Raw genomic sequence first — 144,179 nt, 5'->3', positions numbered from 1 at the left:
AGGCGCTTCCTGTGTGGGGGGGGTTGGAGGGAATCCACAACTGTCAAAGTGCGCTCTTTCGAAACGAGGCAAAGTCCTGTCTCAGGGAAATTCGTGAGAGGTAAGTAAACTCTAAAAATAGATAAATATTAAAATTATTAACATATCCCACCAGATGGGACATGTTAATAATAAACACATAAAATTTATTAAATTTTTTTAAAAACGGATGTGAAACTTCATCCCACCAGTGGACGAAGTTTCATGAATAATCTGCAGCCCGCTGGGACTCCTGGCCTGCCCGCCAGCCTTAAGGTTGGCCGGGCAGGGTGTTTAATAGGTTAATTAGCTTTAATTGGCCACTGATAGGTCGGCGAGCGGACAGTGAAATCAGCTGTCCGCCCGCCTTCATGAATATTTAAAGGGACCAGGAAGACGTCAGGGGTTCCTCCCGACGCCATCCCGCGCCATTTTCCCCTCAGCGAGCAGGCCCTGCCCCAAATCACCAAGGGGAAAATCCTGGCCAATGTTTTGAGTCCAGTATGACTCTCCTTCGGAGCTGGTACGGAACTCTTTTTACAACCATTCACAGATAGGAACTGGGCCAGAACATGTTTCACCTCCAATTCTGCCTCCTCATCGAAAATCCAACCCCCAGGCATTACAGATCTTCTCTCTCTTTTAATTTCTTTCACATCAAGAAACAGAAAATTCCTCAGGTGCTTTGAGTAAGAAAATCGACCTGAAGAAATCACTCTGTTACAGTCTTAAAGGGACACCATCTTAAAGGTGGAGTTTAATAATTCTCCACTTAAGGACACAAATCATGCTGTGTATTACTGTTTAGTAAAAACGACCCATACTTTCCTCAACAGAACCCAGGCACTTTAAATATCCAAAGGCAAAACGTCATCAATAAAATTAACTATTTTAAGCAAAATCAAATATTGTAGGTGATCAGCAGTATGGCCAGCAATTTATTCTTGTAGTGCATTTGTGTATAATTTGGTGGTAACATATTTGAATTATAAACAAAATACATATACCTGAACATATAACTTTATACGCAAGTTTTGTACATGCATATGTGTTTTATATATATATATGTATGAGCATAGTTTCTTGTAAAAACCTAACACAGGCTCTGCCATTAAAGAAGGATTTAATAGCTACCATCTCCTTCAGCAGCACAAATACAGAGGATATACTGTAAGTTAAATTACTGCAATGATAACTGGTGCCTTTCAAGATGCGATTATTTTGTTCTAATGGGAAAAAATGAAATGATTTCAAAGTTATATTCTTAAAAGGTTACTGGAAAAAAGCTTCAATTTTTTGACTGTCGCGACTTTGAAGGAGCGTTATTATCTTGTTCAAGCACTCCCTGAATGCATGAATATATCATTTCATTCCGTAAAAGTGCAAATAGAACTTGCCATCTGCATCTGCTCATCTCCGTTGTCTAATTCTCCACTGATCAATAGTTTTGATAATATTGTCCTTAGACCGCCTGTTCAGTTGAAATTTATCGTATGTTATAGACAGCATAAAATGGTTTTAAATGGCATTCCAACATCATCACCTACTTTTCCATGTCTCTTCAATGTAGTGATGGTCTATTTGCAGTAATGAACTGGGAATTTGAGCTTTAATAAATTATATATTCAGCGCAAGAAACAATTTACTATTTTAAACAATCAATGCCATATTGTATAACCATGAACCTGAGCTGAATTTTAACACTCTCCAAAACAAAAGAAATCTTTTTGCTGACACACAAAGGCCTTTTCATTGTTATTACTCTTTAAGGTTTTTTTTTAACTCTTAGCCACATTGCACACTGTGGGCAGGATTTTCCAGGATGGGACTCTCCAAATTTTCCTGACCTGCCCAGAATGAGGCCCGCCGCTGCCAGGACCATAAAATCCCACCCAGTAACTCACAGCCAAAATACTCTGTGCTGACAATCATTTTCTTATATACCAGCACGTTACAAGAACAAATTGCTGGCTATACTGCTGATCACCTACAATATTTGACGCTACTCAATGGAGAAATGTATCAAACTCTCAACAAAGATGTTTTCTACTGAGAAAGAAGGACTCTATCAGGAGAATGCACCATTCATGGCTACCTAAGTAAGTTAAAGATAGAATCAAATTAAAATAAAAGGCATATAACTTTTACTGAGGCAAGTCATTAGGAAGGCAAAATCAATGTTAGCCTTTATTGCAAGGAGGGTGGAGTATAAAAACAGGGAAGCTTTGCTACAGCTGTACAGGGCATTGGTAAGACCACACATGGAGTACTGCATACAATTTTGGTCTCCTTATTTAAGGAGGATTGTACTTTCAATTGAGGCAGTTCAGAGAAGGTTCACCAGACTGACTCCTGGGATGAAGGGATTGTCTTATGAGGAAAGGTTGAGCTAGTTGGGCCTATACTCATTGCAATTTAGAAGAATGAGAGGTGATCTTTTTGAAGCATATAAGATTTGGAGGGGTTTGACAGGGTAAATTTCTAGAGAATGTTTCCATTTGTAGGGGAATCTAGAACTGGGGGTCTACTGGAACTGGGAGATGTGGAGGAATTTCCTCTCTGAGAGTCATTCAGCTTTGGAATTCTCTATTCACATCTGAGATAGACAGAGCTTTGATCTACAAGGGAGTCAAGCATTATAGGGGCAGGCAGGACAGTGGACTTAAGGCCACAATCAGATCGGCCATCTTATTGAATGGCAGAGCAGGCTCAAGGGGCCAAATGGCCTACTCCTGCTCCTATATCTTATGTTCTTTTGGCTCAGTGGTAACACACATACCTCTAACTCAGAAGGTTGTGGGTTAAAGCTCCAGCCTAGAGATTTGTGGCAGAATTTAGCCCTAGTCGGGCGGGCTCGGTGGGGGCTGGGGGCAGTCAGGAAGCCGCCCGCCGTCCGCGATCAAGGCTAGAAAACAATTTCACGCTGGTGGGCCAATTAAGGCCTGCCCAGCATGAAACGCAAGCGGCAGTGCTCAGTGCTGCCCGTGTGGGTGGGTGTGGAGGGCGAGCGGGACGAGCGCATGCCTGAGAATCTCCCTGAGGCACAGAGCCGCTCAGCAGATGAAGAGTTTTCAAAAAAGGAATAAAGAATTATAAATCATGTCCCCTCATGTGACGGTTGGCGGGCAGGCGAAAAGGCCAAGTGGCCTTTGCACATTTTAGGAAACCTCACCTCTCTTACAAACCACAGCCATTACAACCTGGAGGACAAGGGCTTCCAATATAGTGGGAAGAGCACATGCGCATCCTTCCCTGAAGTATTAATGGCATCTTGACCTGCAAAACATCCACTTTATTGACTGCGTAACACTCACATGCGGATGATTGCTTTGCACCCAACTTTCATGCTTGAAATGCACCTGATGAACTCCAACTGATCATTGAGTCTGATCACTGAGCCTCCCATAAAGTCAAACATGGATGGACAATGAATGATGCAAGGATCATCTCAATCCTCAACCTTTGACGTACTACTGCATTATTTGAAGGGCTGGAGAGGGAAGATGTCTTTCAATGCCAGAGACATATGGTCACACCTTTGCTCCTGATAATGTCAATGCAAGATAGACCTCAGCATGCAGTCTTCAGTGTCACTGGTAAGAAGGGCCTTCAAACTGTAAACATTCCCATTGAGGTTTTTAGTGCATAAAAACAGACTGAGAAATATTTGATTACATTGATATAAATTTACAAAGTGCTTCGTAGTGATATATACAAAGTGTTAGTGTTATCACAGTGAACCCATTGGTGATCGAGGCGAGACAGTGTGCTGTATTCATGAACACTCCTATGAAGTGTTCACATTGAGGATACCCTCTCATCGTATTGTGTGGCACTAATACCGGTGCTAAATGGGGTAGATTTCGAACAGATCTAGCGACTCAAAAGTGGGCATCCATGAGGTGCTGTAAGCCATCAGCAGCAGCAGAACTGTACTCAAACACAATCTGTAACCTCATGACCCAGCATATCCCCCCCACTACCATTACCATCAAGCCAGGGGATCAACCCTGGTTCAATGAAGAGTGCAAGAGGGCATGCCAGGAGCAACACAAGGCATATATAAAAATGAGGTGTCAACCTGGTGTAGCTCCAACTCAGGACTAATTGCGTGCCAAACAGCATAAGCAGCAAGTGATAGACAGAGCTAAGCAATTCCAAAAACAACGGATCAGATCTAAGCTCTGCAGTTCTGACACATCCAATTGGGAATGGTAGTGGACAATTAAGCAACTCACTGGAGGAGGAGGTTCCACATATATCCCCATCCTCAATGATGGGGGATCCCAGAGCATCACTGCAAAAGATAAGTCTGAATCATTTGGAACAATCTTCAGCCAGAAGTGTTGTGTGAATGATCCATCTTGGCCTCCGCCAGAGGTCCCCAATATCAGAGATAGTAGTCTTCATCCAATTGGATTCACTCCATGTGATATAAAGAAACAGCTGAAGGCACTGGATACTGCAAATGCTATGGGCCCTGACAATATTCTGGCAATAGTACTGAAGACTTGTGCTCCAGAACTTGCCGTACCCCTAGCCAAGCTGTTCCAGTACAGCTACAACACTGTTATATACCCAGCAATGTGGAAAATTGCCCAGGTATGTCCTGTACATAAAAAACAGGACAAATCCAGAACCGGCCAATTACCACCCCAACAGTCTTCTCTCAATCATCAATAAAGTGATGGAAGGGGTCATCAACAGTGCTATCAAGCAGCACTTGCTTAGCAATGGCCTGCTCACTGATGTGCAGGGCCACTCAGTTCCTGACCTTATTACAGCCTTGGTGCAAACATGGGCAAAAGAGCTGAACTCAAGAGGTGAGGTGAGAGTGACTGCCCTTGACATTAGGGCAGCATTTGCCCAAGTGTGGCATCAAGGAGTTCTAGTATGTCAACAGGAATCAGGGGGAAAACTCTCCACTGGTTGGAGTCATACCTAGCATAAAGGAAGACTGTGGTGGTTGGAGGTCAATCATCTCAGATCCAGGGCATCACTGCAGTAATTCCTCAGGGTAGTGTCCTTGGCCCAACCATCTTCAGCTGCTTCATTAGTGACCTCCTTTCCATCATAAGGTCAGAAGTGGGGATATTTGCTGGCGATTGCATAATTTTCAGCACCATTCGCGACTCACAGAACCATGGGGCAGAATTTTGCCATCGGCGAGAAATGGGCGGGGCCCGCTTGCCGACGTGTAAAATGACACGGGATGATGACAGGCGGAACCCCCGACATCATCCCAGTCCGTTTAAATTTTCAAGTAGGCGTGGCACAGCCAAATCAGCTGTGCCCAATTGAGGCCATTGACAGGATCATTAAAACAATTAAAGGACCTGCCCATCCAACCTTAAGGTTGGCGGGCAGACCAGGAGCCCCAGCGGGCAATAGGAAAAACATGAAACCTCATCCACCGGTGGGATGAGGTTTCATGTAGGGATTTAAAAAGTTTAATAAAGTTTTAGTGTAATTTATGAACATGTCCCATCTCATGTGACATTTTCACATGAGGGGCACATGTTAAGGATTTTCTTTTTTCTATTTTTAACATTTTTAAAAGTGTCAGTGATCTCCCTGAGGCAGCACTTAGCCTTAGGGAGATGTGCGCTCTTTCGTGCGTATGCGTGAAAGAGCGCACTCTCGCTTTTGGGGAATCACCCCCACCCGCACAGGAAATGCATAGCGCTTCCTGGTGGATGTCACGCTGGGTGGGCCTTAATTGGCCTGCCTACGTAAAATGGTGGTGGGGCCCACTTCTCCGGTGGGGATTAGCTCCCCGCCCGCCGCAGATTGGGTCGGGCCCACCCACCCGGCAGGCAGAAAATTCTGCCCATAGAAACTTATAGAAACTAGGAGCAGGAGTAGGCCATTCGGCCTATCGAGCCTGATCCGCCATTCACTATGATCATGGCTGATCATCCAACTTAATAGCCTGCTCCCGCTTTCTCATACGGACTTGAAACGTTAACTGTGTTCCTCTCTGCAGATGCTATCGGACCTGTTGAGTTTTTCCAGCTATTTTTGTTTTTGTTTCAGATTTCCAGCATCCACAGTATTTTGCTTTTATCCTTTGATCCCTTTTTCCCCAAGAGCTATATCTAACTCCTTCTTGAAAACATACAATGTTTTGGCCTCAACTACTTTCTGTTGTAGCGAATTCCACAGGCTCACCGCTCTCTGGCTGAAGAAATTTCTCCTTATCTCAGTCATAAATGGTCTACCCCATATCCTCATACTGTGACCTCTGGTTCTGGACTCCCCCACCAGGGAACACCCTTACTGCATCTACCCTGTCTAGTCCTGTTAGAATTTTATAGGTTTCTATGAGATCCCCCATCATTCTTCTGAACCCCTGTGAATATAATCCTAACCGACTCAATCTCTCCTCATATGTCTGTCCCGCCATCCCAGAGATCAGTCTCCTCAGATACTGAAGCAGTCCATGTCCTAATGCTGCAAGACCTGGACAATATCCAGGCTTGGGTTGACAAGTGAGAAGTAACATTGTCACCACACAGGTGCTAGACAATGACCTTCTCCAACAAGAGAGAATCTGACCTTCACCCCTTGACATTCAAAGGCATAACTTTCGCTGAATCCCCGACTATCAACATCCTGGGGGTTACCATTGACCAGAAACTGAAATGGACTATCCATATAAATACTGTGGCTACAAGAGTAGGTCAGAGACTAGGAATCCTGTGGCGACTAACTCACCTCCTGACTCCTCAAAGCCTGTCCACCATCTACAAGCACAAGTCAGGAGCATGATGGAACATTCTCCACTTACCTGGATGAGTGCAGCTCCAGCAACATTCAAGAACCTTGACACCATCCAGGGCAAAGCAGCCTGCTTGATTGGCACCCCAACCACAAACATCTACTCCCACCACAACCAACACACAATGGCAGTTGTTTATCATCTAAAAGATGCACTGCAGGAACTCACCAAGCCTCAGACAGCACCTCCCAAACCCATGATTATAGATTCAGAGACGTCTACTGCACAGAAGGAGGCCATTCGGCCCATCGTGTCCACGCTAGTCAACAAAGATCTGACTACACTAATCCCATCTTCTAGCGCTTGGCCCACAGCCCTGGAGGCTATGGCAATGCATGTGAATATCTAAATACTTCTTAAAGGTTACGAAAGTTTCTGACTCAACCATCCTTTCAGGCAGTGAGTTCCAGACTCCCACCATCCTCTGGGTGAAAAAATATTTCCTCAACTCCCGTCTTAGCATTCTACCTCTTACCTTAAATCTATTGATGCCTATATACCTGGTTATTGACCCTCTACTAATGGAAAAAGTGCTTTCCTATCTATCCAATCTCTGTCCCTCTATCAGGTCCCCTCTCAACCTTCGTTGCTCCAAGGAAAACAACCCCAGCCTATCCAATCTTTCCTAATAGCTCAGACCCTTCAGCCCAGGCAGCATCCTGGTAAATCTCTTCTGCACCCTCTCCAGTGCAATCACATCCTTCCTATAATGTGGCGACCAAAACTGCACACAGTACTCCAGCTGTGGCCTAACCAACATTTTATATAATTCCAGCATAACATCCATGCTCTTGTATTGTACGCCACAGCTAATAAAGGCAAGTATCCCATATGCCATCTAACCAGCTTATTTACCTGACCTGCTACCTTCAGGGATCATTGGATACGCACACCAAGGTCCCACTGATCTTCCGTAATTGTCAAGATCCTACCATTCATAGTGTAATCCCTTGCCTTGTTGGCACTCCCCAAATGCATTACCTCACACTTTTCCAGGTTGACTTCCATTTGCTACTGCTCTGCCCACCTGAACCAGTCTAGTGATATCCTCCTGCAGTTTACGGCTATCCTCCTCACTATTTACCACCCTACCAATTTTCGTGTCATCCTCGAACTTCTTGATCATACCCCCTACATTTAAGTCCAAATCATTTATAAATACACCACAAACAGCCAGGGCTCCAGCACCTTACGGAACCCCACTGGAAACAGACTTCCAGTCACAGAAACATCCCTCTACCATCACCCCCTGCTTCCTGCCTCTCAGCCAATTTTAGATCCAATGTGCCACTTTGCCTTGGTTTCCATGGGCTCTTACTTTCTTAACCAGTCTGCCATGAGGGACCTTATCAAAAGCCTTGCTAAAGTCCATGTAGGCCACATCAAATGCATTACCCTCACCAACACGCCTGGTTACCTCCTCAAAAAATTCAATCAAATTTGTCAAACACGACCTTCCCTTAACAAATCCATGTGACTATCCCTGATTAATCTGTGTCCCTCCAAGTGCAGATATATTCTATCCCTCAGAATTCTTTCTAGTAACGTCCCCTCCACCGAGTTTAGACTGACTGGCCTGTAATTTCCTGATCTATCCCTGCCTCCCTTTTTTAATAATGGGGCAACGTTAGCAGTCCTCCAGTCCTCTGGCACCTCACCTGTGGCCAGAGAGGATTTGAAAATTACTGCCAAGAGTGCTGATATCTCCTACCTTGCCTCCCTCAACAGTGGGATACATCTCATCCGGTCCTGCGGGTTTATCCACTTTTATGACCAATAAACCTGCTCGTACCTCCTTTCTCTCTATGTTAATTTCCTCTAATATTTCACAGTCCTCCACCCTGATGTCTATACCTGTGCATCCTTTTCTATTGTGAAGACTGATGCAAAGTATTCATTGAGGACTGTACCCATGTCTTCTGGGTCCACGCAGACAACTTCTATGGTTCCTAACTGGCCCTCTTTCCCTAGTTATTCTCTTGCTCTTTATATATTTAAAAAAACCCTTTGGGTTTTCCTTTATTCTACCCACCAATGCTTTCTCATGCGCTCCCTTAGTTTTCCTAATTTCCTTTTTAAGTTCCCCCCTGCACTTTTTATACTCCTCTGATGGATCTGCCGTATTTACCATATGCTTCTCTTTTCGTCTTAATCCGAACCTTTATGTCCCTTGACATCCAGGGTTCTCTGGACTTGGTCCCCCCGCTTTGTCTTTGTGGGAACATTTTTGCCCTGCACTGTCACTATTTCCTCCTTGCATGCCTTCCACTGCTCTGACACAGTTTTGTCTGCAAGTAGCTGCTCCCAGCTCACTTGGGCCAAATCGCATCACATCTTAATAAAATTAGCCTTTCCCCCAATTTAGAACTTTTATTCCCGGCCCAACCTTATCCTTTTCCATAACTATCCTAAATCTAACTGAATTACGGTCACTACAGATATGCTTTCCAGCTGCCTGGGCTCATTTCCAAATATTAGGTCCAGAACTGCCCCCTCCCTTGTTGGGCATTCTATGTGCTGGCTAAAAAAGTTCTCCTGGATGCAACTTAAGAATTTTGCTACCTCCCTATCTTGCACACTAAAACTGTCCCAGTTAATATTTGGGTAGTTAAAATCCCCTACTATTGATGCCTTATTATGCCTACACTTCTCTGAAATTTGATTACATATTTGATCCTCTATCTCTCCCTGACTGTTTGGGGGCCTATGGTACACACCTAACAGCGTGTTTTGCCCCTTTTATGTTTTTTACTTCCACCCATATGGCTTCACTTGATGATCCTTCCAAGATATCATCCCTCCTCACTGCTATAATTGATTCCTTGAACAATATTGCAACACCCCCTCCTCTTCTATCCCCCTATCTCATCTGAAAACCCTATAACCAGGAATGTTGAGCTGCCAATCCTGCCCTTCTTTTAACCGAGTCTCAGTCATAGCTATCATATTATACTCCCATGTGCTTATCTGTGCCCTCAGCTCATCTGTCTTATTCCTCAGAATCCTTGCAATAAAATATGTTCCATTTAGCCTTGTTAAACTCACTTCTTTCTTATCTAGCCTATGTTTCCTCTGCCTTCCAGACTCATTAACTAGTGTTTTACCTTCTAATTCCATCTCAGCTTCTCCTTACTGAAATACTTTTTAGGATCCCATCCCCCTGCCAATTTAGTTTAAATCCACCCCAACAACATTAGAAACCTCCCCGCGAGGATGTTGGTCCTGTTCCTGTTCAGAAGTAACCCATCCAACTTGTACAGGTCCCACCTCCCCCAGAAATGGTCCCAATGCCCCAGGAATCTAAGGCCTTCCCTCCTGCACTATCACTCCAGCCACATATTCATCTGCTCTATCCTTCTGTTCCTATATTCACTACTGCGTGGCACCGGGAGTAATCTGAAGATTACTACCTTTGAAATTCGGCTTTTCAATTTCATACCTAACTCTCTGAAGTCTGCTTGCGGGACCTCATTTCTCTTTCTTCCTATGTCATTGGTTCCAAAATAGGCCACGACCTCTGCCTGCTCACCCTGCCCCTTCAGAATGCCCTGCAGCCCTGCCACCCGGGAGGCAACATACCATCCTGGGGTCACGTCTATGGCCGCAGAAGCACCTGTCTACTCCCCTCATGGACGAATCCCTTACCACTATTGCCCTTCCACACTTCTTCCGCCCGCCCTGAACACCACCCACAGTGCCATGGCCTTGACTCTGTTTGGCCTCCACAGAGGAACTGTCACTCTCACCATTTTCCAAGGCCGATAAATGGTTTGCAAGCGAGATGCACTGGGGGGATTCCCTCACTACCTGCCTGGCCCCCTTCTTCTGTCTGGTGGTCACCCATTCCCTCTCTGCTTGCACTTACTTAAGCTGCGGGGTGACCATGTCCTGAAACATGCTATGCATGAACCTCTCAGCCTTGTGAATGCACCGTAGTGCCCCCAGCCGCTGCTCAAGCTCTAAAACCCAGAGCTCGCTTTGCTCCAGTCAGAGGCATCCCCTGCACACATGGTCATCCAGACCGCCAGGAGTGTCTAGGATTTCCCACCTAGCGCAGGATGTGCGAATCATGGGACTGAGCTCCCCAGACATATTTTAACTAAATAGAATATGGACCCTTGCTTTTATTTTACCCTTACTCCTGCTTGAGTTTGGACTAGGTGCTAGATCCTCTAGATAGATTAGATCCAGGCTGACTGCCTGTCCCAGGGTTCTCCTCTCACACTTTCCTCTAGGTGCTGCTGACTGCCTGGCCCAGGGTCCTCCTCTCGCACTCTCCTAGATCACCAACATCTAGAAGGACAAGGGCAGCAGATAAATGGGAACACCACCACCTGGAATAAAAGCAAAATAACAGTTCTGTTGAAGGATCATGAGGATCACAGCCATATTTCCTTAATCAGTGACTGTCTCCGTCCCCGACTTACCCCATGTGGATTTCAACTGAAATTCCATCCCTCATGTTTCAAACCCACCCAGGATTACAGGTATCTCCGGGACATACAACGTTTCTCGGACTGCTGTTCCCGTCACATTCTGAGATCCACACTCAGTGCCATGTTCCGCCATATGAACACACTCGACCTCTCCCTCCAGCAGCACCGCCGTACCCTTTTTCAAAGCTGCGCGTACCCCCAGTTTCATTTTATTCTTTGCCTCATCCGACGCCTCAACAAAAAACTTTTTCTCTTTCTCTCAAGTGCTAAGGAATGCAAGCTCCAACAATTCATCCACACCAACACCGATCCAGGACCCTCCACCCCTGCCTGTCCCTCTGTCCCCATCCAGTCTTCCAATCCCACCACCACCTGGAAGCTGTCCTCCAAGCCACTCGCTATCCTGGCTTGGAAATATATCACCATTCCTTCACTGTCGCTGGGTCAAAATCCTGGAACTCCCTCCCTAACAGCACTGTGGGTGTACCTATACCACATGAACTGCAGTGGTTCAAGAAGGCAGCTCACCACCAAATTCTCAAGGGCAATTAGGGGTGGGAAATAAATGCTGGCCTAGCCAGTGAAGCCCACATCCCGTGAATGAATTTTTAAAGAAGTGCCCCAGAAGAGGTGGAGGCAGGCTGATCACTTCTCATTCTATATGACATTCAAGACCGTGATGGCCGGCTTCATTGGGGAGCTACTTCAGACTGCGACCTCTGCATTTCTGCAGGGGCAGCCATTGCCATTGGTGCCTTGTGGAGCCGGCGTGAGTTCTGGCAGAGGGGCTGGGGAGGTGGAAGATGATGAAGATGCTGAGGTGCCCTCAGCTCCTTCACCCTCCTCACTAGCCTCACAGCCCTAGGCTGGCCTTCAGGTGAAGTCAAGGGCCTGGCTGATGGGGCACAGCAGTTGTCCAATCCAGCTACCGCTGGTTAAGGGTACTCAGCTCCTCATGTATTCCATGGACGTCAGCGTTCATAATCTGAGCAGACTGACCCAGGCTACTGAGTGAGCCTTGCACCTTTGCAGGCAGTTTCACTGCACTTGCATCCACCCCGAGGGCTGCTGCATGTGTTTCTCCGTGAGATTGACCAATTTCTCATTGTTGGAGCTCATGCACTCAAGCCCCCATGGCAAAGAGGGGCTCAGCATGGGGATGGGCTCCTCCACTCAGTGTGCGAGCTCGGGGAACTCCACCAGCATCTGCTTATCTGAAAAGGTGACCCCTGAGTCTTCATGTCCCTGCCCAGTGGAGCATCATTGTGACTTTCTAATCTCCTCCAAGTGCACAGGCATCCCTAACTCAGACATCTCCTCCTGCACTCCGGTATGGTGCCCTTCACCCTGTGTCACTGACTACACGTGCGATACATCCCTTCGATATGCTGGTATCTGTGTTGGCAGAGTGTGGATTAATTAGATGTGATGCTGCTTCCTTGCACATTCCTTCCTCCTTCCGGTGACTGAGGGATGAGGGTATGCAACTGGCAACTACAAATCCTACACTGTATCCATCATCTTCTATGGTTACCTGGCACTGGGACGTGCGAGACACACAAAGGAGTTATTTAGGTATTGCCCTTCACATTGTGAAAGCACGCTTTGACTTACGCCATTGCCTTTTACCATGCTCACAGTGCCCTTATGCAACTGCATCCTTGCACTCCCTCATGCCAAAGTTCTCTTGCGCTCAGTAAATTAACAGCATCACCTCCACCATTAATACCATGTTCCAAAGTGCCTTTACCACCACCTTTGTCACCTGCTATGGGCAATTCACCATCACCGACAGCCAGCCGGACAAGCACCTTGGCTACCTCCATGGCTGTGTCCACAATGTTCCTAATCTACATAGCTTCACAACTGCACACCCAGTCCAGGCCATCTCTCTGGCTTTCTGGAGCCTGCAAATGCAGCATAAAGTAATGGTAGCCCGATATATAGTGACATCAAGGAGCAATCTCTTGAATATGTCAGTGCATCACAGGATTCATTCACATCTCTACTGTGTGCACCTAGAGGAGCAGCTTGGACATACAAGCCCCCATGCTATAGCAAGTCTATGTGCTAGGCCTCCTTCCTTAGGTGTAGCAGTCAAATGTGAACCATCACTTGAACCTCTGTGTATTGGTGCCGAACAACTCACCTTGCCAGAACACAGCAGATTGTGTAACCTCTTCCGACACTGTATCTATCACCTTCTATGGTCACCTGTTGCACTCACAGCAGCTGCAATATTTTAGCATGCCCTCTTTGTGGTTTTGGGTGGGTTATGTAGCCTAACTGGGTACAGTATCTCTTTCCATCTCTGAATTTCTCCCACCAGTATCTGGAGATCACTGGTCACTGAAACAGGGCGCAGAACGTTCCATTCCTTCTCCACTCTCTCCTCAGTGAGACATTCTGGCATCAAAAATTTAAAACAACAAGGTTTGTAAGGCATTCAGCTTCAAAAGGTCTCATACACATTTGTGTGCTAACATGCACTAACCATGTTCTCTATCTCATCAATGGGCACTGTTGGTGGGGCAGTGGGGGGTGGGAGTTGGGTGGAATAGGGCTGTACAAATGCAAGGTAGTCTGGGTTTTATTGCTGTCACTCCCAGATTACATGCCGTGTTCCCAACCTCTAACTACCCTCATGGCTTACTCTCTCTGTGTCACACTATTGTGCTATGGCAGTGTGCAACTGTGAGGGTCCTGGCCAAGGGTCAGTTGAATGGCCACACCCTGAAAGATGGGTGTCAAGAGGGCAGGTGGATGGGCAAATATAATGGATCAGACACCCACTGAGGCATAACAGTAACCTCTGTTATTACAGAATATCGTTAGCAGCTAATTGTGCCAAGATGCTGCCATCTCTATGGCTATATCTTGTGACTCTCCTGTATGCTTTAAGTGGTTGACTGCACTTCCTTAATACAATTTGAATTGGCAGCATCAATGACTATATTTTTCCTATGAGAAGCCCATGATGGACCACCTGTTCCATTTTCAGTAACCAGTTGGGCAATTATTGCAGTTTGCACTCACTTGACTGCTCAATGACGTCTCCTCCAAGCCACAGCAGCAACATCATCGACTTCCTGCTTCACAATTCTCCTTTCCAGCCAACTTTTTATTGACGACTGAGTCCCCCAACCCACACTGGGCCTGCCTCCAGCTCTACACCACCTCCAGGGTCGGTGGCTCTGGCTCACATTAGACCCCCACACACCCCCTGGAACCAAAATCCAAACATCTGGGACAGTTTTTGAGGAGTTGGGTTTGTGGAGCAGAGACTTTCCCTGACAACGTGCTCCCAACACGAGAGCAAAAATTCAGGTCAGTAAGTTCAACCTTGTACAAGGCACAAGAGAAAACATGAAGCACCCAAATGTGTCTTCGAGGAAGTGTTAAACCTAAACATTAGAACATTTTAACATTCTATCCATTTGCTTACAAAATAGATTTAAAAGCAACTAGGTCATGACAGCGTACGTTTAAAGTCAAAAATACAATTTTAAACAGCACCCTTGAGGAAATAAAAATGTATTTTTAAAGGTAAAATCTAATAAAGTTCTTCTAATATTAGTTTATTTCTCATTAATTTTACATCAAGACTCAACGGGAGGTAATAAATGTTGGAAGAAATTATTTGTGTTCCCATCCTGCCTGTTATTATAATATCACATATGCATGGTTATGTGGAAAACTGAATGAATGTGCCTCCTAATACAGTGAAGTGTCAGTATACATTTTTCATCATTAAATTTTTAAAGACAGCACTATCAAAACTCCCTCACCCTGCGAGTACTCCTGAAAGAAAGCAAAATGAAATTGTAGTGGTCAGGTTGCTTGACTCCTGAAATGTTCATTGTTTGGAGTGCCAAACAATGCACAAAGAGGAAAGCTTCTCTTCAGTCGGTGGATAAGATTGTGTGCGGAAATTGCTCCAGCAAAGGGGAAAACATCATTTGCCTTACTTGGATGCTTGGGTGGAGAGAAAACAAAATTTGTGGGCATGTTCAGACAGCCTCCATTTTCACCTCATGTCTTGGGCAAGGGTGACTGGTTGACAATATTACCAAAACAAGACTGTATATATCATTCAAAATGTCATTGCCCCGAACAGTCTACATATCATGACATGCATTATTGTTTCATTTATGGGATTATAGTTGGGTTTTAAATACACTGGGACCCTGCCATAATGTGGTCCACTGGGTCCATAGCTATATGACACGTTATAGGTGAGACCGTGTAGTTGGCGCCAAGCACTCATACTTAATCCTGCCTGTAGAGGGTCAGTATTGGAAGTAGATCCCTACAGGTTCCAGTCCTTGTGCTCTAAAATAAAGCAGATGCTGTGTAAATGAACAAATTAATGAAAAGGCTGCTTTTAATTTTCCTTTTTAAAGTGTTTGTAGTGTGGGTAGGCTTGTGGGCGTATTTTGAGGTTCAAAACAAACTGAGCTATACCGAGTATATACTGAGTTCTGCACTCTAGCAGACTGTGTTAGAGCAAGACCCCAGTGTAAAAATGCATTGATAGATTTTAAAGCATAAAATTAGTTTAAGTTGCTATCTGCAAATGTATTGCATTAAATCTCCCTCATCCCTACTTTCTGACTCCCTCTCTCTTTTGCCCATACACAATTGAAAGGAATCCAGGGTCAGCATTCCCTGTTCCCTTCACCATCAGACAGATCACCTACTGCCCAAACCCAGTGTGCCTTTTGCCTCAGCTCACCCAATCATTTCCAACCTGAGAAAGGAATGACCACATTGAGTCATGAGCCATGCAAATGTACAAGAGCTTCAATAGGTGGATTGAAAAGTAGCATTATAATGTACCATATTGTGCGTACTCCATTGAATGGAACATATATACGTTTACAAGTCATGAATGTTTGATTGTTCTTAAACCGGCCAAATGAGAATATTTCATCACAAAACAATTACAGCCTGTAAACCAGTAAATCTGAAGGAAGGGAACCGGCAACTTACTGTTTGTTACAAAAGCTGATGTGATCTTCACTATAATGGTCAAGGGCTCTATCAAGTTCACCAGTCAGGACACACAAAACTAGAAACAACTTTATTGTCTTAACAACTTATCAAGCCAGAAGCAGATGAATTTTGTCATTATACAAGTACAAAAAGAAACCAGTAGAACTTTTAGATCTTTGAAAACTGCTGCAACCCTCCTGTGACATTCTGATGATGGACTATATGTATGGTTTATTGCTTCTAATATGTTCATGATTGAAACTTAAGGGTGTCATATTTGACTTTGAGATGAGCTTCAGAACATATATCTGCACCATCACTAAGGCAGCCTATTTCGACCTCAGTAACATCACCCATCTTCACCCCTGTCTCAGCTCATCTGCTGCTGAAACCCTCATCCATGCCTTTGTTATCCCCAGGCTTGACTATTCCAACCAATTTCTGACCAGTCTTACACGTTCTACCCTCTGTAAACTTGAGGTCATACAAAACTTTGCTGCCAGCGTCCTAACCCACACCAAGTTCCATTTACCATGCCCTTGCTTTCTAATCTACATTGGCTTTTGGTCATCAACAACCACTAAGAAGGGGAGGAAACTACAACTCCCATCATAAGGCATTGCCAGGCCGCAGTGCCGCCCAATCAAATTCTAACCTTAAACTGAATTAAAAAGCCAGGAGGACTCTAATTGACTGAGATTTTGGGGCGGCTGCAATGGGATTGGTGGAGTTTGAATTTCATTGAGGGATTGGGTGCGAGCAGCGAGTGTTAGTCTGAGTACAACGGGCATGAGTGGGGATCACTTCATTTCATTAAAAATTCAGAGATGGTGACAGCAAAAAAAAAAATTCTCCTCAGTTTTAGCAGATTTTAATATCACTGTTTGAAACCATGATATCTGATCTTGCATCGAACCCCTTAAGAGTGAGTAAAGCTTTTATTTCCTCTGAACTTTAACTATTATTTATACTCACTGCAAATTCGTCACATTTGCCTAATTAAAGTTGGTTTGCTTTCCACTCTTGTGTTCCCTTCGAACCCACTTGCGCCACATTGCCAGCTTTCAATTTCATCACTTCCATTGACATCTCCTGGAACATGTCCAGCAACCCTAATCTTAAAACCTACCTCTTTGGTCATGCTTTTGATCATCTGTCCTAGTATCGCTTTATGCTTTATTCTGTTAAAGGTGCTAAAAAAAAGTTGTTATTGGTGGTGGGGAACGTTGATGAAGCCTCATAAGCATAATGGCTTTTGCGACAGGACAAACAATGAGGCTACCAGCGCTCATTGTTATTATAGAGTAAATTGGACAGCAACCTTTGGCATCTGCATATGCACAGTAAAACATGGAAATCAGGAAGTTCTTAACTGATTTGCCCTGCTCCCTCACAAGCTTACCATGCTAATAGATTGGACATTAAAATAAATGAATGAAGGGAAGTTGTGGCACTTACCCACAAGTTCACCAATAAAGACACCAGAGAAGGTTAGGGCTCGTGCATTCATATGTAAGTGAATTTTTAATGACATGATTAGTCTTGATTACTATCAATCCACCTCTCTGGCCCTGAAAACTTAATTTTACAAATATGGAGTCTCATTCTTCAGAATTTAATTATTGTTGGAGATTTTTTAAAATGTATTTCACTTTTTCTTTGCCTTTTTTATCTTTGTCTCTTAATCATATCTTTCTTTCCCTCATTTTACTTTTATTTCTGTACATGATTTTGCTTTGAATTAAACATTCTAATTCATACTTCCTAGCTCAGGCTTTGCATTTCTCAGTGAGGGTTCTTCAATCTAATTGGTTTAAGATACATGTTATTGCTCACGCATGTCACAGGTGCCCTGTAGAGGAACTGTTTTGAAAGGATCTCAAGTAACCATAAGTTGTCACTCAAAAGCCCATGAAAAGTCTGTGGGCAGCCTTAAGCATGATGAATGACAAATGCTGTTCCTTTGCAGCTGAGTGCAAAGTTTGGGCCAACATTGCTCTCCTTGACGGACATATGTCTAAGGTATTTCTAAACTATTAGAAGTGCACTTCTCTGTGTATTTTTATATGTATTGATATCAATAGTGTCTTTCTGAATGGGAAAAAAACACTCTATTGATAAGAAGCCATATACCATATGGTGACGATCAAGGATGAGGTTTGTTTTAACAGTTATCAAGTTGATAAATTAGTAGAGACTGTTCAGATAACAGGCACAAACATTAAGGGCAGAATTCTCCCTCCGGTGGCAGGAAACAGAGTTTGGGACTGCATCCAGTTCCAATTCCATCCTGGAGGTGAAATATTCACCCATTGATATTCCACGGGGCCACCTCCTTAATTGCCTTTGTTGTCAAATTAACAATGGTAGGCAGACATTGAAAGTGGAGGGCCAATCACGGGCCTTCCAGCTTGACAGGAGCACCACGCTGTGATAGAGGGTAAGTAAGGGAGAGGGTGCTTCAAAATGGAAAAATCTCCAATTTCTATAAATCTTAAATTAAAAAATGGATCTTACAGCCAGGCCACTGCCATGAGGGTGTGGGGACGGGGTTGTTTGGGAATTGGAACCCCCTTGCTGTTCAACCTATGATTGCTCCTGCACATAGGAAGGCAGCGAGGACCTCTAGAGCTGCCTGCAGCACTTAGCCCCAGCCTACTACTGAGAGGTATCTAAATTGGCCCTCAACACTTGTGGGAACCTAGATGTCTACTGGAAGATCCCAGTCAGCTTTCTTTAATTGGCCTCAAAAGGCTCCTAATGAGCCGCATTGGCTACCCTGGCATGCAGGTGCTTAGCCCAGCTGCCCCCCAATTCTGCTTTGCAAAAATAGCCCATAAGTGGTTTGGAACCAAGGAACCAGCACACCCGCCAATGGGGCTATTCTTAGCGGCTGCTGCCTCCATTCCAAGACCCGTGGGGGCTCAAAATCCTGCCCTAAAGATTACCCAGCTAGCTCACTTATAAATCAAGAGACTGGCAACAATAAGTAACTTTAGACATTTGATTAAGGGTTTTCAGTGTTTTGAAAGTTGTCAGTGTCAGCCATAGTTCAGCTGTAGCACTTCCAACTGTGAGTCAAAAGGTTGTAGGTTCAACCCCTACTCCAGAGACTTCAGACTAAAAATCCAGTACAGTCCGGTGGATGTGTTGTACCGTTGGAGGTGCTACCTTCAGATGAGACATTAAAACAAGGCCCTGTCTGAACCTCACAGATAGAAGTCAAACATGCTGGGAACAGACTATGTCCTGTGTCTTAATTAGAGGAAATTATTTATGCTTTCAATAAATGTCATCTGCCAGCATTTTAGCACATAGCTCAACTTGTCAACGTTTTACAAAACCTGTTTTTGTTACATGGGATTGGAGGCTGTCGATATAAGTTAATCAAATTGGACAGCGGGACCTAAGGCTGTTAGAGACAATAGGCATTAATTTCTCTCAACTTTACTCACACACAGAAGAACTAAAAACTTTTTTTCATTTAAGCTGACGGTTTCTGAGAGGTGCTTGTGTTCAATTTAGTAAATGCTTCCAAAATGAGATAGGACTAATAAGCTGCCAAATGCTGCTAAAGAAGCAAATACTCCTCAAATTAATGTTCTGAAGCAAGTTTGACATGTTTTACATCAAAGTTTATTTGCTTTCAGACCAGTTGCTGAATCATTTTTCCTGTGATAAGGAGGTTGTTTCTGCTGTGAATATATTGGTTGTCTTTATTTGAGCATTCTTGCAACCACAATTTGCAGAATTACCAAGGTTTGGAAAAAGAGAGAAGTGAATTAGAACGGCGATCTACTTAATTTACAAAGAAAGCACAGATGAGCAATCTGGGGCCTGAGTTCCAGTGGCCAGTTATGTTCTGTAATTTTGAAAGCACTTCTCAGGTTTGTTTACACACTCATGGTAGAGATCGCTTTGTTACCAAGGAGAAAGCTGGCAATGTTTTTATGAGAGCAGTCAATATTCATGGGAAATGTGATTTAATGCATTAAAATTCAATAAGAGTATAATAGGTTGCTAACCCCACACTGGGGACTGTCAGACAAGTACATTAGAGGACAAAATTCAAGACCCTGTTTGTGCAAACCGTATCTTTTATACAGTTTTACATGATTGCAGGATAGAGTGTGCTTTTTATTTCCAGCATGATAATTAGTTTGGCAGAGAGCAATATAGGTCAGAAATTACTGTTAGTAATAATAGCAGATGCATGTGTGTAACACATTCAATAGACTTGCCTCTTATGGCTATTTTAAAGGAAGGGATTAACCTATTTATTTTAAGTGCAGTAACCATGCTGTTACATAGAGGACACAAAGATGCCATATAAATGCTTTATGCATTTGCCTGCCATCAGCAACAATAACGTTTAGCTTCAAATGTCTGAAATGCACAGTAGCATTGAAAAGTTAAAAATAAGAGATGAATGTTTGTGTAGGATCCTTTATGAGAACACAGCTCCACAGTTTTCAACGATTCACCTTTATCCCTTGTGAAGCTACTTAAAAGTCCTTGATCTGAAAGAATTAAAATCAAGATACCATCAACTCATGTAATCTCCGACATGCCTCTGGGCTCAGTCACAAGGATAGTTATGATAGTGTACTGTTTGTATCTTGGATTAGATTTACTGGACCCCATCAAGTTATATTGAAGTGCTTAAAGTGACTACATTTCCATATTTAAAATATTTAACATACTCTTTCAAGAGGAAATATTTCACTTTGAGAGGCAGAGTGCCAAAATATCAACATTGTCTGTAGATGTCCTCATACTTCTAGAAAGGAATCTAATGAATTCCCTTCAGAATGTCCTAAAACCACAATTGCTATAAAGTGCACTTTGCTGCTTAACCCTAACAATAAAAGTGAAGGAATGCTGGGTGTCTGTCCAGCTTAAGTTATAACACTGCCATGTCTCAATGCGCTTTCAGTCTAAGTTCTTGTCTTCATCTGTCATAAGGCTACTGTTTAGGGCTGCATTTGGTCAGGCTTTTTTAGGCCTCTGACAGCTATTTGAAGTAATTTTTCCCATTTTTCTAATTTGGTACCTGTGCACATTTGGTTCAAAGCTCAAAGTTACTGTACGTTATTGGAATGTTCAACGACAGGTGTATAGCACCCTAACTTAAACCCACCCTTTTCTGCATCTTACCTATTTTGAATAAGACACTTCCCAGCTACAAATTCTGCTCCCACCAATTGTTCCAGAATGACTAAGACATAGCAGGTGGAACTTAATGGTCGCAACAGTGGGCAGGATCTTCCCCCCATCAGGGAGGTTGTGCGGGAGTGGCTGCAAGTGGGTGGGTTCCCAATTGGCGCCCCCAGTCGGGGACGGGCTGCCATTTTACGCGGGGGGGCCAATTAAGGCCCGCTCAGCGTGAAGTGCGCCCGGAAGTGCTGTGCACTCCCTATGCGGGCAGTGGGGGTTCCCTGAGTCAGGAGTGCGCTCTTTTGCACATGTGCACGGGAGAGCGCACAGATCTCCCTGAGGCAAAGTGCTGCCTCAGGGACATCGGCTCAGGTGTCAAACACTGAATAAAGATGATTTAAAAAATTATTGACATGTCCCACTGTCACATGAGTTGGGACATGTCAATTTTTTTTATTTAGGCATTTCATACAAATTTTAATACCCTCATGAAACCTCAACCTGCCTGTGGATGAGGTCTCATGTTTTTTCTGAAGGCCGCCTGGGCTCTTCGCCTGCCCGCCAACCTTAAGGTTGGATGGGCAGGTCCATTAGTCAGTTCAATTAATTTTTTAATGGCCTTAATAGGCCTTTGACAGTTTGGACAGAGCTGACAATTTAAATGACGCGGGATGATGTTGGGACACACCGCTAACATCAGCCCATGTCATTTTACGCGTCGACGAGTGGGCCCCGTCCCCGCTCGCCAGCTGGAAGATGCAGTCCTCTGGGTCTTTCATCAGCTGGAGAGCTGCTGGCAACCTCACTGCAGCCATTTCTAGGAGCACTGACAGGATTATCCCATTCAGACAATCTGTTGGCTGCAGTCCGTATTTTTGGGTCCTGCAGTGGGAATTCCCCAAATCCAAGAGCTGCCAGGCAATCGGAAGCCAGCAGCTTGCAGTTCCACCAGGGGCAGTGACTACTGCTGATACTGCAGTAGACCCAAGGAGGACGATCATAAATGGAGCTCCGGAACACAAGTAAATGGGGCAATTTGACCGGGGTCAGTCAGGGAGGCCCCAGAGAGAGGGGGGAGGAGATTAAGTGTAAAAGGAAGGTGTTTTATTACAGTGGTTCCCTTCTTTTTCCACCAACAGATCCCTCCATTGGACACAAGACACCCAAGATGGAGGGAATCCCCCCTCCAGACCGCAGACACGTCCACCAGCATTTACCTGGCAGCTTAACCATGTGGTATGGTCGCCTTCCAACGCTGGTGGAATAAGTGGCCACTTAAGGGCCTCAACTGGGTTCTGGGTGAGAAAGCTGTTTTTGACCCTTTCTGTGCTGGACTTCATTGGGTTGAGCTGGGGAGGTTACGGCCTCTCCACCCTGAGCCTTTCCATCCCTTCGTATAGCCCCTCTCTCACCCACCGGCCTCCTGGACCACCCAGCATGTCTACTCATGGATATGCAACTTGGACCCAAGCCATCAAGGTTGCTGTGAGTAAACCTGTTCACAGAGTAGTGTATTAGGATGGATAACAATCCATTAAAACGTATGGCATCCTTGAGAAGGAGATAGTGAATCTTCTTGAACTGCTGTAGTTTGTTTGATGAAAGTACTCCAGCAATGCTGTTCAACAGGGGGTTCCAAGCCTTGACAATATGTTATGGCACAGTGGATGGTAAATGCTGAAGTGTTCAAATCCCAGAGGGAAACTTGAAACAACTCCCACAACTATTTTACAATTTGTATTTATTTTGAGATGAGGGCTTTGAATTCAGTAGTAATGAGACTACCAAGTCTTATAGGTTTCTCACAAAACTAAATTAAACTTTTATTAATAAAAAAATTATTTTAAGCACATACATAGGTTTACAAATTATTAATATGATAACTCCTGGCTCCCCTGGTTAATCTAACTCCCAGTTACACCTCTGTTAAGGCAACAGTAAAACACATAGATTTTAAAAGACCCAGGCAAATTAACAGCATACCCTGAAAAGTCAAATTCAAAATGAGTTTTCTTCACTTCAGTTCTTGTAGACAGTAACTTCAGCTTAGAGGCTGGAGGCTTTTCATACTTATTAGAACTTAGCACATAAGAACATAAAAATTAGGAGCAGGAATAGGCCATTCGGTCCCTCAAGCCTGCCCCGCCATTCAATAAGATCATGGCTGATCTGCCCCAGGCCTCAACTCCTCTTTCGTGCCAGCTCCTCATAACCCTCAACTACCCGATATTTCAAACATCCATCTACTTCCTCTTTAAGTGCTTTCAGTGATATAGCCTCCACAACTCTCTGGGATAGACAATTCCAGACATTCAATACCCTCTGAGAGAAGAAATTCCTTCACATCTCAGTTTTAAATGAGTGTCCCCTTATTCTGTAATTATGTACCCTAGTTTGGGATTCCCCCACTAATGGAAACATCTTCTCAACCTGTCAAGCCCCTCAAAGTCTTGTGCATTTCAATAAGATCACCCCTCATTCTTCTAAACTCTAATGAATAAAGGCCTAACCTGTTTAGCTGTTCTTGATAAATCAGCCCCTTCATCCCAAGAATCAGCCTAGTGAATCTCTTTTGAACTGCCTCCAATGCCAGTATATCCTTTCTTAAATACGGGGACCAAAACTGTACACAGTAATCCAGGTGCGGCCTCACCAACACCCTGTACAGGTGTAACAAGACTTCCCTATCTTAGAATGCCTTCTTTCCTATGCACAACCTCATCTCCTTTATACAAGTTTCTCCCTTTTTAACGTAAATCCCATTGTCCCAATATGTCTTTTCAACTCTACTCTAATCTTTCATAGTACCAATTTTATCAGTAAGTTTTGGCTTCTTCAGGCGAAGTGTAACATTTCACCACCTGTTTTGAAATTCAAATTACTCTAGTTTATCTAAAAATGCAAATGTTCCCTTTACACCTCACACTCTAAAACTTCAGACATGTTTACCTCATTAGCGTTTCAAACTTCCTCTCATTTCAAACTCTTCCTGATACATCAAAGCCTTCAGACCAGCTGTCTTTAGTTAAATCAAGACACACACACACACACACACACACACACACACACACACACACACACACACACACACACTAAACAATTCCTAGCTTACAATAAATTCCAATAACATTATGAAAATTATTTTATTTTACCGACACAATGAAGGAGTGGCAATTTGGGTCCAAGTCAGGATGGTACATAACTTGGAGGTCATTGTGATCCATGCACCTGCTGCTCTTGTCCTTCAGATGGTGGAGGTATTGGGTTTGGGACTTACTGTAATGCATCCTTGAGATAGTACACAGTGCAGTCATAATATGCTGCTGGTGGATGGGATGCATGTTTAGGCTAGTAGGTGATCAAGTGGATTGCTTTGTCCTGGATGCTGTTGAGTTACATCTTGTTACATCTGCAGGGGAGGTGATGGTGTAGTTGTATTGTCGCTGGACTAATAATCCAGAGTTCAAGGGTAATATCCTAGGGGCCCTGGGTTCGAATCCCACCACAGCAGATGGTGGAATTTGAATTCAATAAAAAATCTGGAGTTAAAAGTCAAATGATGACCATGAAACCATTTGTCAATTGTGGTTGACTCTTAAATACCCTCAGAAATGGCCTAGCAAGCTACTCAGTTGTAACAAACCACTACAAAGTCACCAAAAAGAAATGAAACTAGGCGGACATCCAGCATCAACCTAGGCACCAGAAATGACAATGACAATCACAGCCCTGTCGACCCTGCAAAGCCCTCCTTATGAACATCTGGGGGCTAATGCCAAAATTGGGAGAGCTATCTCACAGACTAGTCAAGCAACAGCCTGACATAGTCATCCTCACAGAATCATACCTTGCAGATAATGTCCCAGACTCCACCATCACCATCTCTTCATATGTTCTGTCCCACCAGCAGAGATGGTGGCACAGTGGTACACAGTTGGGAGGGAGTTGTCCTGGGAGTCCTCAACATCAGCTCCAGACCCCATGAAGTCTCATGGCATCAGTCAAACATGGGCAAGGATACCTCCTGCTGATTACCATATATTGCCCTCCCTTGGCTGGATCAGTGCTCCTCCATCTTGAACTCCACTTGGAGGAAGCACTGAGGGTGGCAAGGGCACTGAATGTACTCCGGGTGGTATCACTGCTGGCCGAGTCCTAAATGACATAGCTGTTAGACAGGGTCTGTGGCAGGTGGTGAGGGAACCAACAGGAGAGAAAAACATATTTGACCTCATCCTCGATAACCAGCCTGCTGCAAATGCATCTGTCCATGCATCGGTAGGAGTGACCACCACACAGTCATTGTGGAGGCAAAGTCCCACCTTCACATTGAGGATACCCTCCATCATGTTGTGCGGCACTACCACTATGCTAAATCGGATAGATTTCGAACAAATCTAGCAACTCAAGACTGGGCACCAATGAGATGCTGTGGGCCATCAGCAGCAGCAAAATTGTACTCAAACACAATCTTTAACCTCTTGGCCAGGCATATCTACCATTACCATCAAGCCAGGGGATCAACCCTGGTTCAATGAAGAGTACAGGAGCAGCACCAGGCATACCTAAAAATGAGGTGTCAGCCTGGTGAAGCTATAACACAAGACTACTTGCGTGCCAAACAGCATAAGCAGCAAGTGATATACAGAGCTAAGCAATCAGACTTAAGCTCTGCAGTCCTGCCACATCCAGTCATGAATGGTGGTGGACAATTAAATAACTCACTGGAGGAGGAAGCTTCACAAATATCCCCATCCTCAATGATGTGGGAGCCCAGCACAGCAGTACAAAAGATAAGGCTGAAGCATTTGCAACAATCTTCAGCCAGAAGTGCCAAGTGGATGATCCATCCCAGCCTCCTCTGGAGGTCCCCAGCATTACAAATGCCAGTCTTCAGTCAATTCGATTCACTCCATGTGATATCAAGAAATGACTGAAGGGACTGGATACTGCGAAGACTAAGGGGTCTGACAATATTCCAGCAGTAGTACTGAACACTTGCGCTTTAGAACTTGCCACGCCTCTAGCCAAGCTGTTCCAGTATAACATCTACCTGCCTATGTGGAAAATTGCCCAGATATGTCCTGTACACAAAAAGCAGAACAAATCCAACACGTCCACTTATCACCCCATCAGTCCAATCTTGATCATCAATAAAGTAATGGAAATGGTCATCAAGTCATCAACAGTGCTATCAAGCAGCAGTTGCTTAGCAATAACCTGCTCACTGAAGCCCAGTTTGGGTTCTGCCAGGGCCACTCAGCTCCTGACCTCATTACAGCCTAGGTTCAAACATGGATAAAAGAACTGAATTCCCAAGGTGAGGTGAGAGTGACTGCCCTTGACATCAAGGCAGAATCTGATTGAGTATGGCATCAATGAGCCCTAGCAAAACTGGAGCCAGTGGGAATTGGGGGGGAAACTCTCTGCTGGTCAGAGTCATACCTAGCACAAAGGAAGGTGGTTGTGGTTGTTGGAGGTCAGTCATCTCAGCACCAGGGTATCACTGCAGGAGTTCCTCAGGGTAGTGTCCTCGTCCCAACCCTCTTCAGCTGCTTCATCAATGACCTTTCTTCCATCATAAGGCCAGAAGTGGGGATGCTGGCTGATGATTGCACAATGTTCAGCATTATTCACGACTCCTCAGACACTGAAGCAGTCCATGTCCAAATGCAGCAAGATCTGAACAATATCAAGGCTTCGGCTGGCAAGTGGCAAGTAACATTTGCACCACACAAGTGTCAGGCAATGACCATCTCCAACAAGAGAGAATCCAACCATCGCACCTTAATGTTCAATAGCATTACCAGCACTGAATCCCCCACTATCAACGTCTCTGGGTTGGGGGTGGGGGTGGGGGGCTACCATTGACTAGAACCTGAACTGGACTAGCCATATAAATGCTGTGGCTACAAGAACAGGTCAGAGGCTAGGAATTGTGCAACGAGTAACTTGCCTCCTGACGTCCACCATCTACAATGCACAAGTAAGGAATGTGATGGAATGCTCTCCACTTGCCTGGATGAGTGTAGCTCCCACAACATTCAAGAAGCTTGACACCATCCAGGACAAAGCAGCCCACTTGATTGGCACCACATCAACAAACATTCACTCCCTCTACCACTGAGCCCAGTAGCAGCAGTGTGTACCACCTACAAGATGCACTGCAGGAATTCACCAAGGCTCCTTCAACAGCACCTTCCAAACCCACAACCACTACCTCTAGAAGGACAAGGGTAGCAGATAGATAGGAATACCACCAACTGGAGGTTCCCCCCCCAAGTAATTCACCATCCTAACTAGGAAATATATCACCGTTCCTTCACTATCGCAGGGTCAAAATCCTGGAATTCCCTTCCTAACAGCACTGTGAGTGTACCTACACCACATGGACTGCAGCGGTTCAAGAAGGCAGCTCACCACCACCTTCACAAGAGTGACTAGGGATGGGCAATAAATGCTGGCCTAGCCAGCGACGCCCACATCCCATGAATGAATTTTTTAAAAACTCATCCAGGCAAGCACAGGGTATTAGGTGGTGAAGAGGCTTGAGAGAGTCAGTAGGTGAGTCACTTGTACAAAATACCCAGCATGTGGCCTGTTCTAGTAGCCATGGCATTTATGTGGCTCATCCAGCTGTGTTACTTATCTGAAGTGCATAAACATAAAAATTAGTTGGACTGGATCATTTTTTGCAAGTGAACCCAACATTAACTCTCTGTTGATCTCTATGACCAGGCTAGTATTTAACAACAATCCATGTTAGACAACAGTTACCTACATATCATCAGTGGCTGTACTTGAAAAAAAATAATTCATTATATGTGAAGACCTTTGTGAGGTCCCAAGTGTATAAGGTGCAAACTGAAAGCTCTTTCAATCACTTTCATTATAACATCAGCACATCAAACAACGTACCACAGGTAATTTTGCAGAGTATAATTAATATGAAAAGTGTTTCATAATAATATTTTTTCAAATATGGAGACTGCTGCTTCACCTAGGAAACTCAAGCTGCATGTGAGAGCAATATTTTATGAGAAGTTTCAAAGCTCCATGTGTTTTGTGGGGGAAGCAGGATCACCATGACTGACAAATGCTGGTGAGTCGCAATGATGTGTCACCATTTGACTTTCAGTTTTAACTTTCCAGTGTATTTCTCACACATTTAGCTAGTATGTATGAGTCACACTAATCGCGGTTTTAAGTGGGTATGAATGCTTTCAGCTGACCATTTTGACAGTGGCTGATAATGTTACAATATGTCTGGAATGTACACAAATTAAGCACTGTACCTGGGGAATGTTTAGCTTGATTTCAATTTTTTAGAATTTGAACCTGGAGAACAGAGGGCTTCCAAAAACCTTTGGAGATTAGTAAACTCCTCGCTTTGGTTGTTGCTGCTAATGAAAAATGTATCAAGTGTTTGCACTGAAGAAGCACAATTTTTCCTTGTAAGCTTATCAAACCTCTTCATGCAACACCTCAGGAATGTTTTATCTTCAATCCAAATCAGCCAGGGTGATACAGTCTTTTGCAGTCCATGTAACCACTACAAAGACCACATCAAGTACATTAGACACCAAGCCTCCACGCAAGTTCTGTCGAAGGGTCATGAGGACTCGAAACGTCAACTCTTTTCTTCTCCGCCGATGCTGCCAGACCTGCTGAGTTTTTCCAGGTAATTCTGTTTTTGTTTTGGATTTCCAGCATCCGCAGTTTTTTTGTTTTTAAGCCTGTGTCAGGTGGATAAACTCAATATCCGGCTGTGCATTTTACATACCACGTTTATGATGCATAAACAGCTCATCTAGTAACAACGGTGTGAACAATGTGTTCAGCATACAAATTTCTGAGCTACCTGACTTGGAACTTGAGTACAGCAGCATTGATGAACAAGATTTTAAAACACTGTGCTCTTCAGTACAGAATCTTGGCTCTTCCATTCCTCATCCTCACTGGGCCTATGTTTACACATATGGGGCAGAATTTTTAGGTCAGTGTGTGGACGCGTGCCCGACCTGCTTGACTGTAAAGTAGTGCTTGATAATGTCGGGCAAACGTCCTGATGTCATCCCGTGGTCACGCGATATTTCGGTCGGTAAGTGCGTGCAAAAGTTGGAAGCGCGCCCGCTGACAATTAAGAGGGAAATTAAGCCCACTAAAGTTCCAATTGTCCCCAAGTTTTCGTGGTCTGTCCAACCTTATGGTCGGCGGATGGATGAATCTGCCAGGTGGACTTTGCATTTTTGATGGAACCTCATCCAAGGGCGGGATGAGGTTTCCGTTCTTACATTAAAAAATACAAATACATGGACAGAATTTTCATCATGTATATGTTCAGTTGACTGATTCTGATATGTGGGCATTTTTTTCCGGATTTTAAAATCTTCATTTATTGTTTTTAAATTCCTCAGCTCCGTGAGGCAGCTCTCTGCCTTCAGGGAGATTTCATTCCGCGCTCCCCTGCACCCATGTTTATGTCAGCTCCTGCCCTCCTCCCACCCCAGCAGCGCTGAGTGTTTCAGCGTGCGTTTCACAGTGGCTGGCCGTTAATTGGCCAGCCAGTGTGAAATCGCAGTCAGGGGCCGATCGTGGGCCACGGTCCGTTCCCCAGCCACTCCCAGCCCACCGATCGTATCTGCATGCCAACCTAAAGATCCTGCCCATAATTTGAGGGAGGGAAGGTAGGTGCACTCACCGTGCTTTTAGATTCACTACAATGATAGATGGTGGTGTATTCAAGACCAACAGAAAGGGTTTACAGTTTATGTCATAAATCAACAACAATATGCATTTATTTAGTGCCTTTATTGTAATAAGCATCCAAAGGATCTTTGCAAGAGTGTTATCAAACAAAATTTGGCACTGAGCTGAGTAACGGGGTATTAGGCAGATCACCAAAAGTTTTGTCAAAGAGACAAAAATTTTAGGGACATCTTAAGGAGGAAAGTGAGGTAGAGAGGTTTAGGGGGGGAATTCCAAAGCTTAGGATTAAGGCAGCTCAAAAGGCACTTGCACGAATAGTCGACCAATTAAAATCAGGGACACCAGAAGCTAGAATTGGAGAGGAACAAATATCTCATAATGTTGCGGATCAGTACTTATGGGTGATAGGTGAATACAACTTGGTTTGTGTTTTCAGATGATGTCACTGAGGGGAAACATGTAGATGAGAAATAGGAGGAGGTCCAGGCTAGATCCTTATTGGGATAGCATAGGTAATGGCACAGGAACAGGAGGAAAAGCCATTGCAGGTAATTCTCTGCCTACAACCGGATCGGTAACAATGGAACCAGTGGATTTACAAGGGAGTTAAGCGTTATGGGGTGAAGGTAGGCAGGAAAGTGGAGTTAAGGCCAGATCAGCCATGAGCTTATTGAACAATGGAGCAGGCTTGAGGGGCAGAATGGCCTACTCCTGCTCCTATTCCTTGTGCTTGTGTACTTGTAACCAGCTGGACAATAGAGTATGCAATGTTTTCAGAGTCCTGAAATATGCTGAGTTTTCCACTTCCACAACAAAATTTCTACCTAGTGTGGGAGACACATGGGATGGGGGGAATTGTCAGGAGTGTGGGCAGTCCCTTGGGGGTTGGTGTGGGATTGTGCAATAGTTACCCAGAAGCCAGAATTGGTTTTAATTCTTCTAACGTTTTTCTGGGTAACTATTGATGTAACCCAATCAGGACCATCCGAAGTTTGTGATTTAAATCACAATATTCAGATGGTTCCTAGTGCAGGGCAATTGTCCATTGGAAGTTTGCACTTCGCAGGCAATTGCTGTGCAAACCTTTCCTGGGAACCTCCAGGAGGGGTTCCCCAGTGCATCTTTGGGGCACCCCCAAAATGGAGATTGGAAATTATGGCCCAATAGCACAAAGAATAATTTTGAATGTTCTTAGCCTCTCAGCAAATGCACCAAATTAATTTCTCTAGCAGAAAGAAAAATTTTGCTGTCACTCATTTACCAGGCAAGGGATAACCAGTAAGTTGCTACGATACAGCATCTCTCACCTTCTACAGGATAACAGATGATCAGGTTAAATGCACATTTATACAGCATGTCCAGGAAAAATTCACACTTCATAAACGATCGGACACTTGGGCAGGCAGCATTAAATCAGAAAACCAGCAATTTGTTTAGCTTTAAATAGAATGTAAGTACTGTTTACCTGAAGACTGAGAACATGAGCCTGAAGGCCCTTTAACTACCCTACACTAGGGATGAGGAAGGTCAGACAGCGTAGGCCCAAGAGGGAGGGGGGAGGGGCCACACACAGTATGGATGAACATTGGTTTGTAAGCAGCCAGTGACATAGATTGGCCAGGTAGAGGGTGGGTAACTAGTGAGGACTAGTGAAAGGGTGCAACCAGAAGTCTGTGTTGAGATGGCTCATGAGGATGGAGAGTCCCCGGGTAGAGGAAGCACCAGCAGGTAAATAAATTTAAAATGAATCACTTTAAACAATGCACAGCTGGCAGCAGGAGGAAATAAAACCTAGGTAATCAAATGTCAAATATCTTTAAAACTTACCTAAAGGAAATGGGGCTCACTGAAGTTGACATTGATCAAAAAACTTAACCTGCTGTGTCAACTATGGAAGCAAACCACGAGACACGAGCTTGGTGGATAACCACCTAGTTTTTGGAAGCCTGAGGGGGGTACATTTAGCAATTTATACACACTTTGTAGTTTTAAAGCAATTAGGTGTTACACCTGGAAGCATTAACCAGGTGACAGAATCATCACACCAGAAATAATTTGTGAAAAACAAGTTGTGAGCATTGGACTCACGATTTAATAATATGCAGACAATTCTCCCATGGTATTGTGCACTGTTGATGAGAGCATATAGTCTTCTGCAAGCATCTAGTATGGTATTTGTTACTAGAGGTGAAGCAATGTGGTTTGTGGGAATACAGTAGGTTATTTGGTCTGAAAGTTTTTGGAAGGGAATTATTTAATTGGGTTGGGGAAAATCATGATCATTTGTAAGAATTTTTTTTAAAGTGAAGAACAGGCATTTGTGGTGGGGGGAAGGCACAAGCTGGTAAGGAACAAGTAGATGGCCTCCTCTTGGGGCTTTTGACAGGTTTTTGAGTGAGTTGAACAGGTGGAGGGTGAGATAAGCTGGAGTTTGTTGAGAGTGGAGGATAGAAGATGAAAGGCCAACAGGAAGACTGTTTAGAATACTTAGGCTAGATTTCTCACCCTCTGATAATGAGTCACCCAATGCAAAGCTTCTAATTTCTGTTGCAAAACAAACATGCAAATATTGACCAGGTAAATCAGGTATCTCCAGACACACCGAGCTGGAGTTAAACCATGAACTGCGAGGAAACCACACATTCAATTCAGACCGTTCTGGCATAAATGATCTCTACGGGTAGCTGGGATAAGACAAAAGTCACATTTCACAAAAACTTCAACATAGGATTTTCCCTTCTGTTAACCAAATACCATTTCATATTTGATTCAGATATGTATTAATAGCATTTATGCTTTGTAATCATTGATATAGATGGACAAAATTCATATAGGGCAAATGAGATACTGATACTGAAATTCTAAACTTTTCGCAACTCTCCTTTAAAACTATATTTTCCATATAAAGATATACACATACACACACATTAGTGCTGGCCCCATTAAAAGTCTCACAAAGTCACTGGGTTAGGGGAGGGGTACTTAGCTTAAAAGAGTTGTTACTAAGTTTATCCTGCCTCATTAGTTGGCTAAAATTAGAATGTCTAGGCCAGAACAAGTGTATACCACATTAACAAGTGTGACCATATCAACATATTCTTTTCAATGTTTATGGAGCTTCGGCATATTATTCAACTACGCATCTAGTTTCCTTCCTTACATCCAAATCTTTCATCTCTGAATCACTCCATTCTTTAATTCTGCTCCATTGCTGTCAAAACCATACTTAATCCATAACATTATTGCTTTGAAATTCAACGTCTCCAACAGTTGCCTCCAGTGTGCCAGGTTCTCTCCTATACAAACTCCCAGCTACAGAGCACCAAACACTTGTGTTACTCTGCACAAAGTTCCACACTCCGTCAATCCCACATTTGCTAAACTTCATTAGCTATCATCCTTGCCTTCAAATCAATTCATGGTCTCTTCCTATTAACGAGGTCCAGGTGAACATCCTCACGCAAACCCTATGCTCTGCCAACACCAACTTCCTCCTCATTTCCTCCTCCCCTCTTTACATGCCTATGCTGCTATCCTTGAAGGCTTTCCATAAGCAGTTTGCCTCCTAAAAAAAATCCTTTGCATTGAGCCACTCCCCAACTCCCTGGCCAGGACTGTTCTTTATTCTTCCTCAAAAGTGAAAAGCGCAATAGAATTGTAAACTGCTGCTCATGGGCACTCGGGGGACCAATCTTCCTGAGTTATTGGAGAAAGCTGCACAGGTCAGTAGACATGAGCCTTCAATGTTAACCAGCAATGACTGTGACTACTGGTAGTGCAACACTGCTGTACTGCTTATAACTGAAAGCACAAAGAATGGCCGAGGAAAGGTGCTGCAAGCCAGCTGCTATCACTGTAAGACATTGTTCAAACTTCAAGGACAGTGTTATAAAATGGTGTCCCTGATGAAGCAGAATAAATAATTAATCATCTTCCATAACAAGTACATAAAATATACTTTAGTGAGCAGAAGAGTGTACACATAAATCCCATTTTAAAATATAAACTCTGGTATACATACAAAGGATTATCCTCTTAAATAGCTTTACTGTTTCATTAATTACCTAAGCAGTTTGTAACTTGAAAATGAATAGTTTGCTTACAATGTGCAATTATTTTGAAGAATTTTAATTTTGGGTCTTTTCTATCCTTGATCCAGATTATTTCAGTTCTCATAGTTTACTAATGGGGGAGTCCCAATTTTAATACCCCTGACTTCAAGCGCTCAGCAAAAACTGGTATGATGAAAAAGAAAACCCGTCAGCTAACTGACTTTTGTCCTTAGGCTTGTTCATTTAAGCATCACATGTTCAGAGAGAAGCAAAATTCTATGGATGCTGGAAATCTGAAACAAAAACAGAAAATGCTGGAAAAACTCAGCAGGTCTAACTGCATCTGTGGAGAGAAAAACAGAGTTAACGTTTTGAGCCTGTATGACCCTGAAGAAGAGTCACATGGACTCGAAACAATTACATGTTCAGACTTCATGTTAAATTTAAAACTAAATTTAACAGAGGGTGAAAAACAAATATGTCATACAATAATTCTGCATTCACCGTAGACATCCATTTACCAGATTTCTTTTAAGACATTCTTGGATGAAATTTTTCATAGACCTTAATGATGCAAAATTGTGTATGAATGATACTTGAATTTTCAAACCATACAGATAAACCAAACAATAGTAATCAGAGATGAATTTCAATGAGTTTCAATGCTATGGGAAACCCTTAAAGTTGCTGCCTTGCCTTTGAAGTCACAACGTGTGAACAGAAAGCTGTTTACCTTGTGAGGAAAAGTATGGTCAGAGAATTACTGTTTCCCTAAAATATTTCTCTTTAATGTTTCAGTCAAAGTTTGTGAATTCAACTATTAGGCTATTGCCCTGCTTGACTTAGACAGTTCTAGGCATCTTTGATTCAGTTTCTGAACAAGGCGTTAGATAAACAAGAGAAATCCACCCACAATAAAAATCTTCCATTTCCACGATCTTATTTATGCAAATAGTTTCTTAAACTGGTCATCTTGCCACAGAATCACTGGGGGTTAAATTTGTTAGCCCCCAAAAATGGACACTGGATTGTGGTGCGCAATTAAACCATGTGCATTCAGTAGAAGGAAGCCAGCATGCCAACTTGGTGTTGCCTGCTCAATATAATGATCTCTGTGTGCAGCGAGTGGTCCCCACACTGCTGCAGCAGGGGGCTCAATACCGTAAGTGCCCAGCACTATTTAAAGTTGGCTTGCACATCTTAAAGGGGAAATACACTGAGCTGGAATAGGTGCTGACATCATTCTGGGAATTGTGCTGTGCAATAAGCAACAATGACTGGCCAGGGAGGGTGCAGATAGATAGGTATTTGAAATCTGCTCTGAAGATCTTGTTGGAAGAGGTGCAAGGGAGAGAAATGACCTGTATCCTTAGGAGGACAGGAGGCCCTTCATGCGCTTGCTGAGAAGGTATAGCCTTCTAGGTATAGGAAAGGATAGCCGAAGAGGTCAATACCAGGAGTATAGCCCCAGGAATGGTCAAGGTCACTGAATACATCTTCAAATGCCATAACCCACCAGCTGCACCACTAGCCTCAGACACAGCTGAATGCACCATACACCCATCATTCATCTATCAGTCATGTATTAATGCTGACATTCATAAGCTCTATTGCATTCTGACACACAGCGCTGCTGCAAGCCTCAAATCTACATCTCATAGTTTGCACATATTGGCCACTATTCAACCATGACAGACACAGCACTCAATCAGGTGCACATCGCTTACTGACACACATCCATCTTTCTTTAGGAGAGGCAGCAGGAACTGGGAGGAGATATGCATTTGCATATGCTGACTCCCATGGAGTAGACGATGCAAGCCATTATGGGAGAGCCATGGCCAGTGACAGGACTGAAGCCATTAAAGATGACGGTATCCTCATATCTAATCCTCATGCTCACTTCCCACTTTCCTTCATCCCTCAATCTCTTCTGATTTACAACTGAAGATGATGTAAGCCTTCATCTCCACCTCCATTCTCCTCATCACAAGCCTACTCTTGACCTTTTTCCAATTCAGATACTCAAGCACTGCAGCCTGACCAGACAGTTCTGAAAGAGCAAGAAGACAATGAAGTTGAAGAAACACCATTTATTTTATTTTTGCATTGTGGACAAATAACCACTGTGATGGTCAGTAACAGGAGGATGGTAAGGATCATGGGACTGTTCGCGAATGGGGGCTTGGCGTTGATGTTAATAGTATTGGGTTAGTTCTTCATGTACAGTCTGGGCAGGAAGAGGCTACAGAGGTTGCAGCCTTCCTTCTTCTTCAGCTTCCCCCTATTCCTTCTTTTCCTCACGCCCCTGTTCCTCAGCTTCTTGCCTAATATATGATGGCAAGATCTGTTCCCTCATGATATTAAAGTTGTGCAACATGTAGCAGACCACCACGAATCTTGACGTTTACTGAACTGAGTATTCCAGGGCTCCCCCAGAGTGATCCAGGCAGCAGAACTGTTTCTTCAGCACACCAATTGTCTGCTCTATCAGATGTCCTGTGGCAGCATGACTCTCATTATAGATCTGCTTTGCAGATGTGTGTGTGTGTGTTGCAGAATGGAATCATAAGCCATGTTGCCAGTAACTACCCTTTGGTTTGCTGTGGTGGCTGTAATACAGCTGACTCAAAGGCCAGGATATTGAGGTCGGCAAGCGGGGGGGCGGGGCCTACTTGCTGACGCATAAAATGGCACGGGCTGACATCGGGTGGAACTCCCGACATCACCCCGCGTCATTTCAATTTTCAGGTCGGCGGGGGTGCAGCCGAATCAGCTGTGCTCCCGCCGACCTGTCAACGGCCTATTGAGGCCATTTAAAAACTAATTGAAGTAATTAATGGACCTGCCTGTCCAACCTTAAGGTTGGAGAGCAGGCCAGGAGCCCAGGCGGGTTTCAAAAAAAGCAAGAAACCTCATCCAGGGGCAGGATAAGGTTTCATGAGGATTTTTAAAAATTTAATAAAACTTTGAATAAAAGTGATGGACATGTCCCAACTCATGTGACAGTATCATATGAGGGGACATGCCAGGGAAATTTAATTTTTGTCCATTGACCATTTTTGAATTTGGCGCCGATCTCCCTGAGGCAGCACTTAGCCTCAGGGAGATGAGTGCACTCTCCCATGCACATGCACGAAAGAGCGCACTCTCAGCTTAGGGAATCTTCCCCCCCCCCCCCCACCCCCCCCAACCCCGCCTGCACAGGGAGCGCATAGTGCTTTTGTGCGGACGTCACACTGGGTGGGCCTTAATTGGCCCACCCATGTAAAATGGCAGCGCACCTCCGATTGGAAGCATCAATCAGAGGCAGGCCTGCACACACCCGCTCCTACACTTCCCCCCCGACAGGAGGAAAATTCTTCCCAAAGGATTGCCACAGAATGAATGCATTGTGACTGTTGCCATGATATTGAGGATTAACTTGCTTGATTTGTTCTCTGAATTCACAGGCCAGTTTCACAGTGAGAGAATGGAATCTCTTTTGGTTCAGGCACATGGCAGAACAGAGTTGACATGAGGAACATGCAAAACAATGTATGCATTTACCCAGTGGTACCCTGCACCATGGGGAAGACTGCAATCCTTGCAAACTCTGGTGCTTGCTCTGCCTGCTTCTCTGGCATAAGGAAATTAAATGAAGTAGCCTCTCTTTTCATTGAGAGTCTCAGTGACCTCCCTTATGCAGCACGGCACTACAAACGGAAAGCCTTTGCTTATATCTCCATCAGCAGTTTGGAGGGCACCAGACACACACAATTTCAAAGCCACAGTTGCCTCGACAGCCACTGGCAATACATCTTTAACAAGCTCTGAGGCTGGAGTTGTGGCTACAGCAGGCAGCAAATTTCAGTGGCAACCTCCTTAGTAAAGCGCTGATATTTCAAGCGTTAGTCATTGATAAATTTCAGTTACAAGATACCTAAGCACTGTCTGTGCATATGACCTTTTGCCCCTCCTCCTCTCCCCACTTATAGCAGCTTGTTCTTCTCTGTGAGACCTCTCAGCTCATTCACCCAGTTATGCTCAATGCCAAGACAAATGTCTATTTGCTACTCATTTCTGGGAGCAACTGGTGTGTGCATAAGCCCTTTAAGTCAGTTCAATTATTACTTGAACACCTGCCACACCAATCCTTGTAGACGATTGCAAACTTAACTAACTATAAAAGCACCCAAAACTCAGAATTGCTGCAACAGCCAGGAAAAATCAATCAGCAATTCACCAAAAGTAGTTGATGATCTCTTTAAATAGTGTTAGTGGGACGTCCTTCATGCTGCTTGATGTCATATTCAGTTCTTTGAGTTTAAGAGAGAGCAATGGTAGTGCTGGCTTCAATTTGATGTCACAAACTCCCTGTTCTGCTTTCCGATGGCCAATGTTAGGCACCAACACTGAAGCCTTTACTAATACAACAACTAGCGCATTTCTTGTTGAAGGTGTGCACACATGTCATGGATGCCATTTTTGGAACCGTAAAGGGCTTTGTAGCCCCTAAAGATGAGGGCTCGTAGATCCAATTTTGCCGCCACTGAATTGTGCTCAGGGATATTGCTGTCTGAAACCAATTTTTAAACCACATTGATCCTGTCTTCATTGGCTGTAAAGTTCTTTGGGGTGTCCTGAGGCAGTGAAAAATGCTATACAAATGCAAATTATTTTCTTCTATCTAAAGTCACAGGAAAACATAATTGAGGAATCTCCCTATTTTTAGCAAAGACCATAACCAACCCATTCTTTTCTTTACTAAACAGGAGCCAGGACATTTTAACAAAATTGTAAATGCAACCATTCTATGAGTTAAATCAATTTCCTGTACCATTTTGTTATGCACTCCAAAACATGATCCACTTTTACTTTGGCATAATAATCTTTTTTATCCTAATCTTGGAAATTAAATGAGTCAGTTTGTTTGCAACAATACCACATACTTTTATGCCCTTCCCAGTCCAATATGGAAATGGCATAATGCATCATTCTAAACATCACTTGAACTTGGACTAATGCAACCTGAAGGCTGATCTCCCTGATACAGTCAGGCTTTTAAAGATATGGATACCATGCGAAAACTGTGACCACCAAATACAGACAGCACTTTGTTATTCACCTATTTATTATCCCAACCCAAAATCTTATGTCGCTTTTGAAGTAACGAAAGAACTTTAATTTATATAGTGCTTTAAATTTAATGTCTTCAGGATGTCCCAGTCTACTCCAGAGCTAACAAATATGGAGCCATTTTCACAGCAATTTGCTCTATTACTGTACTCAACTTTTCAAGTAACTTGGCACTGCTCTATGACATTGAAACTTCAATTCTCTGGGAACCAGGTCACAGAAGTAGCACTGAGCCAAAATGGCACCCAGTACTCATGGCTGTCACCCAAAAAAGGTTGTGTAATGGTTCTTCCATTTGTGTCCAAAACAGTTAACATTGCCTGAAGAACAAAATAAATAATAAACACAAGATTTAATTTTCTTTCTACACATTTCTCATGTGCATATGCAGGTTAAAGATAATGTACAACAATAAAACTATTTTTTGGAAGTGGAGATACAGGGGAGGGAGAGAGGCATGGGGAGAGAGGCAAGAAAGAGAGAGAATTAAGAGATAGAGATGGAAAGAGAAAGAGAGAAAGAAATTTGACATTAAGCAAATATAAACTTAGCTCATGGAGGCCGAGAGATGGTTCAGCAGTAATTATGACTTAGTACGCTGTTAAAAACCTGGTTACATCTCATTTATCTATTATTAATTTTTTTGTGTTTTTGCCAGTGAGATTAGAGCTTAAAAAGTGGAAATTTGTGTCAATTCAAGTATTTTCTAAAGATTTCCATCTGTGGTGACTTTAACAGTGCACCTTGTGGAGCAGAAAGGAATCACAAAAAAAAAAGACTTGCATTTATATAGCACCGTTAACATAATGAAACGTCATAAGGAACTGCACAAGAGTGTTATAGAGCAACATTTGGCACTAAGCCACATAAGGAGATACTAAAGCAGATAACCAAAAGCTTTATCAAAGAGGTAGGTTTTAAGAAGCATCTTAGAAGAGGGAAGAGAAGTACTGAGGCAGAGAGGTTTAGGAAGGGAATTCCAGAACCTGGAGCCTGGCAGCAGACTACATTGCCACAACTGATAGAACAATTAATATTGGGGGTGCTCAAGAGGCCAGAGTTAGAACCATGCTGACGCCTTGGAGTGTTGATGAAGATTACAGAGATAGGGAGGAGTGAGGCCATGAGAGGATTTGAAAACAGCACTGACACTGGAGCAAATTCTGGACTTTGCACTTAACTGCACGTGTGCAAATGCCACAAGTTGTCATCAATTTACAGCAGTAATGACAGTGAATGCTGACATTTTCACCATCATTACAACTGCAAAATCTGGGCCTATATGTTCAGCATCCAGGTGGAACTGAAAAATTACTAAAGAGCTCATGGAGACCTACTTGTCACACCCTTCTTGTTATCTGCTCTCTCCTAGTACAGTAACCCACTCACTGACTGGGAAGGACAGCTCAATATTACTGCAAGGACAAGGGCTCTCTTTAGCACTCCTACACCCAACTATTTCCCCCAGAGCCCAAAACAAAACAAGCTTAACCCCTGAACTTTCACTGCTTCCAACACACACACAGCTATGCCAAAAAAACAAGTAAAAGGAGCAAGGAGTGGTGAGTTGTTAAAATACACATGCATGACGGTGCCATTTTAATAATTAACTGGGGCCTGAAAAACTCTGTATTTAGCTGTCAGGCAAAGGCAAAGATCTTTGGAACCCACTGAAGAAGAGAAAATCAGTGAGCCAGTGAAATTAGGGTGTACCTTACTATAGCCAGATCAAGAGTAGCATCAAGTGCAGGCTGTCACCTACCAGGGAATTCTACATACTTGAAGGAAAGTAAGTAATGAATCATAGTCCACAAAGGGTATAAACAGGAAAGGCTTTTGAAGCCAACAAACTTATCTCTTTTTAAAATGTCAGTCCTTCTGTTCCTTCTCTTTCTGGGAAACTGTCCCATTGCCCCTTGATTCAATCCTATGTTACTAGCCTTCCCCCGGTAACTTAGTCGACATCTCAATTGCCTTTTGATTGAAAAGATTCTGTAAAACTTCCCTTCATATTGCTTTTGCTTGAATCAATCGTATTAATACACTTGCCTAGATTCCTTTCAGGTAATAGTTTAAAATTGTCAGTTTGTTACAGTGAAGTCTCCTGTTTCCCAACTAAATCAACCTCAAATTTCTTCCAATTAGGCAGTTTACAGCCTTCCGGACTGAACATTGAGTTCAACAACTTCAGACTATGAACTCTCTCCTCCATCTTTACCCCTTTTTAAATCCAATTTTAAAATATTTTTTATTTATGGTATTTTTATTTATTCGTTCACAGGGCCACCTGCCACTCGTTTCTATGTTGTGCTTTCAGAGAGCACTGACCCTCGTTCTGCTATAAACATATTCTGCTTTCTTACCTTTATGCCACTATCAGCATCTTCTTTAGTCTTTACCACTGCCATTGACACTCCCTTTTGTCTTGTGTCCATGATATCTTTGTCAATCTCTCCTTAGCTCCCACCTATCCCTGACCTCCTATTCAGCTCCACTCGCTCCACCTCCTCTTAAACAGTATAAAATCCATCACATTTCTACTTCTCTTTAGTTCTGAAGAAGAGTCGAAATGTTAACTCTGTTTCTCTCTCCACAGGTGCTGCCAGACCTGCGAGTTTTCCCAGCATTTTCTGTTTTATTTCAGCTTTCTAACATCTGCAGCATTTTGCTTTCATCTTCATTACTTATATCTTGCCTTTGCACACTTAAAGGCAAGAACATCCCAGGATGAAAGAAATGCACGAATGAAAAATAATAACAGTGGAAAAAAACATAAAAACAATTGCTCAGTACAGGTCAACAGATCATGAAGTAGCATAACAGTGTAACGTAAACCTGAATGGAGAAGAAAATTAGTAGCCATAGATATATTTTTCAGTCCTTGTCTATTAAGTACAGCTTCTCAAAGCAAACAGTACAGACAATACAAGACTGCAGTTCACTGATTTAACATTGAGTCTTTAAATGTCAGAGCTACGGCAACAGTTTTGGTCAGAAAAAAATCAACAATGCAGATCTTGAGGAAGATTCCAAGTTTGACAATGGTTAACCCTTCTGCACCACAGATCCTGAGTTACAGAATGATCTGTCAAATATTTTTTCTCAAAACTTCGGTTGGTAAATAATCACCAGCATCTTAGGGAAAAAAGAATGTTTGGTTGGAAACAAAATAATCAGACCTCTGAAGTTGCTGCGTTTAGCTCTGAGATATTTTATCAATTTATTGATTGGTAACTTATTAAAGTTAAATGCTGGACAACTTTAATTTCCCTAGCATTCCTCATAGGTAGATAAAAAGGAAACTAGAAAGGGGCTACAGTGAAGGGCCAAATGTATAAAGGAGGATTATCAATACAGGAAGAAAAGGAACTGAATAATACAGTAGAGTATCAAGCTTAATTTAGAAGGTACAGAAGAGATTTTAAAAAGGAAATAAAAGAGGCAAAGAGAGAATGAGAATAGACTCAGAAAACATTGGAAATACTCAGCTGATCAAGCAGCATCTGTGAAGAGTGAAACAAAGCACTTCACAACGCTCTGTACTCAACACAGAGTTAAAACATTTCAGATATAACCTCTGCTCCCATTTTTTCAGATAGCAGCTATTGGTAACGATGTTGCTAATCACATTTACATCTCCTTTGAAGCCATCTTTAATTTCTTTACCTGTCCCATTATGACCTATTTTTGCCTTGCTTTGTAAGGAAAGGATTAACAGACTGGCTACAAGTTCAGAGAAGTATTTGTCATGCAAGAGCTGGATGGATGTGATACTTGTTAATGCAGTGATGCTGCTGAATTGAATAGGACAATTTTAATTGAATGGAACAGTTAATCGCAGCAAATGGTTGAAATCAATGATGGCTGATTGAAATCAGACAGATAATCACAGCGGGGACAAGTAGAAGTCCTTATATGGCTAAGCCATTGGAAGACAATTTGGGAATACACAAACCAACCAACAGCCAATCATGTACCCAACCAATCAATCTGCATCCAGAAGAGGATTGTGCATGAGCTCTTTCATGAACTTGATGACAGAAGATATGTATGGACAGGAAGAGTCCCAGTGAACCAAGTGGGAAGATCTTGGGCAAAGCTTCTTTTTATTCATTCACAGGATATGGGCTTCGCTGGCTGGGCCAGCATTTATTGCCCATCCCTAGACGCCCTTGAGAAGGTGGTGGTGAGCTGCCTTCTTGAACCGCTGCAGTCCATGTGGTGTAGGTACATGCACAGGGCTGTTAGGAAGGGGGTTCCAGGATTTTGACCCTGTGACAGTGAAAGAACGGCGATATATTTCCAAGTCAGGATGGTGAGTGACCTGGAGGGGAACTTCCAGGTGGTGGTGTTCCCATCTATCTGCTGCCCTTGACCTTATAGATGGTCGTGGTCATGGGTTTGGAAGATGCTGTCTAAAGAGCCTTGGTGAATTCCTGCAGTGCATATTGTTAGATGGTACACACTGCTACTACTGTGTGTTGGTGGTGGAGGGAGTGATATTTGTGGATGTGGTGCCAATCAAGTAGGCTGCTTTGTCCTGGATGGTGTCAAGCTTCTTGAGTGTTGTGGGAGCTGCACTCATCCAGGCAAGTGGAGAGTATTCCATCACACTCCTGACTTGTGCCTTGTAGAGGGTGGACAGGCTTTGGGGGATCAGGAGGTGACTTACTTGTCGCAGGATTCCTAGCCTCTAAACTGCTCTTGTAGCCACAAGTATTTATATGGCTAGTCCGGTTCAGTTTTTGGTCAATGGTAATCCCCAGGAAGTTGACAGTGGGGGATTCAGTGCTGGTAATATCATTGAATGTCAAGGGGCAATGGTTAGATTCTCTCTTGTTGGAGATGGTCATTGCTTGGCACTTGCATGGCGCAAACGTTACTTACCACATAAGCCTAAGCGACCTATAGTCATCTGAAATTGACCTCAGTGATCACCTGAGGGCTAACTGTATGATTTAATTTTACTGTTTTGTATAAAATTCTCAATAAAGGTGTAGAATTTAGTGTGAGATTGTGTCAATTGTAATTCTAGGTTTCCGAACCTAAGAGATAAAATCACCTATATTTCTGTAATTTAATCTCTCTTGTCTTCCTTCCTATCATAGACATTCCCTTTTGTTCTTTCCTTCTTCCACCCAACCCACCCCGTTCCTTGCTAATGAACTTGTCTAAAACCTGTTATTATCCTATATTTTCCAATTTTGATGAAAGAGCATTGACCTGAAACTTTAACTTTGGCTGGGATTTTTACAGGGATCCGCCCACCCACAGGAAGGTCGGGGACAAGCCTTCCTCTGCTGGCCCCGGAGCCACGTCCATATTTTATGTTGTTTAGGCATTTAATTGCCCCTAAGGCTTGGCCTTCATCCCTTTAAAGCACAATGTCCTGCCTCCAAAAGCTGCCAGCCAATTAGAGGGCCAGTAGCTTGTCAGTCCCAGGAGTGGCCACTGTAAGTGGTGGCCACTGCTGGGACTGCAGCAGTCCCAGGAGCAACAGCCATTGAGGAAGTCCAGAGTGCAGGTAGGTGGGTTCGGGGATCACCAGGGCCAATAAGACAGGCCCTGGCAAGGTGGTGGGGTTAAGTGGGGGGGAATCAATTGCGAGGACAGGAGGTTGTTTTCCAGTGTGGGTGTCCCTTGATGCTGGGGGGCGGGCAATACATCATAGATTACTGATGGAAGTTAGGGTGAAAATTACAGAGGAATTTCAAACCTCCTTAGTATGGTGTCAGAGGAATGGAGGATTGCAAATGTTACACCCCTGTTTAAAAAAGGGAGAGAGGTTCAGTCAGCAATTACAGACTATTCAGCCTAATTTTGATGCTAAGGATATTTTTTGAGAAAACACTCTAGAACTAAACTAACTGATTTTGGAAAAGCATGGGTTAATAAATTAAAGGCAACATTTTTTTTACTTAATTGAGCTCTTTTGAAGTTATGGAGAGAGGTGATCTTTATATGTGGACTTTCAAAAGGTATTTGACAAAGTACCACACAATAGACCCCTTAGTAAAATTAAAGTCTGTGGGATCAAAGGGACACTGGCAATCTAGATATAAAGTTGGCTATGGGATAGAAAGCAGAGAGTTTGGTGTATATGAGAACATAAGAATAGGAGCAAGAGTCAGTCAAATGGCCTCTCATGTCTGCTCTGCCATTGAATAAGAGAATGGTTGATCTACTTGGTTCTCAGAAAGGGTCGTTTTTCAGACTCGAGTGCTGTTTTCCAGGGATTGATATTAGGACTCTTTGACATATTTTAATGATCTGGACTTGGGTTTGGAGGGCATTATTTCAAATTTGCAGATGATACAAAATTCAGAAAAGGAATAAACAATGAAGAGATAGTAATGGACATGAGATTCATGAAATTGGCAGATTAAGTTTAATGCAGATACATTTTGGTAGGAAAAATGAGGAGAGGCAATATGAACCAAATGAAACAATTTTAGAGGGTGTGCAGGAACAGAAAAACCTGGGATGTATATACACAAATCTTTGAAGATGGCTGGACAAGCTGCACGTGGAATCCTGAGCTTTATAAGTAGAGGCACCGAGTACAAAAGTGAGGAAGTTATGTTACCCTTTTATAAAATAGTGTTTTAGGCCTCAGCTGGAGTATTGTGTTCAATTCTGAGCACCACACTTTAGAAAGGATGTTTTGGCCTTGGAGAGAGTGCAGAAGAGCTTTACTAGAATGGTACTAGAGATGAGGGGCTTAAGTTATCTGGATAAACTGGGGTTGTTCTCCTTAGAGCAGGGAAGGTTAAGAGGTGATGGAGGTGTTCAAGATCCTGATTGTTTCTGCTGGAATAAATAAGAAGAGACTGTTTCCATTGACAGAAGGATTAATAACCAGAAATCAAAGTTTTAAGGTGATTGGCAAAAGAATAACATGAGTAATATGAAGAAATTTTGTTTACACAGTGAGTTGTGGTCAGGAATGTAATACCTGAAAGGGTGGTGGAAACAGATTCATTGGTATCATTCAAAATAAAATTGGATAAATACTTGAAAGGCAAAGGGCTATGGGGAAGGAGCAGGGGTGTGGGATTAATTAGATAGCTTTGGCTGGCACAGATGTGATGGGCCAGATGGCCTCATTCTGTATTATGTCATTCTCTGACCAGAATGTTACAGCCCGTGGGTGGGCGCGCACCCGACCCAAACGAACATGAAATAGCTCGAGATGACATTGGGCGAGCGTCCCGACATCATCACACACTCACGCGATATCTCCCTTAGCGGGCATGCGCGGCAGTCAGAAGTGCTTCCGCCGACAATTAAGTGGGCAATTAGGTCCATTAAGGATGCAATCAACAGTGATTTCACTTATTGTTGGTGGACGGGCCATTCTCCCAGGCGGCATTCGTGTTTTTGCTCAAACCTCGAGCCAGGGCGGGATGAAATCTGCGTAGGGAAATAAAATAAGGAGAGATATCTGGGGACTGGTTTTTTTTAATGAGGTTTGTTTTCAGGTGCTTGATTGTGCTTCATGGACATATTTTGCAGCATTTTTGTTGTTTTCTTTATTCTGTGGAGGTCAGCAGCTCCCTTGGGCAGCTGTCTGCCTTCAGGGGGCTCTCTTGAAGCGCTCGCCTGCACCCTTGGTTACGTTGGTGCCCACCTTCTTCCCGCCCCCACCTTGGCAATGCTGAGCATTTCAGCATGGGTTTCATGCCTGGCTGGCCGCTAATTGGCCAGCCAACTTGAAATCGTAATCAGGGGCCAATTACGGCCACTTGCCCATTTCCGGTCTGCTCCCAGGCCCTCCGATCGTGCTTGACTGACAATGGAAAAATTCAGGCCTATGATTCTAAGCACAGTTGCAGAGGACAGGAACACTGTAGCTGAACAACCAGCCAGAGTTGGAGCAGAGTAACAAGAAATGTTGGTAGTAGTGGAGTGGGCAAAATGTTGGAGATCCTATGGTGACAAATGGCAAAGGCTTGAGGGGGGGAAAGAAGAGAGGGATTAGAATGTGAAGACATGAATATTGAAGTGAACTTGCTGAAAGACTGGGGACTGGTAGTGCTTAGAGGATAGTGTAATTGGAATATGAGATTATGCATGTGAGGCATTTTGAATGAAGTGTAAACTTATGAAGGATTGAGGTGGGAAACCCAGTTAGAAAAATATTAGAAAAGTCAAGCCATGGAATGGCAATAACAGTTTACATTTATAATGTACCTTTAACCTCATAAAAATAACCCAAGATAATGAGATTGGATTTTGTTTGGTAGCATGTGTCATTGAGAAGTACAGTCCAAGGTGGGCAATATTGCGAAGGTGCAAGAAAGTAATCTTGATAGGACCTGCTGTGGGAGGAAAAACTGAGCTCAGGGCCAAGCAATATGCCACAGACCATCGTCATCAGTCCCTCAAAGCAAAGATATTGTCTGCCAGCCTTCATGTTTTGTGGGTCCTCTGGTGACTCAGCAGGCCAATCCTGGGGCCACAGGTCTTTGGGCAGAAAGGACAAGAGTTCCTGTGAGGAAGAGAGGGTTTTAATGCCATAATTTGCTCTCCTTTCACTTTTGTTGCTTTTCTGTAACTGTATTGCGGTTTGTTGGATTAGGCACCACCACATAGCACAGTTAACAGCAAGATGCTCCCAAGCAACATTGTCAATGTTCCCCCTTTTCAATGAGGCCTTCAGTGTCCTTAAAACGTTTTCTTTGTCCTACTTGAGATCAGGTGCTACCCTTCAGTTATGACGAGGATCTGCTCCAGAAGCACATTATTTGGCATGCACATGCAGTGTCCAGACCAGCAGAGCTGATATCGCATGATCATGATTGTGATGCTGGAGGAATTGTCTTTAGTAAGGATGCTGGAGCTTGTTTGCCTGCCTGCCCATTTGACTTAAAAGTATCCTGTGGAGACACTGCTGGTGGAAATTCTATAGTGACCAGAGGTGTCTTTGGTAGTTGACCCAAGTCTCACTGTCATATCAAAGGCTGGTGACTACAACAGGCTTGTAGACTAAAGGTAAAGCCTTTGACCTCTTATGGAGAGCTCTGTTGTCAAGGACCTGATTGTACAATTTCTGGAAGGCTGCACTGGCACAGCCAATTCTGTGCTTGATCTGCACTTTGACGGTGATCTTATGAGAAAGGTAGCTACCGAGATATGGAAAGTATTCAGCAACTTCTGAGGTAAATAGTGAAGAGATTTGCGCAATCACACAGCCTTGCTTTACACCATACTGGACATGAAAAGGCTGAGTCTCCAATCCATAGCAAAGAATGACTGCTGTCATACTGTCATGCAGGATAGGGTAGTAACAAATTTTGCTGGGCATCCAAGTCTCTGAAGAACTTTTCAAAGGGTTTCACAGTTAATAGAGTTAAAAGTCTTTGACAGATAAATAAATACTGTGTCAACCTCTGTGTTATTCCAGGCACTTTTCTTGGATTTGTCAAGTGACAAAGATCATATCTCTGGTTCCCCTGGATGGCAGAAATCCCATTAGGTCTCTGGAAGCATGACTTCACTGACAGGTAGGCGGCAGTTCAGGAGGATTTGTGTGAGAATCTTCCCCATGGTGGACAGAAGAGATATGCCTCCATAGTTCCCACAAATTGATTTATCACCATTCTTGATAAGTGAGACAATGGTGGCATTGTGGAAGTTAGGAGGGAATACCTCCTCTTCCCAGATTTTTATAAGAAGTTTTGAGAATTTGAGCAAGAGTTCATGACCACCAACTTTATAGATCATTGCAGTAATGTTGCCTGGACCACATGTCTTATTATTCATCTGTTGGCTAGACTTTTGTATCTCAGCAAGTGCTGGAAGCATACCAAATATGACCGTTAAAGCAGCTGAGGGATTGCTTTGATGGTCTTGTCTGACACTGTTGACTCCTGATTGAGAAGGTTCCAGTAATACTTCTTCCAATGTTCTCAGATAGCTGCATGGACCAAAGCTATGATGACAGCTAACAAGATTAATAAAGTCAAGCCATAAAGCATATAAATTCTGATGGAGTCATAAAAACAGTAGGCTATTCAGCTCCTCCAGCCTGTTCTGCCATTCGGTTGGATAATGATTGACCTATAACTAGACCCTATTTGCCTGCCTTTAATACATAGCCCTGCATACCCTTATCCAACAAAAATCTATAACTTGATTAAGAATTTTAACTGTCCCACCATCCACAGCCTTTTGAGCGGAAAGAATTCCATATCTTCACTATGTTTTTGGGTGGAAAAAGTGCTAAGTTCACTCCCAAATTGTCTAGCTCCAATTTTATCATGGCCCCTATTCTGGATTCGAATAGGCCACCTTCGGTTTTAATGAGCAGAAGTAACATACCACTCAATTAAACAAATCACTGCATAAATATAAATCAATGAATGCAACCATTAACATGGTCACAAGAAATTATGAATCATTCTATTGTACTTGCCAGTGCAGGATCCACACTATTTATGTAATAGTGTGCACGTGTGGATCATGTAATTATATCCACTAACTTTCCTATGGAGAACTTAGTGCATGTGTTCAGATGCATCACCAGTGTGATTTATTTGCATCCTGTAATGCTGAAGTGTTTTTTGTTGACTTTTGAGAGTCATCAGTTCTATCACACCAAGATAAACAGTGCAGAAAGCTGCCACATATCTAATAAAAGGCAAATTTCACACAGTTATACCAATGCAAGATCTTTTGATGTGTGCTCTTATACAACTCCAACAGCATTACACTGGATGTTCCAGCATGCCACGTCACTAAAACTGAAATATACTGAAAGCATTAGGGCCAGAATGATGGTTAAGTTCTCACTGCATATTGTAACCCTGCATTGTTTGTGGTTGAAGTTATTAAAGCAGATCCTCATCTAAGCACTTATACTGACCTTTTTCAACCAACTGATAGTCTGAGTCAATAGATTTGCTACCTTCATCCCTTAGTAGTCGTATGTTTTGCAGTCAATTTTCTAAAACTGTTTAGGTTTGCTGTATTTGGAAATAATTGAGTGCCAAATATTTTACATACAAGGAGGAGCAAATTTAATGCCCTTTATGGATCTTTCATTGTTGGTATAATCACCGGAATCAATTTTAGTGTAATATTTTATCTGAGGTCACCTTATTGGCAACGGCTATTGGATGGCATATTTCACAAAAAGTGAAACAAAGAACAGGGTTGGAAAAACTAGCTAGACTGGTCGCCATTGCAGATTATACCCACCTTCTCAAGTGCAACTAGGGTTGGGCAATACATGGGTGCCGAGGTGATAGCCACATCCTAAGAATTAGTTTATATATTTAAAAAAAATTCAATCAATTCCACATTCATTTGTTGTGATATAGTCCCTTGTGTAACTATGTGCAAGGTCAATAAGGTCAACTGAACTTTTTCTTATAATCAGTTAGGTTCCACTCTCCAGGTCCATCTCATGCATTCTCTTCATGATTGGCATTGATTATGGAATTTGAGATATACAAGTTCAGGTTTTGATCTTTTAAGACTTAAAAATGTTCAAATCCTACGCCCCCCCCCCCCCAAACAACTGATTGCTTTAAGAATTTACAGTTGTGTAACCATGCTCTCATGTCTTTGCCTCTTATTTCAATGCATGTGTGCGCCAGGCCAGAATTATGTTTTCTTTTAAAAAGCTGTTTTTTAAAGTGTCTCTTTGGCCTGCTTTTGGAGATTAACTACTTCTGGAATTTAGATGAGAGCAGTATTGGGTTGGGCTGCTGACACAATGCATGGCTACTTGCCAAAATACTTACCCCACTAAGCTAACTAGACAGCGGAGGGCTCATTCCTTTGGTTTTGAACCTATTTGTCTGTTCATGATTCTCATGTTTTGCCATCTCCAAGGTTAGTATCCTGGTTTGAACGTTGAAACATGGGGAGTGAGCAAAAAAAACCCTCCATCAGGTCTCAATAAATTAACGTTCCTTATAACTTGTACTGAAGTTTAGAGTATTTTGCTACCCTTCCATATCAAATAAAAATATTCACATAATTAATAATTTAGTGCTTTCAAACATCAAGCAATGTGAAGGCTGTATATAAGCAAATTATCTATTCCTTCAAGATTTAAAAAATGTACTAAACAGCTTCAGCCTGCCAAATGCTGATAAATCACTTATTTGAGATCTACAACAGAGGTGACTAGATTTATTCAGAAGCAATCCAAAGCATGCTCAGTTGCAACAGATTGTTTTTTGGGTGGGTAGGTAATACCAGTCCCAGAATCTGATCACATCTGAGACACTAATACCGTGGTGGCATTTAAAAGCGAGAATGCTGGAAATACTCAGGTCTGTCAGCATCTGTGGGGGGGAAAACAGAGTTGACGATGGGTCACTAGCTTGAAATATCTGTTTCTCTCTCCGTGGATGCTGCCCGAGCTGCTGAGTATTTCCAGCATTCATAGTATTTGGCTTTGATATCATAGCACTGCGTCTCTGGTATGAAAACTTTCTAACCACATGATAGGTGCTTTGAAACAAACTGAACGAACATTAGTAACGAAAGAACGCTGAAGTGAACTTTTTTCCATTCAAAAATTGCATTTTCACCTCCTGACATCAATACTCGGACCATTTGGTGACACAGCAAACAAGTATGATTTCAATGGACATACAAGAATACTGGAGTACAGCACTTGTTTTTGTAACTGGACAGTTGGAAATGTCCGTCATCAAAATTTTCTCCATTTACGAAGTCTTTTTAATTCAAACACACAATTGTATTCAACAATGCCTGCATATTTTAATATATAAAATGAACATTAAGGACAGAAGGCATTTATTTACTGATATGCTTACCTGCAATTACTGACCGTAGCCATTCTCTACTAACAAATCATGCCAGGCTACAAAGAAAGATCAGGCTATACAGAAAATACATATGGACAAACAGCCAAAAGATGCACCTGCATTTCATCCCCACCCCAATCTTTATCCAACAGTTAAAAATGGCAAAGTTTGCCAATGTCCTTTCTGTCCCTTCATTTAATTTTGTGCAGCACTTACAATAAAAGCAAAACTTTCAAAAGGAACTTCTTCCAGCCCCATCTTGTTGGCCAAGGATGACCTCAAATTTCTGGCTTCTTGTTCCATTTAATGCACACCTACTACTTAGAACACTACAGCACTTGAAATCAGTTTTGGGACAAGTGCTGAAAAGGGAACATTTAATTTAAAAAGAGACAGAATAAAGATCTTATAGACAAAAGCAAGGGGAGCACCATGAAACCATAGCTTCTTGAGCATATAACAAATAGCTTATAAATTAAACTTCCATTATTTCCTATTAACTAAAATTCTTGATGGAAGCATAGCACAGAGTTGGAAAAATGATTAAGCATAACGTGGCTTAACTATCCAATTCATTGTGCAATGTTGTACTGAAAAATCTCAAATTAGAGATATTTTGTTGGGTATCTTCCAGGTTTCCTTCTCTTCCCCTCCACAACCCCCCCTAAATTAAATCACTGAAATGGTAGAAGATGGAAGAACTTTACACATAAATTGACATGCTGTTTCAGACATGCCTTGTTGCAGCTATAATAATTCAGATTCAACTTCAGCATTGTAAAAAAATGAATGAAATTCAAAGTGTTTCAATAGACTTTATTGCCGATTAGCTTTTTACCTTGTTGCTACTCCCAATATATCAGCAGTTTGTACAGTGGAAGTGCACTAGTAAATACATAATGTCAATCTGTTGTAAAGCAAGTCATACAAAGACCGAATACAATTCACTAGCATTTACAAGTACAGCAGAGCACATTTTAAAATTAACTGATACAATCACAAAATAAAAATTTTTCCTGTTCAGTATATAAACTATTACCATTCACTGCAGTTTACAACCCAGGAAATCATATCCAATTTAGGTTGACATTTTCAGTGCAGGGTCATCGATGTTGAGGTTTTATGCTGTCCCTTACATGCCATAGCTTGTTAATGATTCAAGGGAGTCTTTTGATACCTGCATCTTACCCAAATCCAGTTGGTTTGCTCATGCTGTCCAAATGGGGGAGTTGAGATTGTGTCTATAACCGTTGAAAGCCACATAGGAAAAAAAAACAATCAAGTCCTGCAGTAGCCTTTGACCATCTTGATGTCACAGTATATTTTAAGCACACATTGAAGAGTTCCACTGTAAGGAAATGAAACTCAAAAAGCAAGACAGAGCTTTACCTCTGAATTTAGTTTCCATTACAAATGTTCTACTCTTTTAAAAGAAAATGAAATTAACCAGATGACAGCAGATTGGTACTACAAATCTATAATTTGTTTTCAACAAAGTGGGTCTTATGGCTTCACAGATGCACATAGGAGTCCAGTCTTTTGTCTCCACACCACTGAAAACAAAGACATATAGTTGGTAGCAGTCAGTGGCTGAAATTGTCCCTGTATAAGTAGGAAGGCACCTATCATCTGCATCAAGTCTTGTAAACAATTGGGTAAATTGATGGATGAAAGCTATTGTACATGCAGGCTTTAATTTTTTTTCCAAAAAAGCTCCCTAATTTTTTTTCAAAAAAGCTCCCAAGGCTGCACTATTAGTACAAGGGAGATCTGATGAGTTATCCACTCAAGAAAGCAACAGCCCTGTTTTTGCTGCTAAACCACTTTGCACAATAAAAAGTGATTTTACCAGAAGTATGAACATGCAGAGCTACTTTTTGAAGCTGGTGTTATAAATAGGGTAAAGATACAAGTCAGTCACTTTTTGTTGCAATTGATACTACAATAAGAGATCTTAAACATTCCTTCTCAGAAGGTACAGCAAATAATTATGAAAAGGCAAAAGGACAAGATTTTTTGCAGGAACAGGTTGACAAACTATACAAAACAAGTGATGTACACTGAAGATCAGCAAGTTTGAATACATATGTATTACACTGATCATTTAGGTTTCCTTGCATACCTATTTTGCAACAAAAATGGGTGGAATACAGAGGGAAATGTTGGAAGCATCTTTCAGACAAGTGTCTCTGGTTTCCTAGACATACATGAACTGAGATTGACAAAACACTTGAATTATCCCATTATTCCAGTTAGAGAGGTTACCTGCTCACTTTTTCTAAGTGCTCATATTGGATAGAGGAAGCCTTAAGATGGACGGACGTTTTGTCTAGAATGTCCCTTTATGCAATATTATGATGTCCAGCTTCAGTGAAATCATGGTAGAAAATAGCAGATCCACTAGCTCCATATCAAAAACTGCTTCTAAACATTCTTTTCATCCCATTTCCTGGATTCTCCCCACCCCTTCTGAGGGCACCAACTCATGCTTTGATGCAATTCCACTGGAGACCAGCAACCTCCAGAACCTCAAGGTATCCTTCTTTACATGTGCTATTCATCTGAAGACAGCATTTCAGCTCAGCCCAATTCGGTCCTTGATTAATGTCTGCACAAGTATTTTACAGCAGGATCAAACTTTCACTCCTCCTCACCATAGCTGCCAAGTCCACCTGCCCAAAAGCTGGACAGAATATTGTGCCTTGTATATATGGCTCAATATTGCTTTTACCAACTGACATTTTGTGGAAGTGCTCTAAAAGGGCAGTTCTAAAGCATAAAATGGAGTACAAAGACATCAGTACACTGGCAGTACAGGTGTTGCTTTTTCAGAGAAAATGGAATGGGATAATTCACTGCTTCTTTAAAAGGACTCGGGCTCAATCATAGTGAGCTTCATTGTGCAAGATTTATAACACATACTAGAGACACTTGCCATTCAAAAGACAAAAGCAATGCACTCCACAAAGCTGTTAACCCTTTCAACAATTTAGATATTATGCAAATAATCTTTATATGGCCCAATCTTCTTTGAACTAAACTTGCCTCTCCATTAAATAATTTTGGTTTATTTCTGTGGAAGCACTTCAGTTTTTGGTAAATTTCATGCACATAATAGCACTAGGAGTGAAAATTTAATGGTGGAACAATAACAGCAGTTCTGATTTACAGTAGCCTAGGCTTCACTTCCATCCTCCCAACATAATCTGGTTATGCAGTGTCCAGTGCTGTTAATAGTACATCTGAACTTAATATCATGGTTTGCTCAGTTACTTCAACATCATTGCGCACAACATACTCCTTAAAGCAAGCCACCATCAATACCAACTTTAGTTGCTACACTGAAAGATGATGCAATTAGAGATGCAGGTTAGTGCCAACCATGATATTGTTTTATGGCAAATGAAAGGGCCAACATTCAATGTTGCTCAATATGGGCTCCTCCTAACAACTTGGATGTAACTTCACCTCTCTAAATTTATAATATTACAATTTTATGATTTCTTACACTATGGAACAGTTTTAAACGCATTATTTCAACATTACTTGTGCATTGGGTACATGTCCAGTGAGTGCTACTGGAGAAGAGGTAACAATTAGCATTTTGCAAGCCTTGCATCTAGTGCACTTTGATAACGATATGCTGCTAAATGCCAATGAAATTGCAAACAACGCCCAATATGCCTTGCAATCATGGGGACAAATGGGCATATGCAGTATTTAAAGACATCTTATACTCACTGTATTAAAACTACTGCACTATATAATTTTAAAAAATCATTTGAATCAAAATAAAAAAGGATCTAGTCTTTATCCATTATTCACCCTGGAATTTTTTTTTTGCAGTAATTTTATTCAATTGAGACAAGTCTTAGACAATGAAACAGTGACTTAAATAGTTACATTCCAAATTATACTATTCACTGTCCACCCAAGAATATGGGCTACATCACAGCCATAAATAGTCCAAAAAAGTCAAGACTTCCTTCTGCTCGGTCCTCTCTTGCTTGTCACAGCTCAAGCTCAGTCCTTCAAGATAACTTGGCAGAATTCACCAGGATCCAATAGCCATCTAACTGCCATACAAAATGGAGTATTGGTTGAAGCTCAAAGCCAGTTAAAACATAGGAAGGATATCCATTCATCTCTCCCTGATCTTCAGCTATCTTAAAAGAAAAGAAAGGAAAATTACTACAGCATAGGCTGATTAAAGATAGATGCAACAACAAGTATCTGCACTGAAGAAACATTTCAGCTACTGAATATTGACATTATAAAAAGCTAATCATATTATACAAATGCACACAAGAAATGCTTCTATATCCATTATAAGTAAAGCATTTTGGGATGTAAAGTTGCTGTACAAATCCAATCTCTCACCAACTTCATTTTAAGAAAAAAGCACCAAGGAATTTTTAATAATGGAATGCAATGAATTTGTTGATAAAAAATACCTGCTTGAAACTGCTTCCAACATTTCTATGGGCCTCAAGAAAATTGTTGAAAAACACAACCAATTACTAGAGCCTTTGGCTCATATACAGGGCTGCTGGCAATACAATGCTCTATGTAATATCCTAGTCAATTAAATTTCAGTAAGTATGTACCATTCATGGGTCTTGTTCAAACAGCCTTTAAAGGACTTGTTAGAGTCTGTTTTAGTACTGTTTTGGGAAAAGAAAAAACAATTGGCCTGGACCCAAGAACCTCTCCTCTTCCTCCTCCTCTTCAAAAAGTGGCATGGGTCCAAACATCCACCTAAGAGTAAATAGTGCTTCGGGGTTAACATCTCATAGGAAATGGCTCAAGTGCCTGCTTCAGACAATTTCCACTTAGGTGAGGTCCCACCTCCTGTTATGGGTGCAAGTTTAGTAGATATAGGAAGAGAGATTGTAGAGGATTTGGAAGTGTCTAATGGGACCATTAAAGAAAGTTCAAGAAATAATGTGGAAATGATAGACTAGCAAGATTAAATTTAGATGTAGGAGAACCTTTTACATAGGCACAAAATAATAGTTAACTAAAAATGAAACTTGTTTGGAAACAAGGTGCCACAAATAGGGACTCCAAAGGCTTGGGAGGTTCTAAGCAGGATATCAAGGGTGAAAATCTAGGATTCCTGCTATTTTAATGTCTAGTAAGTGAAGTTTGCAGAAATAAAAGGGTAGAACAATTAAGCAAACTGAATCAAAAGGATTTAGATCTTTCAGACAACTGGGTCAATTTATGACATTTATGATTCAATACAGACGAAAGTAAACAATGAGTATAGAAACAAGAAATCAGAATAGGATGTTAATAAAGCATACTGATCACAAAAAGAGGTCTTGTTGTTAGTTATAGGCGTTTAGCTACTTAAAAAATTGCAAATTAGATGATATATACAGTACAAAGCTAAAGTAGTTATAAAGCTGCTGTATAAAGCACTGTCCAAACAACATCGGTGTAGTCTGCCAGCCTAATTACTTATTCAGAAAGAATATTAATGCCCTTGTGTATGCTGTATGCTTCTAAACCCTAGCATTTATCTACAATTTGAAATAGATTTTTCTTTTTATAAATAGACCCTGTGTTCGTTCACATTTGTAAAAGCAACTTTAAAATAAAGCCATTAACGTTTCATCAGTAAATATTCACAACGCATTGAATTATGGTTTAAAGGAAGGTATACGTGCAAAATTGTACAGTGACTAGAGACATCTTCAGTGAAGCAAAATATTTCAGTTTAACCACATTAATTTTCTATGGCAACTATGCACATAAATCCCTTTGGAAACCAAACCATTCAACCTGGCTAGACAGTAAGTGCCTGTCTGAATCACCGTTGAATGAATAATTTACTTATAGCCCTCTGTAAACAGCCAGGAGTGAAATGAAATATGGGGGCTTTCAATAAAAAGTGAGTTTACCAAGCACAAAAAGTGCCCAGTAATTTGACCTTAAAAATTAAAATCCAATACTAATAACGAATGCTATTTAAAAAAATCAACACGGAGGTTCATCAGCACATCTCAAACATTGTAGCCAGTGTTGACTGAGCATTTAGAATCTAACTGAAGTCTGTGGTAAATGTCAGTTGATCCCGCCACACAAAAAGTCTTATACAGTTACAAGTTTGCCTGGGAAGTTGCAGTAGGGTAATTCTACCAGTTAACAGAAGGCTTAATGACAGCTACCTGTCTTATTTCTTTGCTTGGAAATGCAAAGTTTTAAGACAAATCACTATGGAAATCCAAGGACCATTAAAATTTCAGTAACTAAATGATGTGAGAAGCCTGGAACCGATTTATCTGCAGGCTGAAGAATGATAATTATATTCTTACCAACTATAGCAATGTTTTAGTCAACAACTGTTTTAGCAGGTCAAAGGCACCATTTTAAAAAACATACAAGGCGAAATATATTATAGAGTGAAATCTGTTCATCCCTTATGGGATGAAAGGCCCATGTACAAGAGCCCAAAAACTAGAAAGTTCCGGAAACACTCAGCAGGTCTGGCAGCATCTGTAGAGAGAGAGCAAGATAATGAGAATATGACTCTTCTGAGTTGAAAGAGCTTACAATGTGAAGGGTTTTATGCCGTTGAAAAGCGGGGAGTGGGGAGGAAGAACAAAAAATGAAAGGGCTGGGAAAGGGTAGAGGATGGGAGAGATTGAAAGACACAGATGTCATGGAACAAAAGGCAAAGGGAATGGTATTAGTTGCATTCAAGAAACAAAGCCAGTGTAAACACCAAAATAATGAACAGCTTTGTCCAAAAGCAGAACCATGAAAAAAAGGTTCAAACCAGCACATGTCAGAGAGAAAAAAGAGAATCAAAATGAGGACAAAGTTCATGGCCTGACTTTGTTGAACTCAATGTTCAGTCTAAAAGGCTGTAAATTGCTTAACTGGAAGATGAGGTGCTTTTCCTCAAGCTGTGTTGAGCTTCACTGGAACACAGCAGCAGGCCAAGGACAGAAACGTGAGTGATAGAGCAAGCTGCTGAATTAAAAAGGCAACCAACCAGAAACTCAGTGCAAATAAATGCAGGAAATGTGGAAAAACTCAGCAAGTCTGACAGCATCTGTGGAGAGATAAACACAGTTAATGTTGAGAGTCCAGAAACTTGGGGTCATGCTTGAAGACTGAGCTTACGTGTTCAGCAAAGTGGCCACTTAATCTGTGTCTAGTCTCCTCAAATGTGGAGATGGCCATGCTGAGAGCAGCAAATAGACTAAAGTTAAAGAAGTACAAATAAATCACTGCTTCACCTCGGAGGAGTGTTTGGGGCCTTGGAGAGTGACGAGGTACAAGGGCAGGTGTTACACCACCTGTGATTGCGTGGGAAGGTGCGTGAGAAGGGGATGAGATGTTGAGGGTGATTGAGGAGTGGACCAGGGAATGATCCCTTTGGAATGCTGACAGGGGAGGAGAGGGGAAGATGCTGGTGGTGGTGGAAATGACAGAGAAAGGGGAAGGACCAACGATGGATTGATGCAGGACTCAAGCTAAAAAGAAGAAAATGCACGTCTGGAGATTCTTCGGCACAGGCAGCCATGAGTGGAACCTAGGGTGGGCAGACCTTAATTGGACAACAAAAGGAAGTTACAGTCATCCATTAGGTGTAGTAAACATCAAAGTGCTTCACAGGAGTGTTAATAACGTTTGATATTGAACCACTTCTATAACAGGTGACCAAAAGCTTAAATCAAATAGCTAAGTCATGAAAGAATGCCCTAAAACAAGATGACAAATGGGCCCAGGCAGCTGAAGGCCAGTGATGAATCAATTAAAATATCAGAAAGTTGTAAAATTGGAGAGAAGGTTAGAGATTGGGAGGAAGCAAAGCAATGGAGGGATTGAAAACAAGGATGAGAATTCAAAATTAATTGAAGTGTTGCTGGACCAGGAGCCAGTATAGGTCAATGAATACATTTTACCCATCTCCCCTATACTTAGTGCTGGTAAGGCCACTGTCAGCAGAATTTTGGATGAGTTCAAGATTATGAGGGTAGAGATGGGAGGTTAGCCAGGAGGGCATGATGAGGAGCTAATGGCTGTGTTTTGAAAGGGCTAACTAAAAAAATGGAAAACCACTTACAATGTCAGCTAGCATGGGGCAGGTAAGCAGGGACAAGTTGGTTGGTTATTTGTGGGAATGAGGTTAAGAAAGCTGGAAAGGTACAAGTATAAGAGAAAGCGAGGCAGATGAATAGCTGAAGAGACTGAAGATCTGTGATGGGATGGAAGTTGACATTCATGAATCAAAATTCAGGTTTAGCCATCAAGTTGGGAGGCAGTGTGGATTCATCATCCATTGGATGGGGTTGGTTTTGGAGGGGGGGGGGGTGGTTGGAAAGAGGGAGGGAGCATGGAGTGCAGAGGGCCACTGGTGCAGGTTCAGTGGTATCAAAATGGCAGAAGGATGATTTGACTGACTCATTCTCCCAATCAGAAGTTGACTCTGTGGTTCAGTTTCAGGTGTTGCTAGCACACACCATAGGTCTGGTGGACCAGCAAAACAAAGGGCCATGAAAAGAAAAGTGCTGAGACTGAGCTGTAAAGAACAAAAAAGTGATCAGGGAAGTTGAAGGCCAAATTCACATGATCAATACAGATGAGTGCATTGGTTCAAGAAACAGCAGGAGCTTGAGGAGTTGGTCCAATCCGATACAGTGATGAATATTAGATGTTGCTAAAGTACTGAAGGATAACGTAGATTAGAGTCAGGGGTCACAGGACGCAAGCAGCAGCAGCGTCCATTCAATAGCACGGTGTTGAATGCAGAGCAAGATGGGAGTCAACAGGGACTGCCCTGTTAAGAATTGAACTAATCTTAAGTACAGCCCTAGTGGAAGAGCACAAACTGAGCCTGTAAGGGGAGGCCATGAACTGGAGTCAAGGCAATGCTGCATAAAACAAACAAAGTCTCCACAGAGAGCAGTTGAATAGGTGGAGATTACAGTAAGCCAGTGCAGAAGTTTGGTATAGGAGAAAGGAGATTTCTGGCCAAGACCCCAAACTGCAATAGAGCAAAATGATGAAGCCAATATTACATTACAGTTCCAGTCTGAAATCTAGCAGGTAATGGCAGATGGAGGACAGGCTCCATGAGTAAAGAAGTTTTCAGACTTTGCCAATTATCAGAAATACACACATGGTCAGGCTTAAAAAAAAAAGTGTCAGCCAAAATCATGACTTTTTGGTATGGGCAGGGCACACAAATTAACCCCCCCCCCCTCCCGAGATCAACAATATTAAAAGGAAACAAACTAGTAATTGATAACTTCAGCACAAATATGGATTCAGTGTTCACCACTCCTGATGCTATAAAGAGACAAGCACAAGACAACTGATGGTCAGACGGTCACGGTTAATCAAAATCCTGGAATCATACACAGGCACAGGGGACAGCCAAGAACTGGAGTTAAGGTAGTTGTACCTGGTCTTTGAAAGAGCTGTCTAGTTAATTATACACACACAACCCTGCTATTTTTTCCCCTTCAATTATTTATCAATTCTCTTCTTGAAAGTTATTGAATTTGCCTGCACCACCCCTCCAGACAGCGTATTCCAGATCCTAAGAGCTTGCTGCATAAGAGTAAGTGAAAAGAGCATCAGGAGAAGCTAATCCAACCCCCAACTCAGTAGTGAAGGGATCCCCTGCCACCCCCACAACAGTTCTTTAGCAAATTATCTTCAACATGTTCTTTGGTTACCGACTCTTTCTCCCCATCAAAACACCTCCATTTTGAACACCGAAGTGGAAATACATGAAGGCATAAAACCAACTTGCGAGCTAACAAAGCAGCCCGATAGAATGAAATATGCAGGTGACCTTGTAATGCATTGGATCTCCATTGCGAAAACAAATCAAGGAGCACTGTACTTGTCTACTACAAGTAAAGCTCATTACAAGAGATTGTTTCTCCAAGCTATACAAGATGAAAATCTCTGGATCAAACATATCACCCAATACTTCCAGTGATGGTTTTATAAAATTAACATTTTTTGCTACTTAACTGGGAAAATTAAAAGAAGTTTCTTAAAACATAAATGCTAAGTAAATAGCACATTTCTAAATACAATCCACACATTGTTGTCAAATGTTTAACCTCAAATGGAAAATGGTAAGAATGTCTAATTATAGTTACAGCACTAAAATCTCAATATTTGGCAGTATTAGGCAAACAAATGTATCCAAATATAGAAAATCCTAAGCTTATAAGTATAGGTTCCCTTTAATGGCTCTTTTTAACCGGACATCTTTCTGTTGGTTTCAAAGGAGGGAATAGCAGTTGGAATAAAGCCATTACTAGAATAACAGGGTCCAAACAGACAAGATGGCCCAGATTTTGTGGCACTCGTGACAGTAAAACTCAGCATTCACCATCATTACTCCACTGAAACTGACAGCAGCTTCTGAAGTCCGCATGTGGAGAATAACATCGAAACACAGAAACTGTCAGTGATTCAACACTTCTCCAGAGGGTGTGCTGTTGAGCACCCCCCATCCTCCTGACTGCAATCATGGAAAAAAAATCAATGGAACTGATGAGAACTTCCACATTTAAGCCGTTAAACTTCCTGTAAAAACCTCTGAAAAGTTGCATTTTGTTGATGAGGTATAACTCTTTAATAGTGCACTAACTTCATAAACTGCTGCACACCCTCATTAGTCCTGAAAACGTGATCTTCATTGTGGAATGTCAAATATCTCCCTGGTGATTAATCATTTTAAAAATAATTTTTAAAAGTTGCTTAATTTTTAGCTTCTATTTTAATCCAATCATTTATTTTGCTACCTGAAAAATACTTCATTTTTAAGTACTTTGACCCTCCTATTCACTGTGTGCGCATATATTTCAATGTGGTTGGCTACGTATTGGCTTGCTGACCAAGACACCACCTTGACAGAGACCAGATTTAAACTGCTAAAGGGAAAAATTATGCTTGAGATTGGTAGATTTTTGTGGGCAGTTCAGAGTGCAGAGGTGAGCATTCTTGCTTCGCCACTGACCACAAAATCCAGGTGGATGTGTTAACATTACAAAAGAAAAAAAGGACAGGCCAGCAATAAAAAAGTATTTACTGAGGTATTTATTCACCACTGATCTATAATCATTCTCACCTGTTATTGTACAACCCTGAACACAAGCAAAAAAGGATTCTTCTGGTAAATGCAACTCCCTACCAGAAGTTCTTCAATAACATTTTACAGAATAGAACAGCTACACTAAAACACCACTGCTTTATTGTGGTGCTTAACTAGAAACATTACGATTGGCTCATATACGCTTGCAAGAAGTGACATAAAATTCATATGAAGGGACCCATTCTCTGCAAACATGAAATACATTCAAGCCTGGCGCCTTTTTTGAAATACCCAGGAGCTTGAAAACCTCCCAGTTGCTTTCTTTGTAGCAATGCCCCAGAGACAATTTGCCAATGAATCAGCACCCTGTTCTCCTGTAGTATAAACTGTTGTGATCATTTGAAATTTGGCATTCTTGCATTTGGTCCGATGGGTGCAATTCTAAAAGCTTCTTCAACATTTCTCTTTTCAGCAATATTCAATTTGTATTACAATGCTGCTGTATTCAAAAGGATGGTGCCCCATTCCAGGGTTAGGGGAGCTTACAAAGAAGGTATGGAATTATGGGAACACACTGCTATGCTGGTACCTAGAAATGTCACTGGCTTGGGGCAAGCAGACACAGACAGTGACAACGAGCGAGCCAAATACTAACCTCTTACACTTCTTGCTGAAACGAATTGCAGTCATTAAGGGTTTCTTTATAAACAAAGAGATACAAACTAGCTGGTGAACTGTTTGTTGCCTTGGCCTACACGTCCATCAGTCAGTGCAAACACAGTTGTTTTCATAAGGTCTGGACAAATGAGGTCAAAAATAGTAAAATTTCCATTTCGGATGGTCAAAATTGCATTAAGTTACACTTGCAACTTGCCGCTTGAATGCATTAGCGCAAATGCAAGTGAAATAGGGGAGTGCAATAGAATGCATAGTTTATTTCCTCTTCTATTCATTAAAAAATGTATTTAAAAGCAGTAACTTGGTGCAGGTTTATTGATAGCACTAAAATTGGGGTTACCAACAAAACTAAGCATTTTTAATAAATTCAGAGCTCCACTAGAGTTTTTTTTAAAAATCCTTTTATGGGATGCGGATGTTGCTTGCGAGGCCAATATTTGTTGCCCATCTTCAAATGCCATTGAAGATGGTGGTGAGCCACCTTCTTGAGCCGCAGCAGTCGATCTGGTGTGGGTACTCCCACAGTACTGTTAGGAAGGGAGTTCCAGGATTCTGACTCAACGACGGTAAAGGAACAGTGATATAGTTCCAAGGCTGGATGCTGTGGGGCATGGTTCCCATGCACCTGCTGTCCATGTCCTCCTAGGTGATTGAAGTCAATATTTGGAAGCTGCTGTTGCAGGATGTTTGGTGAGTTGCTGCAGTGCACCTTGTATATGGTACACACTGCTGCCACTGTGTGTTGGCGGTGGAGAGAGTAAATGTTTAAGATGGTGGATGGGATGTAGATAAAGTAAGCTGCTTTGTCTGGGCTGGTGTCGAGCTTAGGAGTGTTGTCAGAGCTGCATTCATCCAGGCAAGTGGAGAATATTCCATCACACCCCAGACCTATACCTTGTAGGTGGCAAACAGGCTTTGGGGAGTCAGGTGGTGAGTTACTGGCTGCAGAATTCACAGCCTCCAAATTAGACCATAATACTAGGAGCAGAAATTAGGCCATTCGGCCCATCGAGTCTGCTCCGCCATTCAATCATGGCTGATAAGTTTCTCAACCCCATTCTCCTGCCTTCTCCCCGTAACCTTTGATCCCCATACCAATCAAGAACCTATCTCGCTCTTAAATACACTCAATGACCTGGCCTCCACAGCCTTCTGTGGCAATGAATTCCATAGATTCACCACTCTCTGGCTAAAGAGTTTCTCCTCATCTCGGTTCTAAAAGGTCTTACCTTTACTCTGAGGCTGTGCCCTCGGGTCCTAGTCTCTCCAACTAATGGAAACATCTTCCCCACATCCACTGTATCCAGGCCTTTCAGTATTCTGTAAGTTTCAATCAGATCCCCCCTCATCCTTCTAAACTCCATTGAGTATAGACCCAGAGTCCTCAAACATTACTCATATGTTAAGCCTTTCATTCCTGGGATCATTCTCGTGAACCTCCTCTGGACCCTCTCCAGGGCCAGCACATCCTTCCTGAGATACGGGGCCCAAAATTGCTCACAATATTCTAAATGTGGTCTGACCAGATCCTTATAAAGCCTCAGCAGCACATCCCTGCTTTTATATTCTAGTCCTTTCGAAATAAATGCCAACATTGCATTTGCCTTCCTAACTATCTGCAAGTTAACCTTAGGAGAATCCTGGACTAGGACTCCCAAGTCACTTTGCACTCCATATTTCTGAATTCTCTCCCCATTTCAAAAATAGTCTATGCCTCTATTCTTCCTACCAAAGCGCATGACCTCACACTTCCCCACGTTGTATTCCATCTGCCACTTCTTTGCCCATTCTCCTAACCTGTCCAAATCCTTCTGCAGCCTCCCAGCCTCCTCAATACTACCTGTCCCTCCACCTATCTTTGTATGATCTGCAAACTTAGCCAGGATGCCCTCAGTTCCTTCATTTAGGCCATTAATGTACAAAGTGAAAAGTTGTGGTCCCAACACTGACCCCAGCGGAACTCCACTAGTCACCGGCCGCCATCCTGAGAAGGACCCCCTTATCCCCACTCTCTGCCTCCTGCCGGACAGCCAATCTTCTATCCATGCTAGTACCTTGCCTCTAACACCACGGCTCTTATTTTACTAGAGCAGCCTCCTGTGTGGCACCTTGTCAAAGGCCTTCTGGAAGTCCAAGTAGATAACATCCATTGGCTCTCCTCTGTCTAACCCACTTGTTACCTCCTCAAAGAATTCTAACAGATTTGTCAGGCATGACCCTCCCTTGATGAAACCATGCTAACTTTGCCCGATTTTACCATACACTTCAAGTATTCTGAAATCTCATCCTTAATAATGGACTCTAAAATCTTACCAATAATCGAGGTCAGGCTAATCGGCCTGTAATTTCCCGTCCTTTGCCTCACTCCCTTCTTAAACAGGGGGATTACATTAGTTTGCTCTTGCAACCAAAGTATTTATATGGCTGGTCCAGTTCGGCTTGTTGATAAAGGGTGATTCAGCGATGATAACGCCATTGAAATTCAAGGGGAGATATTTGGAGATGGTCATTGCTTGGCACTTAATTAGCAAGATTCATGGCACACATCAGTCCAAGCCTAAATGTTGTCTAGGTCTTGCTGCATTTGGACATGGACTCGAAGGAGTTGAGAATGGCACTGTGCAATCAGCAAGCATCCCCACTTCTGACCTCATGATGGAGGGAAGCTCATTGATGAAGCAGCTGAAGATGGTTGGGCCTAGGATAATATCCTGAGGAGCTCCTGAAGACAGGACATACAATATGGAAAATTGCCCAGGTAAGGTAGATGCCGGTGTTGTAGCTGTACTGGAACAGCTTGGCTAAGGGCGTGGCTAGTTCTGGAGCACAAGACTTCTTAGGATGTTGCCAGGCCTATAGCCTTTGCAGTATTCCAGTGCCTTCAGCAGTTTCTTGATATCATGTGGAATGAATCTAATTGGCTTAAGACTGGGACATCATGGGGAGGCAGAGATGGGTCATCCACTTGATATTTCTCGCTGAAGATGACTGCAAATGCTTCAGCCTGAATAACTCAAATAAAAGGATTGAATATGACTTGTTTCATTGAAGTAGGCTAATCAACTTTCATAAACTAAATTTTTTGAGATAAAGGTTAGTTCAAATGTGCCTGCTAGTGTATGGAGAAAATTAGTGCAATTGAAGAGTTATCCTGAATCAGTGCAATATGAATTTTTATATGGGGTTTGAGGATGCAGTTTTATGAGCAATGGTATGATTTGGGTGAATTGAATCTTGAACCAACATAAACGATCACAAGCCACAAATGTTAAGGGTGTTACTAGCATTTAAAATTCCACATCTGTCCAGCTTTTGCAGCCAATTTTGTCTGGATTGCACCAATCATCCCAGGGTAAACAAGTGGAAATGGAGGCATTTTCATTAGAGTCAGAAGGACTACAGCACAGAAAAAGGTCCTTCGGCCCAATCGCGTCTGCGCCGGTCAAATAAGTACCTAACTATTCTTCCAGCACTAAGCCCTTAGCCTTGTATGCCATGGCATTGCAAGTGCACATCAGGCAGTGAGTTCCAGATTCCCACCACCCTCTGGGTGAAAAAATTCTTCCTCACATACACTCTAAATCTCCCACCCCTTGCCTTAAATCTATGGCCCCTGGTTATTGATCCCTCCACCAAGGGGAAAAGTTCCTTCCCGTCTGCTCTATCTTTGTCCCTCAATTTTATACACCTCAATCATGTCCCCTCTCAATCTCCTCTGCTCCAGGGAAAATAACCCCAGTCTATCCATTCTCTCCCCATAACTAAAACTCTCCAGCCCAGGCAATGTCCTGGTAAATCTCCTCTGCACTCTTTCTAGTGCAATCACATCCTTCCTGTAATGCAGATTCCAGAACTGCATGCAATACTCTAGCTGTGGCCCGACCAGCATTTTATACAGTTCCAGCACAACCTCCCTGCTCTTTATAGTCTATGCCTCGACTAATAAAGGCAAGTATCCCATATGCCTTCTTAACCATCTTATCTACTACTTGTCCTGCTACCTTAAGGAACCGGTGGACATGCACACCAAGGTCCCTTTGATCCTCGGTCCTACCATTTCCAGGGTCCTACCATTCATTGTGTATTCCTGTGATTTGTTTGTCCTGCCCAAGTGCATCACCTCACACTTATCCAGATTAAATTCCATCTGCCACTGATCAGAATGTCTATGTCCTCCTGTAATCTAAGGCTATCCCTCCTTACTATTTACCACTCCACCAATTTTTGTACCACCCCATTTTCATGGGCTCAAATTTGCTGTTTGCTGCAGCAGTAGGCAATAGCACTGCTGAGCAACATCAAAAACTTTTGTTTGCTTCCACAGAAGTTAGATGATTAATTGATTGACATAATAACCTGGATTTTGCAGTGAACAGTGAAGCAATGGCATTCGCTACTGACCTTTAAGGTGCCCACAAAGATCTAGTGATATCCATGGTATGGATCTCACCTTTTCCAATGTTAATTTGAATCTGTTGCCAAGTCTAGGGGATTTCCAGGCATCTAGCAATAGTGATGTCATCAAGCAAGTTAAGTACCCAATCGCATTGAAGTATTCTCAGACAGAAAATGAAATGAAATTATCCTCCACTTTTTCCTATAAATTTTACTGAGAGCAATTAAGGTAGCTGAAATATTAGACTTAAAATACAAACTACAGAATTATCATCATGAAAAAAATAGCATTCTACACAAATCAAATTTTCAGAACCAAAGATATTGTTCAGCAGTAGTAATGACATGGTAATGTTGTTATAAATCCAGTTACTCCTCATTTTAATACATAACTTTTTGGGAATTTTTATGAGTGATATTACAGGGTAAAAAGTTCTCATCAGTTCAATTATTGTTTCCTACATTACAATGGTGATTACACTGCAAATAGCACTTTTGGCTGTAAAGCACTTCAAGACATCCTGTGGCCATGAAAAGAGCTACATAAATGCAAGTTCTTTTAGATTTTTAGACCTAAAGATTGCCATTTCTGGTGTTTCAATAGCATACCCCGGTAAGGTGCAGGGAATTACTAATAGCAGCTTCAGGATTTCCACTTTTAACTGCGCACATGCAACACCCTCAGTTTCACGGAATAATGATGGTGAGCACAGACTTTATTATAACTGCAAAATTTGGGCTAATATAATCAGGCTGCATTTTACAGCATGTTGCAAAGACTTAATGTAATAACCAACTAATTGGGGCAGCCTGAGTAGTTGAATTAATTTCTTTTTAAAATTTTCATGGGATGCAAGAGTCACTGGCAAGGCCAGCATTTCTTGCCCATTGCTATTTGTCTTTGAAACAGTGGCAGTGAGTTATCTTCCTGAACTGCTGCAGTCCATCTAGTGACAGTACACCCAAAGTGCTACACTCTAGTCCAAGGTTTTTGATCTAGCAATAATGAAGGAACTGTTACATAGTTCCAAGTCAGGATGATGGGTAGTTTGGAGAGGAACTTGCAGGTGGTGTTCACGTGCACCTGCTGCCCTTGTCCTTCTAGGTGGTAGCGATCACAGGTCAGTGTAAGAGGCAGCTTCTCGATTTGCTGCAGTGTATTTTGCAGATGGCACACACTGCTGCCACTGTGCACCCAAGGAGGATAGGGAGTGTTTAAGGTGGGGGGTGGAATGCGAATTTAGTGGGCTGCTTTGTCCTGGATGTTGTCAAGCTTCGAGTGTTGTTGGAGCTGCACTTATTCAGGCTCTTGCTGCTCCTCCAGAAACAGGATCTGAGTGAAGGAGAAGCAAGAGCAGGATCCTGTGATTGGGGGAGCTGGAGCTGGTCTTGCTGCTGCCAGAGAGGTCACCTTTTGATGAGAAAGGTTTGAAGATTCTGGTTAGTCAGGGAGTGAAGAACTCTCTAGTGGATTTAACATTGCTGGAGGACAAATCATAGGGAGAGGGTCAATTAACTTTGTTAGCACTGTCATCCTCTAAATTCAACAAGGAGCAGCAGCAATGCTGCCATAATCCATCTCTTCAATCACAGTGCCATGGTGCTGGCAGCTGTCCTCCACAAACAAGTGTTATGACCGATGCAGTTGGCAAAGCGGAATTATTTAAAAACCCTAGAGGGAAACTTAAAATTATAGGTTATGACAGTTGTTTGAAGTGTTATGTTTGAGATGTGACCTTGAATTCAGCAATCAGACCATCAGGTTCTTGGTTTTACATTAAATTAATAAAATGTTTCATTTAGTTTACACAGGTTAACATATATGTACACATGGCTACAAATTACTATCATAACTAATCTCCATTATGACAACAGCAACCCATAGGCTGAATCAAAGCATTTTCACCTTACGGATTCAAAATAAAGTTCTTTTCACTGTGAAGCCAGTTGGAGCCTCACAGCTGTCTTTTGATCTTACATTGCCTCCGCTTGCACACTCGAAAACTACTGAAGTTATACCTACCACCACTAATTGAATTCAAATTCTCATTGTCTCACCAGTCTCTTTGAACTATGCCTTTTAACAATGAAACCCCATTCATTGTACCAATTTTATTTGTAATATAAACATATGGCTTGGTATCTGCTAGACAGGAGTCAAGGTTTCACCCCACTTCTTGAATGCGCTATTCAAAAAATTGGAAATGCACGCTCGCTCTCTCACACATCAAAATTAGAAGATATCAAAGCACCCAGACTAGTTGGTTTTAATCCAATTAAGACAGACCCACAGACCAAACCTCTATTTTAAAAGAAAAATATTTTCCAAAATATTATATACATTAATAGCTTCATGAGACAAGAAACTCAAAATGATCAGTACAGGGAGAACAGCAGCACCCATGGTAATTCCCATGATTCAGGGAGGTAAGAACCCGCTTCTTGTTAATATACCCATGGGGATTAAGATTCCTGTCAGGCAGGGAATTTTTATGGGTATTTTCAGATTTAAGTGTGGGTGAAAACACTTATACTCTGCTCAAACCATTGATAACTACTACTAAGTTTGCAATCCACTGTAATTTATTTTCCTTTGTGGTGGTGTCCAGTTCATATCAGTTTAATCCCCATAATTTCCAAAAAGCGGAGGGAGTGAGAGAGAGAAAATTTTGAAAAAAAATTATTGCTAGTTTACGCCTGTTGTTTTCTTGTGCCACTTTAAATATTGTGATGTCTAGGATCTTAATGCTTTCCTTGTGTGTTGTGATTGAGGGTGGGTGGAGTAGAGTTAGAGAGTTAACCAACTCTATAAAGTGGTATTATCTTTAATGCAACTTCATTGGTTATCTGATGGTTAGCTTGGCGTTAGAATTAAATTTGTGCATTCCTCTTGTTGGAAGTCAATATCCTCACATGTTTGTCAACATTCACTTTAAACAGTAGTATTGAGGAAAGAAACTTCAAAAGTGGCAGAACAATACCAAAGAATGCTGAAGTGAAAGGGCTGCAGATGCAAGACTCATTCCCAATAAGTTGTGTCAAGTAGTCAGAATTTTCATTTTGGAAACAGTTTGGGAAATTTATTGATAATAAATAAGCAAAAACATCTATGAATTGTGAACATCCCCTGGACATTACAATAGAGGGAAGAGCATTGGTGAAACAGCTGAGGTTTGGCTAAGGGCACTAACAAGAGAAAGCCCTGCAGCAATGACCTAGATCGGAGATGATGGGCCTCCTACAACTACCTTCCTTCATGCTAAGTATGACTCCAGCCAATGGAGAGCTTTCCCCCCCTTTCCTCAATTCCCACTGGCTTCAACTTTGCTAGCGCTGCTTAATATCGCTCTTAGTCAAATGTTGCCTTGATGTCAAGGTCATCTTAACCTTGGATTTCAACTCTTGTCCAGGTTTGGACCAAGGCTTACTTCAAAGATATGCTCTGTCTTGAAAATGTTATAGGTGTGTACAGTTTCACATTTATTATATATTTTTACACTTTGGATAATCAAAGATATCAAGAGTCAATGTACCCAATTTAACATCCACAATATTTGTTTCCAAAACTACCACTCCCTCAACTACATTTCACATATAGAGTACCGATTTGCATTTAAACTATTTAAAATTATTAAGTTCTTGTGGTATTACTTTAAGTCAAAACAGAAGTATTATTCTGACTTTCACCTGAAATCTCAGTGGGGGGGGGGGGAGAGAGACAGGGGAGGGAGAGAGAGAGAGAGAGAGAGAGAGAGAGACACACACACACAGACAGAGGAGGGGGAGAGAGAGAGAGAGAGAGAGAGAGAGAGAGGAGGGGGAGAGAGAGAGAGAGAGAGAGAGACAGACAGAGACAGAGGAGGGAGAGAGACAGACAGACAGAGGAGAGAGAGGAGACAGACAGACAGAGATAGAGGAGAGAGAGGAGACAGACAGACAGAGACAGAGGAGAGAGAGAGAGAGACAGACAGACAGACAGAGACAGAGGAGGGAGAGAGAGAGACAGACAGAGAGACAGAGGAGGGAGAGAGACAGACAGAGAGACAGAGGAGAGAGAGACAGACAGAGACAGAGGAGAGAGAGACAGACAGACAGAGACAGAGGAGAGAGAGGAGACAGACAGAGACAGAGGAGAGAGAGAGAGAGACAGACAGAGACAGAGGAGAGAGAGAGAGAGACAGACAGAGACAGAGGAGAGAGAGAGAGAGAGAGAGACAGACAGAGACAGAGGAGAGAGAGAGAGAGAGAGACAGACAGAGACAGAGGAGAGAGAGAGAGAGAGAGACAGACAGACAGACAGAGGAGAGAGAGAGAGAGAGACAGACAGAGACAGAGGAGAGAGAGAGAGACAGACAGAGACAGAGGAGAGAGAGAGAGAGAGACAGACAGAGACAGGAGAGAGAGAGAGAGAGAGAGAGAGACATAGACAGAGACAGAGGAGAGAGAGAGAGAGAGACAGACAGACAGACCGACAGAGACAGAGGAGGGAGAGACACACACAGACACAGACTCACACAGCCCTCGATCACAGTTCCATCTCTCAGTAGTCCACCATGCATAATCCAAGTATTCACAGCACCAATTTCTCCATTATCAACAACTCTTTCCCCCCGTACACGCTGCCTTAAAGCAATTAGTATACTATTAGGTGTGTTTGCTAATTTAACCCAGTCCAAAAGCAAATATCTACTATTTTATATTCCCTCCTGGGAACTATACAAAGTAATGCCATAGCAGGGGCCTGGTTATCACTTGCTTCGCCTCTCTGCTGAGCATTTAACCTTGGGTGCTGGGGTCTAAATTCAAATCCTAAAATCATAATCAGAAAAAAAGTTGCAGATGTGGCTAGGATTTTCCCATGGTGAAGCATGTACAAAACACATGCCCAAATCTACTGAAAAATTGGCAAGGTGAAGCCAGAAAGCCTGTAAATGCAATTATTGAAAAAAAAAAGACACCAACTCAAGCCATGAATAATTGTTTACACTGAAACTGTACATAGGAATTTCCAAAGCTAGACCATTATTACAAAAGCATCATCAAAAATTCCCAACAACCGGAAGTAAAGTTTGGGGACATAAATTGCTTATGATTACAAGAATCATACTGTAAGCAGATCTTCTTTGCTCAGGACAAAGTTCCATTCTACGTATTTAAGCATTCACAGCCTTTGGCAGCACCACTCCCTCATGTACAATTTGATACATTCATCCCTTATTAATACCTTCAACTACATATCCTGGTCAATATCATGAGATATCCTCAGTCTGTGTCCCTTCAAATGAGGGCTGAGAACTCATTTACACTCAAATCACTAGAGCTAGCTGAACCACATCAAGTGTCACAGAAGTCACTCCCCTCTACAAAAACTGCCCAATAATCCAGGATCACCCTGGAAATTATAGGCTTAATTTCTCCACTCCACCAACCATCCTTTTAAAACTCTCATCTTCAGTTGAGACCATACTACAGCTGTTTCCCCAAGCTAAACCCTTCCCATGGCTACTCCTTTCATAACCATGAACCCCAATTCCCCAACTCTACCTTCTTGTTTCCCTCCAGGCCCTGCTCCTGGCCACAAGACTCACTGCCTGCTCCCTCAACTATATCCTCACAAAATGAAGGACCACCCAATTGTCCTTCTTAGTTTCTTGCTAGCTGACAATGGTGCTCCTCAGGTGCTGTCTCCTTCCTTTCAAAACAACTATCATGCCACTCAAACACACTCACTCTCAACTGACCCCTCTGTCTGCCTGGAAAATGCCTCATCCTCTTTGAGCACTTAAATCATGTCACCTCCCAAATGTGTGCCCATCTTTTCCAAAACTTCATGTTTGTAAAGATTCAAATCAGATTTCAGCTGTTCCACAGCAATCAAATAACCACAAGTTACAAACTGACATCAGGTCCTTGACTGGTATCTCATTTAATGGAATTGGCCATTCTTGATTCCACAAGAGTATTTGTGCCAACAGCTTCTTTTTCTACCCCCAACTCCTCCCAAGGATGTTTCCAGAGCCCCCCTCTTCCTAGTCATGTTCTCTCTTAGGTGACGTTATCCACAGACATTGGGTGAGCTTCCACATGCCCGCACAGCTCAGCTTGGGTGGAATACAGGACTTTGGCGGGGGAGAGGTGGGGTGCAGTTTAGATAAAAATAAATAGACCAAAAGATTTAAAAAAGAATGAAAGCGAAGTCTAGGTCATCAAAAGTGTCAAAAGCAATACGAAATACTTCAGGTTAACAAAATTATTCAAAGTACAACAAAAGAGATAAACCAAACAAGGAATGTGATAAATTAGAATAGATGATGAAAACAACATCTTGGCGCAAAATCCAACGTTCTTGGCATTAATCATGTAGCATAGAACAAGTGAATTATCGAAGTTCAAAATCAGCTTAGAGAGAGAGCTGGGTGATAGCTGGCTACAAACAGGGCATGACACTATTCCAGATTAAATAGTCTTTGCAAGGGACATGAAAATTGCCAATATGTCTGCATCTTTTCCAAGGGACATTAGTATGGCATTAGAAAGAGGCGATCTCAGTAAGGATGTGCAGGTGTAGCAACACGCTGGGTAAAATGGAACAAAATAGGATGGAAATTATTTATAGGCCTCCAGACAGCAGCAATTGTGCAGTGGAATACATAAACGTGTAGAGGGGCTGGTTGCAAGAAAACATTGATATAATGGGAGATTTAATTTCCACAGTGCTACACATCTACAAGAGACCCAAAAGGTAGCAAATTTCACGTGTAAATATCAGCACCATCACCAAAAGCATTCCATATCTACCTCCATTACCCATGCCTTGGCTCATCTGCTGCTTAAACTCACACCCAAGCATCTGTTACCTCCAAACCTGACAAGTCCAACATATTGTCTGTTCTCCCATGTTCTACCCTCCATAAACTCGGTCATCCAAAGCTTTACTGGCCACATTATTTCTTGCACCAAGCCCTATACAAGACAGTCAGCATGGATTTACAAAAGGGAAATATCATGCTTGACAAATCTACTGGAATTTTTTGAGAATGTAATTAGTAGAGTTGATGACGGGGAGCCAGTGGATATGGTTTATATGGACTTTTAGAAGGCTTTCGACAAAGTCCCACATAAGAGATTAGCGTGTAAAATTAAAGTGCATGGGATTGGGGGTGGTGTATCGAGATGGTAGAAAACTGGTTGGCAGACAGGAAACAGAGTAGGAATAAACAGCTCTTTTTCTGAATGACAGGCAGTGACTAGTGGGGTACCGCAGGGATCGGTGCTGGGACCCCAGTTATTCACAATATATATTAATGATTTAGATGAGGGAATTAAATGTAATATCTCCAAATTTGCAGATGACACAAAGATGGGTGGGAGGCTGAGCTGTGAGGAGGATGCAGAGATGCTTCAGTGTTATTTGGACAAGCTGAGTGAGTGGGCAAATGCTTGGCAGATGCAGTGTAATGTGGATAAATGTGAGGTTATCCACTTTGGTAGCAAAAACAGGAAGGCAGATTATCTGAATGGCTATAAATTGAGAGGGGTGGGGGAGAGAATGTGCAACCAGACCTGGGTGTCCTCGTACACCAGTTGCAGAAGGTAAGCAGGCAGGTGCAGCAGGCGACAAATGGTTTGCTGGCCTTCATAGCCAGAGGATTCGAGTACAGCAGGGATATCTTACTGCAACTATACAGGGCCTTGGTGAGACCACACCTGGAATAGTGCGCGCAGTTTTGGTCTCCTTACCTGAGGAAGGATATTCTTGCTATAGAGGGAGCGCAGCGAAGGTTTACCCGACTGATTCCTGGGATGACAGGACTGACGTATGAGGAGAAATTGAGTCGGTTAGGATTACATTCGCTGGAGTTCAGAAGAATTTTGGGGGGGGGGGGGGGGGGTGCGTCCTCATAAAATTCTAACAGGACTAGACAGGATAGATGCAGGAAGGATGTTCCTGATGGTGGGTGAGTCCAGAACCAGGGGTCACAGTCTGAGGATATGGGGTAGACCATTTAAGACAGATGAGGAGAAATTTCTTTACCTAGAGAGAGTGGTGAGCCTGTGAAATTCGCTACTACAGAAAGTAGTTCATTGTATGTTTTCAAGAAGGAGTTAGATATAGCTTTTGGGGCGAAAGGAATCAAAGGATATGGGGAGAAAGCAGGAGCAAGCTATTGAGTTGGATGATCAGCCATGATCATAATGAATGGCAGAACAGGCTCAAAGGCCAAATGGACTGCTCCTATTTTCTATGTTTCTGTACATCCATCACCCCGACACTTACTGACCTACTAACTCCTAGTTAAGCATCATCCCTATTTTAAAATTCTCACCTTTGGTTTCTTAATCCTTCCACTATCTCACCCCTCCCTACCTATAGTTTCCTCTAACCACTCAACCCTCCCAAGATATCTGTGCTCCTTCAATTTTGGCCTGTTAAGCATCCTGCCTTCAGTTACCAAGAGTCCAAGCTCTGAAATTCTTGCCTTAAACCTCTCTAGCTCTATATCCTCTTACAGCACTTCTTAAAAGCTACCTCTTGCACCAAGTTTTTGGTCATCTGCCCCAATATCTCAGGTAGTGCAGTGTCAAATTTGGTTTGGTAACACCCCTGTGAAGCACGCTGTGATGTTTTATTATGTTAAAGGAACTATACAAACACACATTGCTGTTGAGTATTTTCTGGAACAATGTGCCCTTGAATCAAAAGAGGCTGTGAGCAATCAGTATGTGAATAATGACCATAATCTGAAATAGGATTCTTGGATTCAAAAAGGACAGGTCACAAACAAGCTGTCATGAAGAATCAGATGATAATGTCATTGGAAATCTGGAAGTGATTGACTTACTAAATGGTAACTTAATCAATCGTCAAGAAGTTGAAGACAAAGTACCAGAAAAACAAGATAAACTAAAAATAAATTTGTGGAGGAATAACGGAGTGACAAAAAAGCAAGTGAAACTAGTAAATCCAAAAAGAAAGACAAATTTCTGGTAAACGTAAATACTTATGCCACACATTGGAAATAAAAGCAAGGAGCTGGAAAAACTCAGCAGGTCTGGCAGCAACTGTGGAGAGAGAAGTAGAGTTATGGTTTGAGTCCATTATGACTCTTCTTTAGAACGGAAGGGAGGTAGAAATGTGATGGGTTTTACGCTGTTGAATAATTGTGTGGGGGTGGCAGGGCGAGGGAGAAAGAGAAGCGGAGCAAAAGAAGTCAAAGATAGGTTAGATGGCAGGGGAGATTAAATAACAAAAATGTCATGGAACATGAGACAAGGAAATGGTAATGATTAATAATTAAGGCAACCCATTGGTGCAGAGGTGTTAATAGCAGAATAACTAGGTCAGCGCTGTCTGAAAGCAAAACATGAGAGCATGATACAGACTGACATTTGGGGGTGGGGTGAAATGGAGGAAAAAAAGTTCATAGTCTGAAGTTGTTGAATTCAATGTCAAGTCCTGGAGGGTGTAAAATGCCTAATCAGAAGATGAGGTGCTGCTCTGCACTTTGCGTTGGACTTCACTGAACAGTGGAGCAAGATAATGAATTGAAATGGCAAACGACTGGAAGGTCGGGGGTATACCCGCAGACTGAGTGAAGGTGTTCTGCAAAGCAGTTACCCATTCTGTATTTAGTCTCAATGCAAGGTAGATTGCATTGAGAGCAGTGAATACAGTAGACCAAATTGAGAGTAGTACAAATAAATTACTGCTTCACTTGGAAAGAGGGTTTGGGACTATGGACAGCAAGGAGTAAAAGGGACAGGTGTTACTCCTCCTGCTATTGGATAGGAAGGTGGTATGGGAAGGGGATGAAGTGTTGGGGTGATAGGAGTGGACCAGGGTGTCATGGAGCAAATGGTCCCATCAGAATGCTGATAGGAGGTGGGGGAGAGGAAGATGTGTTTGGTGGTGGTATCATGCTGGAGAAGGTATCCTTTGAATACAGAGGCTAGTGGAAGTGGAGGACAAGGCTTTGGAAGGACAAATTTCCAGATCAGGACCCAATGGTTTCAACCCCATGGTATGGTGAGGAAATGGTCAGTGCGTTAGTCATTGTCTTCCAAAGTATTCTTGATCTAGGTACAGCCCCTATTGAAAAAATAAAAGGCATCAATAAGCCTGTTGCAGCTAGGTCAATTGAAAATTTGAAAGCTAAGCGACAGATTGGTTAAGCAAGGGTTTTTAAGAGCCTCAAAATCAAATTGAAGCCAAAATATCGATCAATCAGGATCTAACGGAATGGTGGTACAGACTCAGATGAGTTGTTTACTCCTGTCACAAACCTCTCCAGCACAGCCTCTGTTGCCAGACTACAAGTTTGATTTCAGGTTATGACAAGCTGCATTTTCCTCCACTTAAACATTGGGAAGACTGAAACCATCACTGCACATACCCTCACCACAATTCCATTTCTTTCCCTTGCCTGTCTCGGGCTAAATCAGGCAATTCTATTCCACCACATGCCAAACCCTCATCCCGAAGAGCCCCTAATTCTAAAACTCTCTTCAACGGTGTCCATCCCTAACAACCTGCTGTTGAAACCCCTGCATATTCAACTTTCCAATGCTCTCAGGTTGCCTCCCATCCTCCATGTTTCAATTCAACAAACTGCTTATATCCTATCCAGCACCTGAGGCAGGATTGTACCAGGTTTGTACTAAGTGCAATAGCAGGCGGGTGTGCAACAGAGGCTTTTCATGCCTTATTTTCCCCAAACGTGCAGCATTAAATTATGCATTCTCCAGAAACATGCCTTTTCTATGGTGGGCGAGCTCTTGTTGACCTGCCATCATCTTGTTGCTTCATTGCGCCAGGCACCATATTTAACAGGTTCAATGACATGTCCCTTAAGTGCCATGATGTCTTCTATCTCCACTCTGGTCACAGGTTGGGCAGCAAGCTCACTAATCCAGCTCAGGAGTGGCAGCGGTGGTCAGTACTAATGCCCTCCAAAGGAGGGCAACCAACCTAGTGCTGCAAGAGGATGAAGGATCTCCTCCATTCTGCCAGGGTAAGTCACCCTTCTCATCACTGATAAACCCATCACATATCCACAGAGCCCTCACTGACTGCTAGTTCAAGGGACGGACGGACGGACGCACGCGCACACACCTCAGAGTTCATGGGACCACTCACCACCCACAGAGGCCAGGCATACTTATCTGGCCTAGTAGGTGCCCTGCTCTCACACTCCATCTCTACTCATGCAGGACAAGCTGGCACACAACAGGGGGAGGTTGTAGACCAGTTAAGGAATGCCTGAAATCAAGGTCCTCGTAGACTTTGAAAACAGAGCCATTCAGCTGGCCAGCAAGGATCTGGACCGTTCCTGTGCTGACCGTGAGGTTGACGGTGCTTTAATAAATGATGATCCAGCACTACAACATCCATCAGATAAGTATGCTGCGAGCAATGTGTCCTATTTTACAGGTCACTTCCATGCATTAATTATCTGTCCTTGCTTCCACAGGTACATCTGCGAAACAACCGATGGAGGCCCTGGGTCGTGGACTCTAATCAAACCCCGAAGAAACCTCTGAAGGAGGTATCTAGATGCATCCTCCCTGAAGTCCTGTCACAGCGCTCACCCACAACCTCCACCAACAAGAAATACACCTCGGTGGGACTAGCTTTACATTAGCCTTGGGATCACAATCTGGTGAGCACATCGCACTGTCTGATCTGCAGCAGGGACTTCCCAGGTTTCTGGCACTCTGAGGACTGCTGGGGGCCAGAGTCCAAGTCAGATAACAAGAATCTGGACTCGGTCATGTTACAGAAGCTGGAGCTGCAGAGACAAGCTCAGGAACATTGCCACATTCTTCAGATTACAAGGCATGATGGAGGAGTCCACCCGCCTTCGGGGTGAGGTGGTAGCGCCAGCATGACAACGCACCAAGGTCAACACGGGTAGGATGGCGACTGTCATGGAGACCATAGTCTAGAACGTCACTCCTGCACAGGCTCAACTCCATCGCTGATACCATAGTTGGCCTCCAACATTGTGTATGCAACAGGTGCAGGGTAGCTCGATCTCACTCCAGCTTCCACTTCAAGGAGTCAGCCAGGCGCCCTTGGGCACCCATAGCGAGGATCATCAGGTGTACTTCCCGGGGCCATCCATCCAGGTGATTCTGGGAGTGTCCGGCCCATCTGAATCCCCTCTTCCTGTGATCTCAGCGGCTCCAGCTCCACAGGTCGAGGAGGGCACCATTACCACACAGCAGGACCTCCAGAGGACATCCAAGGTCATCACAGACAGGGCATAGCAGTCAGAAGGCTGCCTCCACCTCCACTGTAGATAGTTGGGGAGCACCAAGACATAGTGGCAGAGTTAGGAAAGGTGATGTAATATTCCAGTCCGCTTCTGAACTGATGACTGTGCATTTGAGATAAACGTGATTATCATCCACAGTCTGGGCACAAGTGTTAATGATTTGTACATAATGTTCACTATTGTAAATAAACATCGTCACCTTAGAAGGCGTCCTCACCCTCATCCCTGTTGGCATCCTCATCGGAGGAGACGTCCAGCTCCTCCTCCACTTCTCTCCCCGTTACAACATGGCGTCACAACACATTACAACCTGGCGCCACAAAGGGCGCAGATGATGACGATGCATGACACCCTCTGCTGACCGTATTGCACGGCTCTACCAGAATGGTCTAGGCACCAGAGCCTCATTTTCAGCATCCTAATGGCCTGCTCCACCATGTTGCGAGTTGCAGCATGAGCCTCTTTATACCTTTGCTCTGCTGCAGTCTGAGGCTGCTGCACAGGTGTCATCAGCCACTTCACCTGAGGGTAGCCCTTGGCCCCAAGGAGCCACCCCGGCGAGCTCTCCACAACGTTACTGTGTACTCACCTCAGAATTCCTCTCAGTGCAGCCCAAGTGCACGTCTTTTATATGCTGCGGTGAATCACGTCCACATGCAATCATGCCAACGTGGGCAGCGATCCAGCAGGGAAAGGGGGGCTGACGACGGTTCCAGCAGGCTGGGCTTATAATGATATGCAAATGTATTACAATGGAGGTTCCCAATGTCTGATGGCAGAAAATGCGGCCCATGGGCAAGCGCAGCCAATGATCTAACTGGTTTCACAACATCAAGAAACTGATTTTTGTCCTTCTCGCCATATTGTCTGTTCACAACACTAAACACGCCCGACATCAATGGGCACAGAATCCCAGCAATTCTTGCCATTCTACCTTGTGAGTTTAAACCCCTTCATGACCTTTTATCTTATCTTCAATACTACAACCCCTCCACCCAAAAAGACTGCAAGACTGACTTTGAGCAATCTCTTCCCTTTGCCCTACCATTGATGGTTGTACCTTCAGCTTTCTTCATTTTATACCAATTTCCTTCTTAATCCACAATGCTTGACCACTTTAGATATTCCTTAAAATCTACTGAAGCTGTAGATCACCCCATATGTTTCCTGCAGTATAACATCTATTTTTGATTATGCCTCTGAAGCAGTTTGCTGCATTAAATGCAAGTTGTTGTCACTTATATAAAAAGAGCTTTGGGCATGTCTGGAGAACACTGAATGTAATTCATCAAAATGGCTTTTACCAAGGTATCATTTAAAGAGCAGCTTGAATTTTGAAGCAGACAGATATATTTTAGTCTGACTAATTACCTTGTTAAAAACCTCATCAATCCAAAACCTCTAAAAATGCAAGTATTTGCCTTTTCTTTTTAAACAATAATAAAATTCATTTTTGTTAACACTTATTTCAAATGTCAATCATGCACTTCATCTGCAATGGAGAATTTCAGAGAAGAGCACTACTTCGAAAGCTTTTCAGCAGAAAAATCTATTCCAGGTCTAGTGAACAACTCAGTGAACATAAAAACAGAATTACCTGGAAAAACTCAGCAGGTCTGGCAGCATCGGCAGAGAAGAAAAGAGTTGACATTTCGAGTCCTCATGACCCTTCAACAGAACTGAGTGAATCTAAGGAGAGGGGTGAAATATAAGCTGGTTTAAGGTTTTGGGGCGGGGGGGGTGGTTGGGTGGGGGGAGAGAAGTTGATGGGGGATGGTGTGGTTGTAGGGACAAGCAAGCAGTGATAGGAGCAGATAATCAAAAGATGTCACAGACAAAAGAACACAGAGGTGTTAAGTTGGTGATATATATCTAAACGAATGTGCTAATTAAGAATGGATGGTAGGGCACTCAAGGTACAGCTCCAGTGGGGGTGGGGTGGAAAGGCTAGCAGGGCATAAAAGATTTAAAAATAATGGAAATAGGTGGGAAAAGAAAAATCTACATAAATTATTGGAAAAAACAAAAGGAAGGGGGAAGAAACAGAAAGGGGGTGGGGATGGAGGAGGGAGTTCAAGATCTAAAGTTGTTGAATTCAATATTCCAGAAGGCTGTAAAGTGCCTAGTCGGAAGATGAGGTGCTGTTCCTCCAGTTTGCGTTGGGCTTCACTGGAACAATGCAGCAAGCCAAGGACAGACATGTGGGCAAGAGAGCAAGGTGGAGTGTTAAAATGGCGAGCGACAGGGAGGTTTGGGTCATTCTTGCGGACAGACCGCAGGTGTTCTGCAAAGCGGTCGCCCAGTTTACGTTTGGTCTGTCCAATGTAGAGGAGACCGCATTGGGAGCAACGAATGCAGTAGACTAAGTTGGGGGAAAATGCAAGTGAAATGCTGCTTCACTTGAAAGGAGTGTTTGGGCCCTTGGACGGTGAGGAGAGAGGAAGTGAAGGAGCAGGTGTTGCATCTTTTGCGTGGGCATGGGGAGGTGCCATAGGTGGGGGTTGAGGAGTAGGGGGTGATGGAGGAGTGGACCAGGGTGTCCCAGAGGGAACGATCCCTACGGAATGCTGCTGGGGGGGGTGGCAGTGAAGGGAAGATGTGTTTGGTGGTGGCATCATGCTGGAGTTGACGGAGGATGATCCTTTGAATGCGGAGGCTGGTAAGGTGATAAGTGAGGACAAGGGGGACCCTATCATGTTTCTCAGAGGGAGGAGAAGGCATGAGGGCGGATGCGCGGGAGATGGGCCGGACACGGTTGAGGGCCCTGTCAACGACCGTGGGTGGAAAACCTCGGTTAAGGAAGGAGGACGTGTCAGAGGAACTGTTTTTGAAGGTAGCATCATCAGAACAGATGCGAAGGAACTGAGAGAATGGGATGGAGTCCTTACAGGAAGCGGGGTGTGAGGAGCCATAGTCGAGGTAGCTTTCTTTTCCCACCTATTTCCATTATTTTTAAATCTTGTATGCCCTGCTAACCTTTCCACCTCACCCCCACTACAGCTGTACCTTGAGTGCCTTACCATCCATTCTTAATTAGCACATTCGTTTAGATAATATCACCACCTTCAATGCCTGTTTCTTTTGTCTGTGACATCTTTTGATTATCTGCTCCTATCACAGCTTGCTTGTCCCTACAACCACACCACCCCACTTCTCTCCCCCAACCCCCCCACCCCCACCTTAAACCAGCTTATATTTCGCCCCTCTCCTTAGATTCACTCAGTTCTGTTGAAGGGTCATGAGGACTCGAAACGTCAACTCTTTTCTTCTCCGCCAATGCTGCCAGACCTGCTGAGTTTTTCCAGGTAATTCTGTTTTTGTTTTGGATTTCCAGCATCCGCAGTTTGTTGTTTTTAACTCAGTGAACATACTTGCAATGTTTTTTGAAATCTGATCATTTTGATGTCACACATTTCCACTGTAACGTAACGCTTCATTAAACCCCACTCTACAGATCTATTTGTCTAAATGATCAGAAAGAGAAGTCAGTCTAGTTGAGATTAAAAGGTTCTGTATTTGTTGTTTAGACACCTGGAGTCAAGTAACCATACAACCACTTCAGTAATCTTCATACAATGGCCACAGATAATTGCTTTCAAAAACAATGTTTAACATTGTGTTTCACATCACACATGAATAATCTCTAGTCTATCCCATGGTTCTCCATTCTGCTACTATTTCACTGAGACTTCCCTTACATTTAGAATCTTTACCATTGCTCAACCATCATTATTTTTCATTTACTTTTTCACATGTTCAAAATGCTCACAAATATCAAGATATACTGCTCCAAGATTTAATTTCAATATAAAAATTTCTCTCAATATATCCAATTACCCGACAGCAAGTAAAAAAAACTACAACCAGCAAAGCACAGATCAGGTGAAGTCATGCTTAATTTATATATAGAGCTCTAGTCAGAGCCATCTTAGTACTGTGCCCAATTAGAAACATGATTCACGTCACCGTCAGTGATAAATCTAATCCCATATGCTTGGATATTTCCCTTATCTGAAGGGAGTATCTAGTTATTCAATGACAGAAAAGGGAGTTAAGTGGAATAAGGTATGGTATCTATGAATATAGACAAGTCTAGGTCAAAGTTCAAATCAACCTTAAATTCAAAAAGGCAATAGGTTATCAGCAATAGCTAGTGTTAGTTTAAATTTCACACCAGGAACAGCTGAATAATTATTTATCTAGGAGCATTTATTGAATCAACCATTGTATAAAACCAAAAGTACGTACTTTGAACGTATGAAATCTAGTACTCGTGTGCTTAAATATGTTCAAGATTAAATATGTTAATAGAAAAAAGGTAGAGATTTAATTTTTTTTCTCCCAAGTCAAACCAAATATAGAAATTTAAAATCTAGTTAGCAAAGGACAGACTACATGACTCCCAATCACTTCTCACATCAGCTCTACTTTCAATGGATCTTATGATCAGTTTGATCTTTGGTCTGTTCACCAAGAATGAAAGAAAAATCTCTGCTATACACAGCTGCCCCAAAGGGAAAACAGGACTGTCTACCATTACCACCATCATCTTCCATAAACATCATACTGAACTGAGTTAATTCAACATAGGCAAGAATTGGGTCATTGAATTTTATTTTAAAGACTTATCCAGGATGTTACCTAGAGCCATTACTAAGACAGCACTGTGGCAAAATTAACAGCAGTTTTGGAGGGCACACAATTATTCCTATATCATATTAAATCTTTCAGACACCCTAAATTGTGTTTCAACTGATTAATCATGGAAGTGTAATTATTTGCAGACAAATGCGAAAGCCAATTTTGTATTCTGCATGATCTGATCATCTAATAAGATTAACTGCCACTTAATCTATTTTTGGATCTGTTGCATGAAGAAAGTAAGTTGACCAAGGTACCAGAAGAACTTCCTGTTCCACTTAGGAGTTAGTTCCAACAAAATAGAAGATGGGGACCAATTTTAACATTTTAGCCAAAAGTCCACCTCTGACAATGCAGCATTCCCTCACTACTACAAGACTTATTTTCATATTAAAAAGGATAGTGTTCCCATTAACCAGACCTAAGATAGTAATAAGAGTAGGCCATTCAACCCGTCAAACCTTTTTCACCATTCAATTAGGTCACTATCAGTCCCTCAAAACAAAAACGAGGAGAACGTCTGCCAGATGTATGTCCTCAGGTGACTCAGCAAGCCAATGCTGGAACCACAGTTCTTTGAGCAGAGTGTACAAGAGTTGCCCTGAGGAAGTGGGGGTGGGGGATGGGGCTCTCCTCTCTCACCTGTCATTGCCTTTTGCAGCAGTTTATGCGATCAGTTTCTGACTGTGTTGTGGTTTTGTGGATGACAGGCTGTCAGGGAGTATGGTTTGTGGCAATTCTTCCCATGCACCAAGGTTAATGCATCCCCTTTTCAGGCCTTCAGAGTGTTCCTAAAACTTTTTCTTCTCCCTCCTTGAGATCAGGTGCCATCCTGAAACTAAAAAGGATCTACTTCGGAAGACAATTATTCGGCACATGGAAACAGTGTCCAGACCAACAAGGCTGATTTCACATGATCATGCTTTCAATGCTGGAGCAATTGACTCTGGTAAAGATGCTGGAGTTTGTTAACCTGTCTTTCCCACTTGACTTTGAATATCCTGCAGAGACACTGCTGGTGGAAATTCTCCAGTACCTGGTAGATGACCCATAGAGTCAGAGTCAGAGATCTACAGCACAGAAAACGGCCCTTTGGCCCATCGAGTCTGCACCGGTCAAACAATTATCTAACTATTCTAATCCCATTTTCCAGCACTAGGCCCTTAGCCTTGTATGCCATGGCATCACGAGCGCACATCCAAATACTTCTTAAATGTTGAGGGTTTCTGCCTCTGCCATCCTTTCAGGTAGAGAGTTCCAGATTCCCACCACCCTCTGGGTGAAAAAATTCTTCCTCACATCCCCTCTAAACTTTCTGCCCCTTACCTTAAATCTATGGCCTGGTTAGTGATCCCTCCACCAAGGAGAAAAGTTCCTTCCCGTCTACCCTATGTCCCTCAATTTTATACACCTCAATCATGTCCCCCCTCAATCTCCTCTGCTCCAGGGAAAATAACCCCAGTCTATCCAATCTCTCCTCATAACTAAAACTCTCCAGCCCAGGCAATATCCTGGTAAATCTCCTCTGCACTCTCTCCAGTGCAATCACATCCTTCCGATAATGCGGATTCCAGAACTGCACGCAATACTCTAGCTGTGGCCTAACCAGCGTTTTATACAGTTCCAGCATAGCCTCCCTGCTCTTAAATTCTATGCCTCAGCCAATAAAGGAAGTATCCCATATGCCTTCTTAACCACCTTATCTATCTGTTCCACTACCTTAAGGGACCAGTGGATGTGCTCACCAAGGTCCCTTTGATCCTTGGTACTTCTCAGGGTCCTACCATTCATTGTGTATTCCTGTGCCTTGTTTGTCTTGCCCAAGTGCATCACCTCACACTTATCTGGATTAAATTCCATTTGCCACTGATCAGCCCATCTGACCAACCCATCTATTTCCTTCTGTAATCTAAGGCTATCCTCCTCACTATTTACCACCCCACCAATTCTCACGTCATCCACGAACTTACTGATCAACCCTCCTACATTCAATCATTTATATATAACCACAAACAGCAAGGGACCCAACACCAGTCTCTGTGGAACTCCACTGGACAAGGCATACAGTCACAAATACACCCCTTGACCATCACCCTCTGCTTCCTGCCACTCAGTCAACTTTGGATCCAATGTGCCAAATTGTCTTGGATCACATGGGTTCTTACCTTCGTTATCAGTCTCCCATGCGGGACCTAATCAAAAGCCTTGCTGAAATCCAAGCAGGCTATGTCAAATGCATTGCCCTCATCTACACAGCTGGTCACCTCTTTGAAAAATTCAATCAAATTGGTCAGACATGACCTCCCCTGGACAAAACCATGCTGACTGTCCTTGATTAATCCCTGCCTCTCCAAGTGTAGATTAATTCTATCCCTCAGAATTACTTCCAATAGTTTCCCCACCACTGAGGTTAGACTGACAGGCCCGTAGTTCCCTGGTTTATCCCTTCCTCCCTTCTTGAATAGCGGTACCACACTGGCTGTCCTCCAGCACCTCTCCTGTGGCCAGAGAGATACTAATTATTGCCCCTGCTATCTCCTCCCTTGCCTTACTCAACAGCCTGGGATACATTTCATCCAGGCCTGGAGATTTATCTACTTTTAAGCCTGCCAGACCACTTAGAACCTCTTCCCTTTCTATGCTAGTTTCTTTAATTATATCAGCCCTTCTGATTTCCATACCCACGTCGGCCCTCTCACTTGTGAACACTGATACAAGGTATTCATTTAGAACCCTACCTACGTCTTCTGGCTCCACGCAAAAATTACCACTATCGTCCTTAATAGGCCCTACTCTTTCCCTAGTTATCCTCTTAATCTTAATGTACTTGTAAAATAACTTTGGATTTTCCTTTATTTTACCTGCCAATGTTTTTTCATGCCCCTTTTTTCCTCTCCTAATTTCCTTTTTAAGTCCCCCCTACACATTCTATACTCCTCTAGGGCTTCTGCTGTTTTGAGCTCTCGGTATCTGCCACAAGCCTCCTTTTTCTCTTTATCCAATCCTGTAAATCCCTCAACATCCAGGGTTCCCTGAATTTGTTGATCCCACCCTTCATCTTTACTGGATTATGTTGGCCCTGTTGACTCCCTATTTCCTTCTTAAATGAGTCCCATTGTTCTGACGCAGATTTACTTAAAGATAGCTGCTCCCAGTCCACTTTGGCCAAATCATATTTGATCTCATTAAAATTGGCCTTTCCCCATTTAGAACTCTGATTTCTGGCCCATCTTTGTCCTTTTCCATAACAACCTTGAATCTAAAGGAGTTATGATCGCTATCTGCAAAATGCTTCCCCACTGATATCTCTACTACTTGCCCAGCTTCATTCCCTAAAATTAAGTCAAGGGCCTCTTCTAGGGCCTTCTATGTACTGGCTTAAAAACCTCTCCTGGATGCATTTTAAGAATTCCGCTCCTTCTAAGTCTATCACACTATGACTAACCCAGTTAATGTTGGGGGGAGTTGAAACCCCCCACTATTGCTACTCTATTATTTTTACACTTCTCTGAAATATGCCTACATGTCTGCTCTTCTATTTCTCTCTGACTGTTTGAAGGCCTATAGTTCATTCCCAGCAATGTGATTGCTCCTTTTTTGTTTTTAAGTTCTATCCATATGGCTTCATTTGAGGAGCCTAAGATGTCATCCCTCCTTACCGCTGTAATTAATTCCTTGATCAATATTGCAATAGCCCCTCTTCTTTTACCTCCTTCCCTGTCTCACCTGAAGACTCTTTATCCTGGAATATTGAGCTGCCAATCCTGCCCCTCTCTCAGGATTGCTGTCCCTGTGACAGCAATGACATCATACTTCCATGTGTTAATTTGTGCCCTCAACTCATCTGCCTTATTCGTCTGACTCCTTGCATTAAAATAAATACCATTCAACCTTGCCAAACTCCCTTCTGCCTTAACTGGCCTATAATTTCTATGCCTTCCAGACTCACTTGCTCTCTCTTCTAATTTTGGCTGTGCATCTCCCACTGCTGTACCTCCTCTCAGGATCCCATCCCCCTGCCAAGTTGGTTTAAATCCTCCCCAACAACACTAGCAAACCTCCTTGCAAGGATGTTGGTCCCGTTCCAGTGCGACCTGTCCGTCTTGTACAGGTCCCCACCACCCCCAGAAACAGTGCCAATGTCCCAGAAATCTAAAGCCCTCCTTCTTGCACCATCTCTCCAGCCACGCATTCATATGAACTAACGTATTTCTATACTCACTAGCACATGGCACCAGAAGTAATCCAGAGATTAAAAAACAGGACCTCAGTTTCCTAGCTCCCTAAATTATGCTTGCAGGACCTCATCCCTCTTTCTACCTATGCCGTTGGCACCAATATGTGCCACAACGTCTGTCTATTTACCCTCCCCCTTTAGAATGCCCTGCAGCCAATGTCATTCTTGACTCTGGCACTAGGGAAGCATCCTGGAGTCACGTCTACAGCTGTAGAAACACTTGCCTGGTCCCCTTAGTATCGAGTCTCCTACCACTATTGCTCTTCCTTTCTTTTTCCTCCCCCCCGTGCTGCCGAGCCAGTCAGTGCTATGAGAGTGGCTGCACTCCCCAAAGTCTCTCTCACCGTTGTCCAACACAGAACCCAAGTAAGTTCAATTAGATCACAACTAATCTGGACCTCAATTCCCTTCACCAAGCTTTCCTTGTATCCCTCAATACCCTTACCTAACAAAAATCTCAAATTGACCCAACATCCACATCCAGCCTTTTGTGAATGATGCACCTTGTTCTGGATTTCCCCACGAGGTAATAGTTTGTGCATTTTAAGGAATGTATCTTATTTTCTGTTAGACGGAGGATTAAAATTATAATAGCTGCAGGTTGAAAGACATGTCCAATGGAACAGGATGAGAGACAATGTTGCAGTCCTGGAACAGTGTGCCATAAAAGACAGGATGGTGCCTGAAAGGAGTCCTGGACTAAAGGATCTGCCTGGCAAAGTTTGAACTGCCTCCTGACCAGGTGACTTTGTTGTGTGTAAGAAGCAGTGCAGCTGAATAGCTCCTAGCCTGAAAAGAAACAAGGTATAAAACCTCTTCCTCCTGTGTGTGGGAGATTCCAGTAATTGCACAACAGCAGCTAGCTGGCTTTTTCCCCTCATATCTCTATACCTGCTCTCTCTCTGAAAACCCCCATCAAGAGGCAAAGGAGAAAATCACTAAGAGACATTGAAAGGCAAGTGCTGGAGGCAAGTGCTGGAAGACCACCTTGTGTCATGAACAAGACCTGAAAGGAATTTGGAAGTCCTGAAGTCAAAAATCAACCCATCAATTTCACCATTTAATTAGATCATTCAGTCCCTCAAAAATGAGGGAAATGTCTGCCAGGCTTCATGATGTATACCCTCAGGTGACTCAGCAAGCCAATGCTGGAACCATGGGTCTTTGAGCAGAGTGTACAAGATTTGCCCTGTGGAAGTAGGGGTGAGGGACAGGGTTCTTCTCTCTCCTATAACCTGTGCTCGAACTCTGTACTCCAGAATTGGTGCGATTCAACTGTTTTATCCCACCCTTAAATCCATGTTTTTGTGTGTCTTGTATGTGTGTGTATATAGGGATTTAAGAAGCAGGTAGGGTTTGAGTTATAGTGTTAGAAATTTGCAATTCATATTTCTTTTGCCACTAGTTAACGACAGTTTGTTCAATAAACAGTTATTTGAGTTTACAAATCTGGTGCTCATATTCTATTAACCTAAATGAAACAATTAGGTAGAATTGGGGCAATCTGGTGGTTTGATCAAACTTTTTCACATTTGTCGCAGCTCAGGGAATAGTGGGGCTTGATATAACAGCACACTAGCCCCAGTGAGAGGTGATAGTATCTAACCAAGTGCCAGCCTTGGTTATCACAACCTACCAAGCTACACATCATCCTGACTTCAAACTCTCATTATTTCTTTATTTGCTGGGTCAAAACCCTGGAACACCATTCCTAACAGAAATATGGGTGTACCAACACCACATAGGCTGTAGCAGTTCAAAGATCTTCACCACATTCTCAAGTGCAATTAGGGGTGAGCAATAAATGCTGGCCCTGCCAGCAATGCTCACTCCCATGAAAAAGGATAAACACATAGCCTCCACTGTTCTCTGGGGGTAGTGAATTCCAAAGATTAACAGCCCTCCGAGAAGAAATTCCTCATCTCCATCTTAGATGGGAGAGCTGCTATTTTTAAACTGCACCCCTAGTTCCAGATTCCTCCCATAAGGGGGAAAACCCTCTCAGCATTTATTCTGTCAAGCCCCCTTAGAATCTTGTTTCAATAAGATCACCTCATTCTAAACTCCAAGTATATACCCAACCTTTCCTCATAAGACAACACCTTCATCCCAAGTGAAGCTTCTCTGAACTGCTTTGAATGCAATTATATCTGTCCTTAAATTAGACCAATATGGTACGCAGTACTCCAGGTGCAGCCTCGTATCAGTGCCCTGCACAGCTGTAGCAAGACTTCCCTATTTTCATATTCCACCTCCTTTGCAATAAGGCCAACATTTCAATTGCCTTCCTAATTATTTGCTGTAACTGCAGGCCAGCTTTGTGATTCATGTTCAAGGACACCAAGATATCTGTGTTCTGCAGCATTCTGCATTCTCTCCCCATTTAAATATTCTGTTTTTCTACTCTTCCTGCCAAAGTGGACAACCTCACATTTTCTCCACATTGTACTCGATCTGCCAAATTTTTGCCCACTCACTTAGGGAACCTATCTATATCCCTTTGCATACTCTGTGCCCTCCTTACAACTTGCTTTCCTACCTATCTTCATTGTGTCAGCAAATTTGGCTATAATACACTAGGTCCCTTCATCCAAGTCATTGATATGGATTGTAAATAGTTGAGGGCACAAAATTATCCCTGTGGCATTCCACTAGTTATGGTTTGCCAATCTGAAAATGATCCATTTATCACAACTGTTTCCTGTTAGTTAGCCAATACTGAATCTTCCATATTTCTGTTCTCAAAGCACTTTATTAAAACGATGCTGTGAATTGTTTGGGTTTGCTCTAAATTTCCAGACAACTGGTGTTTGCAAACAATAAGTTTCCAAACTAAAGGTTACAATGTATATGGTTTTCTAAATATCCTGCTACCACTTTCTTGGATTCTAGCATACTCCCAATGATAGATATCAGACTAACTGGCCTACAGTTTACTGCTTTCTATCGCCCTCTTTTCTTGAATAGAGGTGTGACATTTGTAGTTTTCCAATCTGCTGGGGCCTCTTTAGAAGCTGGAGAATTTTGGAAGATTATAACCAATACATCCACTATCGCTGCATCCATTTCTTTTGAAACCCTAAGATCAAGTCCCAAGGTACTAGTCATCTCTCAGTTCCACCTAGTTCGAGACCCACCATCTGCTCCCTCAATCACGCTATCATCCAACGTCCCTTTCTGGGGCCCATATTAGTTTGTATTGTTAATGGCACCTTGTCTCCAGCTACTGTGCTGTTCCCCTTCAAATCTGCTGTCAAAGTTCCTCCAAAAAAGATGTTTGAGTTATCCATCCTTGCTGCTCCAACTTCCTTTCCCAAATCCTTGGACATGACTTCTCCCAAAATTGGTTTCCATCTTTCCTGCAACACCCATGGTCAGATCCTTCAAATGAGGTATCTGCCCCATTCCGGAACCAAATTGGTCCTCATCAAAATGGCATGACAGTTTCACATTCCTCCCTCCCTTTTGCCCTTTGATTTTCTACCAGGATGCTTTGTGCCTTCTACAATGAGGACAGATACAAAATACTTAAGCATTTGAAGAGGCAAGTCCAGAAATAACAACGAAATTGATGCGTTTCAGCAGGTAAGTTTGTGACAGGCAATGTCACTGAGGTAGTCTTGGTAATGGAGCTGATACAGTCAGAGGTTCATCTCAGGTATCAAATACATCACAAGTTTGCAAATTCTAATTCAGCCTCAGACAGCGAAACAGGAATGAAGTTTCTGGTGCAGTACAAAGATATGGCTTCAGTCTTCCCAATATTTAGCTGGAGGTACATTTCCATTCCTCCAATACTGGATGCTGGACAAGCAGTGAGACAAATCAGAGACAGGGGAGCAGTCAAGAGAGGTGGTGATGAGATTAAGCTGGGTGTCATGAATGTACAAATGGAAACTGACGCTGTGGATTCAGATGTTGTTGCCTGAGGGAGGCAGCATGCAAATGCGACATAGGACTGATCCAAAGATATATCCTTGGTGAGGCAGCAGATTGGAGGGAGGGGACTCAGGTAACCATGCAGGAAAAGCAGTTTTTGCAGGTGACTTTGGTTACAATTCCAGGTGAGGGCAGTCTCTCCCAAATGGATAACAGAAGAGGCAGCACTGGAGGATGATAGTGTGGTTAACTGTAAAAGGCTACAGACAGGTTGAGAAGGGTGAAAAAGGGTTATTTTACTATGGTCACAAACAAAATGTCATGCAATTTTGATGAGGGCCATTTTGGCTCTACATCAGGTAGATACCTCATTTGAGGGATCCAAACATGGGAGGCGTCATGTCAAGGATTTGGGAAAGGAAAGGAAGTTGGAATGGTAAGGATGGAGAGTTCAAGACAATTTTTATGGTGGGGCAACGATAGCAGATTTGAAGTGGAGCAGCACAGTAGCTAAAGAGAAAGGACCATTAACAATATCAACTAACATGGGGGCCAGAAAGGGAAGTTGGGTGATAGTACAGTCGAGGGAACAGAAGTGGGTCCCATGGACAGCATAAACTTGGAGGACATGACAACATATAGGAGAAACAAGAAAGAGTTCAGGGAAGTTAGTGGATGTCTGACCCAGTGAGCTGCAGTAAGGGAGGAAACAGCTGAGTGGATGGTGTCAATCTTTGTGACTAAGGAGTTAATGAGCTCCTCACAATTCCTGTCGGAAGGAAGGATGGAGGAGGCAGGGAGAAGGGTTTAAGACTCTTTAAATCAGCTAAAATTGCTCAGTTAACTAGTAGAGGGCACCAGAAGACATCCTATTGCTTTTCCAGCTGGAATCACAACCATATAAGACAGCGCCATAACGAGTAATCTAAAACAATGTCAAGTCTACTCCAAGCTCCTCAAGTGGCTAGGTGGACTAGTGAATTCAATTTCCTAGAGTGCTACAGAAAAAAGGGAAAATTCTAATTATTGCAGCTGTCCTGATATCCAAGTAATGTTACTATTGACACAGAATGCACAAGCTTGGTTATGGGTGGGCTTGAAGTATGCTTTTGATAACCTCTTTGGCAGGCTGCTCTGTGGCCAAGAGCACCTAATGATGAACATATTTAGCTGCATGAGCCCATAGAGTCAAGTCCGACGCCAGTAAAAAGACTGGTAACTCTGACTCAAGGTCTTGTTTTGTCACACAAACAAGTGTGCTTCAACAATTGATTTTGTTACACGAGATAGCACTGGAAAAGCATTCCTAACTATTTGACAAAAAGGTAGATAATCAATTTTGTAAATATGGGGTCAGATTTTATCCTAGCCAGCAAAATGAACAGAACAAACCATTCATTACACTCATGCACAGAGTTTATGAACATGAGGTAAAAGTAGAGTGCCTTCTAAAGAGCATCCGAGACCTGCAAGGGCAGGACAAGCAACTGGATCTCCTTAAGCAGATCAAACAATTGTTAATGAGCAGTGCAATGACTTGACCAGGAAGTATCAGTTAAAATACTGAATTCACAAAAGTGAAATGAGAGGGAAATAAGAGAGAGGCCAGATAAGAATCTTCTAAAAAAAATCTGAAGAATGAGACTTGTAAAAGTAGTCAGTTTTCAGTGCCAGAGAAGTTGTTTGGTAGCAATTCAGACTTGTGCTATTAAAGGTGCTTACTCAGGAATGGAGAGCCAGAACATTGTTTGACGAGTTTAGTTCCCATTTCTGAAATACGTAGTCAGTAACCTCATGCCATTCAATGTATTTAAACAATGAGCCCGATGCGATATGCTGCAATAGGGCAGCTTTTGGAAGAGCAAGGCACCTTGATAGCAACTTCCCGATTTCTGCAGGCAGTTGAAGTCACTTGGAGTTCTACATGAATGAACAGCGATTGGCATTTGCTCCACTTATTTATACCACAGAATCCATTCCATACTTTGTTTAGGAATGGGAATAAATTTAGTAACTGCTGTTCATGTGTTCAAATATTTGTCAATATATAACTTCAGCCTTATTCTTTTCCAAGGAGGAGGTGCAATGAAGGTTAACTAGACTGGTTACTGGCATGTGCGGATTATCCTTTAAGGAGGGGCTGATTAGACTAAGCAGATATTTCCTGGAATTTAGAAGATAGATAAGTGATCCAATTAAAACATAAAATTCCTAATGGGATTGAGAGGGTAGATGCTGAGGAAACATTCCCCTAGTTGGGGAATCTAGAACACATTTCAGAATAAGGGGTCGACCATTTTAGGACTGTGATGAGAAATTTTTTCACTCAAAATGGTTCGAGAATCTTTGGAACTCTCTACCTGACAGAGCTGTGGATGTTGTGACTTCAAGTATATTTAAGACAATTTGGTAATTCCTTTTGTTTCCAAAAATCTAAGATGTATGGTGAAAGTGCAGCAAGGTCAAGTTAGATCAGCCAGAACCTTACTCAATGGCATAGCAGGTTTGAAGGGCCAAAGGACCAACTCCAGCTCCTATTTCTTATGCGCGGTGTACATTCATCTGCTGACCAAAGACAAGCAGTCACATGGCAGCGCAAGATAAAAACCCATCTGGCTCATCAATGCCCTTTAGGGAGGAAAATTTGTCATCATTACCTGGTCAGGCCTACTTGTGACCCCAAATCCACAGCAATGTGGTTGACTCTTACCTACCCGTTGAACACCACAAGGCACTCAGCTGTATCAAACCATGACAGATAAAGCACTGTGGATGTAACTACACTATATGGACTGCAGCAGTTGAAGTGGCTCACCATCATCTTCAAGGGCAATAAATGCTGCTTTGCCTGTGACACCCACATCCCAAGAGCCAATAAAAAAAATTTGCACAAGGTTCTTAACAACTAACAAGTTATAGGGTGGACATGAGATGCAAGGTGCTTTCATAGGAGTATGTGAAGTGAACCAAAACAGGGAAGTAAAATAATGTTGGAAATCGGAAATAAAAACACAAAATGCTGGAAATACTCATCCATTCTGGCAGCATCTGTCGAGGGAGAAACAGAGGCAAGTTTCAGGTCTGTGACCCTTCATCACAACAGTCCTGATGAAAGGTCACAGACCTGAAACATTAACTTTAATTTTCTCCACAGATGCTACCAAACCTAGTTCCAACATTTTCTGTGAATCAAAATAGGAAAGGTAGTGTCAAACTCCAAAATTGTAACAGTGCAATTTTACAGACATGTTGAGACCAGTAATTACTTGTACTAGTTAATCTGCAGCAAGCAAATGTGTGTTTTTTTTTTTAATTTCTTACCTCCTGTTCATAAGGTGTCAACTCCTCACTCAAGTATGGTTCCAGTGTGTTAGTGGCCTCTGGCACCTTACCCAATCAGTCACTGTTTGAGAACCTTGACAGCAAGCATTGGCAAAATATTGAACCTTGGGCATCACACACAGCTCAACTCTGTTTTGTCTCTCATATCAGAAACCAGGAATGGGAACTTGGTGATTTTAAAAAGGGTACAAAAAATACTTCAAACATTTAGGTACATACAATATACTAATATGCTACATTGGCTAATATTACACATCCCATTTTCCAAGACTAAAGTATGTCACAATGGGAAAGTCACAATTTTTTGATGATAACAGCTAACCTCAAAAGTGAGTCAATGTAGCTATGAAAATGGTGACAGATGATGGTCATTACAAAAACAGGCCAACAGCTTTTTCTTTGGACTGGGAGTTGAGATTCTATATTTTTTCCAATTCTTATTTACCACAATTAAGCAGCTTCTATAGGTAGGCCTACAGTGTATGCTTGTGAATCAAACCCAATCTATATGTGCAAAATTACTTGAGATTGTTGCCTTGAGATACAGTATCACACCATGCATGATTCAGGTACGGTATGTGCCAAAGGTATTTTGCTGCCCCACTGCTTTGCTAGTAAGCCACTGATGGGCCATATATTTCAGACAACACATTTTATATTGAAGACAAGTTCATGCAGAATCAAAAAAAAAACTACTTCACCAGAACTTTACCATATTCCAAAGTTCTCTATGAAGCTTAAGAGCTTTGAGGTTGCACAGTCTGCATTAAGATATGAACATAGTGCACAAGTTTACAGCACAGGAGGCTGCCATGCAGCCTGCATCAGCAATTTGCTAAATCATTCAAAACTAACCTCGCTGCCATTCTCTCTCTCAGTAGCCTTATTTCTTCATCCAATCTCTCTCCGAAACATGTAATTGTCTCTACTTCAACCATTTCACACTGTAACAATCACTGGAGTGAAGAAATTTTTCCTTCCCCGATTACTCTAAAATGGACGATCACTCGGTTACTGTTCTATTAAAGCCCTGCAGTATTAAAACGTCTGTAAACTTCCTCCTGTGCCCAAGTGGAAATTAAAGCAACTAAAGTGTCTTCCCATAATTACAATTTTCCGTCATGGTAAATCTATGCTGTCTAGCTTCTATGGCTTTCAAGGTAAAACTGCACATAGTACTTGAACTGTAGCTGAACTGAGATTTTGCATACATTACTGTTGTACTTGCATCATTAATAAAAATCAAAATGATGGCCTATTAACCTGAACTGCCTTTTTGGGAATTATGCATTCAAATCCATAACGCTCTGTTCATTCACATTCATCTTACCATCAAGCGCTTGCACACATTGCTCACTTTTTCAAGCCACGAATATTATACTATACTATACCTCCATACATTAAAACATTAAATACATCTTCCACTTCTCTGCCCAACTAGTTTACCTTTGCCCTTCGCATCTTCCCAAAACTCCTGCTTGTGTCAAATTTCGAGATGTCACCTTCATTCTACTCCAACTTACCTATAGAATCCCAAAAAGTGGATCCCAACACCAAGTCCTAAAGTTCAACATTTCTAACCCTTCTCAATCCAAACACCACCCATTTACCCTTGCCTCCTGCATCAGTTAACCAAATTTCTACTCATACATCTCCTATTGTATCAGAGCCCTCAACATTTGCAACAGACCTCGACACTTGCCTACCATTGACACAATAGGTCACTGAAACAAAGCTAACTAAAGATATGGAAAAAAGCTGCAGTAACATGTATCGGCTCAGATCAACAACAAAGCTTTGTAACATCCATCTATCCCCAGGTAAACAGGATGCAGAAAGAGGTCCTAATGAGTTGTTGACAAAGTCACATTCAAGGCAAAGCCGATTAGCAATTTCACGTCTGGCAGGCTACCTTTTGTGAATGCGTGTCGTGAATGCATGTCAACTAGCCATCAGGACTGCACAATGTCACAAAGATGACTAAGATGTGACATCAGTATATAATGCCTCTGGACAGAAGGATATTATTTACAGGGTTAGAACAAAAAAGGACAGGAGTTATCATTTCAATTTTAAAAATTCTAAACGCATGGGCTTAACTAACATTAGATAAAAAGGGATAATAGGAACACGTTATAACAATGCGGGGCAGCATTATCATAATTGTTGCCATCCATTGGCACTGAACACTATTTTGAGCCCAGTGAATAGTATAAGGTTGATAAGAATGATGAGAAAGTTGGGATGCATTAAATCATTAAAAAGGTGAATTATCGTGGACCTGACATCAAGACACTGAACAGATGAGTTCCATGTAGCATAATCAAAATCTATTTAGAGAGAGATTACTCTAAATATAGACATGGCATTTTAAAGGCTATTCTTAAGGTTGCATCCTTCACAAAACATGGAGCTGACCATCGCAATGCGACTGCAAAGCACAAACATAGGCTACATGGTAACAGAAGTAAACTATTCAGTCTAAATTCAGTTAATTTGATTAAGTTCATATAACCCAAAACCAAACAACAAGAAAAGCAAAAATAAAAAGAAAATGCTGGAAACACTTAGAATAGGTCAGGCAGCATATCTACAGAAAGAGAAACACAGTTAACGTTTCAGGTGGATAACCCAGGTCACCGATCTGAAACGTTAACTCACTCTCTCTCTATACAGGTGCTGCATGACCCAAGTACTTCCAGCATTTTCTGTTTTATTACAGATTTCCAGCATCCACAGCAGTAGCTTTTCAACCATTAAAGCAAAACACTGCAGATGCTGCAAAAAAAAAGTTGGAAATACTCAGCAGTTCAAGCAGCATTAGTGGAGAGAGACACAGCTACGTTTTATGCCTATGACCTGTTTAAATCAGAACTGGGAAAAGTTAGAAACACAATAGATTTTTAAGCAGGTGAAAAGAAAAACAGGGAGGGTCTGTGCTAAAACGGAGATATTAAATGACAAAAGATTTCACGGTGCAAGGCCAAAGGGAATGGTAACTGGTTCTTGTCTTTATGGTTGAAAAGCAAAATACTGCAGATGCTGGAAAACTGAAATAGTGACAGAAAAAGCTAGAAACACACTCAGGTCAAGCAGCATCTGTAGAGAGAACCAGAGTTAATGTTAAATATTTTTTCCTCTCTCCACAGATGCTACCTGAGTATTTCCATAATTGTTTTAAATTTCAGAGTACCAACAAATGAAGTATTCTGCTTTTGTATTAAAAGAAACAAAAATATGTCGCCAGAGGTGTGAATGACAGGGATCTCAAATTGCAAAAAAAGAGATACAGAAAAATATTTACGTGTCTCATTATCACTCCCTCTGGCTTTGCACGATAAAACCTTTTGCCATTTAATCTCTCCTAATCTACACCCTATCACAGACCTTATCCTCCACCTTCCCTCCCTCCTTTCACTTGTACTATTTCTAACTCTTCCCTGTTCTGAGGAAAGGTCTTGGACCAAAATGTTACCTATTTTACATTATGGCTACCATAAAGCAACTTAGAAACGTATTATGAAATGCAGTTGAGAAAATGTTAAATCTCAGTACAAAGAAAGTGTATAATATTGCATTCAATACTTTTGAAAATTTGTTTCAAATTTTCTGATAAAGGTCACCAAAGTTTAATTATACTAACATGACAAAATACAAGTTTTTATTTAGGACATTGTTCAAGCAAAGCTACACGTTGCATATTACACTACCTAGCAACTTGCATAAAAGTCTGAAGTGAAACTATTTTCAATGCATTAATGTATTTGGTATTAGACTTAAGCGAGCTATTAAGAGAAAAAGCCACAGAATTTAAAATCACAAAAGACTATATAAAAAGGAGTGACTCTCTTTACTAGGCCAAATTAATTTTAAAATTGTACATTAACATGAATTGTAAATCCTCATCACAAGTCAATTTCATACAAGCTATAACTACCCCAACAGTTGCAACCCTACAAACATACAAAAAAAATTCAAAATCCATTTTGGCCTCAATTCTGCACAACACAGCACACAGCATTGCTTGTAGTAAGGTAACTCCCTATCCTAGCCACCACATCCTCCTTAAGCAGGTGTTGGAATCATTGATGTCCTTTAGGGAAGGAAATCTGTTGTCCTTATCTGGTCTGGCCTACATGTGACTCCAGACCCACAGCAATGTGGTTGACTCTTAAGTGCCTCTAAACAAGGGCAATTCAGGATGGGCAATAAAATGCTGGAGAGCCAGCGACACCCACATCGCTTGAGTGAATAAAAAAAACACCGTCTGATTTCAAGATTGGAGGCCAAATTGGGCAAAAAGAGTGTAATGTGCATTGGTCAAGGGGATGTGGTTCTGCAGAGTAAATTGTCAGCACCAAATATACAAAATATCATGAGGAGAGGATTAATTTTATATAAAAGTGGCTGAAACTTTGAAAAGCCTGATTGGGTAAGACTATTGGCCAGGGAAATTAATTTTTAAAATCACTCTAAAGCAAAATACCACCATCTACGCCCCAAGTTTTTGGGGAAAGAAAGTGCAAGGCTAAACAAACTAAAATGGCTAAGTAGGTATGAGCAAGGAGAAAAAGAGACATAAAAAACATTTTAGCAGATTAAAAGGACTGGAATTCACAGGAGAATAGTCAAATACCATGTGCAATTAAGAAAAATGAGAGCAGCTAATATGAGATTAAGAAGATAGACAATTGTGGTAGGAATGACAAAATCATCTTCTGCTTAGGGGGCTGCTAAAGATTGTACAGGGCCATTTAAGACACTTAAAAAATACACACTGCCATACCTTACGTCCGTTTCAATAGTGTTAAATGATAACTTTGCATCAGTCCCCACTACAATGGGCACTGCTCAATAACCAGCTATGGGTTGCATGGTAGGTAAGAAAATTGTAAATATTAAATTGATGAATTTTAAACATAAGGAATAAGTAAATTGGTAGTTGTTATCTGGGCCAGCAGCGCAGAGTGTGATGAAAGAGAGATGGAATATATGCTATGAAAGTCCTTTGCACACAATTTTTAACAGGTTACTGGATTCTGGGATTGGTACCTTGGACAGGAAGAATGATCAAGTTTCCAAAGGTGGACAAGGAGGCAGCTTCAGGGAACAATAGGCTCATTAGTCAGATGTTTGTTATAAGTAACATGATTGATAATTTAAAGAGCACCTTGCGATTCCTTCAATCAGATAGTGAAGGAGCCAGATGCACTCAGCTTCTGAAAAAGGCATCATGCTAGTTTTAAAAAGTTAGTCAGATGGTGGATGCAGAAACATCAGAAATCCTTTAATAAACTACCTTATAATAGGTTATTCTACAAAACAATTTTCTAAAAATCAGTGGGACTTTAAATGGATTAAGAATTGGCTGAATTCCCATAAGCAGGAAGTTATTAATGGCTGTGGAACTGCCCAGGACAGCAGTGATCACTGGTGTCCTTACAGGGATCAATGCTAGTTTTAAAAAAAAAGCCTCATCTTCATAAGTTACCTAGTCATGGAATGGTCCACATGTTGGCAGATGATGAATGCTCCCTTTAAATTTTTTGGTTTCCATCCACACATGGCTGCACTATATTTAAATGGAACAAGGCCAAGTGTTACCTTCCAGGTGGCTGTGCATAGCTTAGCAGGAACATTACAGATGACAAGAAAATTTATGCAGATGTTGGAGCAGTGGAGGGGAGCAAATTTCTGCCAGCAAATTCACTGGGTGAATGGGCCAAACTTCAGTAAATTGTATTTAACTGAAAAAGTGTGTTATACACTTAAAACTTTATGTAACATTTAAAATAAATTGGTTGTAAAAACAATCTTGGTGTTATAGCTCATACTCAAACAAAAAAATGGTCATGACCAAATGCCATGGAGCTATAGCCAAGACAAATAGACTTATTCAAATATTAAACAACCTATTAATACAAAGCATACCCACCCATTTTGTCTTGTGCAAGACCTTGGTTAGATCATAGGTAGACCATACTTAGAATACTGCATTCAGTTTTGCACCCCTCATTTGATGAATTGAGATTTTGGAAAAGGGCAGGGAGAAGCCCAAGAACAATTTGCTAGTTTAAATAACCTTATTCACACAAAGCTTAAAAAGTTAGGTGTACTCACTTTAGGGATATGGACTTTGGGGTTATTTGATAGAGGTACTTGATATAATTGAAGGACTAGATTACATTTCTACTGATAAATCATTTTAATAGATTTTAGAAAGACAAGGGGTCATGTGTACAAGTTGCTCAGCTCGAGGGCTAGGTTAAATGTTTGGTGTTCCCCCCCCACAAGCCTCCCGCCAACATTCCTAAACCCTGCTTGATAGTAGACCTATAGAATAAATTGCCAGTTCTTGTCTTTCATATCTTTTACAAGAGACCTATACGAGTTCCCAGCAAGGACACAACTCACATTTTATGCAGATGGTGGAACAACAGGCATTAAGCATGGTCATGGTTACTGACTGGGTTAGTTCTGATTGTCTAAGAGAGAATTTTGCTGGATCTCCTTCGACTCCTCAGTACCTAATTGGTCATGGGCTTTAAACATTTTTCTTTTGCTTCGCCAGGAGTTTGGGTGCAGATAGTATTCAATCACGATACTTCATGCCTCATGACTGTAAGGCAAAGGCTGATGGACCAAAGGCTCTTTTGCTATTTCAAGAACAGAAACAGAAATACCTGGAAAAATTCAGCAGGTCTGGCAGCATCGGCGGAGAAGAGCACAGTTGACGTTTCGAGTCCTCATGACCCTTCAACAGAACTAAGTAAAAATAGGAAAGGGGTGAAATATAAGCTGGTTTAGGGCAGTGGTGGTGGTGGGGGGGGCTTGTTGTTGGGACAAGCCGCCAGTGGTAGGAAGAGATTATGCTATCTCTTCCTATCAACACACCCCCCCCCCCCCTTAAACCAGCTTATATTTCACCCCTTTCCTATTTTTACTTAGTTCTGTTGAAGGGTCACGAGCGCTCGAAACGTCAACTGTGCTCTTCTCCGCCGATGCTGCCAGACCTGCTGAGTTTTTCCAGGTATTTCCGTTTTTGTTTTGGATTTCCAGAATCCACAGTTTTTTGTTTTTATCTCTTTTGCTATTTGTTTTGTGTTTTAAAACTTGATTTTGTTAGCCAGAAACATGAAGTGCAAAACTATTCAATTTGCAGACTTGGTTTACTTGATTCTTTAATTGCAGACAGATCAATTTCCCTTAATTTTGAGGCAATACCCTTACTCAATTTAAAATGTTTCAAACAATTTATAAAAAGTACACAAAATAAAATTCAAGAAACCTGTTTATCACTCACCTGTTGCTGTGGCTCAGTTAAGTTTCATATTGTGAAAGGAGAGATCGAATTTCAGGTGTCAGGTGATCAGCTGCCTTGGCAGCTTCAGTAATCGCCCTGCGGTATACTCCTTTTTTCTTTTTGTTAAACCTCAACTTAAAATACTCCAAAAATGGGGAGACTTTTGATACAGAAAGTAGTGAAGTTGTAGGTGATCCAAACCAAGATACTCTGGCTTCCTGCCACTGCGGAGCCCCATTTTCCTTCTTGTTAATACTAATGCTGAGAATGCGTGCAGGCCACCAGGGGAAGCCATGAATTTTCCCCCATACTATATCTCCGACAGATATAGTCCTGCCTTCAGCTGTTACACATTTCATTACAGTTTTGGTATGAAGTCTCACAGTTAAAGGAGGCACTGTCTTTTCTTCTTTGGAAGAAGATGACACAGAAGCATCATCTCCAGGTGCAAAATCACATACTTCTGGCGAAGTCATCTCTGAACTAGAAGACTTTGATTCATCTAGACTATCGTTACTACAGACCGATAAACTTGACGAATCTGCTCTTTTTTTCCTATAACTTAAATACACAGTCAAATCATTTTGATCCTTGCTTCGACGACTCCTTTTGTACCGCCATTGGTCCTCCTCTCCAGAACTCCCTGATGTCTCAACTGAACTCTTTCCTGTAGATTCTTCAGAATGAAGTGTGCCATTATCTGATCTCTTTGTAGGCTGAACATCACTATTTACATTATCTACAAGCTCAGCCTTATAAATTGCAACACTGTCCCCATTACTGAGTCGATGAGGTTTTAATCGAATTCTAGGTGGGGGGATGTCTGCACTGGAATGCAAAGGCCTAGTCAGTTTTAGCTTTGGAATGGTTCCAGGTGGACTAGAAAATGACTTTTCTGGAAGAACTTCCATTTCCTCACAATTTGCGTTCTTGTCCTGGTCCACACTTTCATTCTGCAATAACCGTTTAGGACAAAAGGGCTCAATTGAGCCATGTACCCGTGAGGGAATTTTTACAACCTTCCCCTTACCTTGAGGAGTGCTATATGATATTTTTATCACTGGGCTTCGATGCACCAGCTCACCAGCAAATTTATCATCTTTCTTTTCCTTTTTTATTTTCCTATTTTCACAGCACATTATCTCAGGTTTCCTCTTTTCATTTTCCTCCATGCTAGTCTTTTTCTCATTCTTACTGTTGTGTCTATCTTTGTCATCATCGTCCTCCTCCCGATTTAGTGTGTTTTTGCACTTTTCACAAAGTACCTGCCTTGGCCGCAATCTAATGGTGCTCATTATAAGCTTACCAGGGTCACGATTCCTTGACAGGCGTCTTTTCGTACGCTTGATTGTCCGTGGTGGTGGCTGGGGCACCCACTGATTGTAAGTCTGTCTCAATACTAATGGTTGTGGTAGAGGTACACCTTCACAATAAGGTGGAAAGCAAGGCACAGTTTCTGTTAATGGCTGAAGAGGTGAAACTTGTTCTTTGCCTGGTATGTTGGGAAATTGCACGTTGCAGGGCTGTGACTCAGTTTGACAGACTGCCTGTTCTTTACCATCAAGGACTTCATTGGTGCATGATTCTGCAGGAAACTCATCTTGCTTGGCAAACTGGTTTGGGAGTAAACCATATAAACCAGACCTGGCAAATACAAGTATTGAAGAAACAAAAAAAAAAAATGAATAGCCATCCTGACTCTGAACACAATTCACACAACTTGAGCATTGCATTCATTAATACTGCATGAAAATTCCCATTTTTAAATACCTGAACAAATCCAATTGTAACGCTTAAGGCTTTGATCTCATACATCTAAAATAATGAAAATTTGGTTACATAGCATCTCTTGTCACTGAAGGCAACTCAGTTATGCTTTCAGTTTCCCATTGTCTAGATTTCCTTAGGTTAAAGGCTAAGTTTGCAGAGCTATAGGAAGGGCAGAGTCTGGAAACCTCTGTAGTGCAGAAATTTGAATCTAATGATATAATGGTGTAAAGAAGTATGCAGATACTTATCAGATGATTAAAATGTTTTCAAAAGGGCATTTTATTTAAAATAAGCATGGCCAATCTATTCCAAGAGCAGAGAGATTAAAGTGGGAAAAGAAAGTGTTTAAAAACCAAAGCAAAACCAACTGGTTTTATAAAATTCTCGACAATATTCTATTTCCTGCAAACATAGGAGGAAGCTGATTTGAACACACATCAGGTCACATCTGCAAATAAATTACCCTGTTTGTCAAAATAAAATATTAGACCAAGTGCACAATATTTTGTTAGAGCAATGATTTCAGGCTGCAACTCAAAAGATTAATCACAGCATACCCATGACTGTTTACTGCTTCATGTACCCAAGTATCATCAATTTATTATTTTTTAAAAATTGTGTAAAATGATAACTGTTCAAGTCCAGGTTTGCAGCTGTGATAAGTTATGTTAGAGAGGTGGGGGTTGGATTTTAAGTAACAGTTAAAGTTTCAAGTCCGACAAAAAAAAAGGAACTTGAGAAACAATTCAAGTCTGCCCACAAATTTTATGCATGTCCGCCAAAAAACTCAATTTTGAGAACATCTTACAAAATAGTACTGCCAGCTTCTTCCACCCTATACCAAAATTAACAACAGGGAAGGTGTGGAGGAAGGGCAGGGGGAAAGAAGAGAAGGACATAAATGGGACATTCCATGACCCATCCAAGTGGCCATTGTACAAATGCGAATCTTGGAGTGGGGTGGCAGTATTACAGCCAGAACAACTATCACCACTGCATCCCCAACAAATGAGTGGAAACCCTTTTGTTTTAAATGCTTAACAATTTGTTTCTTTATTGCTGCCCTAGTCGATGTTAGCCTTGCACAACTGAGATTGAACCTAGGGCATGCTTTTATTTTAATGGAGTAGACTCACCAGGGAAAAGGATTGCAACTGCAGCTGCTCCACAGTAATAAACATTTTAGGTTTGATTTTGTTGCAGACCTTTTTCTTGTTCTAAAGAGAGGCACTGTGGAAGGGGAGCAAGAGACCCGAGACAATATAACCATTTCCAATGCTGTGAAGCTGAATGCAAAAGGTAATTCTTGTCCTCCCACCTCCACACTACCAAAAATGGTAGAGCCAAGTACATATTGTGCCTTGTATATACCCAATACTAAGAGTACACGTCAAGTACAATTTGAGCTGAATCAAGCCACATCATTTAATAGTGGAAAACCATTTGTATTTTACAGGGAAGTTGAGATAAACAGCAAAATTTTTATGCCAGATTTCTCTGAACTATATTAGGTAGAACCCACTATTACCATCTGAAGCTGTCAGTTGCAACCAAAACATTTTTGTTTGCTCTTTTGCAACTTTTTAAAATAATGCACTGGCTATAAAAACATAGCCAAAAATCCCTCATTACCACAAATGAAAGGGGCAACAGGATATCAGGACATATCATTAAACAAGTATGAATGCATAGCATCCAGCCAATCAGAATAAATCCTCATGTTTATGCCACAATTAAAATAAGGTTTCACAATGCACTATTTTATCTTGTGATTTCTACTGTAATTTTAGGTTAGGGAAATGTATGTGAAAGACGAATTTATAGTCAAACATTTCAAATTTTAAATAGTCTCGATTGAATGTTAGTTTTACAAAATAGTACACCAGTTAACCAGGTGTCTGCTAGTGAAGCACCAATTAGATATGGATTTTTATCCTGCTCTTTATTACTGAAGGATGGGGTCTATATACGTTAAGTACTATAATATGAACTAAGCCATTTGTAAAATATATTACATAGCTGCAACTGAAGATAATGGTGTCAATCAGTAGGTAAAGAAGTAGGTCATATAGCAGATACAGTAATTGTTTACTGTGCGCTCTTTCTAAACTATATTCTGAAAAGGTGTTATGTTGAAGAAAGTGCCTTTAATTATAAACTGCATAAGATAACAATTCTTTAAATTCTTGTCTGGATGACTTTCCCCAAAACATAGGAATCCAATAAAAGCACCAATAATATAATGGTTGATGGATGGTGGTACTAGGCATCATAAAATAGTTGCACGTTGTGATGAAGTAGGTCCACAAGGTAGCCTTGAAGAAATGATTTTTTAAAAAAATGTATTATCCCCTATCTTACAAGGATGGTCAAAACTCAAGTGTGTGTTTGATCTGACGCCAATTACTCAGCCCCCTGGTGTTGAAGGCCTGGTGTTCACAGTCTAACGTGGGTGACTCCCCAGCTCAGTGTGTTAGAGAAGGTGGGGGGGAGCGGGGGGTGTTGGGAAGAGGACTTACTTCTTGGCCATGTCTATCAGGATCCCGGTGAAGCTGCTCCCTCCGAAGTTGGTGGACACCACCAAGGTGCCGCTGACGACGTGTTCCACCGTGACCGAGAGCTGAGCGCCCGCTCGGAGCCGCCCCGCTGCGGCTGCGGGCTCCGTGCTGAGCGCCGCCATGTTCGCTGGCGGGGTAATGCCGGGGTGCGGGTGCGGGAGGGGGAGGGGCCGGGGTGGGGGGAGGGGGCGGTGGTGGTGATAGTGATAGAAGACGCTGCGGGAGCAGTGGCGGCGGGAGCGAGCGTGGCCCCGTGCCCGCGCCTCGCCCTTCACCTGTCAATCAAAGGCTGGGCTCAGTCACAGGGCCCAGAGCGGAGCGGTAGGCGCATGCGCCCCATCCCCGGCGCTCGAGGCTGGAGTCTCAGTGATAAGAGCACAGCTCCTGTCTGCAAAAAAAACATACACACAAATTACAACACGGTACATCATTTCATATAGAACTGCAATATATAAAAGAACGACTTCCTATTCCTCCCCAACATCTGATCCACTTCCTCAGGCTCTCATTGCAATTTGCACACAATTAAAAAAAAATCCTCATCCCAAGCAGAATTGTTTAAGGGAAATTAGAGAGAGAGACACTTAATTAGGATTCAGCTGTGTTCATTCTTTTCATGATGGAAATAATATATATTGAACTTCTGAACAGCTGCTGGCGTTTGGCTATTTATGCAGAAAGCTTTCAATTATGGATTATAACCAATTAGTATTCCAAGATCTTCAACAAATACTGAAAAGGTATCTCCAGACGTCAGCAAATATCTGGCTCTTGCATTGGTCATAGGCCTATTGAATACAGCCAAGCGGGGTTAAACAGCCGTGCAGTCAACTGCCAACATGATCTTAAAGTACCCATGTTATCTTTTAAAAATAATTATGCAGCAAGAAAGTATGGTGCCAAAACATGTACCTTCCACTTCGTCGTGTAAGGGTAGGCTTAAATTACTTCGCAACGTTTGTTTTAGAACAATAGATAAATAAATCCACACTGTTGGCCTATGCGAAGCCCACAAGCCAAGTCGTTACAATTAACAAGAAAGTTTAAACTGATCATTCTGAGACCGAGATATATGTACCTTCAACAAATCAGGGAGAGGGGATAAAAGAGATTTCGCTTTGAAACAACATCTTAGAACATACCTAAAAGCTAAAAAAAAAGCCAACCCAGAAAAAGAGCAATAAATAATACCTGAGAATGCACCGACTGAACACTACACGTAGACGGTTTCCTGAAGGTACACCATTTGAAGTCTTTAAAGCTTCCAGCACCAAACGCCCCACAGTGGCCTAATGAGCAAGATGACTAATAAGGCGATACAAACGATGTATTGCGGAAGCACCAGACAGCGTCCTCTTGCGGCTCCGTTACATGTCACTCATCATCGTTAGCCATGCTGCCACCACACACTTTGCTCACTTTGCAAGCGAGTTAACTTACTGTTGCCCAGCGTTCTTTGCCAAAAAAAATCTTAAACATCTGAACGCTCCATTGAGATAAGTCAAAGCCAAAATAACATCATTTGTTATTGTGCAATCCTTTGGGAACATCCCCATCCTCTTAAAAGTAACATAATAGAATGCGGCCCAGCAAATGATTAAAATTAATTAAAAATTGTCACTATAATTAAATTTAAAAGCTACCAAACAAATACTTAGACAGTTGCTTGGTTCTCAATCATGAACACTGCACTTCCATGGTTGGATACTAAACTAAGTCTTAAACTTGCTTGGTCTTAGCAGTTCCATCTGCAGTAGTGTTTTTCAAAAAAAATTACTTGCAGTTTTTTGCAACTCTGTACTGAACTTCAATTAATATGTTATGTTTGTCGATATACAAAAACTTACCCAATAAATGTGTTGTTTATTGTATGTGGTTTGGGTTTGGGAAAACTATACCTTTGACTGGCACAATCCACCTTCCTCCACAATAACTTTTTGCAACCTTTAATACAGTCGGTCACTCCATTCTCCTCCATCGCCTCTCGTAGGCAATCCATTTGCATGGCCTTGTCCTGTCATTGCTTGACTTCAATCTGTTCCAACATAGCCAGCTCATATGGAATATCTTCTCTCCTATATCCTCACCGTTCCTTCCACATTTGCCCCCAACACCCCATTTGTGATCTGCATCTTGCCCATTCCTGATATTATCAGGCCACACATGTGCTGTTTGCCAGCTTGACCTCTCTACCACTACCTGCTGTTGTCGTGCTGCCTTACTGTTTGTGTGGCAGCAAATCACAGGTGGAACATAAATTACCCAAGCTTACAACCACCAAGATTGAAGGCATTCTATTTGCACCCTGACTCCCAATTCCTCTTCTCGGTTATCTGATGATAGTGAACAATCAGTGCACAAGCTTGCTATGCATTTTGTCGTAAGCAATATTACAATTTGAGATATGACTGGGTTGATGGAATTATGGGTGATACAGAGGATACACCTCATAGGCAGCCCCTTGGGATTAAGGACTACTTGCCTCCATCGTGGTTCAATGGGTTCTGAGATGGCTGATAAGTCAAATGCTCGATCTGCAGACTCTGTCACATGTGGAGCAGGCAGTGCTTGGGGAGTCAGGAAGATGAGCTGTTTGCAGGTTTGCATGCTTTGTCCATTACCTCAGTTTCACTTCTGCAAGTTCCCGGCAAAGGCTCTCAATGTGTTCGGTGGCTTTAAGCAGATACACCTCTTCCCAATGCCGTGTGCCTCAATCACGCATTGAATGACTTTGAACGAAGGCTCCTCCCCAGGAGCCTGCAAATAAACATGCCAGTTTCTTTGTCATGCTTCCATATGGTTAGCTCTTTGCCCATCGCTGGATTAATACCAGCAGTAGTTGGATGAAGCCCTGAAGTGGGCATTAATTTCCCACTTAAGGGCCTCAATTGGAGGCAGGGCAGGAAGGTCAGATCCCCAACATCAGAACCAAATGGGGTCCTGACCCCGCACTTGCTGGCAGCAAGACTGGTGATGAAATCTTCTGAGGCAGCTTCCTATTTGGTCATCTCTACTTTCGCCATCCTACTAAGGACAACAGATATGTTCCCGATGTTGCTGGCCAAATCAGAGGGCAGCAGTATCGGGAGCCTCGATATTCCCACCAGGAAACCTGGGAAAGTTCTCACAGTTGGTATGTGTCAGGGAGTCATGCCAACATGGCTCCCCTCTATTTTCCCGGCTCCCCTCTATTTTCCAAGCTCCCCCCCCTCCAAACCCACCATCAAGGGGCAGTGAAAATCCAGCCCATAGGAATAGAAGTGGCCCATTCAGCCCGTTGAGTCTGTTCCTTCATCGAATTAGATGATGGCTGATCTGTACCCTAAATTGATCCATCTTCCTTGGTTTCATATCTCTTCTGTCAGCTGCAGCTCACTTAGTAACATGACTTGCCTCTGAATCACAATCTTCTGAGTTCAAGTTCCTCTTCAGGGTTTGAGCACAAAAATCAGAGTGACACTGCAGTGCAGTACTGAGGGAACATTGTACTGAAGGAGCTTGTATATGTCACTGATACACAGTCCAGGCCTCACTACAATATAGGAGTGTGCTGCTCTATCCATTTGGACTTTTGTTGACTTGCAGGGGTCTTTGTTGTCAAACACTCAAATCCTTAGTTTGTCATAGACTCCCCCACTAAAAAGGTTTCTCTACTTACCCTACCAGTTACTTTCAAAATCCTAAAAATCTCAATCGAATCAGCCTCAACTTTCTATATTCACAGCAAATCTATATTAAAATTATTGTATGGGTTACATATTCCATTGTAAAACTGGCATATATAAACCTATGTGTCACTCTAATACCAGTAGGTGGCAGGCTAATAATTTCCCAGTTTAACTATAAGATATACCTGCAATATCCATCTGTCACATCACCAAGGAACCTTTGGTCTCTTGAGGTTTCTTGAGTTGAGCTCCATCTGTGAATTTGTCTGCATTGAAGCATTTTTATTTTTTCCCTTGCGTGCAGTATTTTTTAAGTTGTCTCAGTGTTATTTTAAAAATTAAAAAAATTGATCTCCTAATGCACTTGGAGTTGTCCTTCCCACTGTTTTTGAGGTGTTGCCACTACAAGTTCTACTTACCTGTATTTTAATTGCTCTCCCCCACAATATTCTTCTTCCCAATTGAAAATGTTTCAAATTCTTGACATGCCAAAGTTTTTTCTGTCCCCTCTGTCTTCCAAACACCACTGCACCTTCAGCCTCCACTCTATCTCCTGAATGCCACCGATCCTTCTGCAAGCTACTGTGCCAAAAATGGCAAATGGATTTTTTGTTTGTGTTGAATAATTTTTACAATTTGTATTGTTGAGGTAGAATAATTGCTCAAGGTATTTCTCAAAAGGAGGAATGCATCACTCTAGACATACTGTCTACCTAGTTGCCTGCACGTGGATTGATTAAACTGAGAACAACAGATAGGATCAGGGTCAATTAACAGAACAGACACGTCCATTTACAAGTCTTTTAGGCCATTAATAAATATTATTTGCACTTATTTTTGATGAATGGCCATTTGATTTAATGAAGCTATTGTTTTCACCGTGCTCCCTACCACCAACCCCGCCAACCCTGTCACCATTCCCTAGCCAGCAATTCCACTCCTTCCCTGGCTACTGTCTTCGTTTGAATCAGGCTGTTCGCAACTTTGCCATTCTAGTCAATCTTGAGCTGAGCTTCTGGTCTCATACCCTCTGCAGCACAAAGAGCACCTACTTATTCTCCATGACATTGCTCATTAGCATTGCCTCAGTCCATCTGCTTCTGTAACTCTCACCCATATCTGTGTTACAACAACTACTTGTATTTATATAGAGTCTTTAGTGTGGTGAAACAAAAACAAAAATACCTGTAAAAACTCAGCAGGTCTGACAGCATCTGCGAAGAGGAACACAGATAATGTTTCGAGTCCGTATGACTTTTCAACAGAACTAAGGAAAAATAGAAAAGAGGTGAAATATAACTGGTTTAAGGGGGGTGGTGGGATGGTGCAGTAGGTTCAAGGGGCCGAATGGAACACTCCTGCTCATAATTTTTATGTTCATACTACATAGAAGTTCTTCTTTGAAAGGAACATGACCTTGGATCCTTGATCATGCTGTTATCTAAAGATTTTCACAGGTTAGATTACCAAATGCTTGGTTAAAGAGATGGGTTTTAAAAAGTGTCTTGAAGAAATAAAGTAATAGAGAAACACAAAGGTGTAGGGGGTAATTTCAGCCCCTTCTGGACACCCCCGCAATCCCCTCTGAACACAACCCTCACCCCCCACTTACCTTCCCCTAGCCTGTCAATTTCTCTGCCCCTTTAAAATTACCTGAATAATGGAAGCCAGTGCTGTAAAAAAGGGGGCATGGCCTCTGCTGGATCTACACTTCACTGGGGCCTGCGAGGATTCTTTCGACGCAGGGCCCAAGCAGCTCTGGTGAATGGAAGTGGCAACTCAATTTTCAAGACCAGATGTGTTTGCATTTATATCTTCTAATTTCTGTGCTAGAAGTTATGGCCCAATATTGTAACTGACACTTTCTGTTTCAAACTCCGTGCTGCTCATTAACAACTCATCAGTATGATTGGTTAAGGAAGCACACATTGCTTGCTCTATTCACACAAGTCTCAGGTGTTCTGTAGAGGGAACTGTGTATTTGGACAGTTGAAAACCCCACAGAAAGTCAATGGACAAGTGTAAGTATAGCAAACCATGGCACCGTTCATTCCTGGCTTTCCTCCATTGTTACTTTATCTAGCCCCAGCTTTCAACCTTTCCCTGTTAGTTAAGCATCTTCCACAACATTTCCTATTTCTACCTAATTGTCCCACGAAATTCAATATAAATATTTAGCTAAGCTAATACCAAACTGTTTCATCCATTATTTGTTTCCCTCTACCTCCCCTGTTTCTAACCTTTCCCTAATGCTATCTACTGTCAGAGTATTCACCTTCAACATTTTACAGGTTGTCGAATCTCTCTCTACTGTCTATTTTCAATGTATTAAAAAAATCAAACTGCACACACTGACCAGAACTGTCACAATTACTGCCTGCAACAGTCTCCCCGTAACATGGTTAGTAAATTACATATCGATATAAAGCTGCACATCCTTTTACTCACTGAATAAGAGGACAACACTTGCAGGTTTTAAAGAGCTCCAATCATTACTACACAATGTTAATCTTAAAGCAGAGTATAAATAGCAGGGTAGACTTTCTGCAATTTGGGTGTAAATTTTGAGAAGTGAATTTTCTTTCTGAGCTTTCTGTTCAAACTCAGTTATATATCACTGAACACAAAATCTTCCAAGAACCAGCAAAATCTGGTAACATTTTAGAAAGTTAAAAATATCCCTTTGTATATTTAAGAGTGGTAACTCGTTACCACTTTACTAATAGGCCTGAATTGTCTATCACAGAAAAATTAGCATTTTAATCAAGTGTGTCTCATCCAGCACCTGTAAATACCTGATTTTTAAATTACTGGGGAATGAACCATTTCCTAGTTACATTAGAGGAAAGTAATCAGTATCTCGGTAAATTTTGAAAAATCAAAAGCTTTAAAAAGGGGTCTATTTATGCCCTTATGTCCAAAGAAGCTCAATTTTAAGGTCTTCTTGAAGGCCCTCTAACGAGCGCAATTAGCAAAAACTGGCAATTATCTGAAGACTTGTGGTTTTGTAGGCTGGGTCAGCTTCTAGTGCAATGTTTCTTAACCTAGCACAAATGATTATGGAAACTTGAATTAGGCTGAAGATAATTTGCACTTAAAATTATGCAGTCTTCTGTGTTCGTTTGGCCGTTTTCAGGCAATTTGTGTTGAGGATTACAACACAACCAAGTGGAATCTCTGGGCCAGGCTGTTTTCATTCTTCTGATTATTTTAAAATATTTGGTAACTACTGATGAAATAGGGATGTTAGAATATGTGAAAGAGGCATCTGTGCATCAACAAAATATCTTTTATTTCATTGATTGCTATGACACTGGATGTTTGGATTTAATACAGAAAAATTATTCGAAACCCATACTTTATAACTTATTAAATACGGATTTAGAGTATCAGGCTTAAAAACCAATTACATCTTGCCAATTTCAATGGAGGAGCTCACTGAACTTTTTGAACCACCAGTGTATCGCTGAAAAGAGAGACGTGTTGTCAAAGATTTTCATCTTGCAGTCATCAGGACAAATGCAAGGATGCCAAATTTCAAACAATCACAATTTATACTAAAGGAGAAAAGGGTGCTGAGTGTCTACTGGTGTCTATCAGACCTCTAGTTCAAGTTATACTTATTCAAGTTAATAAACAAATTCCATTGTTCACTTCCCTCCATAGCCAACCCTGTATCTGATGAAATTGTCTATGCCTATATTTACAAATGAATTTGCAAACAATCTTTGACGCCAAGGTATGCTGATGTATGTGCTGATTACAGTAGGAAGACACATAACTCTTTTGCTGCTGTCAGTATGAAACTAAGTAGGAGGTTTAAGGAAGGAGAATAAAATGCTGGCTGGTTGTTTAGTAAAACATGAATGCACTGTTAACAGAATCTTTATTTCATTAATACCCATCCTTCTTTCACAGGTTCACAAAGGCTACAATCTGAAGCATGAATCAAATTGGGCACAATGACACCAGGCTAGTTATTGGAATTTCAGTAATGACATTCTGATAGTCAAGATTCACAGGCCGATCACAACACAGTCCTAGGAAAGCATGCAAATATTTTGTTGTCAGCTGCGTTGCTGCAATTCTGTGTGGTGCTACAATGACACCTCTTAGTAATAATGCTAACAAACAGATGGCTGAGGAGGATGTGCAAGCAGACACATAGCAACAAGAATTACAGCTGTCAGAGATGTTCATAATCTGTAATCCCTTGTTTTGAGGAGTTTGAGCATCTTGGTCACATTGCCATGATTTGAATGTTACACAGGATCAAGGTCCATATGGCCACACAACCAGAAGAAGTCATTATGATGTAGTCTCTGAGTGTTGCCTTGAAAAGCTGATACTAGTCACAGAAAAAGTAATCAAATCTGATACTTAACGAGATGAAGACAAAAGTGACTATAATAGCCGGCAACTATATAGGATTGAATTTTCACTCTGGGGGCAGGAAGCGGGAGTTGGGACTAATTCCAGCTCCTGAAACCACTTCTGGGGGAAACAGTCGCTTTTTGGGATTTTGACTGGCGAAGCCCATTCATTGGCATGGAGCCAGCTTCCCTGTCCAAGTAAGAGAGACAGGCAGGTTCTTGAAGCTGGAGGGCCAGTCAAAGATCTCCAGGCTTGAGAAAAGCAGCAGGCTGCAGGGAGGGGTAGATAACTGAGAGGATCCTTCCTGCCTTTGGCTGCACCCCCACCTTGACAGGAAACGTTTATAGGTGGGCTTGGAATATATGCCCAACATATGGGTACCCGCCTTCAGACAGTTAAACTTCCCTCAGTTTTTTGTCGGAAAACTGAAGGGCAACCAGAAAATTCCAGTTGGCCTCCTTTAACTTTCCTCAAGAAGACTCTTAATGAGCATAATTGGCTACCCACCTTGTGGAGGTGTGTAGCCATACTGGGCCTCAAACCTGCCTCCTCTAAAATGATCAGTGCTGGGAACAATGTCAGGAAACTGGCATGGTTGACATCGGTAGTTTCATGCCCCGATTACAATAGTTCTTGATCTCGGTGACGCCCGAAAATTTTGCCCATAGAATCCAATTTTAACGTGCAAAAATAATCAGCTTTTTCACCTGTAAATAATGACAATCACTATAAAATCTCCATTTACAAATTAGTATCCGTTAAGAATATATGCTACAAGTGGTGCTACAGAAGCTGGAAGAACAGGGTGATAACAATAATTAATGATAAAACACTGTGTACTGTCCAGTCAGCAGAAAGATGGATACAGGAGTCTGGTGATCTGTTGCATGGATACCTGATGCTCACATGCAGACACAGCCAGTGAGAGTATTGGTCAGTTGGAGCATTCCTGCCTCCAGCGATGCTGCAATGAGGATTTATAGAGACAATGACACAAAAGACTAATCCCCTAACTCACCCTGAACATTGCAAAGGAGATTTAGCTACTCCTCAAATTCACCACGGCACAGGAGGAGGCCACTCGGCCCATTGAGTCTATGCTGTACCGCAGCAAGTTGAGTACTGGGCTAATGGGTACTTGCCTGCACCTTGCACTTCCATTTTCAGCTGCCTTTTCTAAACCATTCCCTTTGGCCTTGGCAAAGATAGCCAATGGTCTGGAAAGCCTTTTGAGCATTTCAGCATTTCATCATCCTCATCTGACACTTTTGTTTAAGTATCAGTTACATAAAATTTTCCACTCACGCGCCACAAAATCTGCATTTGAATCTGTGAATAATTAGACAGATGGCCTGACCTGGGAAATCTGTGTGCCCTTAGCATATTACCATTCTGGCAGGGTTAGAAGCAGATCATCCATGCTTTTGTTGCCTCCAGAATTGGCCATTGGTATTCCAATGCTCTTCTGGCTGGCTTCCCACGTTCCACCCTCTGTAAACGTGAGCTCATCTGCCGTCTGTATCCTAAATTGCATGTCCTGTTCACTCATCACTCTGTGCTCACTAGCCTGCATTGGATTCCAGTCAAGCAATTTAAAACAATCATCCTTGTGTTTCAATCCTTCCAAGGTCTTGCCCTTTCCTATCATTGTAGCTCTGCTTAACAGGTTTTCATTCAAATCCTGCATGGTGTGCATGTACTTGACATTAGCCCTTCCCAAGTACTTAACACTTCATTTAGCCAAATGAAACCCGAAAGGAATGGGCCCATTCCCCCATCGCATCAAAAAAGAATAGTTTTGTGTCTTAGCTAAGGTTCAAACACATGTACTTGTGAAAAGCTAATTCAAGAAAAATCCAGTGCAACGATAGAGGTGAAAGAAGATGATAAGAGACAGCAAACAATGGAACTGCCACATTACAAGAACAGAGTATTAGCAAAATTATGGGCAGGATTTTTAGGTCCGGCTTTGGGTGGGAACAATGGCAAGCAGGCGCTAAAAATAGCAGCCCTGTCCCTGTCATCGGCAATTTTCATCAAGATGAGGGAAGTTAGGGGAAATCCGCCTGATTTACGGATGAGGCCAAGTAATCTTGTTAACTAGCTAATTGTCAGGTCATTAAGGGTCAAATCTGGTGGGGGCATATGGATTGCATGCTGTCAGGGATAGACCAGGTCTATGGAGGTGGCAACACAGCTGGCCGCCAGACATGGCTACTCCCTGAAAGTAGGTTGGCTCAGAAAAAGGAGGATAGCTGAGAGGGGCACTCAGTCATCGGCACACAGATGCCATTGGATGTGTAGAGCTTGCAGGGAGAGTTATCTGTGCATGCTTGGGCAGTGCAGGGTGTCGTCACCCTCTTGGCATTGCAAGCACATAAGCAGAGGGGCCTGGAGTTCCAGACATTGTACGGAGTCAACAGGAAGGGCTATCATTCCGTTGTCATTCAGCAAGTCTGCATCCACAGCACGTGTGCTCAGTTCTCTGGCAGCTGTCATGACTCCTTCAACCTCTGGCAGTTCAGGCTGCCATAACTCTTCATTCCAATCCCTCCAAACTTCCTGGATGGATTCTAGAGGACAAGGGATATCTCTTAAAGAGATAGCTATTCACCCCTTTATGAGATCCCAAGATAGAGGTACAGAGGTACTAAAGCCATCTACTCCCAAGATTTACCATCGTGCAGGGCATTAGGCTTCTGAAGATGCAGTTCTGGTGCCTGGACTGATGTGATATTGTATGCATGCCAATACAAACAATGACATGTACCTTTAGGAAGCTGCATAGTGACATCATTGTGGCATCATCACATGTGAGGCTGGAGTATAAAAGTACAGCCTCCATGTTAGATGTTCACCATTGCTCCCTATTGCAAATGTTCACTACGGCCTGTGACCCTGTTGTATCAGCAAGACTTTGTGTACATCTTATGAATCAGACATATAGTCAAGTAATCAGCCTGTGTAACTGTTAGGACTCAGGCCAGATCAAGGCTTGTGCAGAGCTGTATATAGTTGTTGCTAGTAATAAACTTCATGTAATTGTGTTCAACTAGAACCCTTGTCAGTCTCAATGTCTTACTTAGTATAGATAGCATTGAGACAAATCCTTGACATCAAGATCTTCAATATATATGGTGGCAACAAACTGTGACATACCACACAATGTACCAGTCAGGTGGCACCCTGCAGTACACTCCTACAAGGGTTTTGGCTGTAGTAGTGCTCTGCTGCATCTCCGTAACATGGTCCTCCAGAGAGGTGTAGACATTGAAGAGGGAAGGCATGGGAATGACACAACTCATAAGAGGAGGACGTCAAAGCAGATGAGGAACAGGAAGCGGTGGAGAAAGATGCCGAACACAGATGCCCCCCATCTGCACTGGGACGTGCCTGTACCCAAGCCCTGGGAGGGGCCTGAGGGTAATGTCAGGATACTGTCAACATCAGGGATCATCTCATTCTGGCGTGTTTCACCTGAGCCTTTCTAACCCAGGAGGTTAGCATGATCTGGAATTCCTATTGAACTGCCTTGAGAACACATTCACTGGAAAAGCAGCCTGAAGTAGATCCACTCTTACTGCTAAAGAAGGATGCATATCTGTCCAGAGGTTTCACAGCCCTGCTTCAAGGACCCTTGCTCCCTTTCACTACCTTTTCCCCCTTAACTGTTATCTTCATTAAAGAATGGAAGCTGACATGTATGGTGCCATGTGTCAATATTTACATAGTGTTGAAATTTATAGATAAGACAAACCAGCGACCCCGCAGTGCTCTGCCTGACATGGTGGCTTTGCTCTTGGCCATTTCCACACAGTGCTCCCCTTATAGCCTCAGATGAGGTGGAGGCAGCCTGCTCACTTGCCTCTGCTTGCAGCCAAGATACAGTCATTCTCAGTGTGGAAGTGACAGTGGGGGCATCTCCAGAGGCTGCTGAATCCACATCATTGCAAAGGTAGCCTCTGTCATTGGCCCCTGATGTGTAGATGGTTCTTTGGTCAGAGGGCCCAAGGAGGCTGATGATGATGCTGATGGCACCAGTGAGAGGGGGCACACTCATCCTGTTTGGTGACCCCATCAGCCCAAGGCAGGCACTCCAGAGCTGGGTCACAACTGGCATCCACTCCAAACGTTTCTGCATCATCAGTGCCACTAACAAATTCATCTGCTACTGAGTTTTGCATGCATTCTGTACATGTTAGTGCACTGTTCCTGCATCCACTCCAAGTGCTGCTGCATATGGCTCTCCATGAGGTTTGCCGGTCTCTCAATGGAGGAGCTCATGCCCTCAAAAACCTAAGCCATGGTGGTGTACATGAGCTAAATGGAATTCTCCATTCTCAACCCATGACTCTGCACTGCATCTGGGAACTCTGACATGTGGGAACACATCTGTTGCTGCTAATCTAGGCTGAGCCTCCTTTCCCATGACTTGAGAGGGTCTGCATCTGCCAGCTGATCATGACTTCCTTTGTCTGTCCTTGATCCTCTGAGGGAGATTGTCCACAACTGCCTTTACCTCTCTCACCTCCTCCTGCTCACTAGTGACCTGGTTCCACTCTATCTAATTGGGCATGACGACCTCCCGATGTTAGTGTCTGCATTGGTGAAGGGTGCACTTATAAGATATGACTCTGCTGCCTCCATTTTCTGTGCGGGCCCGGGGCCATTGAAAGACTCTGGCTTTCCTGCTCCATGTCTGAACCTGTGGGAGATAGAAGAAGAGATCATGAAAACTAGCCTTTGAGATCAGAAGCTTTTTGCAGTGCTGAGGCTTTCCAATGCAACGGAACTTTTGGCATGCCGCTGGACAGGGTGGGGCACCCTTCATTTACAGACTGCAATACCTTTACACCTTCTTCACCAGGAATGCCCACCTCACCTTCCCTGAATTGATCCAGGGGAACCACCTGACAATCTCTGTGGCTCCCTCTGCCAGTGCCGTGATGATGAGCAGATAGGGCACTTCTCTTCCATTCAGTGTCCTTTCTCTGGAATTATGAGCCCTTTTCTCCTTCAAGGACAAAGTAGAGACAGATATGACATTGCTGATCTCTGTGCCCAATGCCAGCAGCTCATTGACAAAGGAAGCTGCATCTATCAGTGCTGGAAAGTTCTGAACAGCACTCCAGGGCTCTGAGCTTGCTGAGGGGACAGTAATGACCCTGGACTTATATTTTTCCCATTTTCAGGAGGAGCATGTGCCCTTAGGCTTCTGAGCTGAGGTGCCTGCTGGAGGTTGAATACCCAGAGACCTGTCATTACACTCACCTTGCCAGAGCAAAGAAGATAATTGAATCTCTTCCAGCATTGGCAACCATTCCTAATGGCCACATTCTGCTGCTGACATCCTCTGGCATCGACAGTCTTGCCAGCTTTGTTTGGGAGAGTGGCCTTCTCCTCCCGCCTCAAAAAAGAGAACGCCCCTCCTCTCCCTCACTGCCTCCAGCCAGACCCCAAAGTTGGTGTCAGAGAATCGAGGGGCTACCCTTTCCCTAGTGTCAGGCCTTTTCCTCTTTTCCTTGAGCCTGGTACATCCATTCTTTCAGGCAAACAGGAGCTTTCATAATGGCCATCGTGGTGTTTTTAAACAGAGCTTGTACTTCTTCAACCACGCCTCCTACTTGAAGGTTAATTTCACATGTTGGTCATTGTTTGTGTAAAGAATAACTTTTTCACATGAGTCTTAAGTTTGCTTCTTACTAATATAGACCTGAGTCTCCTTGTCCTGCTAATTTTAAGGAGTGTTTGCAAATTGCCTTTGGGGAGATGTTAGTGTAATGGCAGTGTCACTGCATTAATGATTCTGAAGCCTTGGCTAATTCTCTGGGGGCACAGGTTTAAATCCCACCACAGTAACTGGTGGAATTTAAATTCAATTAATAAATCTGGAATCAAAAGCTTGTAATGGTGACTGTGAACCTATATATGGTTCACTAATGTCCTTTGGAGAAGGAAATCTGGCCTGGCCTACGTGTGACTCCAGATCTACAGTAATGTGGTTGACTCTTAACTGTCCTCTGAAACGATCTAGCAAATCACTCAGCTCAAGGATAATCAGGGACGGGCAACAAATGTTGTCCTTGCCAGCGATGTCCACATCCCGTTAAAAAGATGCTAATTTTTGAAAATCTTTTTCTGCAGAATTTATAGAGGGATGAAGGGGTTGAAATGAAGGCTATCTTATCTTTAAGCAGTGTTCTGAATTTAGCAGAGCCAATCTTCCCCTCCTCCTCATCTGAGCGTAAATCAATTAGAATACGTGAAGTGAATTGGTCTATATTTCCAGGTTCATGTTACCATTATAGGCCCTTGAGGAACATCAGGCATGAAGCCTTGGAAGATAATTAAGCACAATAACTTGTTTTTCAATTTACAAAGGAAATATAAATAAATATTTATAGCTTACAAAGAGAATTTTGAAGCAGGACTGATCTTGTCTGCAATATTTGTGATACTAAAAAGCATAATATAGCAATGCAGTGCATCAAAAATTACACCCCCAATTGCAAAAGAAAGAAAATCAGCAACAGCTTTTTATTTTTGTTTCCATACCAGACAGCTGAAGGTGGCACTGTTATTTCCTCCAGGGATCAGCATTATTGTATGCTCAAAATGTGCTAGAAGCCCTGCTGATTTATCTTTACCCCCTATGGAGAAGCACTTTAATGTTTCTTCACACTCCTCCAGACAGCTCCGACATATTTAATAAAACTGCAAGGGAAAGAGGTCTGGAGCAAATATACAGAAAGTTATCCAAATAATAAGGGATTTTCTTTCCATTCACAGTATATGTTTACACCAGGCGAGACTCTTTTCTTATTTCACACTTTCTCGATGCTTCCTGGATCTTAGACTTCAATTTGATACAGTACTTGCTATATAGCAGGTATTGTAGTGGTAATGTAGTATCCAGACCTAGACTAATGCATTAGTTCAAATCCTAGCATAGCAGCAGGGGGAATTTTAATTCAATTAATTAATAAATCTGGTGTAAAAATAATAGTGATCATAAAATTATTGCATTGTTGTAAAACCCCAAGATAAAAGCAAATAACTGCGGATGCTGGAAATCCAAAACAAAAACAAAAATACCTGGAAAAACTCAGCAAGTCTGACAGCATCTGCAGAGAGGAATACAGTTAATGTTTTGAGTCCATATGACTCTTCAACAGAACTGTTCTGTTGAAGAGTCATACGGACTCGAAACGCTAACTGTATTCCTCTCCGCAGGTGCTGTCAGACCTGCTGAGTTTTTCCAGGTATTTTTATTTTTGTTTTTGTGTAAAACCCCATCTGGTTCATTAATGCCCTTGAGGGGAGGAACTCTACTATCCTTAACTGGTATAGCCAATGTGTCAATCCATTAAATATGGTTGACTTTGAAATGGCCTAGCAAGCCAGTCAGTTGATGATGGTTCACACCTGCCTGTTCAAAGGCATTTAGCGATGGGCCAGTGATACATAAATCCCAAGAATGAATATTAAAAAAATACTACCTAGTGGTATTAACAATGACAGTCTATCCAACAGTTCACTATTCTTCACAATGAGGAGTAATTAATTTTCTTAGATACTGTTCCTTTTTGTTTTATGAGGTCAAGGAGTTTGTTAAAAAAAAACCTTTCATTAATTAATTGAGGAAAGCTCAAAAGTCTTCTTCCTGGAGAAACCCTAACAACAAATTAAGAAAACTCTCTACCAATTAACCCATTAGAATAGGAAGTGAAAGCATCCCAAACTAGAAGAATTTACCAAAAATCCCCTCAGGTTACTGAAAAACTCCAGTCAAAAGAAATGTGAACTGCTAGTTAATCTTCTATAGTATTGTCTATGTGGAGTTAAGAGCAAATGTAGACTTCAGATGAAGCCAGGTTAGAGTTTTGGCCATAATTTTACTGGAATGCACAGGCCTGTATAGTCCTGTATTATAGTCATATATTATTTTAAACACTAATCCAATTTGATATTGGTGCTTATTTTAAATGACATTTTAGGAAGCAGAACAATTGAGGTGATTGGAATGTGGGAACTTCTCTGCAACACAAGCTGAGGAACTGGAAGATACAAACTGAGCTGTTGCATCACCACCACTGGCAGGAGGTTTTAAATACAATGTGGCAAGATTAAGTAGGCAGTTCCCATTATAAATGTGGACATAGGAACTTATAATGGTAACGTTGGTGGTGCAATACATTTGTTTTATTTCCTGATATATGAAGGAAAGAAGATTGATGACCTATGGATTTTCAAAAGATTTTTGATAAAGATCCCACATAATAGATCTGACAGAAAATTTAAAAGGCCATGGGATTAAAGGACAATGGTTTTGTTGATACAAAACAAAAACAGAATTACCTGGAAAAACTCAGCAGGTCTGGCAGCATCGGCGGAGAAGAAAAGAGTTGACGTTTCGAGTCCTCATGACCCTTCGACAGAACTTGAGTTCGAGTCCAAGAAAGAGTTGAAATATAAGCTGGTTTAAGGTGTGTGTGTGGGGGGCGGAGAGATAGAGAGACAGAGAGGTGGAGTGGGGGGGGGGGTTGTGGTTGTAGGGACAAACAAGCAGTGATAGAAGCAGATCATCAAAAGATGTCAACGACAATAGTACAATAGAACACATAGGTGTTAAAGTTAAATTTGGTGATATTATCTAAATGAATGTGCTAATTAAGAATGGATGGTAGGGCACTCAAGGTATAGCTCTAGTGGGGGTTTTTTTTATATAATGGAAATAGGTGGGAAAAGGAAAATCTTTATAATTTATTGGGAAAAAAAAAGGAAGGGGGAAACAGAAAGGGGGTGGGGATGGAGGAGGGAGCTCACAACCTAAAGTTGTTGAATTCAATATTCAGTCCGGAAGGCTGTAAAGTCCCTAGTCGGAAGATGAGGTGTTGTTCCTCCAGTTTGCGTTGGGCTTCACTGGAACAATGCAGCAAGCCAAGGACAGACATGTGGGCAAGAGAGCAGGGTGGAGTGTTAAAATGGCAAGCGACAGGGAGGTTTGGGTCATTCTTGCGGACAGACCGCAGGTGTTCTGCAAAGCGGTCGCCCAGTTTACGTTTGGTCTCTCCAATGTAGAGGAGACCACATTGGGAGCTTTGTTGATACAAAATTGGCTGAGGCACAATGCAGAGAGTGGTAGTGAATGGTCGTCTCTCAGACTTGAGAAAGGTATAGTGTTCCTCGGGGGTTGGTATTAGAACCACTGTTTTTTTGACCCATATTAATGACCTGAACTTGGGTATACAAGGCATTGTTGTAAAGTTTGTAGATGACACAAAACTTGGAAATGTAATAAACAATGAGGAGGTCAGTAACAGATCTCAGGATTGACATAGGTAGATTGGTGAAATGGTCAGACACATGGTAGATGAAATTTAATGCAGAACATCATGAAATGAAACATTTTCTTAGGAAGAATGAGAGACAATAAAGAGGAAATGAAATCATTTAAAAGGGGATGCAAGAATGAAGAGAATTGGTGATGTACATACACAAATCTTTGAAGGTGGCAGGACAAGTTGAGAAGGTTGTTAAAAAAGTATATGGGATCCTTAACTTCAGGGATAGAGACATGGAATACAAAAGCAAGGACATGATACTAAAATAAAAACAAAAAAACTGCGGATGCTGGAAATCCAAAACAAAAACAGAATTACCTGGAAAAACTCAGCAGGTCTGGCAGCATTGGCGGAGAAGAAAAGAGTTGACGTTTCGAGTCCTCATGACCCTTCGACAGAACTTGAGTTCGAGTCCAAGAAAGAGTTGAAAGAGAAGAACTCATTCTTGGACTCGAACTCAAGTTCTGTCGAAGGGTCATGAGGACTCGAAACGTCAACTCTTTTCTTCTCCGCCGATGCTGCCAGACCTGCTGAGTTTTTCCAGGTAATTCTGTTTTTGACATGATACTAAATCTTTGTAAAACACTGGTTAGGCCTCAGCTGAAGTACTGTGTTCGATTCTAGACACCATACTTTAAAAAGAATATCGAGACCTTAGTGAGGAGACAGAAGAGATTTACTGGAATGGTGCAAGGGATGAGGGACTTCGGTTATGTTGAAAGATTGGAGAAGCTGGGGTTATTCTTCTCAGAGCATAGAACATTTGATAGGATTGTTCAAACTCATGCAGGTGTTGATAGGCTAAATAAGGAGAAGTAGTTTTCAGTGGCAGAAGGATCGGTAACCAGAGTACACAAATTTAAGGCATTTGGCAAAAGAACAACAAAAGGAGACAACTATTATGCAGCAACTTGAAACGTGCTACTGGAAAGGGGATGCAGATTCAAGAGTAACTTTGAAAGAGGAATTGGATACTTGTAGATAAAAAAAACAGGGCTATACAGAAACAGCAGGGGACAGGGACTAATTGAATACCTTTATCAAATGGCTAGTACAGGCATGGTGGGCCGAATAGCTCCTTCCCTTTTCCTTTCCTTTCCACATGTCCATCCTTGGCTTGCTGCATTGTTCTAGTGAAGCTCAACGCAAACTGGAGGAACAGCACCTCATCTTCCGACTAGGCACTTTACAGCCTTCTGGACTGAATATTGAGTTCAACAATTTTAGATCATGAACTATTTCTTCCATCCCCACCCCCTTGGCGATTTCCCCCCCTTTTTTTCCAATAATTTATAGAGATTTTTCTTTTCCCACCTATTTCCATTATTTTTAAATGTATTACCATCCATTGTTTTATCTCTACCTTTTAGCCTTTTTCGATTCCTTCACCCCACCCCCACTAGGGCTATCTGTACCTTGCTTGTCCTGCTTTCTACCCTTAATTAGCACATTCCTTAGCTAATATCACCACCTTCAACACCTCCTTGTCTTTTTGTCTGTGACATCTTTTGGTTATCTCCACCTATCACTGGCCCTCTATCCAGCTCTACCCCCACCCCACTAAACCAGCTTATATTTCACCTCTTTTCTATTTTTACTTAGTTCTGTTGAAGGGTCATTCGGACTCGAAACGTTAACTGTGCTCCTCTTCCCAGATGCTGCCAGACCTGCTGAGTTTTACCAGAGGACACTGGTAATCACAGAATCATAGACAATAAGAGGGAAGGAGCTCCAAAACAAAAACAAAAATACCTGGAAAAACTCAGCAGGTCTGGCAGCATCTGCAGAGAGGAACACAGTTAACGTTGAACTTTGGGTCTGAAGAGAGTGTTATTTTGAAGTGAAGAGAGTTAGTGAGCAGTAGATTAGGGCACACAGCATAATTCAGCCCCATTTCAAAGTCTGCATTTATTTTTATGCTCCCTTTATACATGCAGAGGTGCACATTTATAATGGAAATCGCCTATGCAAATTGTCATGTTGTAATGACACCATTCTCCTATAGGTGGTGCTGGAACACCTCCAAAGGGGTAGTGGAGAGAGTAATTACAGAATAACAACATAATACAAGTCAACTCCATAAAAAATAGGCCTGGCGAAAATTAAAATGGAAGAAAATTTTCACTAACTGCATGCTGATGTAAATTATTAAATATATTAGTCAGTAACATAATTATGAACAATTTGCTCTCGTTATCAGATTCTTTGAACACAAGCAAGGAACAGATTCTTGGTGCAATAAATATGTTAAATTTACAGCTCATAATCTATTATTTTCCCAAAGGATCTTTTAGTAATTCCATATATTTTACATTGTGCAGTATAACCTTAGTCAAACTAACAGGAGTTTAGATTTCAGTTATAAGTCTGAAACAATTGCCAAGAGATGTTCCCAATAAAACTCATTAAAAATTCTCAATTAAGCTTTATTGGGCTGAAAACTTTATGTTCTTAATGTTGAGCTGACTGTATTAGACAACTCTTTACTGATATGTCACTGGCATTTTGGATGCCATGAATAGAGTTTAGTGCATATAGCCTGCATTTCCAAGATTTCAGGGTGGTGCAAGCAGAACTGTGCATGATTTACATGATTTTCAAAAACTGGTTTTGCTATTAAATAGCATTTGCAGTACAACTGGAGCATAACAAGACAACTTTACATTTGTGTATTCCTGACATGCAATCTTGCTTGCCATGAATGCACATTGGAAAATTGTAGGCTTGCTCAACATGACAGAAAATGGTGGGACCTATATCCATGAGTTCCTGATAAGTTCTTCTACTGGAATAAAGCTCCCAGCCAGGCATGCACATTCATAAAAGCAAAATACTGAGGATGCTGGAAATCCAAAACAAAAACAAAAATACCTGGAAAAACTCAGCAAGTCTGACAGCATCAGCCCTTGCATCCCTACATTGAATACAAAGCAAATTTATAAATATTCGGATAGTGGGATGACAAATATTACATCTCAAGAACAACCTATATTTGTATATTGCCTTTACAATAATCTGTTGATCCTATGCCAGAAAACACATCTTCACCAATAATGAAAGCAGGAACCAGTCATTCCTTTGATTTTTTTTTAAACAAGACATTGAACATTTAATTCCTTTTATCCTCACTGAGACCAACACTTTTCTTTTGTTTCTTTGAATAGATTTTTATGGTGTAAGTATGAGAATCACTTTAAAAATTGACTTAATTTTCCTGTTTGGAACTACTTAAACATGTTGTGCTTAATAAGCATGAATTATGGATGAATGATTTGAAGCTTTAATTTTCCTACTTAAAGAATAAACATGCGAGTCTGACATATTTTTGGGCCCTCATTGCTAATGCTGATTTACATACATTCGCATTGAGGCACAGTCTGATGAGATTCACAGGAAGTTTGAGCAGAGCTTGACAATGACAGATTGATCAATTGTCATTCAGGGTTGCATTCAAGGAGGAAATTCCAGCCTATTAGCTACTGGACTATTAGGTTACGGGCAGTAAACCAGGAAAGTTCTCTAATTATGAAAGTTGATTGAACTTGATAAACTATACTTGATGATCAATATCAAGATCCCAACAGCTTGCAGCCATTATTGAGATAAAAACAAAAAACTGCGGATGCTGGAAATAAACCAGCTTATATTTCACCCCTTTCCTAAGATTCACTCAGTTCTGTTGAAGGGTCATGAGGACTCGAAACGTCAACTCTTTTCTTCTCCGCCGATGCTGCCAGACCTGCTGAGTTTTTCCAGGTAATTCTGTTTTTGTTTTGCAGCCATAATTGAGCTGCATATTTGGTTATCTGTTGCCCCTCAACACCCAGAGAAATTCTGTCAAGATCAGACATTTAACAGACCTTTTTGGTCTAAATTTTGGGTGGTTGGTAAACAAAGGAAATAAAAATTTCAAACCTGGTTGCAACTCTTATTTTAATGAAGACAGGTTAAGGTGGGAATGGGGAAGTGGAAGACAAATGGTCTCTCAGGAAGTGAGTGGATCACTGTAATATTGAATTCCAGCATTTCAAAATAAAAATGTTTCAAAATATTTATTTGCTGAATGTTTAAACTTGATAGAAGGCAGTTAAGCCCTGATTGGGATATTTGTGCCAAATTTAAGAATCTACATTTTAAACAAATTAATACAGCATTAGCTACTTGTAAACAAACATATTAATTTCACTTTACTTTTTTAAGACATTATTTCTGTGATGAAGGGCACCATGTCATCTAATGAACAAACAATTCAAACCTTCATTAACAAGAGGAAATTAAGTGATAAAGAAGTCACTAGAGAAAAACATTAAGTCTCTTCTGGATCCATACAAATGAACCTTGTGTTTCAGATGTCTTTTGCTGTTGCCTTTAAAAGAAAACTATAGGTTTAATTTCCTTCAAGCACTGTGGAAATTACAACCCAAAATGTTTAGTGAGTCGAGGAAAATGTTGATAACCAGGAAAGGGTGAGGGTAGGAATTGATTACTGCCTCTTTTTTCCTTAGAAAATAAGAAGATCCTTTAAAAATACATTTTCTTCATTTAAAATTTTTTTTTTGGAAGAGATATACTAACAGCGTAGTGTTAAATCTAAATAATAATCCATTGCACAATACATGAACCAGAGAGGTCTGCAGTACTTCATGATAGCTGGTCAGGCTGGCTTATTAACAGTAATAGGAATGGTAGTCCTGCCATTGAGGATTGAGATTTTTTGCACTCAGCTCCAGAGAACCATCCAAACCTACATCTTAATGGATAGGATGATCCTATCTCGCTCATTAGTGGTTAATCTGCATCAACGCACATTGCAAAATTGGAAATCTCTAAATCTCAGCACTTGACAACTTGCATCACGTTCTCTGGACTGAGGTAGTGGATTATGTCCCTGTCGGAGCGTAATATGCCCTCCATATTGTACACATAGAGATGCTACCCTCTGAGATTTCTCAGTAATTTTACTGTCGATTCTTTTAAGTATAAGTGGAGGGTTTTCACACTTCAGATACACACCCAAAGACAATGGAGGAACAATGGACCATTGGCTAACGTTATAAAGCAATACTGCAAAAGCTGTTAAATTAATTCCCTTTCAGGGCTAATTAATCACATATCTAATGATCAAAATAACAATTCAAAAACATAATATTTGACGGTCTGTTGTCAAAGAGGATTCTGGAATTCAAAACAATACAGTGGCTAACTCTCCACATAGTTTAAATGTAAATATGTTGGGTTAATGTACCATACTAGAAAAATCTCGCGTTGTATTCCTGGATTGTGTTGAATTAGCTGATCTTAGCCAAGGTAGTACCAGGAAAGCCATGATAAATACTCGTACCCATCTTGGTGAGGAGAATGGGAGAAAATCACAGTGATCTGTATTGGCAAATGTCCAATAGTCTGCAAACACTCCATTTCAGTTCATCCTATCAGTGGCAAGGAGTCATTAATTTGTTCCAGCTCCAAAGTGTGATGGGCGAAAAAGCAAATGAATACTTTCCATTCTGACTTTGATTAACTATTTGAAGAATGCAATATTGCTACATTCTAGTAGATTAAAAAATAGAACTTTAAAATTTGTGCATATGGACAAGGAAAGGGTTTAATAATCAATTACTCATTTCTTGTTACGGACAGAAATAACTATAGGGTAGCATGTATTGAACAGGATATATCAATTAAACATAGCTATTGATTCAATTTGGCTGCACACTATGAATATTAAATAACTTGATGTTCCCAATTATCTCGCTTCCAATAGAAGCTGTCGCTATTTCTTCAGTTCTGTGATAGTCCATTATAATTTCATGCTAGAAATACCATTTTGGGAATTGATCATGGGCGAATTGCTGGATAAAGGTCCTCCAATGACTGCAATAAGATTATTTTAGAATAGACTGTCCAAGATTTTTCTTCTAGCAAGTGTAGATTTCAGATTTGTAGCCTACACAAAAAGAGAAAAAACAACTTTAAACAGATTAAAAGCTGTGCACATGGGGATTTAGCATGAGAATATTAAACAAACATACTTGAACATCATTGATCAAAACTTCTATCTATCCGTCTCCCCTATATTGCACACTATGTATGAGCCAATTTTTCCTTCCCTCTACCATTCTGTCCGATTTCCTCTCAGTCAGTCCCTCTCTGAAGTAAAAATAAGCACTTGAAAATAGTTTTCCTGCAAAGCTTCACGCTCCAGAATGTTTGGAAGTCATTTAGAAAAATAAACTTAATTCCTAGCTACAAAAGCCTGAGGAAAGACATGCCTCAGCTAACAGAGATCTGAGAGGAATACCCTGAAACTGTACATATTTCCAAGGCCGCCAAGTAACAACTAATTAAAATAAAATAATTCATAAACACAGAAGGCAATTTTATAGATAAGTATAAACATGCTATAGCAAAGTAAGTGCTACAATAAAATGTTAAATGCCTCAATTTCAGCATGTTTTACACTGGTGTACATAGTGGACTGACTAAAATTAATTAGTCCAAAAAAATCAGCCAAATTTTAAGTGACTTTATTTCTTCATTGTCTGCTGATTTTTTCATCAATTGGTTCCCATTGTCAATGCTTAAAGAATTTTGAATTGTTGCCCTCACAGGAAGGTGAAATTGAAGTGAAAGTATGCCATGGAAATTTACAACATACAGAGAATGGAAACTGAAGTAAAATGGATATGAAATACATGTAGATATTTCACTTTTACATTACTAGTAGACACCCTATGCACTGTTTACAGAGGATACGTAGGATTGGTGTAGTGCTGGAGCTATGGTTCCTCAGGAGATGCAATAGAATAGCAACTGAGCAATTATGTGGACGGAAATTCTGTTTCTGTTAGGAGGCACTCAATAATGTTCTGATTGCATAATAAAGCCTGTTCAGTACTCAAAATTTACCTTTGCATGTGTCCTGGAGATTTTAAACATTTCTTTTTTACTCTTTTGCTCATTTTACTGCCTTTTCATTTAAACATGGTGAGTGGTGCAGGGCACCAGTAAGGCAAGAAATCCATTCAGAGCTGTAAGGTTGTTGGTGGCTGCAGATAGTGGGTAAGTACAGAAGACAGTTTTAGTTGAACAAAAGTACCATTTAAACCCAAAGCTGGTTCCCACCTCAGCGCTGAGAAAGTATCTTTTCATGAGACTTGATCATGCAAAAGACTAGGGCTGGGGTTTTCCAGCCCCGTCATGGGGGAGGGGGGCGGTGGCGCCCCAGCCAAAAATCCATTGACTTGTGGTGGACAGCAAGATCCCGGCGGAGGGCAGCTGTGGAAAATCCCGCCCTTCAGGAGTTACCACGAAGTAATAGCCTGGTTCTAGGTGATGGCGGGTGTGGAGCTGACAAGAAAGAACACTGCAACTCAGGTCTTTCTGTTAGACAAGGCCTGATTTTGACAGAGTTAGGTAACTTCAGTTATATAGGATGACATAGGATATACGGCACAGAAACAGGCTATCCAGTCCAACCAGTCCATGCCTGTGCTTTTGCTCCACTTCAGCCACCTCCCATCTTTTCTCATCTAAATCTACCATCGTAACCATCTATTCCCTTCTTCATATGCTTTACCCATTCCTTGTGGTTGCAAAGTAAGGAAGTAGACATAATTAAGATAAATTGATAGTTTTTGACTGTAGTAGGCAAACATAACAGGAACAGTGTGACTGAAAGAGCATGGCACAGTATTTAAAGGAAAAATGTGCTCCCCTCACAGGAAATGTACACACATGCAAAAACTTCAAATGCATCATGAGAATTTATATGGTGCTGCTCACAGCGATTCAGAGAATATGTTGTTTTATAACACGAGGTCCTTAATTTCGATGTTCCTTATCCTCAATTTGCAGCTTTGAGTGAACCAACAAAGTTTCATGGTGCAATTTTGATGTAGGGCTCTCTCATTATATATGTTAACTACTAAGCATTATAAAACAGTAGCATAATGGCATTGTCACTGGACTAGTAGTCCAGAGACCCAGCATAATGCTCTATGGACCTGGGTTCAAATCCCACCATGGTAGATAGCAAAATTTGAAATCAATATTAAAAAAGAATCTGGCAATGATTAAGAAACCATTGCCAAAAAAATCCATCTGGTTCACTATTGCTCTTTAGTACCCGACTCCAGCAATGTGGTTAACCCTTAAAGTAGGGAAAGGCAATAAATTCTGGCCTAGCCAGTGATGCTAACATCCAATGAATAAAAAAAAATATTTCCAGAGCTATGAATTTTGAGTAAGTATATATTATATAAAGAAAGGGAAATAGGAGTGAGATACACACACATTTATATACAGATGTGTGTGTATGTAAGATATATGGGCAGTTTTTATTTATTTGTGATCAGCTGAGATTTTGCCAGGAATAATACGTAGTTCCGCTTGCTTTTACAGAGTCAGAATTTAACCTGGATTTCTTCTTTGTAGATAAACAGTGACACTTTAGCAGAAAGAAAGTTGTTGTTCCAAGCACCTCCTTTACTGGAAAGAATCCACCAAGACAATGACAAAAGCAAAATACTGTGGACGCTGGAAATCTGAAACAAAAACAAGAACTCAGCAGGAAAAACTCAGCAGGTCTGACAGCATCTGTGGAGAGGAAGATAGAGTTAACGTTTTGAGTCTGTATGACTCTTCATCAGAACTAAAGAGAAATAGAAATGTGGTGAAATATAAGCTGGTAGAGAGGGGTGGGACAGGTGAAGCTGGATAGAGGGCCAGTGATAGCTGGAGGCGAAGAAGAGATTGCCAAAGATGTCATAAACAAAATGTCAAAGGGGTGTTGACGGTGGTGATATTAGCTAAAGGATGTGCTAAGTGGTGACATTAGGGTAGAAAGCAGGATGAGCAAGTGACAGATGGCCTTAGTGGGGGTGGGGTGGAGGGAAGGGATCGAAATAGGCTAAAAGGTGGAGATAAAACAATGGATGGGAATAAATTTTAAAAATAATAATGGCAATAGGTGGGAAAAGAAAAATTTTTATATTAAAAAAAAATAATTATTAGAAAAAAAGGGGATCGGAAAGGGGGTGGGGATGGAGGAGAAAGTTCATGATCTGAAGTTGCTGAACTCAATGTTAAGTCTGGAAGGCTGTAAAGTGTCTAGTCGGAAGATGAGGTACTATTCCTCCAGTTTGCGTTGAGCTTCACTGGAACATTACAGTAGGCCAAGGACGGACATGTGGGCATGACAGCAGGATGGGGAGTTGAAATGGCAAGCGACAGGGAGGTCTGGGTCATGCTTGCAGACAGACCAAAGGTTTTCTGCAAAGCGGTCACCCAGTCTGCATTTGGTCTCTCCAATGTAGAGGAAACTGCATTGGGAGCAGCGAATGCAGTAGACTAAATTGAGGGAAGTGCAATTCAAGTGAAGTCAAACCTGCTGACAAGGGTGGTGCTGTTGTTGTCTGGCGCACTGACCTCTACCTCGCAGAGGCTGAGCGTCAACTTGCAGACACTTCCTCCTACCTCCCCCTGGACCATGACCCCACCACTGAACATCATGCCATTGTTTCCAGGACTGTCACTGACCTCATCTCCTCTGGAGATCTTCCCTCCACAGCTTCCAAACTCATAGTCTCTCAACCTCAGATGGCCCGCTTCTAACTCCTACCCAAAATCCACAAACAGGACTGTCCTGGCAGATCGATCATGTCAGCCTGTTCCTGCCCCATGGAACTCATTTCTTGCTATCTTAACTCCATTCTCTTTCCCCTTGTCCAGTCTCTTCCCACCTACATTCACGATTGCTCTGATGCCCTACATCATATCAACAATTTCCAGTTCCCTGGCCCCAACCACCTCCTCTTCACCATGGACGTCCAATCCCTCTACACCTCCATTCCCCACCAGGATGGTCTGACGGCTCTCTGCTTCTTGCTCGACCAGAGGCCCAAACAATCCCCATCCACCACCACTCTCCTCTGCCTGACTAAACTTGTTCTCTCACTGAACAATTTCTCCTAAAACTCACCTCACTTCCTCCAAATAAAAGATGTGGCCATGGGTACCCGAATGGGCCCCAGTTATGCCTGTCTCTTCATGGGGTATGTGGAGCATTCCTTGTTCCAGTCCTATTCAGGCCCCATCCCACAACTTTTTCTCCGGTACATCGATGACTGTTCGGTGCCGCTTCATGCTCTCGTCTGGACCTGGAAAAATTTATTAACTTTGCTTCCAATTTCCATCCCTTCATCATTTTCACTTGGTATATTACTGACACTTCCTTTCCCTTCCTTAACCACTCTGTCTCAATTTCTGATGATAGACTAGACATCAAAATTCATTACAAGCCCACCAACTCCCACAGGTACCTCGACTACAGCTCCTCACACCCCGCTTCCTGTAAGGACTCCATCCCATTCTCTCAGTTCCTTCGCCTCCATTGCATCTGTTGTGATGATGCCACTTTCAAAAACAGTTCCTCTGACATGTCCTCCTCCTTCCTTAACCGAGGTTTTCCACCCACAGTGTCCAGCCCATCTCCCACGCATCCGCCCTCACACCTTCTTCTCCCTCCCAGAACCATGATAGGATCCCCCTTGTCCTCACTTATCACCCCACCAGCCTCCGCATTCAAATGACCATCCTCCGCCATTTCAGCCAACTCCAGCATGATGCCACCACCAAACACATGTTCGCTTCACCTCTCCTGTTGGCATTCGTAGGGACCGTTCCCTCCGGGACACCCTGGTCCACTCCTCCATCAACCCCTACACCTCAACCCCCTCCCACGGCACCTTCCCATGCAACCGTGTTGAAGATGCAACACCTGCCCCTTTACTTCTCCCCTCCTCACCATCTAAGGGCCCAAACACCCTTTTCATGTGTAGCAGCACTTCACGAGCACTTTCCTCAGTTTAGTCTACTGCATTCACTGCTCCCAATGTGGTCTCCTCTACATTGGAGAGACCAAATGCAGACAGGGTGACTGCTTTGCAGAACACCTTCGGTCTGTCCACAAGAATGACCCAGATCTTCCTGTCGCTTGCCATTTCAACACTCCACCCTGCTCTCATGACCACATGTCTGTCCTTGGCCTGCTGCAATGTTCCAGTGAAGCTCAACGCAAACTGGAGGAACAGCACCTCATCTTCCGATTAGGCACTTTACAGCCTTCCGGACTTAACAGTGAGTTCAACAACTTTGAACTCTTTCCTCCATCCTCACCCCTTTTTTTCTAATAATTATTATATCTGTTTTTTATATGTATATTTTTCTTTTCCCACTATTTCCATTATTATTTTTAAAATTTATTCCCATCCATTGTTTTATCTCCACCTTTTAGCCTATTTCGATCCCTTCCCTCCACCCCACCCTACCACCACTAAGGCCATCTGTCACTTGCTCATCCTGCTTTCTACCCTTAATGTCACCATTAGCACATACTTTAGCTAATATCACCACCGTCAACACCCCTTTGTCCTTTTGTTTATGACATCATTGGCAATCTCTCCTTTGCCTCCAACTATCACTGGCCCTCTAACCAGCTCTACCTGTCCCACCCACCTCATACAGCTTATATTTCACCACATTTCTATTTCTCTTTAGTTTTGATGAAGAGTCATACAGACTCGAAACGTTAACTCTGTCTTCCTCGCCACAGATGCTGTCAGACCTGCAGAGTTTCTCTAGCAATTTTTGATTTTGTAGCAAGACAATGAATTTAACCGTGTGCTTCTCCCACAGTTAACAACACTCCTGACCATAGCAAGTCCTGAATTTAGTTAATATTCTTGCCTCAGGAAGAAGGTTGTGGGTTCAAGTCTTTCTCCAGACTTCAGCCTATAATCTAGGTGGATACTTCCGTACAGTATGGAAGGTATAATCCACTGGTTGAGGTACAACTTTCAGAGGAGAATGATGGAAGCAATTATCTGCTTGTTTATTTTATCACTGTCTGCAATTTGTGATGAGGGTTTCTGCCTCTACCACCCTGAATTCCCAACCCCCATCACCCACTGGGTGAAAACATCTCACCCCAGCTCCTCTCGAAACCTTCTGCCAATTACTTTACCTTATGCCCCCTGTTATTGACCTGTCTCCAAGGAAAATGGGTCCATCCTATCCACTGTATCTAGACCACTCAATTTTATACACCTTAACTAAATCTCCTCTCAGTCTCCTCTGTTCCAAAGAAAACATCCCCCGTTAATCCAATTTTACCTCATAGCTAAAATTCTCCTTGTATCCTGGCCACATGCTCATAAAGCACCTCTGCACCCTCTCTTGTGTGATCACATTTTTCCTGTGATGCCATGACCAGAATTATATGCTGTATTCGTGTGGTCTAACTAGCCTTTTACACAGTTTCAGTGCAACCTTTCTGTTCTTATAGTCTACACATGGGTTAATAAAGGAAAGTATTCCATATGCCTTCTTAATCACCTTATCTACCCGTCCTGCTACCTTCAAGGATCTGTGGGCATGGTCCCCAAGATCCCTCTGTACCACTTCTTAATACCCTACCACTGTGTATTCCGTTGCTTATACTGCCCTCTCAAATGCATTATATTGCACAGCCGGATTCTGCTCACCTGATCAGTCCATCGATACCCTTCTATACCCAGTCTATACTTCCTCACTAGCAACCCAAATGGCTAATCTTTGAATCATCCTATACAATCCATGCCCCCTACACAAGTCTAAATCATTGATATACACCACAAAAAGCAAGGGACGTAGTACTGTGCCCTGTGGAAACCCACTGGAAACAGCATTCCAGTTACAAAAATATTAACAATCATTGCCCTTTGCTCCTTGCCTCTGAGTCAATTCTGAATCCAACTTGCAATTTGCCCTTGAATCTCTCATGTGCTCTTACTTCTCTGAGCAGTTTGACATGCAGGACCTTGTCAAAACACTTGCTGAAATCTATGTAGACAATGTCAAACATGCTAGCCTCATTGGTCCTCTTTATTATCCCCTCAAAAAGTTAGTCATAACAATGACTAAATTTCAAAAGTCAGCTGTGAGGAGCTTTGGAATGTTGTGAAAGGCATTATGTAAATACAAGCTCTTTCTTCTACTAACACTTTCTTTCTTTTACACTAACAAATGCCAGGATGTGAAATTGGAAATGATAAATCTTTTAGTATGCGTTCCACATAGACCTCTAATGTCATCAGCTCCTTTGGTCAGTAGTTGTTTGAGATTTCCTGTCCCATTCCTTCTCAGCTCCAAATACATTGTCCTATATGCTCTTCCTTCACTATGCACCGTGTGAAACAGATTTCCCACTTGAACACATTCTTTTGCAGGATTTGAAAACTGTGGACTCTTTATATCAGTCAACCAAGTCTTATCTCCTAAATACAGCTGTCCGTGCTACTTTCTCTTTGGTTCTTTTGAAAATTAATGATGCCAGTATCAAGAGTTGGTCTTTCTTTAAAAATAAAACGTACATTTATATCCTAGACAAACTTGAAAAAAACTTCCAAATAGTGAATTTTTTTTCATTTCCTATTCTTTAAAGTCTATCAATAATACTTTAAATACATTAATTGCTTATAAAAACACAAAACATTGCTAAATTTAACTCATGCACGTAAGAATGCTTGACGGACACACAATTTCTAAGTCTCTCTTTGCAGCCTCCAATTTTTCTTGAGGGGTTCCCTTTTGCATTTTTCTTCTTTCTCGCATCAATTTAATATGTTGCTGGATCCGCTCCTGCAGTTCTTTATCTTTGGCGGCTCTACAGAAAAATTAAGCCAAGATTAAAATGTAAAAATAAACTGTTTATTATGTTCTCGAAACTGTGCAGACAGCAAGATTTAACTCTTACACTTGCAGAAGTAAAAGTTCCATCGTTGGTAACGAATGCAATAGAAAGTAAAGTGGAAAATTACAGCATCTGAAAAAGCATAATTTTTCTCATCAATCGGCTTACAATATTCTCAATTCCTTAAAATCCAAGTTCCTTCAGAACGTGGCCACATTAATACGCAGAGAACAGAATAGTGATGCATTATGCTAAAAAAAACTTAAAACCTAGAATGCACCTTTCTTAATAGTGAAATAAATCCATAGCATAAGGCATCACCCTAAATATTATAGCTTTCTTTTGAAATGTGTTCTCCAGAAAAACAGCAGGAACAAATAATGGGCTGGATTTTGCTCTCGTCAGGCGGATGGGCCCAGGAGCAGCCGTGAAACCAATTGCCGCCCGCGATCGGGCCCCGATTGTGATTTCACACTGGCAGGCCAATTAAGGCCCGCCCCGCATGAAATGCAGCTCGTCACTGGCCGAGAAGGGCCGAATGCGGACGGGGGCCTGTTTGCCGCCAGGTCCGATGGCGACCTAACAGCTGGTATAAAGAAGGCCCAGGCAGCCCCAGATAGGCTGCCAGGGAAGGACGTCTGGCTGCTGTTCAGAAGATGCACTCAAGTGTGGCACTCGGCCCCCCCAGCTTTTCAGATGAGAGCCTCGCGGTCCTGCAGGAGGAGGTGGCTGCCAAAAGGGACACCCTTGTCCTCAGAGGTGGGAGGAAGAGGCCACCGCACCTCACCAAGTGAGCAGCCATGACGCGGTGCGGCGCATATGGGTGCAGTGACGGAAGCGCTTCAATGACCTGCTGCATTCTGGAAGGGCGAGTACCTTGTTGGCATGGGTTAGTGTGTAGAAGTGTTAAGGTGTAGCCATCCATCTGTGGATATCAGGAGTGCTAGAGTCTAAGTGCCAACTGTCAATGACGCCAGAGCTGGCCAAGAGCGTGATCCCTGGCTGCTTGGACTATGCCTTGCAGCTCAAAGGCCATGACTCAGATGTGTCCTGCCAGGTGTTCCTCAGGTGGGGTTGGCCAGGCTGCAATGGCACTGCAGGTAGAGAGTGGACTAATCAATGCTCCTCTGTCCTTTCAGGAGAAGACAAGCCATAATAAAGCCTAGAGGTCATGCACAGGCGGAGGCCCGTCCAACAGCTGATGCTCTCCCGGTTCGAGCAAGATGCCCTGGAGCTGGAGAGCTGGCACGCTCCCCATGCAACCGGGCGTGGAGAGGTGGGGTGCCAGCCGAATGTAAGAGCACAGTGCACAGTGGTGAGACTTTCGGATTGTGCAGCCATCCTTGTGCAGTCTCCTCACTGATGGGAGCCTCTAACCTGGCGTCCCCATTAATCGTTGGAAGACGATGGCACCGTGATGCAGATCTCCACTGGCTCCCCAGGGTGCCTGGCACAGTGACAGTGCGATGACTTTAACTAAGGACATGTTCTTCTTCTCGCTTTCAGGCTTGCCAGCAGGTGTCCCATCTGCAGACCCTGAAGGGCCACTCCTGATACCAGAGGACCACAGGGCATCACTGTCACCTGCGTCACGCCCGCTTTCTGAAGCCAGCACTAGCACAGATACCAGCACCTCGGTGGGCATTAGTTCGGCGTTTAGTATCTCAGTGCACTTTGGTGAGGGCACTTCACAATCGCTTGAGGTGTAGGCGGAGGCAGAGTGTGCCCAGGGCACTGGCAGTCGAAGGATTGCTGGGGACTTGGACGATGCTCAGTCGAAGGCTGATGATGAGCCTCTGGAGTCGTCCATTAGGCGGCAGATGCTGGATGTCCAGCGAGATATGCGAGAGGATCTGGCGGAGATCCGTGAGGATATGCATGCCATGGTCTCGTGATGCAGGAGTCCATGCAGAATGTGAGCACTGCGTTGACCCTCATGACCGAGTGCACTGACTCCTCCATTGAGAGAGTGGCAATTCTCATGGAGAGGCAGCTCCAGGGACAGAATGAGGGGTTCCTGGGGTTGTGCTTGGAGCTGCAAGCCCTCACACAGGCAATGACCTCAGGTGGTCAGTCTCAGTATGGGAGATAGATGAGGGACCCAGTATCCTAGCTAGGTGCCCGTCCATCAGTGGTGTGCAGGGAAGTCCACAGTGACCTCACATTAGCACATAAGCTGCCCGTTGTCTCTGCAGGCTCCTCTCAGGGCACTTTGGATAACGGCAGCAGCTCCTCTGCCCCTCTGCCAGTGACCATGGCATCAGATGATGCTGTGGCAACTGGGGAGATGCCAGCCGTGGAACTGGCTGCTCCTCCCAGGCGGGGCCAGCACAGGCTCCACTAGCCAGAGGACGACCGCCAAGGTCATTAAGGCCAACAAGACAGCAGAGTCAGCAGGCTGTCTCGAATGCTGGTCCCAGAAGGGGGAGGACCTAATTGCAGTACTTGCAAGCGTAAGTTAAAGGCACCATGAGCACACTCAACGTCACTATCCTCATTACGTCCATGGAACCACTCACCACCCACACAGGCCAGGTATATTTATCATCTGGCCTGCCAGATGTCCTGCCTATACTTTCTCCATCTCTATTCATGCAGGACAAGCTGCCACTCAGCAAGAACGAGAGTTCACAGACCGGTGGCAGAATGCTGAATTAAAGTCTGCACGGACTTTGAAAACAGAGCCATCCAGCTGGCCGGCGAGGATCTGGATGAGCCCTATGCTGATGGTGAGGTCAGCGGTGCTCTACCAAGTGAGGATTCAGCAGTGCAACATCCATCAGACAGCCATGCTGTAACTGATATGTCCTGTTTCACAGGCCACTGCCACGCACTAATTATTTCCCCTTGCTTTCACAAGCACATCTGCCAAACAGATGATGGAGTCCACGACCCAGGGCCTCCAATCAAGCCCTGAAGAAACCACTGAAGAGGAATCTGAAGTCACCCTCCCTGAAGTCCTGTCTCAGTGCTCACCCATACCCTCCACCAGTGCAGAGCCACACACCTCAGTGGGGCCTAGGTTTAGAATAACCCCGGGATCACAATCTGGTGAGTACATTGCACCATCTGATCCACAGCAGGCAGAGGCAGGGACTTCCCAGGTTTCTGCACTCTAAGGACTGCTGGAGGCCAGAACTTTGCGGAGTCCAAAAGTTAGATGACGAGCCTCTGGACTCGGTCATGTCACAGTTGCTGGAGCTGCAAAGGCAGGTTCGGGAGCATCAGGAAGGGATGTCCGCTGCACTCCTCAGATTGCAAGGCACAATGGAAAAGTCCATCCGCCTGAGGTGATAGCGCTTGCATGCAAATGCACTGAGGTCAATACTGGTAGGATGGCAGCCACCATGGAGACCTTGGTCCAGGACTTCGCTCCTGCACTGCTGCATGGGCTGAACTCCATCACTGATGCCATAATTGGCCTCCAACAGTGTGTACACAAGATGGGTGCTGGGCAGCTTGATCCCACTCCAGCTACCCTGCTCCTCAAGGAGTCAGCCTGGGGCCCCCGGGCACCCATAGGGAGGAGGATAACCAGGTGCACACTGTGGCCCCATCCATCCACTTGACTCCGAGAGTATCCAGCCAATCTGACTCCCCTCTTCCTGTGACCTCACCAGCTCCAGCTCCACAGGCCAAAGAGGGTGCCACTGCCACACAGCAGGACCCTGAAAGCAGGCCGGGGCCCTCCAAGTCTCAACCCTCCAGAGGATGCCTGACAGGGTGTCACAGTCAGCAGGCTGCCTCTGCCTCCAATGTGGATGCCTGGGGAGCACCAGGACGTAGTGACAGGTTTAGGAAAGTTAAGGAGAATTAACTCTTTCGGAGTCAACCAAATAAACTAAATTAACAAAATCAGGGACAAAGTAAACGCAGCCCCTAACTTAGTGTAACTGCAAAACAAAGACAAAGTTTAAAGGAAACTTACAAATATCAAATCAAAATATGATTAAGAGGGTTGATAAAGCACCCCAGTCCCCATGGTGCCCACCGGGCACAGAAAACTAAGGAGAATTAACTCTTTCAGATTTAAACAATTAAACTAAATTAACAAAATAAGGGATAAAGGCAACACAGCCCCTAAGTCAGGTTAGCTGTAAAACCAAGGACAAAGTTTAAAGGAAACTTATAAACATCAAATCAAAATGTGATTAAGAGGGTCGATAAAGCACCCCAGTCCCCATGGTGCCCACTGGGCACAGAAAGTTAAGTAGAATTAGTTGCAAAACCTGGGCATGAGTGTTAATCACTTGAATATACTGTTCACTATTGTCAATAAACTCCCAAGAATGTCCCCTTGCCTATGGCTCCTTGTTCTGATGAGCAGTGTTATTGTCACTCAGATGTGAAACCTTTCTGCACAAGATAAAGGCAGGTGTCTCAGTCCAGGGCCTCTTCCCTGTGCTCCGTGCAGCCTTCAGACCAAAGTGATGGTCTGGCCTCACACTCCCTGGAAACATTATGGATGCCTGTACCTTGGTGGTACTTGTCATTGCTGCCAAAATGTAGTGGGCAGGCACCACAGAGTTTTCTCATTCACTCTATGTGCTCTCTGCAACTTTAAGGAGGGGCTGGCTCCCATCTCTTCAGCATCTGTGACCGGTGATGCTGTGCTCCTGAAGGGCTCAGGTGCTGAAGATGGACAAAGGATCAGATGCTTCTAAAATTTCAGGGCTGTGTCTCTACGATATGGCCCTGATCACAGAGCGCAAGCGATCTACCCAGACAGCAGTCAGACATTCTCAGAGGCTATGTGAAGATCTATGGAGTGTCCTCACTGCATGTTATCATCATCCTCCTGCATTCGAGCGATTATAAGGGCCTCCACTGCATCTCCATGACAGGAGCA

General features: G+C 42.4%; 1 protein-coding gene across 2 annotated transcripts; it reads right to left on the bottom strand.

Moving 5' to 3' along the window:
* Positions 1-56,090: 56,090 nt before the first annotated feature.
* Positions 56,091-109,519, bottom strand: pwwp2b (PWWP domain containing 2B). Of its 2 annotated transcripts, none has more exons than XM_041210126.1 (4): positions 109,404-109,519; positions 108,174-108,600; positions 103,885-105,528; positions 56,091-56,220 (listed from the first exon to the last, which is right to left on the bottom strand). In XM_041210126.1, exons 2-3 carry the CDS (start codon positions 108,332-108,334, stop codon positions 103,902-103,904), a joined length of 1,788 nt encoding a protein of 595 aa, XP_041066060.1. In that variant the 5' UTR covers positions 108,335-108,600; positions 109,404-109,519; the 3' UTR covers positions 56,091-56,220; positions 103,885-103,901. The 2 variants fall into 2 exon arrangements, with proteins under 2 accessions (XP_041066060.1, XP_041066061.1); XM_041210127.1 differs by having other exon boundaries at positions 56,098-56,216.
* Positions 109,520-144,179: the final 34,660 nt, after the last annotated feature.

This window comes from Carcharodon carcharias, chromosome 17 (genome assembly GCF_017639515.1).
Source record: "Carcharodon carcharias isolate sCarCar2 chromosome 17, sCarCar2.pri, whole genome shotgun sequence".
Taxonomy (NCBI): Eukaryota; Metazoa; Chordata; class Chondrichthyes; order Lamniformes; family Lamnidae; genus Carcharodon; species Carcharodon carcharias.
The sequence above is the reverse complement of the archived record's forward strand: the minus strand, read 5'-3'. Positions and strand labels throughout refer to the sequence as shown.

Excerpts from the sequence above, each read along its gene's own strand:
- pwwp2b (XM_041210126.1), bottom strand. The coding sequence starts at position 108,334 with ATGGCGGCGCTCAGCACGGAGCCCGCAGCCGCAGCGGGGCGGCTCCGA. Across the intron at positions 105,529-108,173 it reads CTGATAGACATGGCCAAGAA|GTCTGGTTTATATGGTTTAC; the intron begins GTAAGTCCTCTT and ends TGTATTTGCCAG.